Here is a 144,179-nt window from a genome sequence, read left to right as displayed (position 1 = left end):
TTGCTTCTTACTCCAGTATTGGAACTTTCATAGATTCACATGCTTGAATCAGAATAGTAAGCAGTGAATAACACATTTTCGTTCTACAAACAATAGCATAGCATTCTGAAATGCAAACTGGTCTGATAATATGTACATACACTTCTTACTGTGATCTACAACATTATATAACAAAAAAAAAGGTGATATAGTAGAAAATAAGCGGATGGAGGGAAATAAATATTTTAGCTCACCGTCATTGGAACAGGTTTCGAAGGACCGCTTGACCAATGGCTGCATCCTGAAGTGACTCCGTGTCCAGGAAGTTATGCAGCGTGAAGGTGTGACTTGTGCTCCATGTCGCAGCATGACAGATGTCTTTAATTGAGGCACCAGCAAACAGCGCACAGGATGCAGAGATAGCTCTAGTAGAATGCGCTCTTACGGTTGTGTTCAATGGCCTTCCTGCTTTCCGATGCCAAAATATGATTGCGTCCTTAATCCATCGGGATATAGGCCCTCATTACAACCCTGGCGGTCAGTGGAGAAGTGGCGGTAATACCGCAAACAGGGCGGTGGTAAAAAATTTTGAATTTCAAGCATGGCGGTGACTGCCATGCTAAACTGCCACTTCTCCACTCCGACGGCCAGGGTGGTAAAGACCGCTGGGCTGGAGACTTCGGTCTCCAGCCCGGCGGCCGTCACTACACTGCCTGCGGTATCACAACCCCGCATACCGCCATGGATTTCGTGGGGTTCTATACCGCCACAAAATCCATAGCGGTAGGCACTATCAGTGTCAGCGAATACATTCCCTGGCACTGATAGGGGTCTCCCCCTTCCTCCCTCCCCAGAGTCCTCCCCCCAAACCCACGACCCCCCTACCACCACCCAAAGGTGGTAGGATCCCCCTCCCCACACCCCCTATCATTGACACACACACCCCCCTACACGCACACTCACATAACTACACATACACGCACACATACTCGCACACATACACACAGACATACACACAAACATTTTCCATACACACAACACCCCCCCACATGCATACACGCACTCACACACACCCTCTACACACTCACACGCACAGCCCCATGCACGCACACAACACACAACATCCCCCCACCCCCTCTCCTAACGGACAATCACCTTACCTGGTCCGGCGATCCTCCGGGAGGGAACGGGATCCATGGGGGCTGCTCCACCGACAGCTCCCCGTCACCAGAACACTGCCACACCGAATCATGGGTTGTGATTCGGTGGGCGGTGCTCTGATGATGTGGCGGTGGAGCAGCCTCCACTTCACCGCCGACCGACACTATGGCTGCTGGGGGATCTCCGCCCGGAAAAGGGCAGAGGGCTGCCTGCAGTCATGATACGCTGGGCGGAAAAACGCCTGCACTGGCGGTCTTCAGCATGGTGGTACCTCGGCGGTCTTGGTAAAAGACCGCCGAGGTTGAAATGAGGCCCATAGTCTGTTTGGTTACCGAGTGATCTTTCCTAGTGGCACTCAACGCTACAAACAACTAAGTGGATTGTCTGAACGACTTTGTCCTGTCCAGATAGAATTTAATGCATCTTTTTGAGTTGAGCAAATGCAGAGTTCTTTCCGCAGCAGTTTGCGGGTTGCGGGTTCGGAAAGAAAGTCTTGAGCACCACGGTTCACTGATATGGAACTCAGAAGGTACTTTGGGCACGAACTTAGGACTGAAGCGCAGGATGACTCTGTCCTGTCTGAACAGCAGAAAAGGTTTTTGTATAGTGAAAGCTTGAATTTCTCTAACTCTGCGCGCCGAAGTAAGGGCAAGAAGGAGAGCCACCTCCCAGGTGAGGTACTGAATGTCTGCTCTGTGGATCGGCTCAAAAGGCTCCTTCATAAGCTGGCCAAAAACAATGTTAAGTTGCCATGCCGGCGGCGGAGGTTTCACTGGAGGAAATGATCTGAAGAAACCTTTGAGAAATTGTTTTACCAATCTGATAGGGTCTAAGGATGGTTTGCCTGGCACTCTTCTATATCTGGAGATGGCAGCTAGATGGACTCTAATTGAGGAACGTGCCAGCTGTAATAAATACGGCAACACTGCATCCGGTGCGGAGGAGAGAGGATGTACATTTTGGGTTTCGCACCAAATACAAAATCTCTTCCATTTTAGACGGTAAGACTTGCTGGTACTAGCTGTACGTGCATTAGCTAGCACATATCTGCAATCAGACGGTAGGTCTAAATGTCCAAACTCATTGTACTCAGGAGCCATGCGTGGAAACTGAGCGATTTGGGGTCCGGATGCCTCACCTGGCCCTGATTGATGGTAAGCAGGTCCGGGATTGGTCAGAGCCTGATGGATGGAGAGGCTGACAGGAGGAGCAACTCCATGTACCACAGTTGACACAGCCACGCTGGAGCTATAAGGATCAGTTGTCAGGGTTCTGACTGCATCTTCCTGATCACCCTTGCGAGGAGAGGAATCAGTGGAAAAGCGTACGCATAGATCCATGACCATGCGATCGAAAACGCATCCCCCCATGACCCCTGTTGGTGATGCCAACTTGAATATTGTCGGCATTTGGCATTCTAGAAGGATACAAATAGGTCCAGATTCGGTTTTCCCCACCGGTTGAATATCCGATCTAGCGTCTTCTAGTGTAACTCCCACTCGTGGGCGGATGTGGTAAGTCTGCTTGGTGAATCCGCGATGGTATTCTGAAGGCCTGGGACATGCTCTGCAGTAATATGGATGGAGTGGTGAATGCACCATTTCCAGATAGTCTGTGCCTCTCACGGCGTGACGAGGATGGTATATTCAAAGGAACCTCCCGCTTTTATCCACTGCTTGTCCAGTTCTGCTTGAATCGGACGCATTCGTAGGCGGCAGAATGGAATGAGGCTGATGCATGATGACATCATGCCCAGCAAGGTCTTGTACTGCTGCACTGAAAGACACCTTTTTCTTTGGACGCGCCTTGCCAGCTGTGTAAGCTTTGTTTGTCTGTCTGGCACTGGATAGGCTTTGGCTTGTTGAGTGTCTAAGATAGCCCCTAGGAAGGCTAGATGATTGGATGGCTGCAGAGATGATTTTTCCTTGTTGAGTGTAAGGCCTAATTCCTCGAAAAGGCACAGAGTCGCCCTGACTGAACTTTTTGCTGTCCGGATATCTGGAGCTTTTACCAACCAGTCATCGAGGTAGGGAAAGACTTGATGTCTGCTTCTTCTCAAGTAGGCCGCCACTGGCGCTAGACATTTGGTAAAGATTTGTGGTGCTGAACGTAGGCCAAAGGAAAGGACCTTGAACTGGAAGTATTTGCCGTTAACCGCAAACCTCACGTACTTTCTGTGGAGCAGATGAATGGAAATGTGAAAGTACGCTCATGAAGGTCCAGAGAGGCCATGTATTCTGTTTTGTTTAGAAGCTGGAGGATGTCTTGGAGGGTGACCATCCGAAACGTCTGCTTCTTGAGGTATTTGTTTAACTCCCGTAAGTCCAGAATTGGCCGCCAGATGCAAGACTTTTTTCAGATAAGAAAGAATTCGGGAGTAAAACCCCTTTCCCTTCTGAGAATGCGGAACAGACTCTATAGCCCCTTTACTCAACATGGTGGCTACCTCCAGGGGAAGTAGACAAAGGTGTTTTTGATGAACCTGCGATGGAGGCATGGAAGGTGGTATTGGGGTACATTCTAAAAGGTGTCCAAAACGGATCACATCCAGCACCCACTTGTCTTTGGTTATTTGTTGCCAGCGATGTAGATGATGTTTGAGTGTCCATGATAACTTGCAGGAGGATTAATAGGCCGTGACGCATGGACTCTTTAGATTGACGCCCCTGTTTGGACTTGTGGTAGGGCCTGGTGTATGCTGCTGGAGGTGGCTGCCTCGGCAGATACTGTGCTCTAGCAGGCTGAAACGTGGATGAATAGGCTGGGTACCTATATTGTTGGTATCGACCACGAAAGGACGGCTGACCTCTGCCTCTGCACCCCGAAAGGGCACTTTTCTGTATTGTAGAGTAACTAGGGATTTGGCCGTTTCTGTATCTGCCTTGATGGCTTGAAGGGCGTCGTCAACGTGTTTGCCAAACAGAGCCTCTCCGTCATATGGAAGGTCTAGGATTTTTGTCTGTACTTCTGGCGGAAAGTTGGTGGCTTCAAGCCAGCCTTGCCGCCTCAACACCGCTGAACCAGCAAATAGTCTAAAACCCATCGCCGCTATGTCTAGGGCACAATCAATTATTTCCACTGAAGATCGCTGGCCTTCCATAAGAGCTTTTCTAGCTTCTGCTTTGGGGGCGTCTGGGAGCTCTTCAAGCGATTGGGATACATCTGACCACAGCTGCCGATCGTATCTGCCTAGCAGAGCAAGAGAGTTGGCCGCTCTTACCACAATAGGGGACATGGAAGAAAAGCGCTTGCCAATATTATCTAGGCGCCTTCCTTCTTTATCTGGCAGTGATGTCTATGGCGTAGAGGGATTCCTAGAGCGACGGTGGGCATCCTGTGATGTGACGAAGTCCGGTTTCGGATGTCCTGAAAGGCAGGCCAGGGCATCCTCTGTTGATTTATAATATTTATCCATTCTCGGCAGAACCGCAGGGACCGTAGCTGGATTCTGTATAATCTTTAGGCCCTGGCTCCACACATGGTCTATGATGGGAATTGCTGTGACCATTTTTCTGTGAGGTTCTCTGAAGTCATATAGGAAGCAATCCTGCTGAGTGGTGGGCATCGAACCACGTGGCTCAAGCAGGTTATGGAAGCCACCAATATCCTCAGTCGGAGACTCAACTATGGGCGCTGTAGGCAAGGCAGGAGCTGGAATTATATAATCATCACATTCGTCAGTGGCAGGCTGTATCTCACCTTCCTCCACATCATCATTGGAGGATACCTGATGTCTTGGTGTAGAAAGCAGAGACTGCTGTTACCTTGGTTGAGGAGCATGATGCGGCTGTGGCATAAGAGGTGTTGCTGGCAAGGGCAGAAGCAACGGCTGTTGTGTGGATGAAGGTTTAGGTAGTAAACATTCCTGATAATATGCCAACATTGCCTGTCAGTCAGACACTAACCCAGGAGGAAGACCGACCAATGGCGGCTGCTCATAATAGCCTTCGGTGTAATATGAAGCCTCATCATGGTCGGAGTACTCTTGGCACTTGACCCTTAGTTGTGAAAGGCTGCTGGCGACTCCAAAAATACCATCCTTATTGGAGTCATCTTCATCCAAAAGATTCGAGGGTAAAAGGCTGGAAACCTTGCTAGGCGATGTAACAGAGGGCGTTAGATGATATTTTTTCACCCTCCTGTGAGTACCCTGGTCCACTGACGACATCAGAGGCAACAAATCTGTCTTTGTGCCTTTACGGCAGTCCTCGTCATCGACGCTGGTGTCATCGACGGTGGCATTGTCGACGAGAGCATCCCTGTCTTGACCGTTGTTGACGGTGGGAATGTCGACGGTAGAGTCGTCGTCAACGGTAGGAACGTCGTCGACGGTAAGAGCATCGTTGACGGTAGGAGTGTCATTGACGGTAAGAGTGTCGTCGACCGTTGTTGTGTCATTGACGATGCCGTCGACGGCTGGTGTTACGTCATTGAAACCATCGTCGTCGAAAACAGCGTTGACGAGGACGTTGGCAAGTGGAATAGCGCCGACGAGGCCATCGTCGGTGGGGTGGTCGATGAGAGCGTCAATGGTGTGACCGCTGATGGTGAAGCTATAGGGCGTGCCGTCGACGAGGAGGAACATATCATCAACAAGGAGCCAGATCTCGGCATAGAGACAGACAGTGTAGCGACAGTAGAAGTCGTTGTCAATACCTGAGCCGTCGTCGATGATGAACCTGTCGATGGCGCGGAAGTTGGTTTTTTGAAGGTATGTTTTTCCTTAAGTGGTGGCGTCTACGGCTAAGAAACAGGCTTCCTTTTAGACTTAAAGTCAGGAGCTTTCATCTTCATCTTTGAAGGGCTACCAGACTTTGCGGGTGCCTCAGTAGATTTTTTAGCCACTTTCCTTGGTGTTTCTTCTGAAGAGACTTCAGATTTTCGCTTGACAGGTGTCTTTGCCATAGAAACAGATGAAGAGGCACTATCCTCATCAGAGACAGGGTTGTCCCAGGATTTTAATTTCTGGAGCCAGATGAGAAAACAACCCTCTCTATCCTTAAGGTCTTGGTAGAAAAAGTTCTACATACCTTGCAGTCTCTAGGTTTGTGGCTCGGATAGAAACAGTAAATACAGTCTTTATGCATGTGGCACAAGCTCTGTGGAGCCCTTTCTTAGGTGTCTCTGGCATAGTAGTCAGTTTGAATTACCTTGAAGTAATCCTGAACGAGGAAAATCCAAATTCACCTCAAACAGTGTTTGTGAGAGAAAAACTGAGAAGAGCTCAGAGGAGACTCCTTAGCACATTGTGCGTTGGAAAATCTGAGGGAAATCAGCTCCTCATCCGAGGATTCTAAAGGGTGGTGAAAGCTGATTGATTGTCTCTTAAGTTTGGTCCTTTTTTATAAAATGACTGTGAGATGTTACTAAATTAAGAGGCCTAGTGCCTCTAAGCTTTATATAAAAGTGAATGTGGTTTTGTATTACACCAGAGGCTCCCACCTCGACGACGGGGAATGATTCAAGCATGTGAATCTATGAAAGTTCAAATACTGGAGTAAGTGCCAGTATAGTGCCAACATCTTGTCACAACAAAATATAATGTTTCCCTCAAAATCTACATTGTGACACACCAGCAAAGCAACCTTATAGACACCTACAATACCATGATTTAAGGTGACCAATCACACTGACCATACCATGACAAGGTGGCTATGCCACCTGATACAGGTTCTCTATCAAGAACAACATAGACAAGCACCAACCAAACAATAGTTCAGAAATGTGAAATAGCTTTTCACAAATCCAAAACACGTATTTAATACACAAATACATTACCCTGATGTTATGTACCAGGCAGTGAAACATGTTGTAAAGTAAAAGAAAGCAAGTTACGTGCAAACAAGTCATACCTTCTTCATGACACATAGTTACTACCATATACTATGGACACTTGCCAACATGTAACACCTTAAACTGTCACACATATCAAATTGTGTTCAAGGAGTCAGAACACATGTCACACACATATGCACCAATGAGAGTGACACTACAATGTGGACTAAGGCATATAGGAATATGGTCTCCAGAAATCAAACAATATCAGTCATGAGGGGACCAAGTAAGCTCAGACCATTATCCCACACACTAAAAGTTGGAAATAAGGTATATGTATCAAATGGACTACTGTACTGTGCAGGAAGGTGAGAACCAGACATAGCTAACTAGGCAGTTAGTCCATCAATAGGCCACTGACTGACTAACAACATCACTACCCACAGATAAGACGTAGCATGCCTGACATCTGTCTGTGAAGGATCCCTAGAGCCAAAGCATATGTGATGCTAACATAACTGGTACACCAATCATGATGCGAGCCAAGAGCCTGGACACACTAACCAACCTACTCACAAGTGTAAACGAAGTTACACAACTTCACCAAATAGGTGTCATGGCAAACATGAGGTTACAAAACAGGCAGCCCTCATTTGACATATCCTTCATAGCAACTACAGGTACACATAACAAATGCCAATGTTGAGTCATTACTTTACCTTTCTATTGACACATGATGATGACAAATTACTGTCTGTGCCATAGCTGTGAATAAGCTACTATTGCCTATATCATACCTACAACAGTATTCCTATGGACAAAGCTGTGTGGCCAGTTTCTACTATCAGAACATCAGCATGGTGGTTACATTCATATCTCTGATACCATGCTATGTGGGCGTATATAAATGCACATATAAATGTTGCCACACCTCAACGGTATCCAACATGCATATTGTCCACTCTGATGAGACATCATAAATGTCTATGTACATCCCTCACTTACCAAGGCGGATCACCTAGCAACAGGTGTGAAGGTGTTAACCTTGTATGTCATGTGACATGTCAGATGGACATCACAGCCTCACTTGAGAGATTACTTGATTATGTCTGACTCTATGTAGCACATAGACATGAGTCTTGAGACACTGCAGAGGATTGAGAGCAACACCTTACCATTATGACATTGGGAGGATTGGCCTGTTGGTGGGAATTGACAACCAACAGGGTAGAAAAAGCAGGATATTGCTACACATACAACACAATCATATGTGCACCATGTGCCATTGTACTGAGGTGACAACATAGCTGAGTAACATGTTTCAAAATACATTTTGATGTGCACACCTGTGTGCTATGGATAGCTACTGTAAATCTATGTGTTCACATGAGATCTGTGACACTTTGCACTTACCATATTGTCAGAGCTAACCATCTGTTCCATACTCATTCACCCGATAAAGGGGCAGTTTGTTAGGTGCGTACTTACCCCCTTGTGGCTGCTGTGCTGCGTTCATATGCCAATCCAACTCAGTGGAGGCCACTGCCAAAATGTGGGCCATTGTGGAGGGGGGGGTCACTGTCCGAAGGGCACCCCGTCCTCGTTGGGAGGACATCCCCAGCTGGGCCCCTGCGATCTTCCGGGCCTAGCGTCTCAGGTCCTCCTACCTCTTCTGTCAGTGGACGCCCTGCCGGCGGTGAACCCCTAGGGGTCGCACTTTCTTGGCAATGGCACACTAAATCCCCTTCTTCTGATGGGCATTGACCTGCATGGATGACAAAGACCAGAAAGGATGCCATGTCCAAATGTACCACACTAAAACAAGCAGAGTAATTTACAAATCAGTTCTGCAAGCCAAACACAGACTGTCTTGAACATCCACTCCACTGACAGATGAGCATTTACAGTGAGGGCATATGTGAGATGAAAATATACAGTGAGGGCATATGTGAGATGAAAACAACAGGAAGACAACATGCATCTCCAGTATCTGCTGTCATGTTATCACGTATGACCAGACACCCAACACATATGAAGAAGAGTTTTCTCAGGCGAAGTCTGGCATAACACCTACAATAACCATGTGCAACAGTCACAATGTGGTTTAGGGAACATACAGGGCAAACTCTCCACAATGTCTCAGAAATCTAGCTCTGTCACCAAACATTAGTACATTCCCAGTAAGTCACCCATTCTAGCACAACTTCAGCACCCAAAGGACTTTAAGGACACAATCCAAAGCATTGTCCATCATGGTTTACTTAGCATATCAAAGAATAGCCTAGCTAATGAGACATATGTGCACACGGTGCACTTACCTGCTCCTCTGGTGCACCATAGAGCTGTTCATACAGGGGTAGGACCTCCTCCACCAGCTTCTCCAGCTCCTTGGGTGAGAAGGCAGGGGTACTATCACCTGTAGCACAGTGCATTATTGCTCCCAGGGGCAGTACACTGCATCTCAGGTCGTGGAGGTCTTACTGGCAGCACTATCACGGGTAAAGTGAGAGTTGAAGTATGAGATGGCAGTCCACCACATAAGAGACCGTCACTGCTGGCAGACATCACCATTGGCCCTAGACTGCCACAGAAAGCAATGTGTTGTCCAGTACAGTAGGTCAGACAGTCACCATTTTAAGGCCCCTAGATGGTCGGAAAACTTAGTTTTGTGATACATCACAAGGTCGGAACGTATATACGGCCTAGTCTTGAGTGCTGGCATTAACTACCCATGTATGAATGTCCAGATCGAGGTGACATGTTGTCATGGTGATAAGATAAAAGTAAGGTATCTTTAGTGGCAAGTTTTTTTTCTTCTTTTTTATGCAATTAATAGTTGGATGTCCATATAACAAAGGCTTGCTGAACCATGCGTTTACATTTCCATGTCATAATTGAGGGAAGGGGATGAGATTCCACTAATTTGACATCAATGGCAAGTAGACCTTTTGAAGAAGTGGAACAGACAGTTACAGATTGTAATTCAACATGTGGTTTCAACGTTTGATAGGTAGATAAGCTTTGAGCCATGTACAGAAATACTTTGCTTGATCCCCTGTTATGACAGAGATACCTGCTTGCAAATCTGGAGAACAGCTATGTGGAATACAGACAATTCCAATATCATACACCCTGCCACAGGATGCCAGTATCTTGGCAATTGGATGTCTGTTCATAGACTCATATCTTGGCAGCTGTGTAGCTTTATATTTTTCATGTTACATCCCAGTTGGAAGTAGTTCAGTATTGAGTCAACAGACAGCTGCACAAAGTAATATGGAAACTGACTTGTCCATCAAATTAAGGGTAACCAATCTACCTGGCCATATGTGTCAGATTACACCAAGTACAGTACACTGCATATATATGTGTTCTCCCCAGGTGAGCATATTTCAATAGGATACACTGCACTGACCGAAGAACCATCGGCAACCCACACTGTAATTACTTCACCTGTACGAAGAGCATGCCGAGGAATAATCCTCAGTGTGGGGGGCATATAAAATGATAGCAGTGTCGGTTAGCTGTTTAATAATTGTCCTGAACATGTGACTTGTATGGCCATATCAGTTGTTTTGATCCTGTGACTAAGTTGATGTACCTACCGAAATACCACTAGATAAACATGTTAAAAAAAAGTACATTCTGAGAGACTCGACTTTAAGACTCTTTCATACAGACTGTAGTTATCCAACCAACGTAGTGATCATACGAGTGAGTCCATAATGCACGAATCTTGATGCATATAAGTAGTGATCATTATTGTCCCCTAATGAAATGGTTATATTATGGTCCATGAAAATAACATTTTCAAAAACAATATACACATGCCAATAAAGCTCCCTGATTAATGAGTACAACAAAATAGGAAAAATTAACATACGTGCAAAATAACAATATTACACAATACTACCTATGAACAATTAAAAATTATATAATGATCAGAGACCCTGCTAACATTAAGCAGTTGTGTCAACATTAAATACTGACTAGAGGCTCTGCATCAGATGTGCTGCTACCAAGCGCTCCCTCTGCTCACTGCTGTGGCCCCAGCCGAGGCAGCTCATCATGACTGAGAGCACTCCACAGCAAAGGGGAGTCACCGACGGAGAGGCCAGTAAGTTAGCAGGATACTGCAGGTGGGCAGATGGAGCGGAACTCGCTGAGGTGTGTATTACTTGTCCGCCATCTTGGCCATGCCCCAAGCCTCTGACTGTTGGTAACAAGACAATCCTAATCTACTTTATAGCTAAGTATCGGAATGTGGCAAACGGTACAGTAGCGACAATCATTTATTTAGGTGAATGGATGAATATGGCCTTCAAGCCCGCAGCTCTGGACAATAACGGTTTTTAAAGGCCCTCTTCCTCAGCTATATGTTTCCAAGCTGCAAGTGAAGAACTCCAACGAGAGTTTAACTTTAACAACTGGTATAGGATGAGGCCATGGAGGGAGGTCGTCAAACTGTAGGTCTGTTACAGAACCCTGAGTCAAGCACTAGAGACAAGCTTCTGTTCGTCACCTGTCTCTTAGAACTGTAGGGCAGAATTACTGCCCATTGTGGTGTGATTGTCACAACGCACTAGTCGATTAGAACGCTGGGCGTCTGCAGCCCCTCTGCCAGGTCGTAATGATGACCAAGGTCTTATACTGCAATTCAAATTATTTTTTTGAAAATTGAGAGATCTTATAACTCGAGGCACAGAGATGCCCCTCAAGAGACCACATAAAGCAATTTGAAAAACCAGGAAAACACGACAAAAGGGCTCTAAGCGAACTGTTTTGGCCACATAGCAAGAAGAGCAGAAATGACAGGATGAGGTAGTCCTGGTGGCCCTAGCGACTTCATTGGCGAATTGATTAGTGACTCTGCGGTGGTATAAACAGGCAACTAAACCCACTGACCTCCCTCAAATCAGCCTTTCTGGTTGAAAACCTAATGGGGACGTTCAGCAGTTTAATGAGACCCCAGTGCGAACCAGAAGCAGGGAAGGTCAGGCAGTTCTTTTTACGTGGCATTCAAGAGGGTTCAAAGTGGTATTTCCAAAAGACGGCAACTATCAACCCACACTTTCTATAGTCATTCCCAAAGGTCCCAGCATCCTTCCTTTCTTTAAAAACAAGAGTACATTGCAGTACTAGCAAAACCATGAATTATTAGGAGGCCAGTTTAAAGATTTATATTTTTCGAAAAAGAAGACGAAATTACAATTTGGATAAACATTGTCCTGTAATAGTAATTTAAAAATCCAGCCTTTAGGGAACACGTTTTAAACTATACAAAAATGAATGTGGTTTTACACGTAGCTGGAGTGGGATGCACTAAATTAACTTAAGGACTGGAGTTATTTTGCATTATTTTACATTAAATTACCTTAAGGACTGGAGCTTTAATTCCAGATAAACACCTCTGAAGCCATTTAATGTATATTTTTTATTAACTTTTCTATGTTCATTTTTAGTGCCGGAAAAGATATTAAATGGCAGCTTCGAAATCTGGGGTCTTCGGACCTTTTTCATTAGTGGCATGCAATATTAATTTGCTTTTTAAAAACAAAAACGTGATTGCTTTTTTCTTTTTTTATTCTTGAAATAGTTATGATCATTTGCAATTAGGTTGACAATGCTGCTTAAAAACAACTTCTGGGTTGATAGGTTAGCTACTCACATTGAAGACCACAGCCTGACACATCTTTACATTAGACAGCTGCAACAAGACCCAGATCCATAAAATTATGACAGATGTAAACAGCATTTTATTCTAATACCTGACTGCTAAGAACAAGTGTGTTTTAAAATAGGACTAATACATCATATCTACATAACGCATAAATGGTTTGTTTACACACGTCAGAGCAAAGCACCACACCCACCAAGGAAAAGGAATATCAAAGAGCAGTAAAATTCAAAAGAAAATGAAGTGGAAGCAATGCCTATAAACTTCTGAACCATAAACACTGAAAATTCAGTACCATGACTGGGAGCACATGCAGGGAATTCCAAACTTTGGGTGATAGAAGTTATGCCGTTTTGGTGCTGTTCTTTACCGTAAATATTGGATCTGAAACAACCTTTCGGGAACACATTAGTGTACCTTCAAACACCAAAAATGATGGTGATCTTCACATTACTGTTGGTCTCTAAAAGATTGCTCATAGGCAGGGAAACTGGAATTATGCGATTTTGCAGCTGGAGTATTTTCAGCATAAATATGGACTGGCCACATAATCCGTTATCTGCCACACACTTTGCAGATTTTAACAAAAAAACTTGTTTCTAGCTCAAACAGACCAGAAGTTATTAAAGAGGGAGAAAGGAAACGTTTGTCACCTGTAATCCTAGTTCTCTTCCAGGGGAATACTCATCAAAGTCATAAGCACTTAATAGTCTGGTCACGCATGGGGATTTCGGAGCACTTTTAAAATTATACATATATTTATATATAACTTTGTACAACAGTACACTACATAAACACTTGCAGCCTAAAGAAAGGCTATAAATTGACAAATTACATTTAATTTTCATTTAAAAAAAGAAGTCAATTACATAACAATTAATCACTGACAGAAATGTGACCGCAGAAAACCTTTCACAAACCTTTTAAAAGAAAAAGGAAAGAACATGTGTGACATTGTTAGATCATAGGCTGCAATTCTAAGCATAGGAGAGAAAAACTTGCACAGTGCATTTAAGAACATCACAATACACTACATCCCATAATGCCCCATAAGTGAATGATCAGGTCATTTTTATGGAAATCAGAGAATCATGGGTGACAAATTGCTGAAAACGTTAATACTTCTTGTCTGGGGAGGTGGGACGGTTTCTTATGACTTTGCAGTGGATTCGCCTGGAAGAGAACTAGGATTACCGCAGTGGCATAACATTAGCCCCTGCAACCCCTGCAGTGTGGCAGGGATGCCTCAGAACATTACACTGTGCATGACAACGAGGCCCTGGGCTGAAAGCTCCCGACTGGGTCCAGGGAAGGGAGTGAGGGATCCTTCATACACTATGCAAGGGGGCCCCTTCAACTTTCGTTACACCGCAGGGTTACAGATACCTTTTCCTTCACTTACAGGGGATCCTCTTCAACAGTCCTATGGATTGGATACAATAGCACAATAGCAATCCCATGCCATAAATAAGCAGACAAGAAAAAGAAATCAGCTTTAGCAATCATCTGAAATAGTTCCTCAAAGAAGCCTGCCCTATTTTGAGTGTCCACTCGAGTCTAAATCCAGCAAACAGTGCCTAGCGAAAGTATAAACAGATCTCCAAGTATCAATGTTGTAGAGATTTCTGAAATTGGACTATTTCTAAGAGGGGCAATAGTAGCAGATTTCCCTGTGTGGAATGATCTACCAGGTAGGGCCTTCTTAGCTAGCTGTTACGAAAGTCGTATACAGAAACTATCCATATTGCAATGGACTGCTTTGATGACGGTACGATTGTTCTCACTGAACCAAAATTTATGAAAAGATAATCTGCTGGTCATATATTTTTAGTTTTGTCTATATAGAATTTCTCTTTTTATGTCTAGAGAATACAGAAATCTCTCTACTGGAGTTGACAGATTATGAAGGTATGTAGGCAAAGGGATGGTTTGGTTAATGTGAAAATCTGAAACCACACTGACTGTGTGCGCAGAGGTAATAACGACCAAGAAAACTGCTTTCTGTGTAAGATGTTGTAAAAAGATTTTGTGAATGGGTTCAATGGGGTCCCATTATTTAGAAGGAACAATGTTTAGCTACCAAGGAGGAAAAGGGGACTTAACATGAGGAAATAGCTTTTTAATACCTTTTAAGAAATCTTCCAAAGAAGGAGTTTTGTGGTAAAGATTTTCTATAGCGGCAAGGTGTACTTTAATAGAAGAAAACTGTAAACCAGACCTTGCCAGATAAAGTGGGTAAGGTATTACTACATCCTCTCAACACGAAGATGGGTTGTGACTGTTCTGTATATACCAAATGCTAAATCTCTGCCACGTAGAGGCATACACTTTTCTAGTGGAAGGTCATTTGGCTTCTTGTAGAATGTTCATGCAGACTTGTTGAAAACCTAGATGATCATATTGCAGGATTTAGGAGCCAGGCTGCTAAGTTCAGTGATGGGAGTTGAGGTGCAGGATCTGACCCCTGAACTTGTACAGGAGGTCCTGCCTGCACAACAGTCTCTTGTGTAAATGCTCAGATATGGAAGGGAGAACCGTGAACCACCACCGGATAGGTCATTCCAGTACTACCATTATCACTCTGGTCTTGGACTAGTAAAACTTTATCAGAACTGTTGGCATGAGGGTGACTGGAGGAAATGAGTAAAGAAGTTTCTCTGGCCAGTCTTCCAAAATAGTATTCACCTTTTAACCAGGCTAGTAGGCATAATCTTGGCATTTCTTGTTTTTTTTTGTTTTTTACGTCAGCTAACAGGACTATTTGAGGATATCCCCAGTCTTGGAGTTTTTTTCCACAACTTTGTCGTTTAGAATTCAGTTGTGAATTTCTTGCAAAGTTTGACTGAGGGAGACCACTTCTATGTTTTGAACACCTAGGAGATGGAGAGTTGTGATTGTTAAGTTCCTTGTAATGAGTCATTTCCATTTGACTTGTGTCTTGAGGCACAGAGGTCTTGAATGGATGCCTCCCTGCTTGTTCAAGTAGTACATTGCTGGTGTACTGTTTGTCTGGATAACATAAGCTGTTTTGAGTGAAGAAGAAAGGATTTCAAAGCCAGATGAACTGCTCGCAGCTCTAGAAAGTTGAAGTGGTAGGTTCTTTGTCTGTCCAGAATCCTTTGGTCCTTAACCCTATCAGTGCGTATGTTGAGAGATTTTTTTTAATCCCTTCGGGAGAACCAGTTGGGCTTTCTTGTCTCCCACACCCTCCCCCCCATCTGTGAGGTCACGCTCATATCCTAGATTTTCCCCACAGGAGGATCAAGAGCAGTTGAGCGTCCTCTCACCACTCCAGTGGGGAAAAAAGGCCAAAACAACCTCCCCAGATGCCAGGGAGGCATCAATGGAAAGTGGAGAGTCTCCCCTTTCCATTGATGTCTTCCTGGCACCGTTACCTGGCCATGGATCGCAGTGGCACTAGGCCTCCGGGATTCATTTGCAGAGTTGAAGATATTTTTGGGCCTTACTCTCAAAATGGGGTTACTGCAGAAAACCACCTTGCAGTCCTACTGGACGATTCGCACGGTTTGGGTAACCCCCGTCTTTGCACCGTACATGAGCAGAGATCATTTTTTGCTATTGCAGCGCATGCTGCATTTCAATGACAATTCTGCTGCATTGCCACATGACCATCCAGACCAGACCAATGGTGGTTGGGTTCAAAATTCAGCCTGTCATGGAATATTTCTCTACCAAGTTTCCATAGATCTATACTCCTGGAAAGAATATAGCAGTCAATGAGTCTTTGATCCTGTACAAGCTGCTGAGCTCACTATGGAATCAAGCTGTACATGCTGTGTGAGAGATGTGTAGGTTGCCCTCCCACATTAGGAGTCACAGGTAAGATTGTATGGGAACTTGTCCAGTCACTCCTTCACAAAGGTTATAACCTTTAAGTGGACAATTTTTCTATACAGGAGTAGAACTGTTCAGTGAGCTCTGCAAAGCTGGCACTGAGGCCAGCAGTACATTTTGTTGTAACTGCAAAGGGTTCCCCAAGGAGCTTGTTTGCAAGAAGCTCCAGAAATCCCAGAGTATATTGTTGCATCCCAACGAACTGCTCGCAGTCAAGTTCTCGGATAGGTGTGATGTATATGTGCTCACTACAATTCATGATGAGAGAACTTCCCCCATCACGGTTTGAGGTCAGATGGCCGAAGTCCACAAGCCCACTTGTATATTTGATTACAATAGGTACATGTGAGGTACATGTGGGGAGTGGACAAGAATGACCAGGTTCCTCAACCATACAATGTGTGTCTTAAAACTCACACTTGGTACAAGAAACTGTTTACCGACCTGATCCAGATGGCAACATACAATGTGTATGTTGTTTATCGTCAGACAACCACAGGAAGACTCATGACTTTCCCATGACTTCCAGTTGTCTGCAATTGAAAGCCTCACTGCTGTTACAGAAGCAACAGCCTCCACTTCATATGTTCTGGAGGATGTGGCAAGGCTGAAGGAGCGACAATTTGCTGATCGCATTCCTAAAACATCCAAAAAGGATCGTCCATGTTGTCGCTGTGAAGTGTGCTCGAAGCATGGAAAGCGGCAGGAGAGTTGGTATTACTGTCCCCAGTGCCCATCTCACCCAGGCCTTTGTGTCCCTACTTGCTTTACATTGTATCATACTAAAGTAAAGTTCTGTGGAATTGACTGAGGTGGAGCTGCTGTGGGGTAAACTTTTCACGGGCTGTACATGGATACCAAACGCCCATGGGCCACTGCTTCCTTAGGCAAGTAGCCACAGAATTGAACTTCATCTACTTCAGGAAATCATGGACTTCCTTATGGCTTGCTCGACACCTATATCCACCGTCAGAACGTGGTAGGTGTTCTGTTCGATTAACATGCATTATAGTCTCACACTGCACATCTAGTGGACAGAAGGATAAGTTACTTACCTGTAAATCCTAGTTCTCTTCCAGGGGTATCCTCATCAAAGTCATAAACATTGAATATTCCCGCCCCTGTGCGGGGACCCCGGAGCATATATATAAAATACATACATATTATCATGTGTAAAACAGCAATGCAGGCTATAATCATAAATAGGCTAAAATGCTTTATTTCTATGCAAGTTTTTTTTTTTTTTTTTATATTATAAAATCACAATAGATCATAAATATCTACCTAAGCCCCCAAAAACTGGACTTAGGGAAGTAAACAGCAGTAAATAGCAGCGAAAAATAGAAAAAACTACATTGAAAAACAATGAAGCATTCTTAGCCAATAGGCTGCATGCAGGTTAACACAGGAGAACCATAAAAACTTTGGCACCGTGCCTTTAAGACCCTGAGCACCTCCAGTATCCCACCATGCCTCAGGGGTGAAGGGAAGGTGACAGTTGGTTCACAGTTAGGTCAGTACTTTTTTACGGTGACAATCTGTGTAACTGATCAGAAAGATAATCTGTCCTGCACTTCCAGGAGACTTGAGTCCGGGGAGGAGGGTGGGTTGTTTATGACTTTGATGAGGATACCCCTGGAAGAGAACTAGGATTTACAGGTAAGTAACTTATCCTTCTCTTCCAGGGGATCCTCATCAATAGTCATAAACATTGAATAGATTAGCAAGCCCATCCCTAAACTCTGCGGACTGTCTGAAAGAAGTGCAGGAAAAGATATATATTCATGCAAATAGATTTCTAAGAGAGGCCTGCCCCACCTGGGCATCCGCTCTTGCATCCGAGTCTAAACAGTAATGCTTAGTAAAGGTATGCACAGACTTCCATGTAGCAGCCTTACAAATCTCGGAAATTGGTACATTGTTAAGGAGGGCAGCAGTAGCCGCTTTTCCCCTTGTGGAATGCGCTTTTGGCCTAGCCAGTAATCTCTTATTAGCCAGTTGGTAAGAGTTAACAATACAAGACACAATCCATCTTGATATCGTTCGTTTAGACGCTGCCTCTCCTGTTCTTAAATGACCATAATTTAGAAACAAATGGTTAGAATGTCTAATCGGTTTTGTTTTGTCCAAATAGAATTTCAGCACTCTTTTCAAGTCTAAAGAGTGCAATGCTTTCTCAGCCGGAGTCTCCGGCTTGGGAAAGAAAGTCGGTAAAGATATAGTCTGATTGATATGGAATTCTGACACCACCTTCGGAAGGAAAGATGGGTGAGTTCGCAGAACCACTCTATTATCATGAAAAACCGTGTACGGTTCTCTGCAAGACAGAGCCTGAATTTCGCTGACCCTCCTCGCTGAAGTAATGGCCACCAAAAAAGCCGTCTTCCACGTAAGGTGCTGTAAAGAGGCCTTGTGGATAGGTTCAAAAGGAGGGCCCATAAGTTTTGACAGTACTACATTCAGTTCCCATGGGGGAGAAGGTCTCCGAATGGGAGGAAAAACCTTTTTCAAGCCTTCTAAAAAATCCTTGACTACAGGTATCGTAAAGAAGGATTCCTGAGAAGGCGACTTACGATACGCTGTAATTGCAGACAAATGAACCTTAATAGAAGATACCTGCAGACCAGACTTCGCCAGATGAAGTAAATAGGACAGTATGACGTCCTCCTGAGCTCGTATGGGATTTATACCTTGTTGAGAGCACCAGATGTAAAATCTCTTCCACTTAAAAGCGTAAGAACGCCGCGTGGAAGGTCGTTTTGACTCTTTCAAGATGCTCATGCACTCCTGTGAGAGCCCTAGGTGCCCATACTGTAGGAATTCAGGAGCCATGCTGTCAAGCTCAGAGAGGGAAGGTTGGGATGTAGGATTCTGCCTTCCATTCTGCTCAGGAGATCCGGTCTGCACGGCAACCTCCTGTGAGGTCTTTCCGATAAGTTGAGTAGGTCCGTGTACCAGAATTGGCGGGGCCATTGTGGCGCTATCAGAATCATTCTGGTTCTGGAGTTGTAAAATTTGTTGATTACTGCCGGTATGAGGGGAATCGGTGGAAAGGCGTAGAGAAATGTCCCTGACCAGTTGATCAACAGGGCATTCCCTTGAGATCCCGGACGGCAGAACCTGGATGCGAAGTCTGGGCATTTCTTGTTTGTTTCGTCTGCAAAGAGATCCAACTGGGGTCGACCCCATTGACCGAAGATGTCCTCGACGACTTCGTCGTGTAGGACCCAGTCGTGCGCGTCTTCCAGATGTCTGCTCAGGAAATCTGCCTCTACGTTTTGCTGACCTGGCAGGTGTACCGCTGTGATAGACATTCCCCTGGCCAGGAGCCAATGCCATATCGTTTGGGATTCTCGAGACAGAGGTAGTGATCTTGTTCCCCCCTGTTTGTTCAGGTAATACATTGTGGTTGTATTGTCTGTCTGAATTAGGATAGATTTCCCCTGAACCAATGGAGAGAAAGATTTGAGAGCCAGATGGACTGCTCTGAGTTCCAGTAGATTTATGTGATAGTTCTTTTCCTTGTCGGACCACAGACCCTGAGCTTGGAAGGAACCCAGATGAGCACCCCAACCCTGAAGAGACGCATCCGTTACCAGAGTGTCGACTGGAATTGTCTGGTGAAACGGAGAACCTATCGACAGGTGAGGTCTGTGCATCCACCATTGTAGTGATTGAAAAGCCACTGCTGGTAGTCGAACTCTGTCCTCCCAGTGACCAGTCTTTTGGCTCCAATTGTTCTCTAATGCCTCCTGAAGGGGCCTCATGCGTAGCCTGGCATTCGGGACAATGAAGATGCATGAAGCCATGGAGCCCAGAAGCGATGTCACCTGACAAGCTGTAGGTGCATCGGCTGTTAATAGTTGTTGACACTTCCTGTGGATTGATAAAAGTCGTTCCTCCGAAGGATACACTCTTTGGAGCTCTGTGTTTAGTATCGCTCCCAGGTAGTGGAGGTTTTGTGTTGGAATCAAGGTTGACTTGTCGTGGTTGATTTGAAGACCTAGAGACTCGAAAGTTCTTAGAACGATATCTCGATGTTTTCTCGCCTGATCCGGAGATGAGGCCTTCACTAGCCAGTCGTCCAGGTAGGGGTAGACGAATATTTTTTGTCTTCGAAGGTGTGCCGCTACCACTGCTACACATTTTGAAAAGACTCGGGGTGCAGACTTCAGGCCGAATGGAAGGACTCTGAATTGGTAGTGCTGTGACGCTATCTGGAAACGTAAAAATTTCCGATGTTTGGTTGCTATTGGGATGTGAAAATATGCATCCTGTAGGTCGATGGAGCACATCCAGTCTCCCTGATGCAGTTGCGGGACAATCTGGTGAAGGGCTAGCATCCTGAACTTTTGTTTTCTTATGTACTTGTTCAGGAGCCGTAAGTCCAGAATTGGCCTGAAGAGGCCCTGTTGACCTTTTTTCGCCACCAGAAAGTAACGGGAGTACACCCCTTTTCCTTTTTGTGCCGGAGGAACCTTTTCTACAGCTTTCTTTTGTAGGAGTGCGAGAACTTCCTTGCGTAGCAGGCTGAGATGAGAAGGAAAACACCTTGCTGGCGGCAAGTGTGGAGGAGGTTTTTTGAAAAGGAGAGAATAGCCATGTTCGACAATATTGAGCACCCATTTGTCTTTTGTGATGGAGTGCCACTCGCGAAGATGATGCGTAACACTTCCCCCCACCGGAGTGGTGCACAGTGATGAGGGAAGCAATGCCTCATTGCTTTGATGGTGTCTTTGCTGTAGACTGTTGAGGTCTACTTGACCCTCGGTCTCTTGTGGGTCTACGTGCCTGAAACAGGGGACGTCCCTGTCGTTGTTGTGGCCTCTGAGACCAGTGAGGGGTTTGAACCCTCTGCTGGAATGGTCGTCTGTCATACGGCCTGTACCTCCGCCTGAAGTCTTTTTTACGTTCCAGGCCCACTGCCCTCATCGTGTCGACTTCCGTTTTCATTCGGGCCATCTCTTCATCCGCGTGGGTACCGAACAACGAACTCCCGCTGAATGGGAGGTTCAAAATGCGCTGCTGTGCTTCCTGTTTCAGACCCGTGAGCCGTAGCCAGGAAGACCTCCTAGCGCAGATTCCGTGCGCATACCCATGCGCAGCCAAATCCGCCCCGTCCGCCGCCGCGCTGATGACCTGGTTAGATACTAGGCCCCCTTCCTGCAAGATTTCCTGGAAGTCCTGTCTATCTTCCCTGGGCAACTTTTCTGTAAATCTGTGGAGTGAGTCCCACAGAGAGCGGTCATATCTGCCCAGAAGTGCTGAGGCGCTGGAGACCTTCATAGCAGATGCCGCCGTACCGCACATCTTTCTCCCCAGAGAGTCTAGGTGTCTGCTCTCCTTATCCGGGGGGACTGTGGAAGATGATGCCACAGAGTGTGTTTTTCTGGCTGCGGCTAAGATCACAGAGTCCGGTGGCGGATCCTTCCGCAGGAATAAAGGATCTTGTTCCGGAGCTTTGTATTTCTTTTGAATCCTAGCCGGGGCAGACTTGAGAGTGGCTGGAGACAGAAAAGTGTCCATAGTCGGTTGCAGCAAACCCGGTACTAGTGGCAGCAGTTTTCTCGAGACTGATCTGTGTTGTAGGGTCTCAAAGATAACTGAGGATGAGGTGGCCGGCTCCGGTACCTCAATATTTAGCTTCTGCGCTCCCCTTAGAAGAACCTCATTAAAAGTGGTGATATCATCCACCGGGGAAATCCTAGCAGGTGGAGAATCTGTGAGTGTGGGGGAGTAGCGCCCAACAGACGATCCTGAAGAAGACCAAGAAGGTGATCTTCTGCGTGGTGTTCGTGACCTGGTTCTCCTTCGGGAACGGGACCTGCTCCGAGAGGCTGTAGCAGAGTGTGCAGGTCTTGTGGTCGGCTGACGAGAAGCAGAACGAGCCCGTCCTGCTCTAGCTGTAGGCGATGGCGTTCTCGGTAATGAGGCAGTAGGAGAATACATCCTAGAGTATTGTGAATCCGGGGATGCTGCCGGTCTATTCAGGCTCTCTAGCCATCTGGGTGATAGAGTGATGGGAGAAACATGCCCCGATGCTCTGGAATGGGATGATGCACTCCTTATAGAGACCACCGGTGAGGGAGCTTTGTCCGCTGGCTCTACTGCCTGTGACACAGCTGAAGGTTGTGTCGACGTCGATTGTATCCTCGACGTCGAAGGTTGCGATGGCTGATCTGTTCTCGACATCGAAGGTCTTGACGTCGGAGGTCTTGCCGTCGAGTATCTTGACGCCGATCGCCTATCGCGGGACCTGGACCTACTCGCCGTCGTGTGTCTCGACGTTGAGTGGCGAGTGGTCGACGGCGGATGTTCATGCCGTCGAGGTGTTTTTGGTGTCGTGTCCTTCGACGCCAAGGGGTGAGACGTTCTCGACGGCGAACGGGAGCGCCGGAGATGGCTCGACGCCGAACGGCGGCCTGCCGTCGACGGAGATGTACCCCTGTGTCCATGCTTCGACGTTTTGTCCCTCGACGTCGGTCTGGTCGCCGTCGACGGCGATCTATGCCGGTGAGACGGTGGTGCCGATGACGTCGATGGAGAACAAACAGGCACAATCCTACCTGTCGACGTCGATCGGGCCATTCCTTCTGCTGTAGGTCTGGGAAGTGAAGAGGATGTTGACTTTTTCCTCTCCTGAAGCCCATGTAGCCTGATCTTCTCTCTGTCTTTGAGAGTCCTCCTTGACATGTTCTTACAATACTTGCAGGTGTCAGGACAGTGACTCTGTGGCAGGCAGACAATACACAGAGAGTGTGGGTCTGACTGGGCTTTCTTCTTCCCACAAGAAGGACATTTTACAAAAAGAGATGGCATTTTCTGTCAAAAAAGACTTCCAAACTCAGACAAAAGATGTTATCTGTCGAGTAAACAGGAAAAACACTATTTTTAAGGATTTTTCTGAAGAAAAACTCAGAAAAACTGAGAGCTCAATGCTCCAGGATCCTCTCAGAAGAAGCCGGAAAAAAGAACTGACCTAACTGTGAACCAACTGTCACCTTCCCTTCACCCCTGAGGCATGGTGGGATACTGGAGGTGCTCAGGGTCTTAAAGGCACGGTGCCAAAGTTTTTATGGTTCTCCTGTGTTAACCTGCATGCAGCCTATTGGCTAAGAATGCTTCATTGTTTTTCAATGTAGTTTTTTCTATTTTTCGCTGCTATTTACTGCTGTTTACTTCCCTAAGTCCAGTTTTTGGGGGCTTAGGTAGATATTTATGATCTATTGTGATTTTATAATATAAAAAAAAAAAAAAAAAAAAACTTGCATAGAAATAAAGCATTTTAGCCTATTTATGATTATAGCCTGCATTGCTGTTTTACATATGATAATATGTATGTATTTTATATATATGCTCCGGGGTCCCCGCACGGGGGCGGGAATATTCAATGTTTATGACTATTGATGTGGATCCCCTGGAAGAGAATTAATGTTACATTGTCACAGAGTACCCGGTGTGGCAAAATGTTAAAGGCATGACTGAATTTTGAAGTGCTTGTTAGGGAACCTATGTATGCTACACAAGGACCACTTTTATTGCCAATGAGAACCAGAGTAAGTGTAATAAGTCAAACATTTCTACTTGTTTGAAAGTGTGCAACCTCAATTTGTAGCTTCACTTTCAAAGCAAAAGTAGAAGTGTTGGTGAATGAGTCCCACATGTTATTTGTTTGACATTTTACTTTAGAAACCTTAGGATGTATTCATGATCATGTCTGCCTTAGTTTCAACAGTAGACATGCTCGCTCATTTCGAGGAATAGGCCTCTCAAGGCATACTCGGACACCCCCAGCTTGCATCCACAAACTGGAAGGAGTTTAATTTAGCACAGTAAATGCGATGATGGGGCATGAAAGATGTTTTCTTGAGCTTCAAGTAGCTAATAGTGAAAGGCATTACTATAGGTTAACTTGGGAATTATACAGGATTAGTCAGGACTCTGATGAGGACAAAGACATGAACGGGTAAGAAAAGCTTATGGTGGGTGTGCTTTCAAAGGGGTATTGCACAGATAGAAGGCAGATAGTAAAGGTAGTAAAGATGCACATCATCTACACCTATGGATTCAAACCCATTGGTGCCACCCTGGCACTGAAGGACAATGACACGTATGGGTCATCGTTTGACCTACTTGCCATGTTCATCCTCCATCACATGGGTACTCGCAAACCTTTTCACAGGGACCGCAGAGTTTGGTCTTTGATGTGACCGAGGGCCGCTCTGATGGCACCAGGGTTGCAGTAAAGTGGGTATAAGGGACGCAAAGCATATACTTCTAGTGTCTGAATAGCACAACGTAAAACCATAAACTCGGGAATAATCATAGCTTTTCCCCTTAACCAAACTGTGTGATCCTAAGCAAATGTTTTATTTCACTTTCCCTGCTTTTTGTTCATTATCACATATGAGGACCTCGTATGACTTCAGGATGTGTGCTGCACAAAACCTTTTTGTGTATGATTTAATAAACTATAATGTTTTTGTATAATTGAAACCTAGGCCACCCAGAGAGTGCTAATAGCTGACTTGCCTCTTAGCTCACCAAAGGCATTGTTGTCAGGGTGGGGGATGGGGGAGTGAATGTTTCTAAATTCTGGATAGAAAATTATCACTTTGAAAAAATATATTTCTTCAGTGCACTGATATAATCTGGTGTACTAAGGTGACGTTTCTGTGTGTTAATGAAATACACTTTTTGAATTTTGAGCAGACTTGATCGTGATTTTACATTTTTGCTTCAAATATGTCATTAAAAATGAAGGTGTTTCTGATGTTACATTGTACGAACTGTTATCTCTTTTCTTAACCTTCAACTCACCTTAAATAAATGCTTGCCTGTTTATTTACATGTTTTTAATGTTAGTGCTGAGTCTAGTTAAGAGCAGCCCAGTGCGCTGGGCCGCATGTAAAGGTCAGGAGGGCCGCTTGCGGCCCCCGGGCTGTACTATGAGTATCACTGCTCCATCAGAACTTAGTAGATGTTCAATTTACTGTATAATAAGTGTATTACAGTCACAGCACTGCACATAATGGTGGCTGGGACATATGCTACGTTCTCACGGACTACCCTGTGTGCCAAACACTACCCTTCTTCATAGTTTATGACCTTCTCTTTAGGGAACTTTGCCAAAATTCCCCAGCATGTCTGCCTTAGTTTAAAAGGTAGATATGCTCGCAAATTTGAGGAATAGGCCTCCCAAGGTTTACTCGGACACCCCCAACTTGCATCCACAAACTGTAAGGAGTTCGATTTAGTCAGTAAGTGCACTATAGGCGCATGAAAAACATACCCTCCTGAGCATCAGGTGGCTGTCATGGGAGTAATTAGTAAAGGTTCCTTAAGCATACCTTTGGTAAAGAAAGAGGCAGTTAGTTGACAGGTGGTACAATGTAGTCAAAAGTATTCCATCCTGTGGCGTATGAATAGGATGGGCCCTTGTCTGGCAGAGATAAGTTGATATGAGTGCAGTGATTGGTTGGATCGGGCCCGTTGCCGGCGTTATGAAAGTGTTGTTTGTTGTGCATGTATAGCGTGTAAATGGATTATAAAGTGGTTGATGCCTCAAAGTGGTTTAATGGCTCACCTTCAGAAGGCTTAGTTTCAATATTCAGATACTTTGATAACTATTCATGCTTTGAAACCATAATTTCTGGAGGTGCTAAAACCAAACAGTGTGAGTGGTGGATTAACTTTAATATACTAGTATACGAAGGGAGTCCTAGGGTGCAGGACTAGCGTGGCTCTCACCAGTTTTCCTTCACCCAGAATCCCCTTAAAATCACAAACTTTGCTTCCAAATACACATTTGCATAGCATTTCAGTGGTGAGGAAGAGTTCTGGAATCTGCAGGCAGCCACAAATTTTCTACCACCCCTCGTTCTACTAAGTCTCCAGAGAAAAACGTTGCCTCACTTATGTGGGTGGGCAAGTGACCGCGACGGGGAAGTGCCCATAACGGATTCTGGAGACCTGTGTATTTGTTCGTGGACTTAGCAGCTATATAGGGAAACTGTTAAAAATGGGGTCTCTAGTTGGCAGTCGGTTTGCACCCTGTCCAAGTGGGACCCTCAAACTAGTCAGGATGAGGGAGATACCTGCTCAGATAACCCCTGCACACCCCCTTGTTAGCTTGACACGAGCAGTCAGGCTTATCTCAGAAGCAATGTGTAAAGCATTTGCACATAACACACAGTAATAAGTGAAAACACTACAAAAGGATACCACAGCAGTTTTAGAAAAATAGACAACATTTATCTGTGTAAAACAAGACCAAAACAATAATAATCCCACATACAGTGTTAAAGATATGAATTTTGCAAGATTTACTCAAAAATACAGTTCCTTGAAGTTGATGCTCCACATGGGGCTATCATGGCATTGTGATCAACAAAACCCGACAGTTCAGGCCAGCAGCGGGGTTGCGGGCCAGCTATGGTGTCAGGAAGACCCACAAAACAGTACCTTTGGAATTGAAGGGCGTTGTGATCCTCGCGGTGAACTCCAGAGAGCGGCATCACTGGCGTAACAGTGTCGGTTCCGGAGTCGATGCGGGAGTCGTCGGGCCCTTGAAGTTACATGCGAGTGGATCGAACTCCAGGCTGATGAAGTCAGAAGCGCTGGAGTGGATGGTTTCGGGGCTGCAGGGCGAAGCGCGACTTGCGGTTCCCACAGGTCACGGTGCAGGCAGCGGCTCGGTGAAGGCATCCAGGGGCGTCGGTGATACCAGGGCTGCAGTGTGAAGCGGGGCAGTGCGACATGCGGTGTCACCAGGTCACAGCGCAGGCAGTGGCATTGTCGTTGCTGAAGCGCTGTCGTCGGTAGGCCAAAGCCAGCGGTGCAAGACGGGACGGTGCTTCGTGCCCCCACACGAGTGGTGTCCACAGGCCAAGGTGCAGGCAGGATGCCTGGTGACGTCACTGGAGTCGATGATGCTGGCATCGGTGGACCGAGGCTGCGGTGTGGGACGAGACAGTGCTTCGTGTACCTCACGAGCGGTGTCCACAGGCCACGGTGCAGGCAGCAGCGCTGGTGTCAACATGAGCGGCGGCGGCAGGGAGGCCCAGGCTGCAGTGTGAGAAGGCTTTCCCAGAGTGCGGGCCAACAGGTCGAGGTGCGAGCAGCGGCTCAGTGATGTCGTCCGATGATGGCGTTGGTGAGACCAGGGTCGTGGTGCGACCAGGGCAATGCGATTCCATTCAGCGTCGGCAGGTCACGGTGCAGCCAAGCGGCTTCGTTGGCGGCATTGCAGTGGTTTCTCCACTTGAACAGCACAGAACACACAGTTCCCAGTGCTACAGATCGAGGAAACTGAAATCTTTGGTGTCCCTGAGACTTCCAACAGGAGGCAAGCTCTACTCCAAGCCCTTGGAGAACTTTCTCAAGCAGGACACACAGCAAAATTCACTCTTTGCACTCTTTTCAGGCAGAAGCAGCAACTGCAGGCCAGTCCAGCAAAGCAACACAGCAAAAGGACAGTACTCCTCCTCCAGCTCTTCTCCTTGGCAGAGGTTCCTCTTGATTCCAGAAAGATTCTATAAGTCTGGGGTTTTGGGTCTTCTTCTTATACCCTGTTCTGCGATTGAAGTTGGCAAACTTCAAATCAAAGTCTCAAGTGTTTGCAAGATTCTTCCTTGCCCAGGCCAGGCCCCACAAGCACACCAGGGGGTCGAAGACTGCATTGTGTGAGGGCAGGCACAGTGCTTTCAGGTGTGAACGACCACTCTCCCTCCCCTCTAGCTCAGATGGCTCATCAGGATATGCAGGCTACACCCCGTCCCCTTTTGTGTCACTGTCTAGAAAGGGGCAAAACAGCCCAATTGTCAAACTGACCCAGACAGACAATCCACAAACAGGCAGAGTCACAGAATGGGTTAAGCAAGGAAATGCCTGCTTTCTAAAAGTGGCATTTTTAAACAGACAATTTAAAAACCAAATTCACAAAAAAAAAATGTTTTAAAGTGTGAGTTCAGAGACCCTAAATTCCACATTTTTATCTGCTATCAAAGGGAATCTGTGCTTTAAGGATATTTAAAGGCAGACCCCATGTTAACCTGTGAGAGAGATAGGCCTTGCACAGTGAAAACCGAATTTGGCAGTATTTCACTGTTAGGACATATAAAACACACTAGTATATGTCCTATCTCAAACATACACTGCACACTGCCCCTGGGGCTACCTAGGGCCTACCGTAGGGGTGCCAGACATGTAGTAAAAGGGAAGGTTTTAGGCCTGGCAAGTGGATACACTTGCCAAGTCGAATTGGAAGTTTAAAACTGCACACACAGACACTGCAGTGGCAGGTCTGAGCCATGTTTACAGGGCTACTAATGTGGGTGTCACAACCAGTGCTGAAGGCCCACTAGTAGCATTTGATTTACAGGCCCTAGGCACCTCTAGTGCACTTTACTAGGGACTTACTAGTAAATCAAATACGCCAATAAGGAATAAACCAATCAACAATACAATTTACACAGAGAGTATATGCACTTTAGCACTGATTAGCAGTGGTAGAGTGCCCATAGTCCTAAAGCCAACAAAAGCTGATCAGAAAAATTAGGAGGAAGGAGGCAAAAAGATTGGAGATGACCCTGCAAAAAAGGCCAGATGCAACAGAAACCTACCAAACTCAGATATTTCTGAAAACTAGACACCCTGGGCAGTCCACTGAAGTGTGGCATGTTTGGATTCCACAAAGTTTTCTTACCCAGAATACCCTGTAAAGGTGAATCGTTGATTAAAAACACTATTTTCCTTGTTTTTTTGTCACGCAAACTACAGAAATGTGCAGGGAACCACAACATTCCTACCATCCAGTGTTTCCCCACTTGTCCTGATAAAAACACAATCCCACTTGTATGCCTGTGCATAATGCCAGCGGCAGGAATGGATCACTTGAGGTTCAACAGTAGCCCTCATGCAAGGACTACCATTGACACTTGTGTGATTCATTCCAGTCACAGGTAGCGTTTTTGTTAAGACAAGGAGGGGAATGCTAGGTGGTAAGATGTTTGTGGATGCATATTCCTGTAGTTTACTTCACATAAACGTAAGGCAAAATCCTGTTTTTATTCAAAGTTTCACCTTTGCAGGGTATTATGGGTAAAAACACTTTGGGGAATTCACACCAGCCAGAACTCCATGACCACCCCTGGGTGTCTATGTTTTAGAAATGTCTGTGTTTGGTACGTTTCCCTAAATGGTTCCAGATCCCAGGACTAATTAGTACACTCACCTCAGTTATCACTATTGCCACAGTATGTTTTGGGCATTTCCTGTGGCGGGCACTAAACCTACCCACACAAGTGAGGACCATTTTTATCGGGAGACTTGAGGGAATGCTGGATGGAAGGAAGTTTGTGGCTCCCCTCAGATCCCAGAACTTTTCAGCACTGAATTGTGAGGAAAAAAAGTTTTTTTAGCCATATTTTCAGGTTTGCAAAGAATTCTGGGAGATAGAACCCAGGAAGAGCCCCACAAGTCACCCCATCCTGGATTCCCCTAGATGTCTAATTTTAAAAAATGTGCAGGCTTGGTAGGTTTCCCTAGGTGCCGGCTGAGCTAGAGGTCAAAATCCACAGCTAAGCACTTTGCAAAAAACACATCATTTTTCTATCCACACAAGTAAGGTACCATTTTCATTGGGAGACTTGGAGGAACACAGATTAGAAGAACAAGTGTTATTGACAATTGTCTTTCTCTACATTTTTGCCTTCCAAATATAAGAGTGTTTAAAAAAAAAGTAATTTTGAGAAATGCTGTGTAATTCACATGCTAGTACGGGGACCCCCAAATTCAGAGATGTGCAAATAACCACTGCTTCTAAACTCCTTATCTTGTGCCCGTTTTGAAAATACATAGGATTCTATAATACCTATTTTTCACGCTTTATATTTTAGTAAATGAATTGCTGTATACCCGGTATACAATGAAAACCCATTGCAAGGCGCAGCTCATTTATTGGCTCTGGTTACTCTGGGTTCTTAATGAAACTACAAAACCTATATCCCCGCAACCAGAAGGCTCCAGCAGAGTTAATTGTATATTGCTTTTAAAAATCGACTATAGCTGGAAAAAGTTACTAGAAAACAGACAGAAATGTCAGGTTTTTTCCAGCTCAATTAAATTTCTTTCCTATTTCAACTGTTACTTTCTTTAGGAACATCTTGAAGGATCTACGCAAATGACCACTTGCTGAATTTAGAATTATGCCTACTTTTTAGAAATGTTTAGCTGTCCGGGATCCACCGCTAGTTTCACACCCATTTCTGTCACTAACTGGAAGGAGGCTGAAAGCACAAATATAGTAAAAATGGGGTATGTCCCAGTAAAATGCCAAAACTGTGTTGAAAATTTTGGATTTCTGATTCAAGTCTGCCTGTTCCTAAAAGCTGGGAGGATAGTGATTTCAGCATCGCAAACCCTTTTGTTGATGCCATAAGCAGGGGAAAAAACAGATGCTTTCTTCTGCAGCACTTATTTCCCATTTAAAAAAACAAAAACTAATTTTAGCTGTATTTTGGCAAATTCCTTGGTCTCCTCCAGGGGAACCCACAAACTCTGGATACCTTTACAAACGCCAGAATGTTGGAAAAAAAGGACACAGATTTGGCATGGATAGCTTATGTGGACAAAAGGTTATAGGGGCAAAAGCGCAAACTACCCCAAATAGCCAAAAGGAATAGTTTCTTACCTGTAACTCCAGTTCTCTCGTAGAGGTATTTCCATGATAGTCATAAGCGCAGAATAGTTCTGCCCGCATGCGGGGACACTGGAGCACTGTTCTGAAAATGTCTTCTTAAGTGTTGATGTTCGCCTTTCTTAAGAATGTCAATATGCAGCCTAAAGGAGAGGCTACAAAGACCAACATTCTTCATCCTACTTGGTTGAAAAAAGGGTACTGTAAAATAGATATGCATTCAAATGAACAAGTTACTTACCTTCGGTAACGCTTTTTCTGGTGGATACACTAGCTACCTGTGGATTCCTCACCTTATGAATTCGTCCTTGCGCCAGCATCCGACGGAAAGTCTTCTTCCTAGCTGTCCACGTCGACGAGGACGTCATAATGGCACGGCTCCACGTGACTCCGTCTGATGTCAACGTGCCAATAAGAGGTCCTCGTCGGCGTACTGACGTCAGTTTCACCTCATTTTTACGTGCCTTTGAGGTGAACAGGTGAGAACCGACCCATTAAAAACCGTAAAGAAAAATACATATACACAAGAACATTTCCCATTAACGCATATATTTACAAGATAAACGTGAAATCAGGCAGGCAACGGGGAGGCGGAGGGACTGTGAGGAATCCACAGGTAGCTAGTGTATCCACCAGAAAAAGCGCTAACGAAGGTACGTAACTTGTTCTTCTGATTGATACAACTACCTGTGGATTCCTCACCTTATGAATAGAGTCCCAAAGCCTTACCGCACTCAGTGGTGGGTGCGCGCCTGATTACACCAAGAAATCTTGTAATACCGAGCGAGCAAAATGACCGTCCCTCCTCACTTCAGAGTCCAAACAATAATGCTTTGCGAAGGTATGGAGGGACGCCCAAGTTGCCGCTTTACAAATGTCCACTAACGGAACTCCTCTTGCTAGGGCCGAAGTGGCCGACTTAGCCCTAGTAGAATGGGCCCTGATACCCTCAGGGGGAACTTTCTTCGCCAGAGAGTAATAAACTTTTATACACAGGATGACCCACCTGGATATTGTTCGTTTCTGGACTGCTCTGCCCTTCCGCTGTCCAACATACCCTACGAACAGCTGATAATCCAGACGAAAGTCTTTTGTTCTCTCCAGGTAGAAACTCAGAGCCCTCTTAGGGTCCAACCAATGGAGCCTATCTTCTTCCTTAGAGGGGTGGGGAGGAGGGTTGAACGAGGGAAGGGTAATAGCCTGACCCATATGAAAAGGAGTGACAACTTTTGGCAGAAAAGCTGCCCTGTTTTTCAACACCACTTTATCAGGGAAAAACATGGTAAATGGAGGTTTAACAGAAAGGGCTTGAAGTTCCCCAACCCTTCTAGCAGACGTAATTGCAATCAAGAAAACAGTCTTTAGGACTAAATATCTCAACGGGCATGAATGCATAGGCTTGAAAGGCGAACCCATTAGAAATGTCAGTACCAGATTCAGGTCCCACTGAGGCATGTGAAAGGGCGTGGGAGGACACCTATTAACTAAACCCTTAATGAACCTATTTACAATCGGAGATTTAAATAAAGAAGGCTGGTCCGGATGGCAAAGAAAAGCCGGCAGAGCCGCCAAATAACCTTTAACCGTAGCTACCGTACAACCTTTCTTTGTTAAATGAAGAGCAAACAAAAGAACATCTGAAAGGTGGGCCTTTAAGGGATCTTTTTGATTCCCTCCACACCAAACCACAAATTTTGCCCACCTACCGGCATAAATGGATTTAGCGGAGTGTCGCCTGGACGATAGAATAACATCCACTACATCCGGTGGGAGAGAAAAGGAACTCAGGTTGCCCAGTTCAATCTCCAGGCATGAAGGTGTAGGCTCTGGAGGTGGGGGTGTAGAACCTGCCCCTGCGACTGTGAGAGGAGGTCTGCCCTGAGCGGGAGACGGAGCGGAGGGCACTGAGAGAGTTGAAGCAGGTCTGTATACCATACCCTTCTCGGCCAGTCCGGGGCCACCAAGATGACTTGGGCCCGGTTTTGACGAACCTTCCTCAGAACCCGAGGAATCAAGAGTATGGGGGGAAACGCGTAAAGCAACTGGCCACTCCAGGACATCTGAAACACATCCCCCAACGCTCCTTGCAACGGATACGGGAGGCTGCAGAACAACGGACAGTGCGCGTTCTCCCGAGTGGCGAATAGATCCACCTGAGGCGTACCCCACATCCCGAAGATGTAGAGGACCAGGTCCGGATGGAGACGCCACTCGTGGTCTACTGAGAAGAGACGACTGAGACCGTCCGCATGTACATTCAGTGCTCCGGCCAAATGATTCGCTATTAAGAAAATTTGATGGTCCTGAACCCAGGACCAGAGTCGGAGAGCCTCTCTGCAGAGAAGGTACGACCCTACTCCTCCCTGCTTGTTTATATACCACATCGCGGTAGTGTTGTCTGTCAGGACCTGAACCGACCGACCGCGAAGGGAAGGGAGGAAGGCCTTGAGCGCCAAACGTAGCGCCCGCAACTCCAACAGATTGATATGCAACATCTGTTTCGCTAGAGACCAATGACCCTTGATCTCTAGGTCCCCCAGATGAGCTGCCCACCCTAGAGTGGAAGCATCCGAAATTACTGTGGCCACAGGAGGTGGTAGTGAAAACGGTTTTCCTTAGGAAAGGTTGCCGTCCACTGTCCACCAATGAAGATCCCCTACAGCGTCCCTGGAGATCTTTATCGAATCCCCGAGATCTCCTTTGTGCTGGAACCACTGCTTGCGGAGGCACCACTGAAGAGCCCTCATATGCCAGCGAGCGTGAGTGACCAACAGAATGCAAGAAGCAAACAGACCTAGCAGGCGTAAGACCTTGAGGACTGGAACTGCCGCTCCAATTTGAAACATTGGAATCAGCGCCTGAATGTCCCGAACCCGCTGAGGCGGGGGGTAGGCCCGAAACAATGTTGTGTCCAGTACTGCCCCTATGAACAGGAGGCGTTGAGAGGACTCCAGGTGAGATTTGGGTACATTTACTGGAAAACCCAGATCGAACAACAACTGGGTTGTCATTCGCAGATGAGACAACACAAGCTCTGCAGTCTTGGCTTTGATCAACCAATCGTCCAGGTAGGAAAAAAACGCTACTTCCCTCCTTCTGAGATGTGCTGGAACAACTGCCATCACCTTCGTAAAAACCCGAGGTGCTGAAGTAAGTCCAAACAGAAGGACCGCAAACTGGTAGTGTTGCGTCCCGACCACAAACCGGAGATACTTCCTGTGCGACTTGATTTTTGGAATATGAAAGTACGCATCCTGCAAGTCGACAGACACCATCCAGTCTCCTTCGTTCAACGCCAATAGTACCTGCGCTAGGGTCAGCATTTTGAATTTCTCCTGTTTGAGGAACAAATTCAAAATCCTCAAGTCTAGGATCGGTCTTAGACGACCATCCGCTTTGGGAATCAGGAAATATCTTGAATAACACCCCTGACCCCTTTCCTGCACCGTCACCAACTCTATTGCGCCCTTTGACAACATGGTCATAACCTCCTGTTGCATCAACAGAAGATGGTCTTCTGAACAAAATGAGGGACGGGGGGAAAGGGAGGAGGGGACTCCTGAAAGGGGAGAGCATAACCTTTTCCCACAATTCTTAACACCCACAAGTCCGTTGTAATCGACTCCCACTTGTGGAGAAAAAGACTCAACCTTCCCCCTACAGGAGAAGTATGGACGATAAAGTGGGGAAAACTAGGGCTGCTTCTGCTGTTGTCCACCGGAGGAGGAGGATGAAGACGAAGGCTGCTGGACTGGCCCTCTAGCTCTACCCCTACTCCACCCTCTAAAGGCACGATAGGGCGGATTGGCAGGTTGCTGGGCCAAGTATTGGGACCTCCGAAAGGCAGAACCACATGTAAACCCCCTGAACCTACGAAAAGGTCTATAAGATGCAGCAGTAGCAGTCTGCAAGCCCAAAGACTTAGCTGTTGCCCGACTGTCCTTAAACCTTTCAAGGGCAGAATCCTCCTTCTCTCCAAACAGCTTTTCCCCATCGAATGGCAGATCTAATAAGGTGGATTGAACGTCCGATGAAAATCCAGAGGACCTTAACCAGGCATGCCTCCTAGTAGCCACAGATGTTCCCATGCCCTGGCTACCGAATCAGACGTGTCCAGACCAGATTGTATAATTTGTTGTGTAGCCGCCTGCGCATCCGTAAAAAGAGACCCAAAGGACCTCTGTACCTCCTGTGGCAGATCCTTGGCCATCTCTTTAGCGGAGTCCATAAGGGCGTGGACATACCTGGCCAGCACACAGGTAGAATTAGTAGCCTTGAGCGCCATACTACAGGATGAAAAGATCTTTTTCAAAAGACTGCTCCATCCTCTTGGATTCCCTATCAGTTGGGACTCCAGGGAATGTTCCAGGAGCAGACTTCACGGAGCAAGACGCCTGGACTACTAAACTTTCAGGAGTCGGATGACGTGACAGGAAAACCGGATCTCCTGGTGTGCCTCTATGCCTCCTCGCCACTGCCCTGTTCACTGCAGGAGTCGTAACTGGCTTCCTCCACAAATCCAATATAGGCTCAGTTAAAGCCTCATTGAAGGGCAGCAAAGGATCAGCACTGGACGCAGAAGGATGCAACACCTCCGTGAGCAGGTTAGTCTTCACCTCCGCCACAGACAAGGGCAAGTCCAGAAACTCTGCTGCCTTCCTGCCCACCGTATGGAAGGATGCGGCCTCTTCTGTAAACTCCCCCGGAGACGCAATGTCCCACTCCGGGGAAGTATCCAGCCCGCTTGCAGTTGCCAGACCTTGGAATTCATCCGAAGGCTCAATCTCACCTTCCTCCAGCTGTCTGTACTCTTCCTCCTCCAAAAGTCGTAAAGCCTTCCTACGAGACCGAAGATGTGTCTCCAAAGCCGGCATCAATAATGAATCCATCAACGCCGAAGACTTCGAATCCCGGAAAGGCCCAGGAAGAGATGGGTGACTTCTAGCCTCACCCAGCGCCAGCGCCGACCTGGAGTCCAACGATGACCTCCGCGGAGTCGGTTGGCAGGAAGGTGATGGAGCCGGTCTGGAAGGAGACATCATCGATGTCGAATGGCGCGGCGATGGCGTCAGCTGACACGATGGTGGAGCCACCGTCACAGATGGTGAACTCCCACAAGGAGATATCCTCAGAGCCGATCCAACACTCTCCGCCGGACAAAAGGGCATGAATGGAGCTGCTTTATATGGCGCCGGAGAGCCCAAATCAAATGCCAATGGCCCCGTGGGACCCGCTGGTGCACCAGCAGGGGCCATGGACTGAAAAACGTCATATATTGCATTAAAAAATGCAGCCGGATCCGCCCCCTGGAGCCAGGAAAGCAGGATATTGCCGAGTAGATGACTGTTGTACATCAGGCTCCCTCGACGCCGGCGAAAATTGAGGGCTATGATGAGAAACCTCAAAGACCGACGGCGCCGGCGATAACTCCGGACTCCTGGGCTGAGGCGTCACAGTAGGGCTCATCTCCCATGTCTTCTGGCATCGAGAAGACCGAGACCTCGATCGGCTCCGCTCCGACCGGCGCCAAGAGTCATGACAGCGCTGTGAATCATGATGACGCCGCTTCTTATGCTTCTTTGGTGAAGCATGGGAGGAATCCCTCTTATGGCCCTTCTTCTTCGCTTTCGACAGAAAAAGCTTCGCCTCACGCTCTTTTAGAGCCTTAGAGTTCATATTCTGGCACGACGAGCATCCTTCAACATCATGCTCAGAACTAAGGCACCAAATACAATCCGAATATGGATCGGTCACTGACATCCGACCCCAACATTCTCTACATGGCTTGAAACCGGACTTCTTTGGAGGCGACATTGTAACTACCAAAAAACGCAACAGTAATCAATGAGCCAGGAAGAAAAACCGTTGGCGTCGAAGGCACGGAAAAAAGGAAAACTGACGTCAGTACGCCGACGAGGACCTCTTATTGGCACGTTGACGTCAGACGGAGTCACGTGGAGCCGTGCCATTATGACGTCCTCGTCGACGTGGACAGCTAGGAAGAAGACTTTCCGTCGGATGCTGGCGCAGGGACGAATTCATAAGGTGAGGAATCCACAGGTAGTGGTATCCATCAGAAGCATTAATATTTTAAAGATTTTGCAGACAAAATCTTTCACAAACCTTTTTGCAATGTTATGTAAGGATAAAGGAATGCAGGACAGTGTAGCCCATAGGTTGCCATAATACAGAATCAAAATAAAGCTGTGCCTTTAAGAGCAGATGGTCCTCTCATATCCCATAATGCTTAGTAAGAGGCAATTACCTCAGTTCTTTTTGTAGGCTTTACTAGCTGAGATGAAGGAGTCTGTGAATTATCATTATTATTAATATTATTATGTCTATTCCACCAGGGAGGAGAGAGGGTCGCTTATGACTATCATGGAAATACCCCTATGAGAGAACTGGAGTTACAGGTAAGAAACTATTCCTTCTCTCGTAGGGGATTTTCATGTATAGTCATAAGCACTGAATAGATTAGCAAGCCATCCCCCTGAGAGCCGTGGAGTAGACAGAACAATAGAGTGATATTTATTCAGGCTAAGAGATTTCTAAGAGAAGCATGTCCTACTTGAGCATCTGTCCTAGCATCAGAAAAAAGACAGTAGTGCTCAGTAAAAGTGTGGACAGACCTCCATGTAGCAGCTTTGCAGATATCTGCTAATGGAATGTTTCTCATTAATACAGCCGTGGCTGCCTTGCCCATAGTAGAATGTGCTGCCATCGAGGGACTTATTGGCTAGCTGATAACAGAGCAAAATGCATGAAACAATCCACCTGGAAGGGGTTGCTTGGAGGTGGCCAGGCCTGTTTGAACTGGGCTATAGTTAATGAACAGCTGTTGTGACTTGCAAAAGGATTAAATTGTTTCTAGATAACATTTTAAAAGCCTCTTCACATCTAGAGAGTGAAGTGTTCTCTCTGCTGGAGTAGATTGGTTTTGAAAGAAAGTTGGTAAAGAGATAGGGGGTCATTCTGACTCCCGCCGGCCGCGGTAACCGCAGGGCCGGCGGGAGCCGCCAGAATACCGTTGCGCGGTCAGAAGACCGCCGCGGTTATTCTGAGTTTCCCGCTGGGCGGGCGGGCGACCGCCAGAAGGCCGCCCGCCCGCCCAGCGGGAAACCCCCTTCCACGAGGATGCCGGCTCCAAATGTAGGAATGACCCCCATAGTCTTCAGTATCCGCCTTGAGAGTTGGCCACCAGAAGGAGCGAAGCAGAAGCTCTTGGGTAGCTTTCATTCCGCGATGACCTGCGATGGGGGAATCATGGCACATACGTAAGGCTTCTGTCTGGACTAAGTTAGTGGGTAAGAACAAGGCCTTATTATGGTAATAGTATCCTTGATCTATCTGAAGTTGCGGGCGTAACTTATTCATCTCTGTATTTTCTAGACGGGAATATTCAGACTTGACCTGGTCTAGAAATGTCTGGACTAAACCAATGATCTTGTTATTTTCAAATAGGTTTTGTACAGGAGAATCGCTACACTCAGGGTAAGGCCGAGACAAAGCATCGGCCAGGATATTCTGAGAACCAGGGATGTATGTGATGTAAAAGTCATATTGCCGGAAAAGAAAGCACATCGAGCCAGTCGGCTATTCTGACACTGAAAGTTTCTCAAGCATTGTAAATTTCGGTGATCTGTCCGGGCTTCAAAAGGTTCTTTCGAGCCCATCAGGAAGTGTCTCCATTCCGTGCACGCGGTCTTCAAGGCGAGTAACTCTCATTCTAACACTGAATAGTTCCGCTCTGAATCGGATAAGATGTGTGAAAGGTAGAATACAGGGTGCTCTAACTCATCATCGTCTTGTTTCTGTAGTAAGGCAGCTCCTATGGCTCTTTCAAAGGCGTCTGCGACAACGATGAACTGTTTGTTGGTGTCTGGATGCCGTAAAATGGGAGCTTGGATGAAGGCTTTCTTTAGTTCTTGAAAAGCTAACTCTACGTCTTGTGTCCAGCAAAAACCCTTCCTTAGATTGTCTTTTTTAAGGGTTTGAGTTGTAGTGTGGTCAGTTTTATGTATCCTTTGCAGGTTAGCTTCAGGCTTTAGGCCTTTGTGCACTTTGCCCTGGATGTATTTTATTCCTTTGCTCGCAGCTTAGAGCCTCAGTACACTTTGCTCTAAATGCTTTTTATTCGGTTTCGTACTGTTATTTTTCAAATAACCAGTTCTACGGTCTTGTTTTATTTTTTTATATCACACTGTTTAGCCTACTTCAGCACTGGAGTTCTCAATAACACATTCTTGTTCACTCTGTGCTTCAGTCAAGGATACAGTCTGGTACATTGCCGATAGACGTGGTAGGAGTTTAGTCTTTGGCATTCTTGCGTAGGAACATTTTGTGATCACACTGACATGTTGGTTATAAAAACGCTTCCTTGTCCCAATACACGCAAGAGGGAGATTCCGACCAGGGAACCACAACTAGACGCTGACTGCCTCGTTGCAGATGCTGAACCAGATCACAGGCCTTTGCTCAGGTATGAGGGTTGATGGCTTCCCAGGGAATCTGAAAGGCAAGTTAGAAGTTTAACATGCTGTGCTCGAAATAGAACTTGTTGAGAGAGAGTAGAAATTGTTAACACCATGATAGCGTTATTCTTATTTTTCACTCTCCTTGTGACTATTTCAATCCTACTGTGTTGTATGGTTCTGTTTATTGCGGCTCACGCCTTAATATCTAAAATGCAGTTGTTTTATTAAAACAATATATAAAACTTCAACTGCCTTTGTCATTTGTATATGAGATCATACTGTAAATGAGAGAGCTGGTTTGGATCTGAGTGACCACGACTTCCCTGAGAAGTTCTAAAGATGTCATGCGCTCGGCTGCCCAATCATCCCTTCCCCTTGGGAGAGATGAGGCACTGCTAGTTAGCCGGAGCAAAACCGGATTTAGGGTGACAGAGGTCCTTCCAAGTGGGTCAGACTCAGTCCCCCACACCGTGAACGATCCTGCTACCTAGAAATCCAGTAGTCTCATTTAGGATAATGAGAGCCAACGCGACATGGCGCCGCCAACGATTGGTCTGGCTCTAATTTTCGGATCCGGCTGACTCTCTAATATATATTGACTACTCGGTTCCGTTAACGGAGACGTCCGTGGGGCTGAGGATTTCCGCCACCACGAGATAGGTACATCCTATTACTTAGTGGTCGGTTGTTCAAGCTTGAACTCTGAAAGGAAAACCCCAATATTGGTGTGCCTTCTCTGACCCAGTGCTGTTTTTCATAATGGCGAATCCTCAAGTAGTGAACATCGCACTTAATATGCGACAACCGCTCACAGGACATCTGATAGCACATGGTCTGACGAACCAGGGGGGTCCGGTCACGTTTGTGGTGGACGCCCATGCAGCCTATAGAACAGAGCTTTTTTATCCTTGGGTAGTATTTCCAGCACTTGATGGGGGTAGACACACTTTTCATGATTACACTATTGCGAATGTCCCTGGACAGTACAGGGCATATGCATACTTAGAGATACCTTTATCTTATCAAGAACACCATAATTGGCTTGATGGCGCCCTCCCACACACAGTAGCACAAGTTAGGTTAGGTCCACTGAGTAATGATTGTCCTACCTGGCCTTTATTGGCTACATACACACCATATCCTGCGGTTACTAACTTGGCGGTGGCTGAAGTTCTATATATAGACTTAGCGACTACATATAGAAGATTAGTTCAGTTTGTAATGCAGACACTAAATACAAACGCAGCGCGTGCTGCTCCGGCACAACCACATGCGGTGGTACCGGGTATCAATCCGGCCACTGTACACTCAGTTATGGGTAAAGTACCGGCAAAACGAGAGGAAACTCCGATTTGGCTGGCGCAAAAAATTAATACGCTGGAAGCAGTATTTCCCCATACGGGACCTCAGGATAAACATAGAATATTGACAATGTGTTTACTGTATGGAATGGTTCCTACTGTGGACAATTGTAATACCTGGGGCATGGTGTTTGCCGCGCTCTACACTACAGCACACGGTACACCGACATTGGCTAATCTACCGGAAGTGCTAAAACAAATTCAAGACGAATATGGGGCTGCCCCAGCCTTCGATTTAGGGATGCAGCTGATGGGCAATTTTGCCGCAGTTTCTTCTATTATATTGAGTAATCTCAAAGGGGAGGCAGTGGCACTACCGGTGCGTATGCGTCTTCGAGACGTCCCGCAGCTTAATCAAGAGCGGGAGCTGCCGAGAATAATAGCGGAAACATATTCGAGTATCGGTCGTGATAGCCTAGGGGCTAGACCGCAGAAACCACAGTTACAGGGTAAGAGTAGTAAGGATACTACTAAACAACAGCAACTTGAGGGTACCAAAAGGCGCTGGGAGAAAAAACAACAAACACCTAAAAAAGAAAGGGGAGAATCTCCGCAACCAGAGACCCTCAGAAATAGGGATAAATTAAAGACGCCTGATAGATATCAATATACTGATACACGCCAATCTCGTTCCTTTCAGGACTCATCGGAAAAGAGAAATGAGAGAGGTGGGCGGTCAGAGCGGAGAACAGAGTACGTGAAACCGAGACAGGAATCACAACGCTCAACTGAGGTTTCTGTCAAGAAAGAAGAGAAACCAATCCAACAAAAACAGCAATTTAAAAAGAAGAAGGTGGCGGCAGTCTCAGTTAGACATGCCGCACAAGAAGAGAGTTCTCTTGAAGAACAAGACGTGGGCGTTAGCACTGTTAGACAGCGCGGCAGAGGTCACAATAGTTCGCCGGAATCTTCTAGAGCATCTGGAGGTGAAAGCAACTGATGACTTCATACAAGTCGAAACAGCAGATATGCGTGTCTCTGATCCCGATAGAGTTTATGATGTAACTTTACAGTTAGAAGGGGACATTGAGCGCACTATAAACGCCATCTTTTGGGACCATGTGGTCAAATTGTATGACATTCTGCTGGCCGAACAGGATTGGCCCCCAGACTTTGTTAGCGACTGTCCAGTTGGGGAGGAGGTTATTACACCTTCATTCTCACCACTTGTTCCGAGAGAACTGGCAGAGTCCTATAGTAATACATGGGCTCTGGCACAAGCACCCGCCTTACATAGAAATCATGTGGGGTGGGATAGGGATTCACCTTATCATGTAATTCCGATAAAGGGCGAACCTCAGCCGCAACCGCAATATCCTATAAAATTTGAAGCGAGGGCATCGGTAAGGAAAATACTTACACAATTGGAGTAACAGGGAGTAATTGAATCCTGTGTCTCGCCGATGAATAATCCCTTATTTCCAGTAGCTAAACCGGACCATTCTTATAGGATAGTAGTGGATTACAGACATTTAAATGGACATACACGCACGTATGCAATACAAAATTCACACAGCACAGCGCTCATGAATAATATAGTGCGTAAGAAATACAAAACCACATTAGATATCTCGAATGGATTCTTCTGCCAAAATCTAGCGCCCAAAAGTAGGGACTATACGAGCTTTAGTGCGTTTGGCTCTCAAAAAAAGTTTTGTCGTCTGCCTCAGGGGTATAAGAATAGCCCAGGACTATTTTCTTCTTGTGTAACTGAAATTCTGCACGAGTTGGACCCTGAAGCTTTATCATATGTTGATGATATCTATCTGACAGACGACGAGTTACTGCAACATTTAAGGCGGGTAGCGCGCATTGTTGTGGGATTTGCTGAAATAGGCTACAAATTTAATTTAAAAAAATCGAAGATTGCCTTCCTCAGCGTCATATTCCTGGGTTATGAGTTGTCGAATGAGGGCAAGAGCTTAGCGTCACACTTTTTGGAATAATGTGCTCAGTTGCAACCTCCTAATACGGTTCGGAAACTCCAGTCATTATTGGGGTTTCTAAATTTTGGCACAACTTACATTCCTGATTACGCTACACGTATAAAACCATTATACGAGTTGATTCGCCTGAATTTTTCGAGTAGATTTTGGATGAATGAGCATACACATATTCTTCGAGATTTGCAAACTGATCTCTTAGCAGTAAAGCATTTACACACTCGGGACAATAAAACGCATCTGGCCATCAGGGTTATACCTGGTGCCGTTGGGTTTACATATGTCACCTTTAATGAGGGTGAGACAGTCCCGATAGCATACAAGTTTCACTTGTATTCTGCTGCAGAACAACGTTTTGCACAAACTGAGAAAATTCTCACTGCTGTACAGATGGCTGTGATTAAAGAACGACCTCTTGCCCACGGCCAACGCATCATAGTCGTTTCCCCGATTCCAGCCTTAGAGGCTGTTACAAAAGCGAGTGTTCCTAATTCGAAAGCTTTACACCTGCGATGGATACAATGGGCAACGTCTTTGACAGCCACTGATGTAGATTACATATTTGACCCTAAACTGCAGACTCAAGAATTTCTTCAATATGAAATGGAGTACCCAGTTCCCGCTGGCACATTGCCTATTGACCAATATCAGGTAGTCATGTATACCGATGGCTCTGCGCAACCAGTGGTTGGGACTAAACAACAGTATTCTGCTGCATGTGCGGTGGTGAGCGGCTATATGGAGGGGGAGGAGTTCTGCCCCCAACATACTTATACACAGACCTTGGGAGACTGTACAGCACAGATGGCTGAGCTGAAAGCTCTGTTGTTAGCCTTGGAACATGCGGATCCGGCAATATTTACATTGCTGGTTTGTGATTCCTATTACTGTGTTCAGTCTTTCAATTAATATTTACATTACTGGAGGTTGAATGGGTTCAGAGATTCCAAAGGTAACACCATTAAGCACAAATTGCTGGGGGGGAAGGTTGCGGATCTGAAGGAGATGCCTCCTAAAGTCCATGTTGTGCATACACTTGGACACCAGCGCGTTGGAATACACGTTGCTGGTAACACTTTGGCTGATGAAGCCGCAAAATCGGCAGTGGCAGTTGCCACTGTGGCTGCAGTAACTCGTTCGAGTTCCAAACCAGACACAGAGATTTTGGCTGCCATAAAGGCTACGGCTGATGGCACGCCATTTCCGAAAGGATTCCCTTCTAAATATAGTTACTGCATGGGTGGTATGCTAAACGCTGTGGTTAAAATACCAGGCGTTGGTGTACGGGAAATGCCCAAAAAAATTGAGCGACCTCGATTGATTTCTGCAGTACATGAGGGGGCGGCATCTGCACATGGCGGCGTGGCTGCCACCATTTCACTGTTACAAGCTCGTTATTGGTGGCCTGGTCTCTATAAAGAGACAAAGCAGTATGTCCTTTGTTGTGATGTCTGCCAGCAAATTAAAGTTTCCACGGCTAGACGCCCGCAGCAGACGCCCCTTCTAATATCAAATAAACCTTTGCAGTGTGTGTACTTGGATCATTGTGGTCCGCTGACACCTGATAGTGCATACAAATATATATTGGTTGCTGTAGATTTGTGCTCCAGATTTGTGTGGGTCTGGCCACAGCGCTCGGCTGACACACGAACTGTTATTAAAGATTTGCGCATCTTTGTCGATACATATGCAGTTGCGGCTTTTCATTCGGACCATGGCCCTGCTTTTGCCTCTAAGGAATTCAGGGACACCATGGCTTCGTTGGGGGTCCAGCTCCAGTTCTCGTCTCCATTTCATCCCGAGGGAAATTCTGTCGTGGAGAATTTAAATCGCGATTTAAAGCAATCCTTAACGGCCAGAGTTATAGGTATGGGTCGTAGTTGGCTAGCCCACCTATATGGAGTACAGAGAGCACTTAATAACTTGCCTAGATGGTCCCTGGGGGGTCGTACTTCATATGAGTGCCTGTTTGGAACACAAATGTATGTTCCTGATCTAGATGGTCCTGGTGTGGAGACGGCAGTTACGCCCTTTGACATAAATGATCGTGTCACTGTTTTGCAGGATTTACAACAATTTCGTGAAGATAACTCTTCTGCCAGTGCTGCCTCCATAGGAATTAAGGATGAACCAGTAACGCCTACTGATTGGATTCCCAGGATTGGGGATCTTGTGCGTGAAAAGGTCGCAGTGAAAAAAGAGTTTGGTCCTTCCTATTGGGTGCCTGTCCCTGTGCTGGGGGTCCAAGGCACAAGAACTGTAATTTTGCCACCGTTGCAAGGGGCCAAAGGAAATCGCTTTGTTTCCATTGACAATGTCAAGTTACAACATGTGGCCGATTCTGCACAGCAGACCAAGAGGGACACCCAGTAGTTCCGGAATCCCTCTCACTACTGGGGAAGAAGTCCTGCTGCAGGTGATTTGCACCAACGCTATTTCCTCTCCGAGCTTGGGGAGGGTGGAAGCTGATTGAATGGCTTGTATGAGTGGCGATGCAAGGCCTAGGCCTGTGTGACGCAGTAGAATTTAAGCCATGTGGACCCTTGAAATGGCGGCTGCCTGACCTGTGAAGTGTGACAGTGGGATGTGAGGTCAATGCGCTGGCGTGGCACACCGTGGCGGTAGGCGGTCGAAGACCGCGGTGCAAATCCGCATTGGTTAACATTGAACCCTATGGGTTTCAGGAGCCAATGACGATGTGCGCCGGCGGTCGCGGTACGCACCGCCGCGGTACGCACTGCCGCGGGCGTGACCGCCATTTTCTATCTGCTTAATCACTCGAGACCTGATCATCCACAGGAGAGGACCTATACTGCAAGTGCTGCCGTGACCTCGGTCTGGAAGAGACAATGGCTGCTGTGACTGGGGAAAGGGCCCCTGCCTTCACTTCCGAAGAATTGGAGACACTCGTGGATGGGGTCCTCCCTCAGTATGCGCTACTCTACGGTCCTCCAGACCAACAGGTAAGTACACTGGGACCATGCGTTACGGCCAATGCGTGGGTTGAGTGGGGTGAATGAACGATGGTGGGGAGGGGAGCGAATGAGGCATGCATCAAACGACAGATGAGAGCATGTGCCATATGGCAAGCGTGGGGAGGGGGGGCCACTCACATCGAGCATGCAGAAAATGATGATATTTTATTTCCTCTCCCTGTACATGTCACATAGGTCAGCGCCCATCAGAAAATCGACATTTGGCGTGCCATCGCCAAGGACGTCCGGACCCTGGGGGTCCACAACAGACGGGGCACCCACTGCCGCAAGAGGTGGGAGGACATCCGCCGCGGGAGCAGAAAGACCGCGGAGGCTCAGCTGGGGATGGCCTACCAACGTAGAAGGGGTGCCACTCGTCAATTGACCCCCCTGATGTCTCGGATCCTGGCGGTGGCCTACCCAGATTTGGATGGGCGCGTGAGGACATCACAGCAGACACAAGGGGGTGAGTACCAGCACATTCTGCTATCTTAGCGCGCAGTGGAGGTGTCTGGGTGGGGGAGGAGGGCTGTGGGTATTCCTAGGCCAGGGCGATTTCTGTAGGCTAGTCCCACCCGTAAGGCATGGCCCTGTGCCCCCGCCCCCACCTCTGTAGGGTGCCAAGTACAGCTATTCATGGCCCTGTGTCACCTATGTGTGCAGTTGTCATCCATTGGCTTGTAGGGCAAGCCTCACTGATTGAGTAGTGTACCCCAAGTGCGCAGCGTAGTGCAGGGGGCTTCTGTGTCTGTCCTCTCCGACAACTGTGTTGCCAATGCATGCACTCAACATGTCTTTATGTTCCCCCCCCCTTTTTTTGCTGCTCTTCCTGTTCATGTGTGCATTAGCCTCATCAGGCGGAGGAGAAGTGGCATCGGAGCACGAGGGAGCTGCATCTCACATGGCCCCGGAGGGCCATGCAAAGGACTCTGATTTCACCAGTGAGACGGAGGGCGAGGGGGGCTCCACAACGGCGACCCGTGGAGACATCAGCGACACAGACACGTCCTCGGAAGGGAGCTCCCTTGTGGTGGCGGCAACATCCGTGCAGGTACAGCCGCCACCCAGCGCACCAGCTCCGCCCTCCAAGCAGCCCCTCAGCGTTCGCCCCGTGCCCGCTCGCACACCAAGGCGGGCATCTCCTTCGCCCCAGGCACCTCAGGCCCTGCCCCAGTTACCCCTGCTGCCCTCAGTGAGGAGGTCATTGACCTCCTCCGCACGCTCATTGTTGGGCAGTCTACCCTTTTGAATGCCATCCAGGGGGTAGAAAGGGAGGTGCACCGGAGCAATGCATACCTGGACGGCATTCATTCGGGTCAGGCTGCCCATCAGCGATCGTTCAACGCTCTGGCCTCAGCACTGACGGCAGCCATTGTCCCTCTCTCCTGGCTCCCTCCTCCAACTCCCTCCACCCAGTCCCACTCCCCTGTTCCTCTGCCTATCCCAGACACACCTACAGACCAGCCTGCACACACCTCAACACCCAAGGGCAGCTCATCCAGACATAAGCACCACACATCACACAAGCATTCACACAAGCAACAGCCACATGCAGACATACCAACAGCCACTGCCTCCTCTGTGTCCCCCTCCTCCTCGTCTCCCTCCTCCCTCCCTGTGACGTCTCCACTCACACTTGCATGCACAACATCATCAGCCACTACGTCCATCACCAGCACACCCACCAGAACACTCCGCACACGTGCAGTCACCACCCCCACTGCCATTTACACGTCCCCTGTGTCCTCTCCCACTGTGTCTGTCACCCCCTCTTCCAAACCACACAAACGCAGGCAGCCACCCACCCAACAGCCATCCACCTCACGACAGCCTCCAGCACAAGCACCTGCACCCAAAGACAGCACACTTGACTCTCCTAGAACCACATCCTCTTCCTCCACTCCCATACCCACTGCCCCTACCCTTCCCATTGCTCCTAAAAAGTTTTTCCTCTCCAAAATTAACCTCTTTCCATCACCTGACCCACCCCCTCCATCTCGTAAGAGTCCAATCAGCACCTCAGCCACCACAACCCCTGGACCTACAAGGACCATCGTCCAAGGATATTGGAGTCCACCACCTTCAAGGGCAGGTACATCAGCCAGCAGTAAAGGGACAGCCAGCCCACCCCCTGGGAAGAAATCCAAAAAAGGGAAGGCCCGGCGCGAGAGGACAGAGACGGCAGCCTCCACAGGCACTACCCTGGCACCGTCAGGAAGTGGGGTGCCACCTAGCACATCTACTAAGGGAGGCAAGGGCCACAGAGACTCATGGAAAGATGGCAAGGGCAGCACGGCCGACAAGTCCGGCAGCAGGCGAGCTGCCCAGGAGGGGCCAACCAGCCCCATTCCGGGGTTGAAGGAGGACACCCACGGGACACCAGCACAGGAGGGCCCCGCAAGCGAGAAGTCGGATGGCGAGTGAACACCATACATTGGCCGCATCTGGTGCCCTGGAGAGACAAGTCAAGCACCGCTGAACAGGGCCCTTCAAGACAAGCACCGCTGAACAGGGCCCTTCAAGACAAGCACCGCTGAACAGGGCCCTTCAAGACAAGAACCGCTGAACAGGGCACCGCCGTCTCGGGAACCGCTGAACAGGGCCCTTTAAGACAAGCACCGCTGAACAGGGCCCTTCAAGACAAGAACCGCTGAACAGGGCACTGCTGTCTCGGGAACCGCTGAACAGGGCCCTTCAAGACAAGAACCGCTGAACAGGGCCCTTCAAGACAAGAACCGCTGAACAGGGCCCTTCAAGACAAGAACCGCTCAACAGGGCCCTTCAAGACAAGAACCGCTGAACAGGGCACCGCTGTCTCGGGAACCGCTGAACAGGTCCCTTCAAGACAAGCACCGCTGAACAGGGCCCTTCAAGACAAGCACCGCTGAACAGGGCCCTTCAAGACAAGAACCGCTGAACAGGGCACCGCCGTCTCGGGAACCGCTGAACAGGGCCCTTCAAGACAAGCACCGCTGAACAGGGCCCTTCAAGACAAGAACCGCTGAACAGGGCCCTTCAAGACAAGAACCGCTGAACAGGGCCCTTCAAGACAAGCACCGCTGAACAGGGCCCTTCAAGACAAGAACCGCTGAACAGGGCACCGCCGTCTCGGGAACCGCTGAACAGGGCCCTTCAAGACAAGAACCGCTGAACAGGGCCCTTCAAGACAAGAACCGCTGAACAGGGCACCGCCGTCTCGGGAACCGCTGAACAGGGCCCTTCAAGACAAGAACCGCTGAACAGGGCCCTTCAAGACAAGAACCGCTGAACAGGGCACCGCCGTCTCGGGAACCGCTGAACAGGGCCCTTCAAGACAAGCACCGCTGAACAGGGCCCTTCAAGACAAGAACCGCTAAACAGGGCACCGCCGTCTCGGGAACCGCTGAACAGGGCCCTTCAAGACAAGAACCGCTGAACAGGGCACCGCCGTCTCGGGAACCGCTGAACAGGGCCTTTCAAGACAAGAACCGCTGAACAGGGCCCTTCAAGACAAGAACTGCTGAACAGGGCCCTTCAAGACAAGAACCGCTGAACAGGGCCCTTCAAGACAAGAACCGCTGAACAGGGCACCGCCGTCTCGGGAACCGCTGAACAGGGCCCTTCAAGACAAGCACCGCTGAACAGGGCCCTTCAAGACAAGAACCGCTGAACAGGGCCCTTCAAGACAAGAACCGCTGAACAGGGCCCTTCAAGACAAGCACCGCTGAACAGGGCCCTTCAAGACAAGAACCGCTGAACAGGGCCCTTCAAGACAAGCACCGCTGAACAGGGCCCTTCAAGACAAGAACCGCTGAACAGGGCCCTTCAAGACAAGCACCGCTGAACAGGGCCCTTCAAGACAAGAACCGCTGAACAGGGCACCGCCGTCTCGGGAACCGCTGAACAGGGCCCTTCAAGACAAGAACCGCTGAACAGGGCCCTTCAAGACAAGCACCGCTGAACAGGGCCCTTCAAGACAAGAACCGCTGAACAGGGCCCTTCAAGACAAGCACCTCTGAACAGGGCCCCGCCGTCTCTGCACCGCTCCGCTGGGCCCTTCCTCTCAAGCACCGCTCCGCTGGGCACCGCCGTCTCTGCACCACTCCGCTGGGCCCTTCCTCTCAAGCACCGTTCCGCTGGGCCCTTCATCTCAAGCACCGCTCTGCTGGGCACCGCCGTCTCTGCACCGCTCCGCTGGGCCCTTCCTCTCAAGCACCGCTCCGCTGGGCCCTTCATCTCAAGCACCGCTCCGCTGGGCCCTTCCTCTCAAGCACCGCTCCGCTGGGCCCTTCCTCTCAAGCACCGCCCTTCCTCTCAAGCACCGCTCCGCTGGGCCCTTCATCTCAAGCACCGCTCCGCTGGGCCCTTCCTCTCAAGCACCGCTCCGCTGGGCCCTTCCTCTCAAGCACCGCTCCGCTGGGCACCGCCGTCTCTGCACCGCTCCGCTGGGCCCTTCCTCTCAAGCACCGCTCCGCTGGGCCCTTCATCTCAAGCACCGCTCCGCTGGGCACCGCCGTCTCTGCACCGCTCTGCTGGGCCCTTCCTCTCAAGCACCGCTCCGCTGGGCCCTTCATCTCAAGCACCGCTCCGCTGGGCACCGCCGTCTCTGCACCGCTCCGCTGGGCCCTTCCTCTCAAGCACCGCTCCGCTGGGCCTTTCCTCTCAAGCACCGCTCCGCTGGGCCCTTCCTCTCAAGCACCGGTCCGCTGGACACCGCCGTCTCTGCACTGCTCCGCTGGGCCCTTCCTCTCAAGCACCGCTCCGCTGGGCCCTTCCTCTCAAGCACCGCTCCGCTGGGCCCTTCCTCTCAAGCACCGCTCCGCTGGGCCCTTCCTCTCAAGCACCGCTGGCCCATTGGCAGTAGGGGCAGGCCCGGATCTGTGTCGGGCAGGGCTGCACGATACACTCTGGCCACCAAGACTCCTCCAGTACCAGTGGAGTCTGTAATCCACTTGAGTGACTGTGGCTTTGCACTCCCCAGGATGGCACAGTGGGCAACCCACCCACTGTAGAGACTTGAGAGACTATGGCTTTGCACTCCCCAGGATATGACAGTGGGCAGCCCACCCACTGTAGGGACTTGAGAGACTGTGGCTTTGCACTCCCCAGGATATGACAGTGGGCAGCCCACCCACTGTAGGGACTTGAGAGACTGTGGCTTTGCACTCCCCAGGATGGCACAGTGGCCATGGAGGCCCCTCGTGGATCTGGCGTCGTGGACTCATGTGGCTGAGGTGCCCCCCCTTCCCTTCCCCCTGGGGTGCCTGTAGTTTTGCTATCTGATGCCCCTGCAGTGTTCTCTCCAATGGAATCAGGTCTCCTGTGTGGGCTTTGCCCATGTGTTGAGGACCATTGGCCCACGTACAATGACTGTAAACCTATTTTGCCAGGACAATTTACATATGTGTATATAGTTATAAGATGTTCGAATTATTTTTTTCTTAGCCTTACAATATATTTGAATTTCATGATAATATTATTTTGTCTTTGCATTCTTCCGGGGGGTTTGGGAGGTGTCACTCTGAGTTGTTGCTCTGCATTGATTGGGTGTGTCGCGTATGTGTATGCCCGTAATCTTTTCTCCTCCCCCCTCCCCTGTGTCGTAGGTGCAGTACTCACCGTTGTCTTCTGCGCCGGCGTTCATGCTCCTGGTAGAGGAGCAAGTAGACAATAGCTGGTAGGATGTGTAGTTCTGGTTCCATGCTGTCCAGATTCCTCGTGGAGTGTGTAGAGGTGAGCGTTTTCCCGTTCGTAGTCTGTTTCTGCCGTGTTTTTATCGGCGGGGCTCCCGTCCCGGAAAAGGTGGCGGATTGGTGAGTTGTGATAGGGTGGGCGGTACATTGTCTGCCGCCTGTCTGTTGGCAGTGACCGCCGCGCTGTTTGTTTGTCCCGCCGTGGCGGTCGGAGTGTTAAAGTGGCGGGCTGTGTTGGCGGTTTCCGCCAGGGTCAGAATTCCATTTTTTTTACCCCTGCCTGTTGGCGGGTTGGCCGCCGCTTTAGCACCGACCGCCAGGGTTGGAATGACCCCCATAGTATTGGTCTGTGGTTCAGTTCTTGAATCCACTGGCAAGTACCTAGATCTGGTCCTCAGATCGAAGACTTGGACTTTGATCCCTCACAAGATCTGCTCATTGGATTAGATATCGAGTCACTCTATACAAATATCCCACAATTAGAAGGACTTGATACAATTTATAATCTGTGGGATACAAGACACAGTCCACACATTGTACCTATTTCCTTCATAAAAGCACTATTAGAAATTGCCCTTAAAAAACATTTTTCCACTCCAAATTTTTTGCCACTCTATATGTAGGCAACATTAAAGATCAGATCATCTTATATCAGAATTATCCTTTCTACAAACATATCAGACTATGGAAGCGGTACGTAGACAATATTTTGATGATCTGGAGGAGCACAATCTCTGAACTCACTGATTTCCTGTCCTGGATGAATGATAATCATGCCCATCTAAACTTCACATACAATTTCAGTGACACATCCTTACCATTCCTTGACCTTACCATACAAGTTGTGGATGGTAAACTAGATATGGGCCTTTACAGAAAAGCAACTGAACAGAATACCCTGCTTTCATACCAAAGTTTTCATCCCTGTGGTCTTAAGGACAATTTACCATTTGGTTGTTTCTGAGACTAAGGAGGAATTGTACATGGAAAAAAAGATTATGCCAGAGAGGAAGCAGTCCTATCAGACAAGCTCAAGGATAGAGGCTACCACAAGCGCCTGATATCACATGCTTTGAACTCAGCTTTTTTCTGTCCCTGAGAATCACTGCTTATCCCAAAAACTGGTGTAACTTCCGAACATATGTCCTGAAGCACAACCTACTACCCAGCGTATAATAAGATCACAAGGATAATAAAAAGACATTGGCACATCTTATATGGTCTTTGTAGGAAAATGGCTCCTTGTTGCAGTTACCCCCTCAGTTTTGCCATTGATGCTGACTTGACCGAGCGTGTGCTGGGACCCTGCTAATCAGGCCCCAGCACCAGTGTTCTTTCACTAAAAATGTACCACTATTTCCACAATTGGCACACCCCTGGCACACAGATAAGTCCATTTTAAAGGTACCAGTGGTACCAATGGCCCTGTGACCAGGGAAGGTCCTTAAGGGCTGCAGCATGTGTTGTGTCACTCTAAGGGACCCCTCCCCTAACACATGCACACTGCCATTGCAGATTGTGTGTGTTGGTGGGGAGAATAATGCAAAGTTGACATGGCATCCCCCTCAGGGTGCCATGCAAACAAAACACTGCCTATGGCATAGGTAGGTCACCACTCTAGCAGGCCTTAAAGCCCAAAGAAGGGTGCACTATACCACAGGTGAGGGCATAGCTGCATGAGACATTGTAAGTACAGTGTGGCCATTTTAAATATATGGTCTGGGAGTTTGTCAAAACGAACTCCACAGTTCCATAATGGCTACACTGAATACTGGGAAGTTTGGTATTAAACTTCTCAGAATAATAAACCCACACTGATGCCAGTGTTGGATTTATTACAAACATGCACACAGAGGGAATCTTAGAGATGCCCCCTGTATTTTACCCAATCCTTCAGTGCAGGACTGACTGGTCTGTGACAGCCTGCCACTGAGAGATGAGTTTCTGAACCCCCTGGGGAGAGAGCGTTTGTGCTCTCTGGGGCCAGAAACAAAGCCTTCAAAGAGTGGAGGTGCTTCACACCTCCCCCCTGCAGGAACTGTAACACCTGGCAGTGAGCCTCAAAGGCTCAGGCCTGGTGTTACAATGCCCCCAGGGCACTCCAACCAGTGGAGATGCCTGCCCCCTGGACGAGCCTCCACTTTTGGCGGCAAGTCCAGAGGGATAAAGAGAAAACCAAGGAGGAGTCACCCCTCCTCGAGAAATCATCTTGCTTTGGAGGAGTAGGACCAATAGGGATAGGGATGTGCTCCCCTCCCCAGAGGGGAGGGAGTAGGCACCAGGAGGGTGTAGCCACCCTCAGGGACAGCAGACATTGGCTACTGCCCCCTGACTCAAACACACCCCTAAGTTTAGTATTTAGGGCCGACCCTGAACCCAGATCATCAGATTCCTGATGACCTCGAGAAAGAAGAAGGACTGCTGAGCTGAAAACCCCACACAGAAGAGGAGACACCAACTGACACAGCCCCAGCCCTAGCAGCCTGTCTCCCACTTCAAAAAGCTGCAAGAAAATAAGCAACGCGTTCTGCAGGACCAGCAATCCCTGAAAAGCCTCCGGGGGACTGCCTGCATCACTGAGGACCAAGAACTCCTGTGGGCAGCGGCTCTGCCCAACCAGAAGAAAAGACATCCATCTTTAAAGGGATTCCCACCTCACTCCAGACGCGTGAGTCCCCACTACTCTGCACCCAACGCCCCCGGTCCGTGTCCAGAGAAACCAACTATACAGAGGATCCCCAGGCAAATCCAATGACGTGTCCACCCTGGGCTGACCTCCTTGCACCCCCACGATGATGCCTGCAGAGGGAATCCTGAGGACCCCCCTGACATAGTCTGCCCGGGACGAAGATATCTGATGCCTGGAGAAGCACTCCACCCGCAGCCCCCAGGCCTGTGAGAAACCGACCACTGGTGCAGCAACAACTAGCAGGTGGCCCTCACCCTTGCCCAGGCAGTGGCTTGCCCGAGAGGCCCGCCTGTGCCCTGCCTGCAGCGCCTAAGTGACCCCAGGTCCCTCCAAGGAGTACTTTTGAGAACCCGACGCCCTGTTTGCACACAGCCACCGGCCGCCCCCGTGACGCTGAGGGTGTGGTTTGTGTGTCTACTTGGGGCCCCTCCAGTACTCCTCCAAACTCTCCTGGTCTGCCCTCTGACAACGCGGGTACTTACCTGCAAGCAGACTGGAATCGGAGTACCCCCTGTCTCCATAGGTGTCCACATTATTTTGCCTCCTGTTTGACCTCTGCACCTGACCGGCCCTGTGTTGCTGATGGTGGGTTTTTGGGGTTGCCTTGAACCCCCAAAGGTGGACTACCTAGGAGATTGAACCCATAAGTGTGGTACTCACCTCTCAAACTGTACTGTACTTACCTCCTTTAGATAGAAAAGTACACTGTTCCAAAAGACGACAAACCTATTAAATGTACAGGAAAGCAAAGGCGAATAGAGTCAGAGATATAATTAGTATCAGGAGAGCCCTCAAGCACCCACTAGGGTGACAAGTTTCATCATTGGGCTATCTCCTCGTCAGACCGGTGCTGCAATGTCTGGTGGACCACCCACAGATAGGGATGGTACTCAACCGGAGGCAATTTGCCAGGTAGAGGTCTGGAATGGAAACTGACTAAGAAGATAGAACAAGGAGTGTGAGTGGAGGAGAGTGAAAAATAAAAATAAAATTGGCTCTGAGCCTAAAACATCATTTTAATGGATCAGAGGAAAGGTTCAGGCCAAGATTAAAATCATTCAGAGTCTTAGTGGGAATAATGTCCCGCTGTACTCTATAAAGAAGGAAGGGTAGTATGCCTAATCCTGTCTATTTATGGTCAACATGTTTCGCGTATTTATTCGGTCAAAAAATGATCCCGTGACGCTTCATCAGGAACCAGAAAACTACTTCTCCTGTTCAAAAATTATACATAATCATGAAGTGCTGGAGTGTCACTTACAAACTGGAGTCAATTTGTCAAAGTCAGTTGGTCAATCAGTCGCCCTGCATGAAAGTGGAAGACAAGTACAAATTAGTGCCAACGTGCACATAAGCATACTGAATGTTGCAATTGCAATACAGCCATCCCCAAAGTGCCACATGTAAAAATAAATAGAAGCGAAAAGGCTTACCATCCCATATTCAAGATAGAGCTCCCTAGGACCGCGCTAGCCTCAACCAAAGAGGAATTACTACTTGTGAAAATAACATAGTGACAAAAAACTGCACGTCAATATGTACAAAGCTTAGCAGGTCATCGGGGAAGCACCAAAAGCATCAAATTAAATGGTTCCCACATACATGAAACAAGATTAGTCATGATAGGAATTCAAACATCAGTCACTAGGAACTATTAGTTTTAAAAAACGTAATTCCTATATGGGTTTAATTTCACCATTAGATGCAAGTGCATGGTCACTGTACAAAGAGGAGAACTTCCTCACAAAGTAGCAAAATGGAAAAAGCCCAGAAGATTAGCTTAAATAAAAGGCTGTAAAGGGCCCACGTATACCAAGTCTGCAGACAACTCACATAAATCCATTCATAAAAAGTAAAAGCAACAAGGCAAAAAACGGCATACCAGTTGGGAAAAGAGAGGGGAGGGTGGGGGCGAGATTCAAAGCCCCCACGCCTCCACAGAACTTACTTCTACTTTCTCCATGGTTGCAGTGCACCTGCCCGTGCTGCGCGCCTGTAGACGCCCGATCGGTGTCTTCAGGCTCTTTTTATATGTTAAAGGAGACGCTTCTGCATGCGTCTCGACCCGGAAGCAACCAGCCGGTTGCTCCGGGTCATAGAAACTAAAGAAGGACCATTGTACTGGCCCGTCAGCTGTCATTAAAGGAGCTAATAGAAGAGACGCTCTTGGGTCGAAAAATCAAAATCAAAGTAGGACCAAAGTTCTGGCCCGTCGGCCATCTTCAAAGAGACTGAAATGTCCACATCCATTATAATAGTAATGTCAAAACCCCACGTGCTGGCATCAATGTTAATTTAAGACCTACATGAATAGAAGTACATATATATAAAATGTATAAGCAAATGTGAACAGACATTGGGATAATGCATAGGCACCTAATGCATTAAAGTGGCAGCCATCTTAACAAAGGATAGTTGTTAGTCTAAAACGAACAACTTGCCAAGATCAACTTTGAAAGCAACTGCATGGGATCTAAATGTAGTCACTCAACCAAGTGGGTGGCGTGTAGCTACACTTTAAAAAAAATGGATATCAAGTTCAAGTCCCAGAACACAAAGAAACAGGAAACACAGGTCCCCACTGAGTAAGGATATGGAGGTATTTAGTCTTGAGTGCGTAAAAATAAACAAGTATCATCTAAGAACCCAGGATAGTAAAGAGCCAATAAGTGGATGGTTGACAAAAAAGGTTATTTAAAAAAAAAAAGGTTATTTTGTTAAAATTGTAGACAGATTCTAGAGGGTTAGAGAATTCCAAGGAATCTCATCATTCAGACCTTCACTATAGGTCTTAAGTCTGAACACCCATCGTTGTTCAATTTTAAATAAAAAGTTGGGATCGTTACCATTGTTTCTCTGCACCTGTAACACAATCCACCACGTCATCAGGACCATGTTTGGCTTCTAGAAAGTGTGAGCTAAGTTTTGTTGTAATGCGGAAGCATCTGATGTTGCTCCGGTGTTCATTGATACGTTGTTTAACCGGGCGAGTTGTCATCCCAATATATTTCAAATCACAAGGGCAAGAAATCAAGTAAATACATTGGCGTGTGTTACAGTTTGTATGCTTATTCAAATGCCAGGTACCGAAATGGTCAAGGTCTACTCTGTCAATGCGCTTTGTGCAAGAACAGACATTACAGGAGCCACACGGATAATGCCCAATGACCGGAGGTAAGTTCCATAGAGTAGTCTGTTTCACCGAGTCAGGATGTAAGCGAGGGCGATTGTGGACAACTAAATCTCGTATATTGGGAGACCTTTTAAAAGCAAACAGGGGCCTTGGGATCTGAATGCCGCCACTCTCTAAGATGTTCCAACATTTATTAATGAGTTTCTTAATAGAGTTGGACAACGGGGTGAACGTGGAAACACATGTCAGACGATTACCAGGCTCTCTAAGTACTGGTGCTAGTAGGGCATCTCTGTGTTATTCCGAGCTCTTTTGTAAGCAGGGTTAATGTTATTTTTAGGATAATGTCGATCAAGAAGTTTCTGTTTAAGATCAAGGGACTGGATGTCAAAGGCATTGGATGGAACTGCAGTTGCGGCGTAGCCTAAGGAACTGGCCAACAGGTAAGTTGTCACGCAGGGCCTTAGGGTGATGGCTATCATATAGAAGTAAACTATTACGGTCCGTGCTTTTATGAAAGGTGCTGGTGATAAGTTTGCCGTTATCTATCTTAATCACAAGGTCCAGAAAGGAAATTTGTGTAGATGAAAAATGGGCAGTAAATCTCAAGAATGGGTCCAGGGTATTGACCCAATGAATAAAGTTGTCTATATCTTCATAAGACCCTTTCCAGATAATCAGAATATCATCTATGTACCTCCGCCACAGTGTGATGTTGTTATGAAAAGGATTGGATGGTTGTAATATGAACAATTTCTCAAAGTTAAACATATACAAACAGGCCAAACTAGGTGCAAACGTACTGCCCATTGATATCCCTTGAATTTGATGAAACAGGGAATCTTCGAATTGAAAAAAAATCCTTTTCATAGCTAGAGTTGCGCATTGCATTACAAAGTGGACCGGAGTGGGAGATGACCATGAACTATCAAGGAGAGCTGACTCCCCCACTTGTAAAGTGGCCTCCTGAGGGATGTTGGTATATAAGGCCTCTTCATCCAAAGTGATGAGGGCTAGAACTTGGGTATGAGAGTTGATGTTTTCAATAAGATTCAGGACGTGTGTCATGTCCTTAAGGAAAGTGCTCGAATCCTTCACTAAAGGTTGGAGAAAGAAGTCGCAAAAAACAGATAGGGGTTATAGCACTGAACCGATGCCTGATACAATGGGGCGTCCCGGAGGAGGCAGGGTACCTTTGTGTATCTTAGGCAAACAGTAGAAGTATGGAATGCGAGGATGCGTTGTGTCGAGGAACTCCGCTTCTTTTGGGGAGATCCACGAGTTGTTACGGGCCTCTTCGATCATACTCCTGATGTTAGTTTGGCGATCATTGGTGGGATCACGAATAAGGGGGCATAAAGAGTTGTATCACTCAGAAGGCGTAGGCACTCCTGCCTATAGTCTGAGGTGTTCATAATTACGATCGCGCATCTCTTGTCTGCTAGCTTAATTACTATTGATTGATCCAGAGATAGATCTTTTAAGGACTTCCTCTCTGTAAACGATAAATTCACAAATGTTTTTTTAGGGCGGACTGACTCAAGGTCCGCCATGACAGCTTTCTCAAAAGCCAGTACTTCAATTGGGGGAGAGTGTGGTGGAGGAACAAAAGTGGACGGTTTTCTTAGGCCAGTGTCATCGCTCTCTGATTTCAAAGGACGTTCCAAAAAGAAAAAATGAAGTTGTATTTTCCTAAAGAACTGGGAGAGTTCACAGTTCACATGGAAAGGATCTTCAGAAGGTGTCGGGACGAAACCGAGGCCCTTATTCAAGGCTGCTGATTCGTATACTATGAGTAGTCTATCGGATAAATTGACCACTAGGTCCTCGGTGGGGGGTTCTTGCCCTGACTCCGAGTGACCATTTGTGGTTCTTCTCTGTTCCAGTGAACCCGTCTGCCTCTGCCTCTCCTTCTTCCTCTTCCTCTGCCCTGGCCTCGGCCTAAAAAAAGCACATAGGGTAACATAGGGCGAGGTTGAAAGAAGGGGTAGGGCAGTTGCCAAAAGAATGGTTGATTGGGAGGGTATTGTGATTGATTATAAAGGGGTGGTTGCATACTATTGTCAGTGCTCCATCCATCAGATGAAGAGCTACTGCTGTAATTGCAAGTTTTTTTGTTGTTGGACACCGTGGAATCATCGGATGAACGGGATTGGGCATCAGCATCATAATCTTCCTTGATATAAGGGTAAACCTTTTCTCGATCAAACCTCCTGATATCTTTTTGCAATTTTGAGATTTTCTGTTGGGTCAGAAACTCTTTTGTCTCATTGAGTTCCGTATTAATCTCAAGGAGGCGGCTCTTAAATGATGACAACGTGATAGTCGTTTTTATGGTGCTCTCTATGCAATTAATTTGTACCATAATGGATTCCGCTAGACGTTTTGAAGAGTTAATGATCAAAATAGCCAATCTCTGGTACATTTCCATGCGATCTGTGCCCAATCTTTCCTGAACGCCAGATCATGTAGGAAAATTCTAGGCATGTTGGATACCAAGAGGCCATTGGGAGCAATAGTCGCTCTAAGATATTCTGTCATTATGGGGCCATGCATGATGGTCTTAATAAGTTCGCGTTTTAGAGAGGAAAGTTTGTCCCAATCCTCTTTGAGCCTTCCCGTGGGATTAGAGCCTTGATTGTTAAGGATCGAGGGTGCTTGTAGGATTGCGGATACTATCTCGTCATCGAAACTAAGAACTTGGAAATTCTCCATGGTCAATGGCCAAAAAGGATAGAATGAAGGACAGTTCTCAATTAGAACCCATATAAGTCCCACAGCAAACCTGCTGTTCTACACTATTAAATACAAAAGAGGGACAGGGAGAATAATGGTCCAGTGTACGGTCTCCCAAGTAACTTGTTTAGATTGAAAAGTACACTGTTCCAAAAGACAACAAACCTATCAAATGTATAGGAAAGCAAAGGCGAATAGAGTCAGAGATACAATTAGTATCGGGAGAGCCCTCAAGCACCCACTAGGGTGACAAGTTTCATCATTGGGCTATCTCCTCGTCAGACCGGTGCTGCAATGTCTGGCGGACGACCCACAGATAGGGATGGTACTCAACCGGAGGCAATTTGCCAGGTAGAGGTCTGGAATGGAAACTGACTAAGAAGATAGAACAAGAAGTGTGAGTGGAGGAGAGTGAAAAATAAAAATAAAATTGGCTCTGAGCCTGAAACATCATTTTAATGGATCAGAGGAAAGGTTCAGGCCAAGATTAAAATCATTCAGAGTCTTAGTGGGAATAATGTCCCGCTGTACTCTATAAAGAAGGAAGGGTAGTATGCCTAATCCTGTCTATTTATGGTCAACATGTTTCGCGTCTTTATTCGGTCAAAAAATGATCCCGTGACGATTCGTCAGGACCCAGAAAACTACTTCTCCTGTTCAAAAATTATACATAATCATGAAGTGCTGGAGTGTCACTTACAAACTGGAGACAATTTGTCAAAGTCAGTTGGTCAATCAGTCGCCCTGCATGAAAGTGGAAGACAAGTACAAATTAGTGCCAACGTGCAAATAAGCCTACAGAATGGTGCAATTGCAATACAACCATCCCCAAAGTGCCACGTGTAAAAATAAATATAAGAGAAAAGGCTTACCATCCCATATTCAAGATAGAGCTCCCTAGGACCGCACTAGCCTCAACCAAAGAGGAATTACTACTTGTGAAAATAACATAGTGACAAAAAACTGCACGTCAATATGTACAAAGCTTAGCAGGTCATCGGGGAAGCACCAAAAGCATCAAATTAAATGGTTCCCACATACATGAAACAAGATTAGTCATGATAGGAATTCAAACATCAGTCACTAGGAACTATTAGTTTTAAAAAACTGAATTCCTATATGGGTTTAATTTCACCATTAGATGCAAGTGCATGGTTACTGTACAAAGAGGAGAACTTCCTCACAAAGTAGCAAAATGGAAAAAGCCCAGAGGATTACCTTAAATAAAAGGCTGTAAAGGGCCCATGTATACCAAGTCTGCAGACAACTCACGTAAATCCATTAATAAAAAGTAAAAGCAACAAGGCAAAAAACGGCATACCAGTTGGGAAAAGAGAGGGGAGGGTGGGGGCGAGATTCAAAGCCCCCACGCCTCCACAGAACTTACTTCTACTTTCTCCATGGTTGCAGTGCACCTGCCCCGTGCTGCGCGCCTGTAGACGCCCGATCGGTGTCTTCAGGCTCTTTTTATATGTTAAAGGAGACGCTTCTGCATGCGTCTCGACCCGGAAGCAACCAGCCGGTTGCTCCGGGTTGTAGAAACTAAAGAATGACCATTGTACTGGCCCGTCAGCCGTCATTAAAGGAGCTAATAGAAGAGACGCTCTTGCATGCGTCTCGACCTGGAAGCAACCGGCCGGTAGCTCCGGGTCGAAAAATCAAAATCAAAGTAGGACCAAAGTTCGGGCCCGTCGGCCATCTTCAAAGAGACTGAAATGTCCACATCCATTATAATAGTAATGTCAAAACCTCACGTGCTGGCATCAATGTTAATTTAAGACCTACATGAATAGAAGTACATATATATAAAATGTATAAGCAAATGTGAACAGACATTGGGATAAGGCATAGGGACCTAATGCATTAAAGTGGCAGCCATCTTAACAAAGGATAGTTGTTAGTCTAAAACGAACAACTTGCCAAGATCAACTTTGAAAGCAACTGCATGGGATCTAAATGTAGTCACTCAACCAAGTGGGTGGCGTGTAGCTACACTTTAAAAAAAATGGATATCAAGTTCAAGTCCCAGAACACAAAGAAACAGGAAACAGAGGTCCCCACTGAGTGAGGATAAGGAGGTATTTAGTCTCGAGTGCGTAAAAATAAACAAGTATCATCTAAGAACTAAGGATAGTAAAGAGCCAATAAGTGGATGGTTGACAAAAAAGTTTATTTAAAAACAAAAAGGGTTATTTTGTTAAAATTGTAGACAGATTCTAGAGGGTTAGAGAATGCCAAGGAATCTCATCATTCAGACCTTCACTATAGGTCTTAAGTCTGTACACCCATCGTTGTTCAATTTTAAATAAAAAGTTGGGATCGTTACCATTGTTTCTCGGCACCTGTAACACAGTCCACCACATGTCATCAGGACCATGTTTGGCTTCTAGAAAGTGTGAGCTAAGTTTCGTTGTAATGCGGGAGCATCTGATGTTGCTCCGGTGTTCATTGATACGTTGTGTAACCAGGCGAGTTGTCATCCCAATATATTTCAAATCACAAGGGCAAGAAATCAAGTAAATACATTGGCGTGTGTTACAGTTGGTATGCTTATTCAAATGCCAGGTACCAAAATGGTCAAAGTCTACTCTGTCAATGCGCTTTGTGAGAGGACAGACATTACAGGAAACTGTACTTACCTCCCGCAGGAACTGTTGAAGACTGTAGTGTCCACTTTTAAAATAGCTTTTTGTCATTTTAATGAAAACTGTGTACAATATTGAATCTATTCAAAGTCTTAACTAATACTATGCGAAGTACCTTTCATTTAATGTACTTACCTGCTAAAATAATTGTGTGATTCTAAAAATAAATTAACAAAAGAATATTTTTCTATATGAAAACCTATTAGCCTAGAGTTTAGTCATTGAGTGTGTGTTTTCACTTATTGCTTGTGTTTGTAAAACAAATGCTTAACACTACCCTCTGATAACCCTAACTTCTTGACCACACTACCACAAATAGAGCATTAGTATTATCTATTATTGCCTCTGTCAAGCCTCTTGGAGAACCCCTGGACTCTGTGCACACATTATCTCATTTTGATATAGTATATACAGAGCCAGCTTCCTACAGTCTTATTAAGGAACTCCTCTCTTCTCTTTTTGGAGAGGTAGAAATTTGCGTGACCACAAAATCAAGACCATGTCTTGGGCACCCAAACTATCTACTGCGGCAGGCCTACTAAGTTTAGCTCCTCCTGTGGGACGCTGTAAGTGATGTAGCTGTTCTGTGTGTGACCAAACTTCAGACACCAAAATATTCTCATATCACAAAGGGACACATTCATTAACAGATTTCACAAATTGTAATTCATCTAATGTTGTGTATGCCCATGTAATTCCATCTGCAAATGGCAAACTACTCAAACAATCAGTGACAGGATAATCCAGCACAAACATTGTATGAGGCGCTGTGTGATGAATGCCCCTGTAGCGGCACATGTCACACACAAAAGTATCCTTCACATAGCAAGTGACTGCCCATGTCAAATTACCCCCTAGAGGAAGTGACATACAGACCATGCCTCATAGGTGTGAATCAAAATGAATCATGCAATGTTCAACCACCACTATAGGGATAAATAGCCTTGATGAAATCCACTCGCTGATTTAAATGTATAGATATGTTTGACCTCATCTATCCCATGTATTATTCTGAGAAATGTGTCTACCTGTATCATACCTGTTTTTAAATTATATTGTAAAGTTTGATTAGAAACATTTTGGTACCGTCCTGCAAGGAAAGACAAGGGCTTACTGACTCCAAAGTTGGACAGCTGATAGAGAGGACCAAGGGGACCACTCCAGACCACCACCTGTGATGCAGGATCCACGCAGCCGGTCGTCGTTGCAGTTGGTGCCTTGGGATGCAGGGGAGTGAATCCTTTACTCCAAGGGAGATTCTTTCTTGCTTCTAGTGCAGGCTGAAGACTTGTCGCCCTCAGAGGATGCACAGCCAGGGAAATGTTGAAGTTGCGGGAAGGAACCAGAGAAACAACGCTGCAAAGTGGAGTCATCCGTGGAGTTGCAGATTGTCGGTTCCTGGTGGGTCCAGTTGCAGTTCTGGTAGCCAGAAGATGAAGTAAACGATTCAGAGGAGTCCTACTGGAATCTTGCACATTTAATCTGAGGACCTACCCAAGAGGGAGATTGTAAATGGTTTTCAAAGTATCATCATGACTCAGACAGACGTTTTTTGGATAAAAACTGTTTTGGATGTAACTACTTTCTCTTCTCTCTTTGCTCTATGACCCTCAAATATATTTTCTTCTTTTGCTTTCAACTGGTTTGACTTGGGAGCTTATCACTCAAAGATGTCCACCTCTTCTCCAAATTATCCCACTCTGGCATTACCCAGTGGACAATACTTCACATAGGATTCACCAGCCTGTGCTCATCTCAATGAGAGAGGACACTGCCAGCAGGAGGCTCTTGCTCCTTATTCGAGTATCGGTCAGGGATTTACTACCTTATCCATACAGTGCAATATATTGTGAGGCTTCAACATCCAATTCCGCCCCCTTGACATGTCTGGGACGAGCTAGCATTCCTTACACTCTGGGAGCCGTTTATTTCACTCATTCTGCATCTAAACGTGAGCAAATATGTAAGATAAAAATTAAAAATTGGTTTTGTATTTTTCAGCCACACAATTTCATTAGCATGGCATACCATTGCTGAATGGCCTTCCTTCATTAACCAAGTGCAACCTGATGTTCCCTGTAAATCTGCTTTGATTCTATTGTATTTCACATTGGCTACAGGTGAAGAATGTTATTGATGATTATTTTACCCTCAGATACAAAATTTCTTTCAGACTAAAGATTCATTCAAGCTCTATATGAGTAAGTTGCATCTTCTGCATACCTTACTTCAATTCCTCTAGTCACCTTTCATGATTTCAGTAAAACTTCCCTCCTTTGTGGCAGACCTCCCTTCGTCTCATCAGATGATATAGGTAACTCTTTATCTTACGTGGACTTGGTGTAAGTCTGTCCTATCATAAATTTTCTATATTCTCACTAGTACTCTGTACCATTCCTAAGATTTTAGGTGGTCATTATGAACATGGCGGTACTGACCGCCACGCCGGCGGTCATTACCGCCAACGCCATGGCAGTCCAGACCGCCATATTCTGAACACTCGGCGGTGGGATTATGATCCCATTTCCACTAGGGAGTTCCTGGCGGAAAGCATACGGGTGACAGGAATTCTCATTCCTGTCACCTGTATGTGACATGCCAGCCCCCCGCCACTACCCCCAACCCTACAAGCGCCTATATCCGCCCCCAGCCCCGAACCCTGAAAAACAACCCCCAACCCTCCTCCCCCAAATTTCCATGTAGGCCTCCCAGCTCCTCCCTCACCATCCCCCACCCCCTCTACATACAGGTCCCCCAAACCCCAAACCCCCACATCCTCATGCACCCATACACCTACATGCACACACGCATTCATCCACTCAGACACACATCCCCCTTCACAAACACCCCCATGCATGCACTCACACACTCAAACACACACACCCTTTCCCCCTTCTCTCTCAGACAGCACTTACCTGTTCCGTTACCTGTTCTGTGGCACTGCTCCGGGAGGGAACGGGCTCCTTGGATGCTGCTCGACCAGCAAACCCTGCATCTTGATACACTGCCACACCTATAACTGCATCATTATAGGTGTGGCGGGGTATGGACTGACGTGGCGGTGAGGGTGGAGCAGCATCCACCCCGCCACAGACCGCCAGCATGGCGGGCCTCACGGCTATTAGTGGTGATGAGGCTCCATGCGTCGGAATATGGCGTGATGCCAGCTGCCGCCACTGGCGGTCTTCTGTCGACTTACAGCATGGTTGGAGGCGGGCTATCCCGCCATGTTCCAAATGAGGGCCTTACTGTTTGCTCTGCAAACTTTCACCTGGCCTGATGATGACCATTTAAATTACTTTTAGTTTGAAACGCCATTGACATTGCAGGCCATAAAGACATTACATCAAGGTGGCGGCCCACCAAGAGCTGCTTAGAAATTTTATATTTTACTGGTGTAGCCCTGTCATTAAATCAATATACTGTCTATCACCTCTTTTGAGATTTCCTTTTATGTTCTAGCACCTATCTGCACTGTGTGATCACTTTTTCACAGAGCACTACAGCTGCCTTTTGATTGATACTTGTTGCACAATGTTTGAATTTGTACTTATTGACATTTCTCTATAAGGGACTTATTGACTAGATACAGGCCTATAGCAACATTCATTTGTTTATGATTGGACTGATTGATAATGTTTGAATTCTGAGATGCCAATTTTGCACTTCGGGGTACAGAAACTGGTGGTGAGCAACGCAGCGTGAAATGTATGGTGGACAAAGAAAAGTGGGAGGAAGCACAAGGTTAAATCTTAGTGATTGTACAGTTTGAACTATATAAGGTTGCTAGAGACTGAGGAAGGTGTAATTTCCTTCACAGCGGATGTACTTCGACAATACGCAGTGCTTTGTACACACTGTACTGACAATGTATGATTGTATGCATGGAACAGCTGTTATACAATCATTTGTGTGTGCCCAAAGGTGAAAAACATGAATAAATAAATTACAAAAAAATCTGGGCAAGGGTAGAAGAAAAACTACTATCTCCTTAGATATGAAGCGATAACAGCCATACATTTTGCAAATATTCGAGGAGCTGACTTTAGTCAGAAAGGTAGGACAATGTACTAAAAATATTTTGAGCCTACTATGAAACTTAGGAGTTTTTGATAATTTGGTACTAAGTGAATGTCAGGAAGCCATCTTGAAGATCTATTGCACACATCCAACCTTCTTGATCTAGTTGAGGGTAGATCTAGTGTAATGCAAGCATCTTGATGTTTTCTATTCTTATGTACTTGTTCAGACTCTGAGGTCAACTCTTCTTTTGGTCCCTTTTTATGAATCAGAAAGTACTGGGAATACATTCCCAATCCTTTTTTATAAAAAGGAACCTCTTCCACTGCATTTTTCTGCAATAAGATATTGACCAGGTTTTTGCAATAGTTACTCTTTATAGGCCGATGTTTTGGCTGGAGGCACAGATGTAGGAGACTTGAAACAAAGACTATCCATTCTGCACAGTATTCAATATCCATTTGTCTGCAGTTATAAGAAGCCACTCTTTAAAGAGTTTGTTAATGCTTCCCCCCACAGAAGCAGAAGTGAATCATTGTTTCATGGAAGGCTTCCCTGAGGTTGTGAGTTATTGATGTTGTTCTCCTTTCCCTCTAGAGTTCTTACGTTGGTGGTAAGACTGCCTTTGTTGCTGGTGTTGAGACCAATGAGGGGTTTGAACCCTCTGGAGGTAGTATCGTCTATTATAGGGCCTACATCTCCTTCTATATTCCTTCTTATTTTCTGAGCCAACCACTTTCAACGTGGCTAATTTGTTTTTCATACATGACATTTTGGCATTCATATGTGAGCCAAAGAGTGTATTCCCTGAGAATTGTAAGTTCAGGATTCTTCATTGTGCCTCAGGTTTAAGACCTTTTAACCTAAGCCACGCACGTCTTCAAGCGCAAATTCCACAGCCATGAGCATCCACATATGATATATCAGCTACTGAGCCAATTATTTGGTTTGATACCACTATATCCTCATTGAAGACTTTTTGAAAGTCTTGTCTGTATTCTTTAGGAAGTTTGTCTGTAAACCTTTGGAGAAAGTCCCAAAGAGATGGATCCCATCTCCCCAAAAGAGCTAGAGCACTGGCAGTGTTCATAGCGGAAGCAGATGTTCCACACATTTTCCTTCCCAGACAGTCTATTTTTGTCTGGCGCTATGGAAGAGGAAGGCACTACTGTACTACTGTGTGCAACTGCCTTGCTGCATCTACAATTACAGAATCCAGTATGGGATTTGTGCTAAGGAACAGAGGGTCTTGGTCAGGTGGTTTGTATATCGTCAAGAACCTAGTCAGTGCTTAATTTGAGCCAGTGGTTCCCGGTGCTCAGCACTGGCACTTAATTGTCAGCACTGCCTCTAGTGACAGACCACCACATGGTGGCACTTCTGTCATATTTTTAGATAAGCACAACAGCAGTGTCTTAATTAGCCAATATATATTAAAAATGAACAACACCTGTTGCTCACACCATTATTACAGCTTTGGGTGGCCCGGAATTTTTTGAACTGTCACACGTGAAGCAGTGCGATGGTTAGAATTTGCGTTGGTTCTGTCATTGGCAGCGCTGGCAGAAGCAATGGGTGGAGAAAGCTGCAGTGCCCTCCCGAGAAAGGCCCTAGCACTTACTTTTTTTTTTTTTTACAAATGAGTCACTGGTCTAGATGGAGCAGATTTTATTGCTGCAGGCATTAGAAATAACTGCACTGCATGCTCATGAAGGCCAGGAGCAATCAGTCCGGTGGATTTATATAGTGCGACTAATCACCTGAGAGGGTATCCAGGTGCTTGAGGGTCTTGAGTGCTCGCCAGAATTCCAGTAGAGAGGGAGGTTGTTCCAGGATTTCACGGCAAGGTACGAGAAGGAGGGTCCTCCAGATATGCTTCAGTGGATGCTGGGAGGTGTGGGCGAGTGAGAGCATAGTTGTCTGGTAGGGTGGAGGAAGTTCAGGCAACAGTTGATGTAGGCTTGTCCTTGGTTTTGCGATGCTCTGAAGGTGAGGATCATCAGCTCAATTGGCATCTCTTCTGTAATGTGAGCCAGTGGAGTTTTCTGAGGTGGGGGAGATGTGGGTCCGTCTGAGGAGATTGTGGTGGAGTCTGGCAGCAGAGGTCTGTATGGTCTGGAGTCCCTGCAGGAGGTGTGTGGTGATCCCAGCATGGAGTGCACTGCAGTAGTCTAATCAGCTGGTGATTAGGGCCTGAATGACGGTACATCTGGTGTTCAGGGGGAGCCATTTGAAGACTTTTCATAACATGCGAAATGCGAAAGCATGCAGAGGTGACTGTATTGATCTAGGTCTTCATGGTCAGCTCGCTGTCCAGGATTATGCTGAGGATTCTGGCTTGGTCAGTCTGTTTGGGTAATGGTCCTAGTTCCGAGGGCCACCAGGAATCACTCCAAGGGGTGGTGTTGTTGTCATAGATCACCACTTCTATTTTGTCCATGCTGAGCTTCAGGCAGCTGTCCTTCATCTAATTGGCGATGCTCATCAGGCACCTGTGGTAGTTGGTTCTTGTGTTTGCGGGATCTTCTGAGAGCAAGAGGATGAGCTGGGTCTCGTATGGGTAGGATATGATGTTTAATTCGAAGGATCTGACAATGCTGGCCAAGGAGGTCATGTAGGTGTTGAAGAGGATTGAGGGACACCGCAGATGATGACCTTTGGTTCAGAGATGAATGGAGGTAGGCGGACCTTCTGCATTCTTCTGGTAAGGAAGGAGGTGATCCACTTGAGGGCATTTCCTTGAATACTGATGTGATGCAGTATTCTGATCAGGGTGTGATGAGATATGGTGTGAAAGGCTGCTGTGAGGTTGAGGAGGATCAGGGCCGCTGTTTCTCCCCAGTCGAGAAGGGCTCTGATGTAATCATTGGCTGCTATCAAGGCAGTCTCGATGCTGTGGTTGGGGCAGAATCCAGATTGGGAGATGTCGAGGAGAAAGTTCTGCTCCACATATTTTGTGAGTTGTCGGCTGATTACTTTTTTACAGGACTTTGGCAGGGAAAAGGAGAAGAGAGATGGGGCAGTAGTTTTTGAGTTCGCTCAGGTCAGCAGATAGCTTCTTGATTAATAGTTTGACTTCTGCAAGTTTCCAGTCATCATGGCAAGCCAGGAGTTGAAGAGGGTAGTGAGCTTGCTGTTGATCCAGCGACTTCCGAGGTTGGAAATGTGGTGCAGGCAGGGGTCCATGGGGCTTCTAAGTGAACGGAGTTTATGATGGTGTCCTGGTGTGTGAGCTGATCCCATGAGGTAAGTTGGTGATCCATGTTGATTTTGGTGGTGTTTGAAGGATATCTGAGTGCTTGGTTTGGGGTTCGAAGTTCTTATAGATGGTGGTGATCTTGTTGTGGAAAAAGTCAGTTGAGGGAGGTCTTGAAGGTAGTCCTGCGTTAGGTGTCCTTGCTTGTGATACATCTTCTTTCTAGTTGCTTGCAGTGGCGTTTTGCTGTTCTCAGTTCCTTGGTGTACGATTATGTCTGTTTGGTAGATCTCCTGTGTCTGCTGGTCTTGATGGGTGCGATGATGTCGGCACAGTTGGTGATCCAGAAGCTGAGGTTTTTGGTAGCCTGGTCCAGGTTTGGTGCAGTATTAGGACATGATGTGTTAAGGGTGTTGGTCCATTGGCTCTCTGATACTTTGCTCCAGCTACAGTGGGTGGGGCTGGGAGGCTCAGCAGTGGAGATGCCAGGACCGGAGATGTTTTGTACACTAGAGTGGTTGGTCCAGTTGAGTTCAGTGACGTGGCTGTACACTCTGCTGCAGGAGGGGAAGATGGGGTCCAGCATATATCCTGCATTGTAAGTGGGGTCAGTGACGAGTTGGGTGAGTCCGAAGTTATTCATGCTGTCGAGGAGGTTGGTGGTGTTGGTGTTGAGGGCGTCAGGTGGAAATTAAGATCTCTGAGGAAGATGTAGTCTTTGGAGTCAATGGCAAGAGGGGCGATAAAGTAGGGAATAACAGTGCAGATGCTGGGGCGTGGTCCAGGTGGTTTGTAGACAAGGGTGCCTCTGATAGTAGTTTTTCTGTCTGTCTAGAGTTTGAAGTTGAGGTGTTCCATGGACTTGATGGTGTCTTCTGTCTTGGTGGTGCAGAGGATGTTTTCTTTGTGGATGATTGCGATCCCTTCTCAGGATTTGCTGGTGCGATCTTGTATACGCCGAGAGTTGCTGTGGCAATGTCAGGAGTGGTCTCAGATGTGAGTCAGGTTTCAGTGAAGAAGACAATGTCAGGGGTGAGGACGGTGATGAGGTCCCAGACCTCTACTGCGTGTTTGCAAAGCAAACATGTGTTGAGGAGGAGGCAGGCAAATTGTTGTGAAGTAGGTGCCTTTTGTTGGTTGGCTCGAGTGGTGGTGGATGGTGTGTTGATGGGAAATCTGATGATGCTGGAGAAGGAGCAGTGGATTCAGGAGAAAGGTCCTACCATAGACCGAGGGAAGGTGAGGCAACAGCAGTTGTCAATGGCATCTGTGGTTCAGGGCTCTGAGTTCGGCAGCCGTGTAGCTGTTGTGTGTAGTCGAACCAGTGTTCCTGGTGCTGGGTGCAGTCCAGGCACGGACGGGTCAGGCGGGCTAGCCTTTAGCGCTCCGTCTGTGCGCTATGGTCTCCACTAAGTAGGTCCTGGGAGGAGGCAGGGGTGCTGGGTTGTGGTGTGTGGGGCTAGAGGGAGGTGGGAAACGGGTGGGGGCAAAACAGGCATGAGAAAAAGGAGGGCGAAAAAGGAAGGGAAAATAGGAAAACAAGGGGCACAAAAGGGAAAGTCACTAAGGCAAAGGAAAAGGGCACAAAAAGCAAAGACCAGAAGAAGGAAAAACATGAAACACAAGGAGGGCAAGAATCTGGCTGATTGGGGGCTGACTGTGAGAGAGAGAGATGGGCTTGGCACCTGCTCAATGGGGTCGTGCTGCGGCCTCCTTTTAGTAGGTCCTGGGAGGAGGGAGGGGAGCTAGGTGGAGTTGGGTGGGGCTAGCAGGAGACAGGAAATGGGCAGCGGCAAAACGAGCGGGAGAAAAAGGAGGGGAAAAAAGGGAAAGGCACTACGGCACAGGAAAAAGGCACATAAGGCAAAGAAAAGAAGAAGGCAAAAAAAAGCAGAAGGAGGGCAAGAATCTGATCGATTTGATGTTGATAAATAGAGAGGAAGTTGCCCTGGGACCAGCTCCATGGGGTCACGCTGCGGCCAACATTAAGTAGGTCCTGGGAGGAGAGAAGGGCACTGGGGGGCAGTGGACGGGGCTAGCGGGAGGTGGCAAATAGGCAACGGCAAAACAAACCGGAGAAAAAGGAGGGAGAAAAGTGGGGGGTGAGGTACAGGTAGGCAAGGAAAAGGCTCTAGGGCAAAGGAAGAAAAGGTAAAAGGCAAAAACCACAAGAAGGAGAAAACTAAGCACAAGTAAGGTAAGAATCTGATTGGGGGGCAATAGGAAGAGAGAGCTAGGTCTGGGTCCAAGAGGGATGAGAGGTCTTGACGATGTCTTCTACAGGGAGTGCAGAATTATTAGGCAAATGAGTATTTTGACCACATCATCCTCTTTATGCATGTTGTCTTACTCCAAGCTGTATAGGCTCGAAAGCCTACTACCAATTAAGCATATTAGGTGATGTGCATCTCTGTAATGAGAAGGGGTGTGGTCTAATGACATCAACACCCTATATCAGGTGTGCATAATTATTAGGCAACTTCCTTTCCTTTGGCAAAATGGGTCAAAAGAAGGACTTGACAGGCTCAGAAAAGTCAAAAATAGTGAGATATCTTGCAGAGGGATGCAGCACTCTTAAAATTGCAAAGCTTCTGAAGCGTGATCGAACAATCAAGCGTTTCATTCAAAATAGTCAACAGGGTCGCAAGAAGCGTGTGGAAAAACCAAGGCGCAAAATAACTGCCCATGAACTGAGAAAAGTCAAGCGTGCAGCTGCCACAATGCCACTTGCCACCAGTTCGGCCATATTTCAGAGCTGCAACATCACTGGAGTGCCCAAAAGCACAAGGTGTGCAATACTCAGAGACATGGCCAAGGTAAGAAAGGCTGAAAGACGACCACCACTGAACAAGACACACAAGCTGAAACGTCAAGACTGGGCCAAGAAATATCTCAAGACTGATTTTTCTAAGGTTTTATGGACTGATGAAATGAGAGTGAGTCTTGATGGGCCAGATGGATGGGCCCGTGGCTGGATTGGTAAAGGGCAGAGAGCTCCAGTCCGACTCAGACGCCAGCAAGGTGGAGGTGGAGTACTGGTTTGGGCTGGTATCATCAAAGATGAGCTTGTGGGGCCTTTTCGGGTTGAGGATGGAGTCAAGCTCAACTCCCAGTCCTACTGCCAGTTCCTGGAAGACACCTTCTTGAAGCAGTGGTACAGGAAGAAGCCTGCATCCTTCAAGAAAAACATGATTTTCATGCAGGGCAATGCTCCATCACACGCGTCCAAGTACTCCACAGCGTGGTTGGCAAGAAAGGGTATAAAAGAAGGAAATCTAATGACATGGCCTCCTTGTTCACCTGATCTGAACCCCATTGAGAACCTGTGGTCCATCATCAAATGTGAGATTTACAAGGAGGGAAAACAGTACACCTCTCTGAACAGTGTCTGGGAGGCTGTGGTTGCTGCTGCACGCAATGTTGATGGTGAACAGATCAAAACACTGACAGAATCCATGGATGGCAGGCTTTTGAGTGTCCTTGCAAAGAAAGGTGGCTATATTGGTCACTGATTTGTTTGTTTTGTTTTTGAATGTCAGAAATGTATATTTGTGAATGTTGAGATGTTATATTGGTTTCACTGGTAATAATAAATAATTGAAATGGGTATATATTTGTTTTTTGTTAAGTTGCCTAATAATTATGCACAGTAATAGTCACCTGCACACACAGATATCCCCCTAACATAGCTAAAACTAAAAACAAACTAAAAACTACTTCCAAAAATATTCAGCTTTGATATTAATGAGTTTTTTGGGTTCATTGAGAACATGGTTGTTGTTCAATAATAAAATTAATCCTCAAAAATACAACTTGCCTAATAATTCTGCACTCCCTGTAATGTAGTGTTTTAAAGATGACCAAGGTTGATGTAGTAGGGGTAATCAACACAATGTTTATTTCCACTACTCCTCTTACCAACATATCATTAAATATTGACAGTTCCTCAACTGGTGACACCCTTGCTGGAGCTGTGTTTGCCAGAGTTGGAGAGTCAGCTCTGATAGAAGATCTCAAAATAGTTGACCAAGATGGAATTTGAAATGAAGAAATGGCTACATGTCTGCCCACCCAGTTTAGATATGCAGACAAGTAGCCATATTTTACTATTTCTCACCACCGCAGGCAAATCATAATAATGCTCCTCCTGCCATGGGAAAAAGACTCCCATGGTGAGGGAAGCAATACTTTTTTTCTTTACAAAACGAAAATCCTCTTTCGGGATTTTCTTTTCATAAAGAAAAAAGAAATATTCTGTGCTACAGGACTGTATCCTGCTGACGCAACCTTGTAGCACAGAGTAAAATGTATTGGCAGGACCTGCAGTGATGGCGGTTCCTGGCAATGCTTTTATAAACGACCACCTGCTTGGCAGTCGTTTATTAATTAGGTGGGTGGCCCCTCCACCATGTAAATGGAGTAATTCATTCCGTCCCTATGGTGGAACGGCGGCCATTATATAAATATGGGCCTTAGACATTTGACCACGAGAAGGGTCAGGCTGGAAGTGGTGCACTAGCTGAAGAATAGAGCCAGAAGCAGGACAAGGCAACTATTTCAAAGAGAAATTGGCTGTTTTAATTGGTTCTATAAAAAATACATTGCTGTGTCCAGCTGTATTTTTATGTAGAATCAATCACCACACTCTGACTTTGCCATACCTAAGTCCTTTCCTAGCTCCCATAAAACTGACTGCTGGACTTATTAAAACCAAAGAAGCCAGAAGTCTTCTAAAAACCCCACCCTTTTACGTAAATGCATCACTTTTTTTAACATATATAGCAGTTGTTTTTTTTCATAGCACGAACTGGCTCAAGGGCATTAGACTGCTTTACAACAGGACCACAATTTGTTACGCTTTTTTTAACTTTTAGGTACAGGTAGATTAAGTGATTTGCCTAGAATCACAGGGTGTTGGTCCAATGTCTGGATTTGAACCTGGTTCCCCATTTTACAAGGTTGGCAGCTCTAAGGACTGGGCCACACTTCCTCGTTGCTTTTTTAGCGACAGGTGCGTTCTTTAACATGTCCCTAATTACTTTGAGGATATTTTATTTCCTAAATAAATAGGCTTGGTGTGTTTTTTCATTGACGACTTGTGCCTTCAGGCCTCCTTGACAAATAACCACAGTAACATAGGGGCTTCAGTCTCACTTAACAGGGGTCTTTTACCTCCAGTATGTCTGAAACATGTATGAAGGGTACTTGAACACATCATTGTATGGTTGGGGTCGACTGTGAGATCGCTGTGAAAGTACAGCTGAGAGCATCATGTAGTCTGTTGGAACTCTCCGATATGTGGTATTCAAACCAGAGGCTTATTCTCTACGAAGGCTATCCAGGTTTCTTCTGAACTGGGAACTGGGATACAGCAAGTTTGTATTCCTTTTCTCTCGACCCCTAGACCAGTTCTTCCTGTGGTCAGGGCAAAGGGTCTCTCCTACCAGGGAAAAACAGCCACAGTGACTATGCTATAGTGTTACAAGTTCCTACTGACCCTTCCTGTTGGGATCTGCATCACTGAGAAATCTGGCTACATGTCTGGGAAGATACACATTCTACTTTGCCAGTCAGAACCAGCCCATGGGAACCCCCAGCTTAACATGACCCTTGCATGCTTCAAACAAGCACTGGTCATGGCCCTGTTGGATTGGAGGTTCCTCCCTAATTCAAGTGTTGCAGATTCCCCTTTTAGTTAAAAATGACCATAAAGCCTGTGTTTCTTGACCAGTACTTCATTCCACAATCTCTCATCATGCAAAGATGAAGCTACACTCCGTGCAGTAGTGAAAACTGTTTCAGGGTTAGAGTCTTGCTCACTGCTATCTTAATTTCAAGCAAGGTATATGCTTAGCCACGATTCTGCTGGGAACATTTCTGTGACTGACCTGCAAGAGAGATTGAGTTATGCCTACATGTGCAAGAAGTTACTGGTTTGCATTTTTCAGGGGAAGAGCTTGACTGCCAATAAGTCCAAACCTCAGGATACTGTGAGAAAGAATATATCAGTCTTTGTTGGACTATGCTGCAGCAGAAGCATCGGATTGCCCCAAATGCTGTTCAAGACGTTGTCAAAGAATCACCAATTGCTGTTGTACAACACAACTAGCGCCCAGGCAAAGAGTTCTCACATGTCAAAAAATGTGAGGGTGAGCCTGCCACATCAATGATGCCATCCATTTTGCAGAAACAATCTGTGTCCTTTCTAGTTGCCCCAGGGTTTTGAGGATTACTTCAACTTTGTGTCAGGACTAAGGATTTAAAGGGGCAGCTTGCAGATGTCACCTGTAGTCCATGACTAATGATCACATCTTACTCAATAGTTATATGTTTTTGAACCTCTGGTTTAAACCCCAAAAGCTACATTGTCACCAGCTTTGTTACTGCTGATGTCATTAGCCACCATCAGTACATCTGGACCCATGGCACACCTAGCACTATAATTTATTGATCCTAAGCAGTGGTTTTCAAGTTGAAGGAATCATTTTGATACCTACATCAGTAAGCCTTCTGGTGTGCTAGCACCATAACCAGCCATGCCCCCCAACTAACGAGACCATGGCTAGTTGGACTCCAGATATGTTATGATACTGATACCTGGAACAGTCCCTGCACCCTAGACAGTGGCTAATTTGTTACCAGGTTTGAGTAAGCACTTCTTTGATGTGGAAGAGGGGCTGTGGGCAGTTCTTTGGGTCAGGAAGTTTCTAGCATGTGCATTGAAACCCATTAGCCTTCCGGCAACAGCACCTAAAACCAAAATCACAGCAGCCTAAACAGAGAAATAAATTTCCAATTTGAAGAATAGCAAAATAAACCCTGTAACTTTGAAGCGTATATTTTACAAGACAGGTTTCAGTTAATATCTGTGATTATGCCATTCTTAGGGAAGGATCAGTGACATCGAATGGTTTCTTACACTTAATCCCAGTTCTCTTTTAGGGGAACATCCACTGAAGTCAAAAGCACTGAAAGTCCTGCCCACATGCGGGGATCCTGGAGCACTTTTCCATAATATATCTTGTTAAGTGTAGATTTTCGCCTTTCTTCGGGAAGGCCTGCAGAATAACTTAAGAGATAAAACAGTGTGCAGCCTATAGGAACAGGTTACAATGGCCAAATTCTTCGGCTTGTACCTAAAAAAGGTCCAATAAACCCATAATATGAGTGTATAGTAATGTTCATACTCAGTAAATAAAAGGTTTAAATCTCTTTCACAAACCTTTTTTTGTAAGAGTAGTGAGATAAAGGATAGCAGGACAGTGTAGCCGTATAGATTGTCATATGGTGAGTTTAAAAATGGCATCTGTGTCTTTAGGGACCCAGGGACCAACAGTATCTCATCATGCCCAGCAGGTGGCAGTTGTTTCAGTTCTTTTTGACGAGATGTGTGCGTGATAAAGTAGGTCCCATAATCGCCTCTATCATCTCCACCGGGGAGGCTGGAGGGGTGCTTATGATGTCAACGGAGATTCCCCTAAGAGAGAACTGGTATTGAAGGTAAGAAACCATTCCTTTTCTCTTAGGGAGATCTCTATTGACAGTCAGAAGTGCTGAATAGAGTAGCAAGTCCATCCCCTCTAAGAGTGGTGGAAAAGACAGAAGTAGGACTAAACTGGCTGTTTAAATGAATACATTTCTAAGGGAGGCCTGTCCTACTTGAGCATTGTTCTAGCATCTGAATCCAGGCAATAGTGCTTGATGAATGTGTGAAGAGAGCTCTGTGTAGCTTTTTTGCAAATTTTAGTTATAGGGACAATTCTCATTAACACAGTAGTAGCTGCTTTGCCCTAGTAGAATGTGCCTTAGGTCTAGCTGATAAGTACTTGCTGGCTTTTTGGTAGCAGAAAATAACGCAGGACAGTATCCATCAGGAAATGGACTGCTTGGAAGTAGCTAGGCCTGAGCGGACCAGACTGTTCCGATCTGCGTAAGTCTTGTGGTTTGCCTAGATAAATCTTTAAGACTCGCCTTGTGTCAAGTGATTGCAGCGTTCTTTCAACCGGTGTGGAAGGATGCTGAAAGAAGATTGGCAAGGTAATTTTGTGATTGATGTGAAAATCGGTAATCACTTTTCAAAGAAATATTGGATGACCCCTCATTACTATTTTACTGGAATGGAAGATGGTGTAAGGTTCTTGAACACACAATGCATAGATTTTGCTAACCCTACGTGCTGTAGTGATAGCCACAAGGAAAGCAGTTTGAGGCATTGTAAGGATGCTTTGTGAATGGGCTCAAAAGGATCTTGCATTAGACATGAGAGCACTATATTGAGCTCCCAAAGAGGAGATTCACGCCTTATGGGAGGAAAAACTTTGTTCACCTTCTTCCAGTCTATTATGACTGCAATCTTGAAAAAAGGTTTGTGAAGAACATTTTCTGTAAGCAATAAGAGCTGCTAAATGAACCCTTATTGGAGAATATTGTAGATCACATTTTGCCAAATAAAGTAAGTAAGGAAGAATGACGTCTTCCTGGCAGATTGTTGGGTCCAAGTTCTTGTAAGCACACCTAGCACACAATATGAAAAATGTCTTCCATTTGAAATCGTAGACTGAACACGCTGACAGACATTTAGCCCCCTTGAGGCTGTCCATACAGTCTTGCAGGAAGTTCAAAGGTCCATGCTGAACTAGCTCAGGAGCCATGCAAATTCAAGGAAGAGAGACTGGGGTGAATCATCTGGCCTTGGAATTTCCTTAGACGATCTGGTCTGCATGGCAGCTTGAAATGTGGATGCTCTGACCCGTGAAGAAGGTCCGTGAACCAGCATTAACGTGGCCACTCCGGAGCAATCAGGTTCATTCTGGCTCTCGGGTAGGATAGATTGACAAGAAATGACAGGGTAAGGGGCATCGGAGAAAAGGCGTTAAACAATTTGCTGGACCAGTGGATTCATAGGGTATTCCCCAGCATATCTGGTTGGTGAAACCTCGAGGTGAAGCCGGAGCATTTTTTATTTTCTGCAGTGGGGATCAAATCAATTTGGGGAGTGCCCCACAGCCTGAAGAAGTATTGCATGATGTCATTGTGAAGGACCCATTCATGATTTTCATGCAGGACTCTATTCAGAGAATCTGCTTGCACATTTTGGACACATGGGGGATGAGTTGCTGTGATCCTCAGGTCTCTGGCTATAAGCCCCTTCCAGATTGTTTGGCCTCGCGGGATGGAGGCCTGGACCTCCCTCCCCCGCTTGTTGAGGTAGTACATGGTTGTTATGTTGTCTGTCTGAACAAGCAGGGATATGGTTGTGAATGACGAAAGAAAAGCTTTCAGCACCAGGTGAACTGTTCAGAGTTCAAGGAGACTGATGTGGTCATCAGCGAGTTCACAGATTTCCCCTCCGAAGCCACCAGCATCCACCCGTCACAGGTCCTCTGCAACAAACTCGCCTCCTTTTTCCACCACAAGATCCAGGACACTTACAACAGCATTCTGTCACCTGGCACTGGAACCTGTGACTGACCCACCCCCTTATAACCTACCCAGACCATCCACGACTGGTCCACGCTCACCACAGAGGAACGAGTCAATATCATGAACAGCACCCACTCCGGAGCCCCCTCGGACCCTGCCCACACCACATATACATCAGAACCAGCGCATCCATCGCCCTCGAGCTTCGTTACACAATCAACTGCTCCATCAGAACGGGCACTTTCCATGATGACTGGAAACACGCCGGAATACGCCCTCTCTTGTAGAAACCTTTGGCCGACCCATCAGAACTAGAGAATTTCCAGACCATCTTGCAGCTACTCTACCATGCCAAAGTACTGGAGAAAGCGATCAACACACAACTTTGGGATTTCATTGAGGCCAACAGTTCCCTGGAAAGTTCCTAGTCCGGCTTCCGCAGCAATCACAGCACAGAGACAGCACTCCTGGCAGCCACCAACGATATCCGATTACTCCGAGACCGCGGCCACACTGCAGCACTCATAGTCCTCGACCTCTCAGCAGCTTTCGACACGGTCTCCGACAGCACTCTGTGCACCAGACTCCACAATATAGAAATTCACAGAAGAGCCCTGGTATGGATCCACTCCTTCCTCTCCAGGAGGACGCAAAGGGTCAGACTCCCGCCCTACACCTACAGACCCACAGGAGTCAACTGCAGAGTCCCCCAAAGATCCTCACTGAGTCCCACACTGTTCAACGTATACATGGCCCCTCTTGCTGCCATCTTCAGAAGCCACAGTATGAACCTTGTATCATATACCGATGACACACAACTCATCATTTCCCTCACCAAAGACCCAGACACGGCCAAAAGGAACTTTCACGCAGGAATGGAAGCTGTCGCCACCTGGATGGAAGAAAGCTGCCTCACGCTCAACTCTGACAAGAAAGAGCTCATCATCTTCGGAAACGCCACCTCAGCTTGGGATTACTCATGGTGGCCCACATACCTCAACACCCCCCTGCGCCGATCGAGCACACCCGCAACTTAGGAATCATCCTCGACTCCTCCCAGTCAATGACCAGCCAAGTAAACTTTGTCACCTCCTCCTGTTGGCACACACTCCGCAAGCTCCGGAAGATCTTCAGATGGATCCCAGCAGACTGTCGCTGAACAGTCACCCACGCCTTGGTCACAAGCAAGCTCAACTACAGCAACACCCTCTATGTTGGCACATCAACTAGGAACATCAAAAAACTTCAACTCATCCAGAACGCCACTGCCAGACTGATTCTGGGCCGCCCTCACCGAGAACACATCTCCCAACACCTGAGGACCCTCCACTGGCTACCGGTCAAGAAGCAAATCACCTTCAAGCTTCTCACCCACACGTACAAGGCCATACCCAACGCATGACCAGCCAACCTGAACCACTGCATCTCCTTCCACACCCCTGCCAGATCCCTCCGCTCTGGCCACCCTCCCTCACATCCGCAAAACCACCACAGGAGGACAATCTTTTACCTACACTGCAGCGAACAGCTGGAACAACCTCCCCCTGCACCTCAGACAAAGCCTGTCGCTCACCATCTTCAGGAAGAACCTCAAGACGTGGCTATTCAGTTGAGGCTCCTTCCCTCCCACCAGCGCCTTGAGACCCTCATGGGTGAGTAGTCGTGCATTACAAATACTGATTGATTGAGTGATTGATGTGGTATATAATCCCTTTCTGAGACCATGTTGCTTGGATTTGAAGGCGATCCATGTGCCCTCCCCATCCTAGTAACAAGGCGACAGTTAGTATGGTCTGGGAGGGAACCTCTTGATAGAAGAGCATACGTTGAGGCAGACTCTTTGGAGAGCACCACCATTTCAGAAACTATGTTGCATGAGGGGGAAACTGTGATCCTGTCCTCCCAAATGCCCGTGAGTTGGTCCCATTGATCCTCAAGACATTCCTGAAGATAATGCATATGGAGATGGGCATTCGAAGTTAGGAAGATGCATGAAGCCATTGAGCCGAGGAGAAATGACACTGTTCTCACTGTGGGATGAGGGCTTTCATGAGAAAGTGACATTGCCAATGGATTGATAACAGCCTCTCTTCCAAAAGACACACTCTTGCTTGATTAGTGTCGATGGAAGCCCCCAAATAATGCATCGTCTGAACAGGAGTAGATGTTGACTTGACATGGCTGATATGGAATTTTAGTCTTTGAAAGAGATTGCTTGTCCACTGGTAACGAAGACGGGCGTCCTCAGGATTAGGCATCTCGATGAGCTAATTGTCTAGGTAGAGGTAGACAAAAGCTCAATGTTTCCTTAGGTGGCCAGCTACAACTGCATTGTACTTTAAGAATGTTTAGGATGCTGACTTGAGACCAAATAAAACCACTTGTATTTAGAATGGTCTTGACCCACCACAAACCTCAATAACTTGCAAAGCTTCTTGGCTACTGGTATCAGGAAGTACGCATCTTGAAGGTCTACGGAGCAGAGCCAATCTCCCTGGAGCAACTGGGCATAGATCTGATGTAATGCCAGCATTCAAAACTTCTCTCGTCTAATCCACTTATTGGCCAAATTCAAGTTGAGAATGGGTCTGAAGCCGTTTTGGGGATTGTTCGTCTTTACTAGAAAGTATTGAGAGTAAATTCCTGTTCCCTGTTGTTTGGGAAGAACAGTCTCTGCTGTCTGCTTCTGGAGAAGGATGTTGACTTTTGATCGCAGTATCTGCAGCTTTTGATTTGATAACTTTGGTGGTATATTCAGTGAAGGACTTGAGAGCCTGAGACAATACCCATTTTGACAAATATTTAGAATCCAGATGTCTTTTGTGATGTTTTGCCACTCTACCAGAAAATGTGAAATGCTTCCCCCTACCTGAGTGGGTAAAGGAAGAGGGGGAAGGAAGGATTCACAGTTTTGAGCCTGATTTGGGCACCCCTCTTTGAGCAGGCTGTTGGTTGTTTTTCCCTCTAGGTTATTTACACTACTGCTGCTCGTAAGGCCTATGCTGATGGGATTGTCTGAACCCTCTGGGAGTAAAAACGCCACTGGTAGAGCTTTTAAGGCCTTTTTATGTTATTTTTGTCTTTCCATTGTGGTCTATCAGTCACTACTACTTAACTGGCTGATCTGCTGTCATTCTAAATAGAGTTGCTTCCATACCTTGGTAGGGCCGGAGAGATAACTACTGCTATCATACCTGCATTCTGCCAAACTAAAAATTCATACAGCTGAGGTATCCACATACCTGCTTTCAAATGCATCCATTCAAGTAACTATATACTCATCCACACAGTCCTAGGCCCTTGATTACCTACAGAAGGTGTGATGAATTGTTTTTTCATCTTTTTACTTTACCATTCATCCACTTAGGTACCAATTAGTTGTCACTCCCAAACAAGTAGTAGGTTATTTCGGTAATACACTTATGGTAGCAAAAACGCAGATTGTCTTATTGATCTAGGGCTGGTGAAACAACATAAGAGAGGCGTGCGGGAATAACACAGTAAAATAATTCTTATGTTTACAGTCACGTTCTATTAGCAACTCCTGAACAAACTTTGCTACCCCTCTGGAATCCATCTAGGGACCTCTACAGAATAAAAGAGGTATTCTACTACCTTTGACAAACACTTAAACTAACCTCATGTAATAAGCAATGACGTTAGCTTTCGGACACCGCCATAGACCGTAGAATGTAATGGAAGAGATAGATTTTTTTTTTTTTTAAATTAGGGTTGATTAGTCCATTCGCGAAAGTAGAAAATGCTAGGGCTGGATAAAGAAAATTGTTGTAATGATAGATGTATTCAAGTTAAAATTACAAAATATGGCAGGCATGTAATTAAGTTTGTAAAATGGCATGTTGGTTTTCGGTGACGTACATAATTTGACCAAAGTTCTTGTTCCCTGTCATGTCCAAAGAATGCCAAATTGTCATTTTAACGTCTAAGGGAGCCAGGCTGAGAATATGTTTGTTGTCATGCATATCTATTCAATAGTACGTACAATGCCTAATAAGCAACTTTTTCCTGCACGAACTATAAAAGACTTGTCTGGTTTGTTGCCAAAAATGTGTCAAGAATAGACACAACTATGTGTTCTTCATTTATTTGGATATTTAGAACCAACATAAAGTGAAAGCAAAATGATGAACGTAAGCATAGAAGTTTGTGTAATGGAAATCTTCCAAATTACCATGTTCGAGAAATTAGACCAGTGTGTCTAGGGGTTTGCTTAATTTCCCCAAATCCATAAATGCCATGTATGATGTGTGCATCTACGTGTACACTGTTTAAAACTGGCATTTTAAGAGCATTTCTAAGCTTTGCATGGATAAGGTAGAGTGGGCTGAAGGGAAATCGTTTGCCTGACTAGTAGGGGCTCTTTGCTTTTGGAAAGGTTTGTTTACTTCACCTGAGGCAAAGATATGCTGGCTAGGGGAACCTAGAATGTTCAGTGGACAGGATATCTGCTGTCGGGAAATACGTGGCTATCCTCAGCAACCCTTCTATGTAGGTAAGAGAGTGGAACAGTTAATGGGACATGGGCTTTGTGGCGCACTGGTGGTCGAGTAGCTGGGACACCTGCTGATGGCAACTCGGACGGTGAAGGAGGGACAACCGAGGGGCGCCGAGGACAGTGTTGGAATCAAGATTGAGCTCTAGGGACTTAAGAAGCCTCAAATAAGGGACGGGGGATTGCCACCATAATGCAGCAAGTGACCTACTGCCCTGAGCTCCGCTTTAGTATAACGGGAACATGGTACCGATGTTTCTAAAACTTCCCTTTATAATTTTGTGACTGTTGCATATACGGATAGTCATGAAGTTTAAAACAAAATTTGGAAAGCTAAAAGCCAGTGAGTGTGCAGCTTTGCTCCGACATAATACAGGGAGTGCAGAATTATTAGGCAAATGAGTATTTTGACCACATCATCCTCTTTATGCATGTTGTCTTACTCCAAGCTGTATAGGCTCGAAAGCCTACTACCAATTAAGCATATTAGGTGATGTGCATCTCTGTAATGAGAAGGGGTGTGGTCTAATGACATCAACACCCTATATCAGGTGTGCATAATTATTAGGCAACTTCCTTTCCATTAGCAAAATGGGTCAAAAGAAGGACTTGACAGACTCAGAAAAGTCAAAAATAGTGAGATATCTTGCAGAGGGATGCAGCACTCTTAAAATTGCAAAGCTTCTGAAGCGTGATCATCGAACAATCAAGCGTTTCATTCAAAATAGTCAACAGGGTCGCAAGAAGCGTGTGGAAAAACCAAGGCGCAAAATAACTGCCCATGAACTGAGAAAAGTCAAGCGTGCAGCTGCCACGATGCCACTTGCCACCAGTTTGGCCATATTTCAGAGCTGCAACATCATTGGAGTGCCCAAAAGCACAAGGTGTGCAATACTCAGAGACATGGCCAAGGTAAGAAAGGCTGAAAGACGACCACCACTGAACAAGACACACAAGCTGAAACGTCAAGACTGGCCAAGAAATATCTCAAGACTGATTTTTCTAAGGTTTTATGGACTGATGAAATGAGAGTGAGACTTGATGGGCCAGATGGATGGGCCCGTGGCTGGATTGGTAAAGGGCAGAGAGCTCCAGTCCGACTCAGACGCCAGCAAGGTGGAGGTGGAGTACTGGTTTGGGCTGGTATCATCAAAGATGAGCTTGTGGGGCCTTTTCGGGTTGAGGATGGAGTCAAGCTCAACTCCCAGTCCTACTGCCAGTTCCTGGAAGACACCTTCTTCAAGCAGTGGTACAGGAAGAAGTCTGCATCCTTCAAGAAAAACATGATTTTCATGCAGGACAATGCTCCATCACACGCGTCCCAGTACTCCACAGCGTGGCTGGCAAGAAAGGGTATAAAAGAAGGAAATCTAATGACATGGCCTCCTTGTTCACCTGATCTGAACCCCATTGAGAACCTGTGGTCCATCATCAAATGTGAGATTTACAAGGAGGGAAAACAGTACACCTCTCTGAACAGTGTCTGGGAGGCTGTGGTTGCTTCTGCACGCAATGTTGATGGTGAACAGATCAAAACACTGACTGAATCCATGGATGGCAGGCTTTTGAGTGTCCTTGCAAAAAAAAGTGGCTATATTGGTCACTGATTTGTTTTTGTTTTGTTTTTGAATGTCAGAAATGTATATTTGTGAATGTTGAGATGTTATATTGGTTTCACTGGTAATAATAAATAATTGAAATGGGTATATATTTGTTTTTTGTTAAGTTGCCTAATAATTATGCACAGTAATAGTCACCTGCACACACAGATATCCCCCTAACATAGCTAAAACTAAAAACAAACTAAAAACTACTTCCAAAAATATTCAGCTTTGATATTAATGAGTTTTTTGGGTTCATTGAGAACATGGTTGTTGTTCAATAATAAAATTAATCCTCAAAAATACAACTTGCCTAATAATTCTGCACTCCCTGTATAAAGGGTGAATATTCCAATATACACTGGTGGGATGAAACGTGCATTCAAGCATAAAATGTCTTTTTCTGCCTGGTGATCTCTCATTTCGAGACGTCGGAAGAATGCCAGACAATGATTTTGCTTTTGCCTCATAGGAGAGTGCTAGAATTTTCTGGACCGGGAATACATCCAGTGTGTACAAGCATGGTGAGTATGAAAACAAGTTACTTACCTGTAACTACAGTTATCCAGTATTGGTATCTTTCATAAATTCACATGCTTGAATCATCCCCGTGAAGAGGGAGTCCCACGGTACATAAAATAGCAATAATTAACAAATATAAGTTTTTTGCCATAGGCTATAATGAAAACAGTAATTGCTCATATAGCCTATCCATGTCCTTTTGTGAAAAGGACCCAAACCGGCCTGCTGACCAATCAGGCACCAGCACCCTCTAGAACACTCTCCAGAGAAGCTCCTCCCCTCAGATTTTCCAGCACGAGAGTGAAAGATTATAACCTGAGAGGAAATGCGAGCGTCAAAGGGGAGGAGGGTGGGTCGCATGTGAATTTATGAAAGATACCAATACTGGATAACTGTAGTTACAGGTAAGTAACTTGTTTTCTTATCCAGTATTGGATCTTTCATAAATACACATGCTTGAGTCTGAATAGTCAGCAGTACTGTTGATAAACATTATACCCACTGTGGATGGAGGGAACGAGCATGAAAATCCTTTTTTCCCAATATAAAATAGTTAACTCATAAATCTTGCATTATGAGCTTCAGAGGAATATAGATACTTTTAAGTACATGTACACATATACTGAACATTCGTGTTATAAATGCAGATACATATAAAGATATACATACAGTACATACATATAGTTATATAGAAGCATATTAAAATATATATAATGGAAATCACGGTTATTTGCATATCAAACCATTTCTATATAACTAAGGAAAGGTCTCACCTTAATGAACGAGATGGCGTAGAACAGCTTGTCCTACTAGAGAGTTGGTTCTCTGTGATGACTCCAAACAATAGTGCTGCGTAAAGGAGTGCGTAGTTTTCCATGTCGCAGCTTGACATATCTTATCAAGGGCAATACCCTGAAACAAAGCAGCCGATGTGGAGACTGCTCTCGTGGAGTGGGCTCTCGGGCACCTAGTCAGCGGTCTTCCTGCCTTGGTGTGACAGAATTGGATTGTCGAGGAAATCGACCAGGCTATAGTGGCCTTGGTGACTCCTGCTCCCTGTCGTCCAAGAGAATAAGATACCAGGAGTTGATCTGATTTTCTGATTTGTTTGGTACTTTGAAGATAACATTTGAGGCATTGTTTAATGTCCAAAGAGTGTAGAGTTTTCTCTGCGATTGTAGTGGGGTTTGGAAAAAAGGTTCGTAGTATCACAGGCTCATTGAGATGGAATGAAGATGGCACCTCGGGAATGTATTTGGGGTTGGTTCTCAGCATAACGAAGTCCTCAGAAAAAACTAAAAAGGGTTCTTTAGTAGTGAATTCCTGTATAACACTGACTCTCCTGGTAGAAGTGAGAGCGAGCAGGGTTGCCACTTCCCATGTGATGTACTTGAGTTCCGCCCTGTGAATGGGCTCGAAAGGAGCTTTCATGAGCTGAGACAGGACTATATTAAGGTGCCACTCTGGCGGAGGTAACCGCACCAGGGGGAAAGTGCGGAAAAGCCCTTTCATAAACTGCTTAATGATTCTGGATGAGCCGATAGAGGGCATCTCAGCCGATCGCCTATATGAGGCTATAGCTGCTAGGTGAATCTTGACTGATGCATGGCAAAGACCAGCCTTGGAGAGTGAGAGCAGGTAAGAAAGAATTTGCTCAGGGTTAATTTGAAACGGGTGAAAGTTGTTCTGAGAGCACCAAACACAAAATCTCTTCCACTTGAGTTTGTACGTCTTATTTGTGCTCTCTGGTCGTGCCCTAGATAATATTAGTTTACATTCCTGATCGATGTTCATATCGTGAAACTCTCTGTACTCAGGAGCTAAGCATGCAATTGTAGTGAAGCTGGGTCGGGATGAAGGATGAGACCCTGATTCTTCGTTATAAGATTGTGGTAGTTAGGAAGGCGGACTGGATTGGCCACGGACCGGAGTAGGAGCTCTGTGTACCAGTACTGTCTGGGCCATCTGGGGGCTATAAGAATGATTCTGCAGCATTCGGACTTCATTTTCCTGAGGAGCCTGGGAATCAGAAGGATGGGGGGAAAAGCGTAGGCAAAGATCCTGAACCATCTCATCAAAAGAGCATTTCCCCACGACCCCGGGAGTGGGTATCGACTGGCGTAGAACTGGCATTTGGCGTTCAGGTTGGTGGCAAACAAGTCTAGGATCGGCCGACCCCATCGTTGGAAGATGCCGTCGAGTATGTTCTGGTTGAGTTCCCACTCGTGGCAGTTGTCGTCCGTCCTGCTGAGAGAGTCCGCTAGGGCGTTGTTGACCCAAGGCAGGTGCTCCACCCTGAGGCGGACGTTGTTCAGTTTGAGCCAGTCCCAAAGAGACTGAGCTTCCCTTGAGAGGGAGAGGGATCTTGTTCTTCCCTGCTTGTTGATGTAAAAAATACTTGTTGTGTTGTCCGTTCTGACTAACACTGAGGACCCTGCGATGCGTGGAAGAAAAGCTTTGAGCGTGAGATGGATCGCCTTCAGTTCTAGCAGGTTTATGTGCATTTCTTTCTGGAGATCGGACCATCTACCCTGAATGTGCATGTCTTGCAAATGGCCTCCCCAGCCTTCCAAGGAGGCGTCTGTGGTGATGACAAAGTCTGTTATTGGTGCTAGAAAAGTAAGACCTTGGGAGAGGTGGTTGGTGTGAGACCACCACTTCAACGCCTGCCGAATTTTTTGTGTGATAGTTATTAAGTCGTCGAAGGACCCTTGCGACTGGGTCCATTGGAGTTGCAGTTCTTCTTGCAGCGGTCTCATTCTGAGTCTTGCTAGTCCAACTAGGACGATGGCCGAGGAAATCATGCCCAGAAGCGACTTGAACAGTCGTACTGAAACAAACTCTTTTGTGGAGATTCTGACAGCCAAGTGGGCTAGCTTCTGCTGCCTTGCTGGAGTGAGATATGCCTTGTTCTAGATAGTGTCTAATTCTGCTCCCAGGAAAACTCTTCTGCATGAGGGAAGTATGACTGACTCCTGTAGATTCACTGTTAGACCCAAACTGTGGAATAATTTTAAGCAAGCGTTTTATGAGCCAGTCGTCCAGGTATGGAAACACCTGGAAACCTTTGCTTCGGAGGAAACCTGCGACTGGGGCAAGGCATTTCGTGAAGATTCTTGGAGCTGATCTCAGCCCGAATGGTAGGACTTTGAACTGAAAATGGGCACCGGCTACTGTAAAGCGGAGATATTTACGATGTTTATGGTGTATTGGTATGTGGAAATAGGCGTCCTGGAGATACAGAGTTGTCATAAAATCTCCAGGATTGAGGAGGTGCAGGATATCTGACAATGTGATCATCCGGAAAGATTGCTTCCGAAGGAACTTGTTGAGTTTCCTGAGATCTAGTATAGGACGCCATTCCCCTGACTTCTTCCTTATTAGGAAGAAACGGGAGTAGAATCCGAGACCTCGTTGTTGAAATGGAACTGCCTCTATAGCTCCCTTGGCCAGCATAATGAATACCTCCCGTTGAAGCAGACGAAGATGGAGAGGTCTGCCTGATCTTGGTGGATGATGCAGTGGTTTTTGTATGAATTCCAGGGTATGACCTCTTGTCACTATATCCAGCACCCATTTGTCTGGTGTTATTTTCTTCCACTCCTGGATGTAGTTGGAAATATTTGCTCCTATTTGCTGATGGTTTGACCATTGGGGAAGCATAGCCGGTGCCTGGAGAAGATCATTGCTTTCTGGGTTGATCTCTGGTTTGTGAACCCTGTCTTCTCTTTCCTCCCTGTCTGGCGTAGGAAGCCGTAGATGGTTGCCTGTACTTTTGGTGGTAGGAAGCCTATACTGGGATTGCTGGTACTGCCTGTGGAAGGAACCTCGAAATGAGGTGAAACCTCTTCCTCTAGCACGCCGAAAGGGCTGTTTCCGGTACTGCAGGGTACCTAGGGACTTGACAGTGTCCGTGTCGGTCTTGATGGCTTGAGCGTGTCAACTACGTGCTTGCCAAAGAAAGATTCGCCATCGTAGGGCATGTCGAGGATACGGGACTGCACTTCCGGCCTGAAAGATGTTAGCTGACGAAAACCAGTAGAGGCTATATCGAGAGCGCAGTCGATTATTTCTTCCGACGTACGCTCACCCTCTTGGAGGATCTTCCGTGCCTTTGCTTGCTTGCTTTCAGGGATGAGGTCCAAGAAAGGTTGCATGTCCGACCACATTTGCCGGTCATAACGACCCAGGATTGCCAATGAATTTGCTGCTCTGACAGTGATTGCCGACATAGATGAGAATCTTTTGCCTATATTATCCAATCTCCGTCCTTCTTTGTCTGGAGGAGTAGAGATAGGCGTTGATGGGTTTTTAGAACGCCTTTGAGCAGCTTGTGAAATAACTGAGTCAGGCTTTGGGTGGCCAGTAACACATGCTGGAGAGTCTTGGGTTGCCTTGCATTTCTTGTCCAGTTTTTGCGGGACTGGTGGGACTGTTGCCGGGTTGCGCATAATCTTTGTACCCTCGCTCCATATAAAATCGATAATAGGAATGGACTGTACAGACTTCCTTGACTGCTCCTTAAAATCATGCAGGAAACATTCCAACTGGAAGACAGATGTTGGAAGGTGGAAGCGTGCAGCAGCTCTGTCCATAAAATTGTGGAAACCACCTATATCCTCGGGTGGAGAATCAGAGGGGCGAGGAGGTGGTGGAGAAGGAGTGGGGGCCAAGTAGTCATCCCATTCCTCAGTAGGATGTTGCGAGGTAGAAATTTCTCCTTCCTCTTCTTTTTCCCCTGAAGTGGAACCTTCATCTCTAGGGGGTGCAGCCAACACCGAGTGGGGTGTCATTCTTGGAGTAGCTGGAGGAGGAGGGACATTGATTGGTGTAACCAGAGAGATTGGCGTGGTGGCTGATCTTCTGCTGCCACTGGGAACCTTCTCCTATAATCCTGTAGCATAGATTGTAAATCCTGGATTAAGGAGGAAGGCATCTGGATAGAGTCTCTAGGCTGAGGCTCTCTTGGTTGGTAATAGTGTTCCTGATGTGAGTAGTATGGTTGGTATTGGTCATACTCATCATCGTCATCTTCTTCTTGATACTTGACGTGGAGCTGTAATGGGCTGTGTGCATCTCCGAATGGACCTTCATCAGATTCCTCCCTGTCAAGATGACTGGGTACTAAAGTTGACACTTTGCTTGGAGACGTGTCTATGGGATAAATGTCTGGTGTGGGCAGAGATGTGATCCTGACCATGGCTCGGAGATCCGGAGACCTGGAAGAAGTAGGAGGGGCTTATATCTGCCTGACAGGCACCAGTGTAGTCGTCGATGGTGTCAAAGTTGAAGATGCCGTGGACGGTACTGATTTTTCCATCGACGATGGTCTCGTCGACAGTTGTGTCGTCGATGGTGGTTTCGTCGACGGTGGTTTCGTCGACGACGGCCTCTTTGACGGTGTCCTCGTCGACGGTGAAACAGCCGATGACATTGCCGTCGTTGATATTATAGTCGAGGGGGCTGTCGTTGACGGTGTTATAAGCGACGATGTTGTCGTCGTCGATGATGTCAACGACGCACTCCGTTCTGGAGTTCTCGTCGACGGAGGTTTGATTGAGGGGATAGGAGCCCTTACCGTTGATGTCAGAGTAGTCGACGCTGACGACGATCTCGTCGACGATGTAGCGGAGACGGTAGTTGTTAGTACCGTCGTCGCGGTCGTCGCCGGTGGTGTCGTCGTCGATTTGATTTTAAGAGTCACCTTTCTAGAGGTAGAAGGCTCTGAAGAAGGAGAAAGACGGTAGGACTCCTTCTTTTGAAGAGGAGAGGCAGGCTCAGAGGAGATTGAAGTCTGTAAGCCCTTTCCATGATGTAATTTCTGCCTCTTTCTAGATTTTTCTGCCTGGCCCAGGTCCTCAGATTTGGACCTTTTCTGTGGCCTCTCTGACCCACTCTCCTCACCTGAAGTACAGGATTTAGCCTGTAACCATGTCAGGAGTCTACCCTCACGGTCCCTGAGGGTTTTTGTGGAGAAAGTGCGACATATCTTGCAGTCTTTCACCTGATGTTGTGGGTAGAGACAATACAAGCAGTCTTTATGTGGATCATCCACATGGAGCCTTTTCTTTCCACAGGTCTTGCAAGGGCGGAAAAGGCCTTTTCTAGAAGAATCCGACATATTTTCAATTCTTTTGAGAGAAAAAAGGTTCTGAAGTAGAAGAAAACTGAGCAGAGCTCAGGGAGACTCCCTTCACACGATGTGCGGTAGAAAATCTGAGGGAAGGAGCTTCTCTGGAGAGTGTTCTAGAAGGTGCTGGTGCCTGATTGGTCAGCAGGCAGGTTTGGGTGCTTTTCACAAAAGGACATGGATAGGCTATATGAGCAATTACTGTTTCCATTATAGCCTATGGCAAAAAACATTTATTTGTTAATTATTGCTATTTTATGTACCGTGGGACTCCCACTTCGACGAAGGGGATGATTCAAGCATGTGAATTTATGAAAGATCCAATACTGGATAAGGAGCCCATGTGCAGTAGGATTGTTATCCTCTATGAACAAAGGTAGCATCTAGCACAATAGTTACTGCATTGGGTAAATACCTTTCCTGAGTCCTGCCCATGAAGTAAATCCTTGAGGGTGAGCCTCAAATACAGCAGAACAGTGTTTCCCGTGCTTGAATTCTGCCTCCATCCCAAGGATGTTCCTCCTAATAAAGAAATGACCAAAATATGACTGAACACATGGGCACCTCTGCTCCCAGATCTGCTCAGAGAAAGCTTTCCTATGTTCAAGATGTACAGACAGCGTGAGATCTGATACACATCCATCTGATTTTTCCCTTTATGTTGAGAACAGGGTTGCATTGAAAAAGAGGAAACTCTCCTTCAGTAGTGGGGTCTCTCATGGAATATACATCAATTTAGCTACTGCATGCAGAATATCTTTCCCCCTTGGTGAATAGACCATGGAAGCAGTGGCCTAGCCAGGGCCCCGTGGGCCTTAATATGAAAAAGGATAATAGGCACCTATCTTATAGTTTTGTAGTTAAAACAGTCACTAACTGAGGTGAAGTGGGCCCCTCACACCTCTAAGTCCCATGCCCACTGCATCTGCAGTACTAATGACAGATACAACCCAGAACTGATTGTTCAAAGCTATAGGTAATAACGATTGCCCACGTTCAAAATTATCCTCCTTGCCATCCAGTTACGGTGCAACAGAATAAGAAGTGGCCTTCAGTACCAGTTCCAATGATTCACTTGGCAGTTGGAAAAAAAAACAGATCCCTATTCAGAGAAGGCATCTGACTAGGATCAGTAAAATCTTATGTTGCAGTTTCCCTGTCATATTGGGGGGCTAAGACTAGGATTTGGATGGTGCCCTACTGCAGCACACAGCTGGGGAGATCTAGAACTGCCAATGAAAGGAAGGAAGTGTCCTGATCTTGAGTGCCTCAACATAAAATAAATAAAAGCCCGTGTGGTGAAGGAATCTTTTGAAATAGCCTTCCTTAGAGCCAAAATATCCAACAACCTAGCATTCCTCATCTGTGACCACTGTTTACAATTGCCTGCACAGTCTGAACTTTCTAGGAAAGATATCTCAATATTAATGACGCATTTGGGAATCTAAGCAATGAATAGAAAAAGAACAGAGCAGACAAAGAGCAACAAATGGTTTTAATTAGGTGTGGATGAAATTATAAACTTTTCCTGCGATGTTGGTAAACTCCCTTATGAAGGCATACAATGTTCACCAAGTTTGCATTGGGCAAACCACTAGCCACCAGCAGTGACAATTTATTTTCCTGCTATGCAAGTTGACTAGGCGCCCCAGGTTTGCTGGGACAGTCCTGGCCTTTCGCCAACTTTCCCGGCAGATTTGAGGAAATTTAGCTCATGTCCAGGTTTTTAAAGAGGGTTCACTGAAAGTGGTGAGAGGGTTTCCAGAGCACAGATATTTATCAGGTGTTATCAGAAAGCAATGTAATTAATTGGCATTACTCTGGCTTTAAAAATTGCATTTTATTTAAGTTCTGAGTGCCTCTTCTGTGATTCTATGCTGATGAGCACTGTCATTTTGTGCACTCGTTAGAAATAAAATTGTAGTCCTTCTTCCATTTTTGTGCAATGTCCCGGTTTTTGGCTTTAAAATTCTGGTTACCCTAATACTACAGGATGTTCCAGCTTTGGGAAATGAGGTTAAAGGAAATCCTTGCAGCAATCCTCCATGAAAAGCTAGACAGAAAGTGCCTTGGAGAGCGTAACCACTGCAGATGACATTGTGGACGTTTGTGAGTGATTTGGGCAGAGGCTTCCAACTTGAGATTTCGCCATCAGGCCAAGATGTGAGAGAGTTCAATCTGCACCTGATAGTATATTTGAAATAAGTGGGGTTAATGAAACGTGAACAAGGACTGAACAGAGAGATCCCAATGAAGCAGCTTGTTTGATCTCAGATCATAATGTTTGTAGACATGTCCTTCTTGGCTGTTTTTAACCCATGCTTTTCCATGCAGAAAATTGGGTAAAGATGGGCTGGAGTTACAGGTGCGTAGCAATTGCTCGTTCAAGCGTAATACATACAACTAAGGGGACCAAAGCACTGATCCTCTGTCCCTATCTGTGTACAGACTGACATACCTGCAAAAACTACAAATTTAGACAGTACGATATTTCTCTGCAAGTAAAACTACAATGTTCAGTTTTTTTCAGAAGCTTTAGATCAGGGGTCTACAACCTTTTCTCTAATGAGAGCTACTTATGTTCAACAAAAATAATCCTCAACTACTAATATTGTTAGTGTAGTAATGACCACATCGGACAAGATTACATTAGTGGCCACCCCTTTGCAAGATTACTAGCAGTGATCAACTCAGTTCATTAGGCACAGTTGCAATCAGTAATGTGATAAGGGTCTGGCAATATGGAATGCCTCCTTGTGCGTAACATATAAAAGGTATAGCTGCAATGCCCCAGCACAAAGATAATAATATTAGTGATAACTCTCCACAATGCCTCATGATTTATCACTGAGGTTATTTTTAGAAAATCAGCCATTTTCTCTAAATATTAGCTTATGAGTTCTGAAAATACACACATTTTGTCTGGAATGTTGGTGTACATACATTACTTCAACCAAGTAAAAGCTTCTAATTTAGTAGGCTGGGCTGCATACAGGAGAGCTACTCACAGGTTGCTAGTGAGCTACCAGTAGATTACAAGCTACTCGTTGGAGAAGCCTGCTTTGGATTGTACTTGTTAAAAGGTCTAACCCATCTAACAGAGCTGAAGATTTGACAGCAATTGTCCGAAAACTACAATTTCCTTTAATGGAGAGCCATTGCCATGTGATGGAGTTGTCCTTATGTAATTGTTGGGTCTAAAGTCATGCAATGTAATTTGCGATGAAGTCATTTACGCTAATTGGTGGTTTTAAAATCTGCTAAATAGTAGCAAAATGGTAGCTCTTTTTGGTCCTGAATGTTGGCAGACCAGCAGCGGCTCCTTTGCTATGGTGGAGGAGCGTCGCCCCCCCACCCCCACAAGAAGCAGAAGCTGCAAAACTTTAACAACAAAAGGATAGTAAAGTGTATTTATTATCCTTTTGTTGTTAAAGGGCGGGGCCAATGGGGATGATGAAGACAAGGGGAGTGTACTGTGCACTCCCCACAGTGTGCATGTGTGTTTGGCCGGCCGTCTCAGGCTGGCCAAACACACATGTGCACTATGCTCTCTCCAGCCCGGCACTGTGTTGCCGGGCTGGAGAGAGCAGGCACAGGCTCACAGTCTGCCAATCTTAACGCTGCTCTGAGCAGCTTTAGGATTGGCCTCAGGGCAGGTTGGGAGCCTGTGCCTGCCGGCAGTGACCAGAAAAGAGGAGCAGCGCTACGGAGCAAGTACGTTTTTTATTTTTATTTAATGTTTTTGTTCCTCCCCGTGCCCCACTCCTTCAACGTGCAGGGAGCCGCAACTGTGGCAGGCTTGTGTTGAAACCTCTTCAGGAACATCAATACTCAGCGCTCTGCTGTGTTCTTTGAATAGTTCAGTGGGTGGTTATTTCAGTGCCTAATTTGTGCTTGTTGTTTCCGGTGCGGAGCACCGGCACTTATTTTTGAGGGCTGACACTTATTTTTGAGGGCCGACCCTTATTTTGCTGCCTCAAGCATTTACTGCAAGCAAAAGACACATGGGAAAGACGGAGAAAGTGAAAAACGAAAAAGCCTCACAATGGGAAAAAAGCAGGAAACTGCAAAAGTGAGTTGAAGGGGCAGGGAGTGGCTTTAAAATGGATTGAAGAGGCCCAAATGGCTTCAGGCTTCAGTATTCCATGTTCGCACATTTAATTGCAGCAGCCGCGTGTTTAAGCAGAGGACCTTGGGCGCCGGCACGTTTTTATTTACAAATTAAGCACTGTGTCACCTGTGCCTGCCTAACCAACATAGCAGTCTGTGTTGCTTGGTTGCGGTGGCTGAATGATTGCGGAAAGCTAACACTGCATGTCAAAAATAAGCCTGCTTCGCTGGAGAGCATTGTAAGTGTACCTACCTGGGGGTAGTTGTAAGGTGCTTAGTAGCTAAGGAGCAAAGGATTGGTGAAGAAATGGCTAGCTATCAATAGTGCAGCAGGTACAGTGGCTCCAGGGCCCAGGAGCCGAAATGTTGGGGGCACTCAATCAGAATTACGGCAGTATTTTCCTTCCTTCCACAGGGCCCATTGCACCCTTATTATACCACTGGCTGAAAAGCGCAGGAGTCCAGTAGAGCACAGCGGTGAACTTGAGAGCTGCATCAACGGCCTCCACGTCCAGACTTCCCTCATGGCTGCCACACCTGCAGCCTTGGGCTCGGCGGGACCTGAGCTATTGTTGAAGCAATTCCTCTAAAAGGTCATACATTATACCCTCGTGATGTTTTTGACAACCTCTCAGGAGTGAGTGATACGGCTGCTCCGGTGCCCAACTAAGCAATTAGGTCCGCAGCACTTATCTTTATGGGCAGTGTGGGTATTATTACCTCATTCCTCATTAATGATCTCAGACTCTGAAGTCTCCTCCTTCACAGGCCAGAGACCTTCTGTCTTCATTTTCTCAATGAGGGGCACGCGGGCCATCATTTATGAGAAGCAGCTCATGCTTTGAAAAAACAGCAGAACGTCGCAGATTTCCACGCACAGGCGTTCCTTCAAGTTTATCATTGCACCACTCTACAAAGGAACATTTGTTAGCAAGAAAATGCCCACACGAGAATGTGAAAGAAACCTGCCCCCCAGCTCTGAAAGATAAGACCTTGAACTTTTTCAAATGTAACCGAATGGTTCGAGGTCACATGTATACTACAGTCGCATAAATTGCTGAAAGGGTCGGAATGGGACCGAAACTAGGCCCGGCCATCAAATTAAAAGTGGTCCTCAGTAGCGACTTAGCTAAAAAAAAAGTGGCCCACATTATCAAATCAGGGCAATTTTGAACTTCAAAAAATAAGTAGTGTGAGTGTTTGGTAATGTATAAGAAACTGCATGCATCTGTGCTTGCTTCAGGCAGCGTTTACGGTAATATCAGAGAAATCAACAGTATAAACAGGCCCACAAGTTGGTCACATTTAAAAAAGACTACTTTCACACCTTTCCTCCACATGGCCAGCCAGAGAGCAGAACATAAAACAAGCCCACAAACAGCCAAGAAAATAGCCAACACATCTAACTGTCAGATTGCACTATAGGCAAGTCCAACCCTGGTTGCTAAACAGCACAGCAATCAAGGCATTTCTAGCATGGGCTGCAGTTTTATGCAAATGGCATTCATAACTATACTGCATTTATGTGGCTCTGAACTCTCACTCCTATAACTTCCGTGCATCTACCACACGGCTAGCTATTCGGTGGAGTAGCAAACGTTATCGTGGCCCTTGTGCAATTAATCAAAATTGCCCGATGCCCGATTACAACACAGCTGTAAGTGGGATGCAACAGGACCCTCATGCCCCTGGTCCGTGCCACTGCACTTGCTTTACAAATGAATCGGTTACTTTTTGGCAATTTTCATTACACTGAGTCATAGTCTTTGTCGCCACAGTACGTACTAGTTGAGTTTTTCCGTAGCTCTTCCACAGTAGTTCACACATACTTCATAAAAACAAAAATAGCCCCAATCACCACACTTCACAGGAAGGAAACCACCCCATGATATATATAGGCGAGGCTGACCCTCAATACTTCCTGTAATTGACAAGCAATCAAAAAAGAGAAAACATCACTTCCTGCCCACCTAACCACAAAAGGGAATGTAGGATTGTGGCGAGGAAGACTATGACTCGAAGTAATGAAGATTACCAGTAAATAACTGAGTCATTACCATCCTCATTCCTCTTCCTCTCCACAGCCCTTACTAGTTGAACATATACCAAAGCCAGAAGAAACAAAGAAAATTGAAGACTAGCACCAATGTGCTACACCAAGTGTTTTATTGCCCAAATAAAACAAAAAACATAGGGCCAGATGTAGCAAGCAGTTTTGCCCATTCTGTGTCTATGGGAAAATGTGTTCGTACATATGGCCCATACTGTTCATAGACATTATTCCACTGCTGACATAACCACAGAACCAAAGGCAGGTGAAAACAATTCCCCCATCCTTAACGTATAATGAAAAATAAAGGTATGTGGAGAAGACCATGCTACAACCGCATATATGTCTTTCAAAGAAACTCCTTTAACAAAAGCCAAAGAGGAAGAAACTCCTCTGGTGGAATGTCCATGAATGACAGCAGGAAGAGAGAGGCCTGTATTCTGGTAAGCCAAAGAAATAACAATCTTGACCACTCCTACTCAAAGTGTAAACCGTTGGGCACTGACCTTTATTACCCAAATGAAAAGACACAAATAGAAACTTTACCTTCCAAGAAGTCGATGTCCTCTCTAAATAGATCGCCATAGCTCTGACAAGGTCCAAAGAGTCCCAGAAAACTTCCTGCTCTCAGGATGGAAAAGGATAAAAGGAAAGAAGAACTAGGTCTTGAGAGACGTGATAGGACAAATACATTTTAGGCAGAAAAGTAGAATCTGGGCGGAGAACCACCTTACCTGGAAAACACTTGAGGAGAAGTTCACAACAAAGAGCCACATGCTACCCCAATCTATGACACTGAGGAAACTGCCACAAGGACAAAGATATTCAAAGTGAGAAACTTCTGAGAGGCTAAAGGAAGAGTGTTAGACATGAGGTCTCTAGTTGGCAGTGGTATGCACCCCATCCAAGTAGGGACCCTCACTCTAGTCAGGGTAAGGGAGCCACACAGTTAAGCTAACCCCTGCTCACCCTCTTGGTAGCTTGGCACGAGCAGTCAGGCTTATTTCAGAGGCAATGTGTAAAGTATTTGTACACACACAGTAACAAAGTGAAAACACCACAAACATAGTCCACACCAGTTTAGAAAAGTAGCCAATATTTATCTGAGTAAAATAAAAAATGACAAAATTCCAACATACACAAGTAAAGATATGAATTTTTAAAGATTAAATCTTAGTAAAGTGCTTAGAAACACAATAGCTCCAACTGGGGCTATCACAGTGTCTAGACGAAGTTGTTCCCAACAATCCAACGCCACTCACAAGGGAGAGTGGGCCAGTCATGGACCCCTGTTACCGTACCTTGGAAAACGATGAGGAAACGGTTCCTTGCTGCTAGGCAGGACAGGTAAGGCGTCGGTTCCTTACAGTTGCAGGGGAGGTGATGTGGTGGCAGTGGCGAGGCATCAGTTAATTACAATCCGGCGGGGTGGATGAATCAAGCAGGTCAAGATTCGAGGCATCGATTTGAAGTGTCGCAATCAAACCAGAGCCACAGGTGCTGCAGCAGAGTCGGACATCCCGGAAGTCGTAGACACAGCACTCAGGATTCATGCTGCGGTGGAACTTTGGAGGCACTGTGATGGCATCAGGTTTGTGTTGCAGGTCTCGGCCGTTGCACTCAGCCGGGACCACAACTCTGGTGCAGGCAGCAGCACGGAGTCAGACAATGGCGCCGTTTTTGAAGTTGCTCTAGGGTCTATGTACTTAATTTCTTTTTGGTCGCACCTGAGCTCACTTTCAAAGGCCCAAGAACTGCATTTAACACCACCTAGCAAGTCAGGTCTAACAGCAAGAGAGGTCAGCCACTGGTAGGTGAAGTCCTTGATGGCCCTGAGACGTGTTAACAGGAAGAAAGCTCAGTTCAAGTCCTTGGAGAACCTTGGAAAGCAGAATGTAGAAAGAAAAGTCCAGTCCTTTCACTCCCAGGACAGAAGCAGCAAGCAGCATGCCAGCACAACAAAGCAACAGACAGAGTGGTAGTCCCTCCTACAGCATCCAGCTCATTTTCCTGGCAGAATGTCCTCAGTCCAGAAGTGTTCTACTCTGTGATGCCAGAGGTCCAGTATGTATACCCATTTCTGTCTTTGAAGTAGGTAAACTTCAAAGAGAAGTCTTTGCAGTGCACACAACCCTGCCTTTCCTGCCCTGGCAACAGACACCCTCCAGGGGGTTGGAGACTGCTCTGTGTGAGGACAGCCACAGCATTAATCAGGTGCAAGTGCCAGCTCCTCCCACCACTTGAGCTCAGGAAGACCCATCAGCCTGGTGATGAGAATCAGGGTATGCAGGGCACACCTCAGCTCCCTTTGTGTGACTGTCTAGAGTGAATACACAAACAGCCCAACTGTCATCCTGACCCAGACGTGTATTTAGCAGACAGGCAGAGGCACAGAATGGTTAAGCAAGAAAATGTCCACTTTCTAAAAGTGGCTTTTTCAAACTCACAATTCAAAAACCGACTTCACCAAAAGATGTATTCTTAAATTGTGAGTTCAGAGACCCCCAATGGAAAATGACACTTAAAATATATTTCAAAGCAATCCACATGTTACTGAGATGGGCCTACAGTAGTGAAAAACAAATTTAGCAGTATTTCACTATCAAGAGATGTAAAACCCACCAGTACATGTCCTACCTTTTACATTCACCGCACCCTGCCCACGGGGCTACCTTGGACCTACCTTAGGGGTACCTTATATATAGTAAAAGGGAAGGGTTGGGCCTGGCAAGTGGGTGCACTTGCCAGGTCGAAATGGCAGTTCAAAACAGCACACATAGACACTGCAGTGGCAGGTCTTTGACATGTTTACAGGGTTACTCATGTAGGTGGCACTATCAGTGCTGCAGGCCCACTAGTAGCATTTCATTTATAGGCCCTGGGCACACATAATGAGCTTTACTAGGGACCTACTAGTAAATCAAATATGCCAATCATGGATAAACCAATCACCAATACATTTTAGACAGAGAGCATATGCACTGTAGCACTGGTTAGCAGAGGTAAAGTGCCGGAGTCCTAAAGCCAACAACAACAGGTCAGAAAAATTAGGAGGAAGAAGGAAAAAGGTTTGGGGATAACCCTGAAAAAAGAGACAAGTCCAACAAGGAGGTTCAAAAGGAGCAGCTTGCAGAAATGATAAAACTAGAGGGACATTCCAAGTAAGAATCGGGATGTGAACCACTGAAGCTACATAACAGCCTGGAGGGCATATCACCAAACTGAGAGAGTGAAGAGACTCTAATTTATTAAATAGCAGCACAGATAATCCCCAAAGAAAACCATGCCACAGGAACTCCAAAATGTTACTACCTTCACATGATACTAAAAACAAACCAATGGATGAACACCATCTGGAGACATTATTCCAATGGTGATCATAATCCTTCAGAGTACTGAATTTCTATAAAATCTGTATAGAGGTAGTAATTTCAGAAGGACAGCCTAACAATTCAAACTTCCTCCCTCACTCTCCAGAGACAAACATCAAACTGAGTTCTCTGACACGGTTGGGAAATGGAGTGGAGATGGAAACAGAGGGACGCTCCGGAGGGGGCTTTATTGCCAAATGAAGTAGGTAAGGAAAACATGGTTGCCGATTCCAAGTGGGAACCACCAGCATGACTTCGATCTTCTCCTTTAGAATACTGGATGGGACTCTGCTGATTAAGAGCAATGGGGTAAAAGCTTACTGCAGACCCTGAAGACAAGGAAAACTCATTGCATCCAACCTCCAGGCATTCTGACAAGGGAGTGGAGTGCAAAAGTTGGGCAGAAGAGCATTCTTGAGAGAAGCAAACAGGTCGAGCCAACGGAAACCCAACCGATACACTATGTTCCAGAACATAAGAGGGGATAGAGTGAGGGGGACCAAGGAGGGGAAAGACTGGCTCAAGGTGTCCGCAAGACCATTCTCCCTCCACAGAAGATGTATTACCATTTGAGACATCTGATTACCTTCAGCCCAGAATCCAATCTCTTCTGCCAGAAAGGCAAGCTGAGGAGACCTGGTGGCCTCCTTTGCCACAGCTTGCTGAAGAGACAGGAGGTGAGACAGCTGGGATATCAGTTTCTGCTGGGATGTCACCAAAAGGTCATACAGAAGGCAATGTGTTGCTGTTCTACTACACAAACATGTTCATTATGTCAATCATCCTCCACCTAAGTCCTAGCTCTGCACGAATTTCAAATAGTGCTAATCACAACCAGAACTTGAGCACATCATTTACTTATATTCCAAAATATCTTATACAACAGGCACATCAACACCAACTTTCTAATGTGCCCAACCCAGGGTCAATGGCCTTTTTGTTGGCAAGTTGTTGACTGCCAACAGCAATGATCACTGCAAGAGCATCAGCAGCCTGCGTCACCCTAACACCTTCTAAAATACCAGCTTTCCACAATGTACCATCTCAGTTCCTTCATATCCACCAGGGGGGCATATCCAATGTACTGTGTATGTGTCACTCTCAACAGATGAAGAAGTACTCTCTACTTTGCTATTAACTCTCCAAACAGCAGCGCTGACTTGTTCTTAGACTGTGAAAATCCAAGCAATACCCATGGAGAATACTTAATGGTCTGTGTAAATGTTTTCAAGACTTAGCTCAGTAGAATACATTGCCAGCTGTACTTGTGGTCACTGTTCAGCTCAAGAATGACTTTGAGCACCCCTTAACCTGTTACATGGCACGGAAACGGATGGCTCAGTAAAGGAAGTGAATCTCATATTTGAGCTGACACCTGAAAGCAGGCAGAATAAGAATGTAAAACAGAGTTTGATCTCTTTGCCAAACCTGTTGTCAGTGGCCCATGTGTGAAACAGACACTGGTGACACTATGGCCCTCATTCTGACCTTGGCGGGCGGCGGAGGCCGCCCGCCAAAGTCCTGCCGTCAGGTTACCGTTCCGCGGTCGAAAGACCGCGGCGGTAATTCTGACTTTCCCGCTGGGCTGGCGGGCGGTCGCCTTCAGACCGCCAGCCCAGCGGGAAAGAGGCTTCCACGATGAAGCCGGCTCGGAATCGAGCCGGCGGAGTGGAAGCTGTGCGACGGGTGCAGTTGCACCCGTCGCGTATTTCACTGTCTGCGCAGCAGACAGTGAAATACATGTAGGGGCCCTCTTACGGGGGCCCCTGCAATGCCCATGCCAGTGGCATGGGCACTGCAGGGGCCCCCAGGGGCCCCGCGACCCCCCCTACCGCCATCCGGATCTCGGCGGTCCGACCGCCGGGATCTGGATGGCGGTAGGGGGGGTCGGAATCCCCGCGGCGGTGCAGCAAGCTGCGCCGCCGCGGAGGATTCAATGGGGCCGCGGTACACTGGCGGGACCCCGCCAGTGGTGCCGGTCCGACCGCGGCTTTACCGCCGCGGTCGGAATCCCCATTGGAGCACCGCCGGCCTGTCGGCGGTGCTCCCGCGGTCCTCCGCCCTGGCGGTCAAAGACCGCCAGGGTCAGAATGACCACCTATGTCTCTCTAAAACAAAGACTCACTGGATGCAGATAAGGTCCATGAGTGTACCAAAATCGAGGTGAACAAAACAATGCAGGACTTAGGAGTGACTGAACTCCCCTGCAGTCCATGGGCAAGCTCAGCGGTGTTCAAGCAAAAACAAGATTCAAGGACTTTCACTTCTCCCAGGAATAGCAGAACCGTTGCCAAAACAGACATCCACCCTTTGCCTCAAGGTGATGACCTTGTAGACAAGCTGGGCACAGAAATGGGTCTTAGAACTTTGGACATGATCAGAGGTTAGGGACAAATCTCTTTGGCGCCAAGTCCCAATGGGAATATAGTACTGTCAACCTTGAGACCCTCAATATCTATAAGGTTAAACCTTTTGGCCTAAATAATGCCTAAGCTACACACAGAGGCTGATAAATATATTCTGGTTCACCAAAAGGCATTTTGTGACATTTACTCGGACAATACCTCTGTCTTTAGCAACAGCAGGAAAGAGCACTTGAGGCACCTTCAAAACGTGCTAACTTAATTGCAGTGATACTACTGAATTTCAAAGTGGTCAGTTTCTTGTTGCATACCTTGGGACACCAGAAGGGCAGTGGAAAGATTTAACCTATACAAGGCGTACACCAGGCTGGACTTCGTTGTCCTCTCAAACCAAACCCAGGTGAGTGTCTTTCCAACTCTCACTGAGTACCACCAAATCTTTGTGGCCAACCAATGGATTATAGTAGCCACGGAGGCATCCCTGACTTCAAAAAAGCATCCCAAGCAAGTAATCTGAACTGCTGAGCATCAGATGGGATTTCAAGGCCTTAAGGTGGCTTTGAGCAGTGCATATGTACTGATGTATTCCGCCTACATTCAATCTTTCGCTGTACAAACGGGTTATGCCGACAATGTTGGAGCCATCATACCTCTATAACTCAATTCAGTGTGAAGGGCAACCTCAATCTGGTGCAGGTTACTACTGACAGAGCAGAACTGGAATGCTCTTCAGACCTCCTTAAGGCACCGTTTGAATGTATAGTTAAATCAAAAACTCCTCAAGTGTCTGATAGGTTTAACTAGTGAAACCAATCACCTTCCGTGTACTGGACTTCACAGTTGAACAAAACGTAAGGGTGTCTGCTTAGAATGTAGACTGTCGTTTTAGTATTTTCCAATAGGACGACAATTACTCTTGGCTAGAAGTAACATTTGGGTCTTGGAATACCGTAGTAGTGTGCATTTGGGAAGAAAATCGACTGCAGGGTTGAAAAAGCTGTGCAGCAGAAAGTGTTTCATTTAACTATTGTGTTGACATGGTGTCACCAAAAGAAAAACCTCAATTCAACTAAATGACACGCCTTTTTAAGTGTGCCTCTCTAGGGAGAGTGTTTACCGACTGTCATTGTCGAAGGTTGGTTCAGTCTTTCATATCTGGGGTGTTTTGCCTAGCGGCATGTGTGCAATATACGTGTGCGTGCATGCATGTTTTTGTATGTGTGTGTGTGCACGTTTCTCACTGTCACAGAATAAATAGTAACGTCCAACTGGGCACTGTTTCCACAAATTAACACGGGTGGTCTTTCTGCATTACCATCCACGTTCCTTATGAAGTGAAGGCTATCCTGATATGGTGAAACCCAGCCCTCCCCCAGTGCAAGAGTGGCCCTCATTTGGGGGTTCTGACTTTTAGAAATCAAGAAACCATCATGGTCAGTTTAAACTGGTCAGTCCTTGGAATCCCTGTCCCAGAAGCCAGGGACAACTGAACAGGAAAGCGCCTTTATGTTACTATAAAGGTCACTTTTGGTTAGCTCAGACCGCATGCCCATAAGACCATTGATGGATAAATACTCACCACTAGAATTCATAACTCCATAATATCTGTACTTCCAGAAGACTATTTGCACCAGTGTTGGTCAGAAGCAGTGACAGAGGCACAATATTTGCTAGTCGTATGGTCTTTTTGGGCTTGATTTAAATCCTAAATACCTGGAGCACCTTGGTGCTACGACAAGTGCAACATGAGGAGCTGGACTGCTCTGAAAATCTCCTCTACACAAGATATCAAAACCTCAATCTCTTCTCCTCATCCACACCTGGATGTCCAGCACCTACCTCAGGAGCAACCCAGTCAAAACAGAATTACTCTTATTTGCCAAGAACAAGCAAGAAACAGTACAAACCTGGCTCAATGAAATGAACCTTGACAATTGCGAACTCTATCTTTCACAGAATGCCTAGTCACTTGGCACAAAGATGGCCTCGTACCAGCTCTTTCTTCTAGAGAAAGTGAAATAGTTTTTCCAGCAAGTGAACAGATTCTGAATAAAGCCTCATTCTCTCGCATCTGAGTGGTGGTAACTTCCTGCTCCACAGCTTCCTAGGCTGCACTCTGGCACCCTTTAAGTACATTGTACATGCTGCAGCACATCTCATGCATGGCCCGGAGATATATGGTCAAAACACTGCTATCCAGATAGAACCCCATTGGCTCCCCTTACCGGACCCCACCATCTTTAAATCCAGATGCACGATTTATAGTGCCATCACGACCAGCACACCAGCTAATCTTGCACACAAACTCACTAAGTATGGTGGCTGTTAGCGCACCTGCAGCCAGGCTTCTATCATACTAGAGACTAATAAGAGTTAAAAAGAAAAAACAGGCAGAGTCCTTTTCCATCCATTCTCCCAGAATCTGGAACAACATAAGGATCGTCCCAATGCTGTTTAGGAAAGAGTTCAAGACTCATCTCTTTAAAGAATACTACATCATAATGCAATAACAATTCAATAACTAGCTACTCCAGTTGTTCCCAACTTGTGGTCCGCGGACCCCCAAGGGTCCGTGACACATTCCTAGGGACTCCACAGGCATCTCAAGGCCTGGGACGGCAGGAAGGCACTTCTCCAGCTGGGGCCTCTCAACTGAAACACTTGAGTGTTTTTGTATTTGTTACTTCATTTGTGCAGCATTTTTAAAACACTTCAAAGTTCCTTGTATATCCAGCAGTTTGTGGGCAAAAATAAAACAGTCACGATAACTCTGGTGATTAGTATACCAGCTGGAGAGCGATGGGAGTTTTGTCTAGAGGTGGTTTTGACTGATCTAAGGTAGCGCAGATGGTTAATATGCCTGTGTATCATGCATATTAAAGAACAGCATTTTATGTGCATAGCACAATGGGTTACTGCTTTTGTCAGCTAGATTTGTTTGTTACTGTGCAGTTCATAAGTTACCATTGTAACCTAGCACAGTAAGCTATGAACTGCCATCAAAGAGCTGCATGCAAACTACATGGTACAAGTTAGAAGGTTATGTTTTTTTCCCAGTCTTTCATTATCCTGATGATGCTAAAAAACAGGTTAGTTTGTGTATAAATAAATTTGTATTATTAAAGTCAACACTAACCACTGTGTTATGTTCGGAATCCCAAGTTTGTGTTTCTCTAGAAGACCAAGCACTCTTAGAAAATGCCTACCATTATGGATGACATGTGAATCCTACACCTTGTAGTTCCCTTTGCCTCATGTACCATTTCTGTACAATGATTTACACTTGTATAATTAATTGTTTCTGTTTGTATGTGATGTAAAGTGCTCAGACACCCTACACTGGTATGAAAGGTGCTATATAACAAATGAAATACATGTGACAGAGGAGCTATGGCGTGATGAGAGGCACTTAAGGTTTTACTTCCTTTCCCCACCACATATTTATATGAACAAACTTTCTCAGATCTTATTTACATAAAAAATAAATACAGAACTTGCTTGGGAAATGTAGAATCTGACTTGGGGATTCAACTTTCTGAAATAAAGCCAAACATTGAAAAGTTAGTCACACAGGCCCTAGGAGTAGTGTAATTAGCCATGCTCACGGCAATTAATCTGGGTCCCATCCCGACACCATCCAAAACCAATCACATGACCCTGTTGAAGGCTTTTTTTGCATTTAGGGAAACTAATATAGTCAGCAGGGTTTTCTCTCTACTTTTTCGACCAAGTGAACTACCCTTCAGGTATTGTCAGGTGTGCGCCTCTCCTTTTTTAAACTGATTGATCTGGGACACTTAAACTTCCAATAAACGTTTTAGAGGCAGTGCTCCAGAGCCATACAAATATTGTTTTTGTTGAGCTTAGTATTTTCTTGGTCTTCTCACCAGATGTCACTCACTTGAGCTATACTATTTACCTCCATGTTGTATTTGAATTGTCTTTATTTAATATTGGCACAAGGTGATTTTAACATATTTTTTCTCATCAAACCCCAGGTCACCTTGTGTTTTTTGTTCTTGGAGTTTCTCATCCCTTACTTTATCCATTTACATTGTAAGTGTCAGATGTATGAAGGATCATAAAATCAAATACTTGTACACATTGCTGTGATGCAGCCTGATCCTATGTTTGCACTATAAATGAAGTATTAATCCAGCACACTGCAAAAAAATTCACTAGAAAGGAGTCACTGGAATTCATCAAAATCTTGCAAATAGCTCTACATTCAGAGATAGAAGCTTGCTAACCACCATCTCTGGAGCTGCATTCTGAAAATGGCATGACTGCAGTCCCTGTCACTTGTTATGTTCCGTGAATGTGTGCAGAGAGCTAATCACTTATGAGGACATCCAGGCCCCTGAGCAGGTGTCTAACCGCCAGACCCCAGAGCTTTAGTCGAACAGCCGGGTCTTCAGCTTCTTGCAGAATTCAAGAAGCAAGGAGGAGGTTCTGATGTGTTGTGGGAGGCCTTGCCAGATTTTGGGCTGCGATATAAGATAATGGGTGGCCTCCAGTTCTACTTTTGTGCTGCGGGGAATATGTGCAATTGAGAGAGTGGCTGAGCACACACGTCTGGTCGGCTTGTGAAGGTGTATGTTGTTGTTCATGTATGCTGGTCCAATACTGTTCTGTGGTTTGTATACATGCGTGAAGAGTTTAAATTGCCCAGGGTTGTGTGAAGGGAGCCAGTGGAGTTCTCTGAGGTGTGGTAAGACGTAGGTGCTACATGGGAGGTTGAGGATGAATACTGCTGCAGCGTTCAGGAAGGTCTGGAGATCGTGGCTTAAAGTGCATTGCTGTAGTCGTGTCTAACTGTGATGACTGCTTGTGTGACAAAATGTCCAGTGTCCTGGGGCTTTGCTGCCTTGATCATGAAGTTGTTGAAGTCATTCTGGTGGTGCCTGTTTCGTCAACCAGCTATACAATGAGTTGGGTGTTGTCAACGTAGGATATGATGGTTATGCCCTGGATCTGGTGATGTTAGTGAGTGGAGTCACGTAGATGTTGAACAGGGTGGGACTGAGGGATATGTCCCTGAAGGACTCCGCAGCTCAGAGTCTTGGATTTTCATGTATAGGGGGGTAGCCTGACTCTGTTCTTCCGGTGAGGAAGAAGCCCATCCAGTTGACGGCCAGTCGCTGGATGCCGATGTTGTACAATCTTTTGTAGGGTGTATGGCGAGAGATCGTGTTGAAGTCTGCAGAGAGGTCGAGCAGGATGAGGGCTGCGGTCTCTCAATGGTCCAATATGGTTCATATGTCATCTGTGATACCAATTAGTGCCGTTTTGGTGCAATGCTTACTTCTGAATCCTTATTGCCTGTGATCCAGAAGGTGGTGTAGTTCGAGGTGGCTGGTGAGATGTTTGTTGATGGCTTTCTTCCATCACTTTGGCTGAGTATGGGAGCAGTGAGATGGGACGGAAGTTGCTCAGCTCATTTGGGGCTGGACAATGTTTTTTCTGAAATCTGTGCTGACTGCTGCTTGTTGCCAGTCTCAATGGTCCAATATGGTTCGTATGTCATCTGTGGTAGCAATTAGTGCAGTTTTGTTGCCAGTCTTCCGGGAAGGTGGCGGATCTGAGAAGGTGTTGATCATGTAGACAAGGGTGTTGTTGATCGGGGATCCTCCCATGTGGCAGATATGGTGGGGCCCTGGAGTGGACCGTCTGCATGATTGCTGTTGTGTCTACTCTGGTAAGTGTCTTCCATTCGGTCAAGTGTCTGTCTTGATAGGTGGTGGTGGGCAGGTTGGTGAGGAAGTCTCAGGAGTCCGGTTGTTGTTCGAAGTTACTGTAGATGTTTGCTATTTGCTACGTGTTGCAGAGTTCCTGTAACAGGGTGATGTTGCTGACTGCAGCCCTGGCAGTGGTCAATTCTTTGACAATGGGAGAAGATGTCTTTGCAATTACTGGGGCTCCCCTCAATGCATTCAGATAGTGCTCTGTTTTGGTGTTTCTTAGTTGTTGGTGTTAATGTAGAAGGGCAGCCTTGTATGTGGTTCTTGCCGTGGTCTCATGGGTGGTTCTCCATTTTCTTCCTAGCTCTTTGGTAGTGAAGTTTAGATTCTAGGAGATCATCTATGTGCCAGTTTGTTTCTTGGCTCTTCTTTGTCTGTTGGTTTTCATGGATGCAAGGGAGTCTGCACAGTTCTTGATCCAGTTGTTAAAGTTGGTGATGGCCTTGTTGAAATTTTAGGTGATGGTAAACATTGTTAATGAGGTAGGATGGTGAATGTGTGCTACCTCTGTGCAGATTGCAGCATGGAGAGTGGAGAGACAGGACCTCCTCGTGTGTGAGAGCGCGGTATTCGGGTGATCTTCGGGCAGCTTCCAAGCATCGAAATGTACGGCAGAATCAGCTGTGTGGTTCTTCTGACAGCGTCCTGGTCGAGGGGCTAAAGTGCGGAGGTGTTTCACCGTTGTGCAGGCTGGGTTCACATTTTAAAGGGCGATCTCAGTTGTTTTGAGCGGATCGCTGCAGGAGGCATTTTTGCATTCATGGTGCCAAAGAATGCCAGAACCACCTGTGACGGAGCAAAGGCAGTGGCTTCAGGATCTTGCTCAGCTCTGGGTGCCAGAAACCAGATCGGGCGAACAGTGCATCACAGGTAGGCGTGTTGATAGTGGCCCCATTAAGGGCACTTTGGAATCAGTGGACAGGTCAGAAAGAAAGGCTACAGTGGAAATGTTGGGGGGTCCTGGGAGAAAGCTAATCACTCTCAGCCCCGCAGCACGCAAAAACTGATTTTTTTCAAGCAGCGGCACACCACTATGAGTCTGGACCCCTGGTAACAGCAGAGCTCTTGGTTACAGGGACCTTGGGAGGGAAGAGAGGGCCCCAGGGACTTTGGCAGCAATAACATTGTATTACTGGTTTGGATCCAGCCCAATTGGGAGAACCAGCTATGAATGCACATCTACTCAACTACCTGCCTCATTGGTTCAAACATCAGTGACGGGCTCTGCGGCCTCTGGAATGGTGGTGGAATTGGGCCAAACCTCAGTTGTTCAAACCTCAGTGACTGGGTCATCTGCCTCTGGAATGGTGGCATAAGGGGGGCCCCCAGGTAGGCAGTAAGAGAGGACCCATGTGTTAGAAATTGGGTCTCTAGGTGGCATAGGTATACACCCTTGTCCAAGTAGAGGCCACAAACCTAGTCAGGCTAAGTCACAACAAAACTCAAATTATCCTGTGCTCACCCTCTGGTAGCATGGCACAGAGCAGGCAGGGTTAACTTAGAAGGCAATGTGTAAAGTATTTGTGCAATAACTCATACAGTAACATAGTGGAAACACCACAAAAATTCACCACACAGGTTGAGAAACATAGATAATATTGATCTGAATAAAATAAGGTTGGAACTATGAAAATCCAATGTACACAGGAAAAGTTATGATTTTTTAAAAGGTTAAATCCCCCTAAGACGCTTAGAAACACAATAGCTCCAACTGCGGCTGTCACAGCGAAGTTGACGAAGTCGTTACCAACAGTCTGACACCACGGTTGCCGGTCACAGAGTTGCACGGAGCCCCAGGTACTGTACCTTCAAAAATGAAGAAACAAAGACGTCGCAAGGAGTCGTGGAGGTGAGGTGTCGCTGGTGAAGGTGCGGCATCAGTCCCTTATGGCGTCCGGGGAGCTGAAACATTGTTTCCGTACTGCGAGGTAGGGGAGGCATGAAGGCGGTTCCGTCCGATTGTAGAGGGTGCTAGTGCGGCATCAGTGGCAATGCATTGGTTCCTTGGGAGTCGATGGATGCAGTCAGTCAAAATGTGATGTGTCGACTTCACAGTGTTGCGATGATACTGTGTGACGTCGGCGGTGTTGCAGCAACGTTGAACTTGCGTTGCAGGCCGCAGTCTTTGTGTGCAGCGATGTCCACGGAGCGGAAGCAGGCTGCAGCGTCGCTGAAGTTGGAAAACTAGCTAAAAGCTAGTAGATGAAGTATTTGCTGTCCCTGAGACTTCAGAACAGGAGGCAAGCTCAATCCAAGCCCTTGGAGAGCACTTTTGGGGAAGCCAGAGTCCTTCTAGCAGTCAGACGCCAGCATGCAGCAGGCCAACAGCAGGGCAGAAGTCCTTCTCAGAAAATCAGTCCAGATGAGTCCATTGGGCAGCCAGGCAACTACTCTGATAGAGTTCAGATGTAGTTCCAGAAGTATCTACTTTGGTGGGATCAGAGATCCAGTTTACATACCCCAAATGCCTTTGGAGTGGGGAGACTTCAAAGAGTGATTTTGAATTGCACAAATTTTCCTTTCAGCCCAGTCCTGTCTGCCAGGATATCTGTGGGTGTTATCAGTCCTTTGTGTGAGGGCAGGTCACTGGCCTTTGAAATGCAAGAGTGAGCCCCTCCACCCTTTCTGCCCAAGGAGACCCATTCATTATGCAGATGAATGCAGATGTGACTGAGTGTCCTATGGTTATGGCTGTCTAGGTGGAATGCACAAGGGGAGCTGTCAACCAGCACAGACCAGATGTGGATTTGAGACAGAGCTGTAAGGCACAGATGGCAGTAAGTGAAGAGAAATGCCCACTTTCTAAAAGTGGTATTTCTAAAATCGTAATATTAAATCCAATTTCACCAGTAAGCAGGAGTTTCTATTGCCATTCGGGCAATACGAAACATGACAGAGCTACTCCTTCTAGATCAGAATCTACCACTTAAAAGTATAAGAGGGTAGTTCTAATGCTAGTCTATGAGAGTAGCAGGCCTCGTAGTAGTGGAAAAAGAATTTATGAGTTTTTCACAACCAGGACGTTTTAAACACATAAATACATGTCCTGCCTTTTACCTACATAGCACCCTGCCCGTTGGGTTACCTATGGACCACCTTAAGGGGTGGCATACATGTAGAAAAAGGGGAGTTTAAGGCTTGACAATTAGTTTTAAATAAGAAGTCGAAGTGGCAGTGAAACTGAACACACAGGCCTTGCAATGGCAGGCCTCAAACATGGTTAGGGGGCTACATATATGGGTGGCACAAGTAGTGCTGCAGGCACACTAGTAGCATTTAATTTACAGGTCCTAGGTACATGTAGTGCACTTTACTAGGGACTTACAGGTAAAATACATATGCCAATTGGGTAGGAAACAATGTTACCATGTTTAGGGGGGAGATCATATGCACTTTAGCACTGGTCAGCAGTGGTAGAGTAAGCAGAGTCCAAAAACCAGCAAAAACAAGGTGAGAAAAATGGAGGGAGGCAGGCAAAAAGTTGGAGGATGACCACCCTAAGGCCGTCAGGTCTAACATGTGTGTCCCCCAGCTGAAAGTGGGGAGAACTACCTAACCCCTTAGGAGCTCTCATCACTAAGGCAGAAGAATCTAGAGAGACAATCAGCGTTGGTGTGGTCAGTCCCCAGGCGATGCTCCAACGTAAAGTTGATGCCCTGTGGGGAGATGGACCACCTCAAGAGTTTAGGATTTTCAACCCTCATCTGCTTGAGCCATCAGAGGGTCTTGTGGTCTGTCTGACCCCGGAAGTGATTCCCAAACAGGTATGGTCTCAGCTTCTTCGGTGCCCAGACCACAGCAAAGGCTTCTCTTTCAATGGCACTCCGCTTCTGTTCCAGCGGAAGTAACCTCCTGCTAATGAAGGCTAGTGATTGGTCTAGGCCCTCCTCATTCAGCTGTGCTAAGACTGCCCCTAGGCCATGCTCTGAAGTGTCTGTCTGCACAATGAATTCCTTGGAGTAATCAGGGGCCCTGAGCACAGGTGCTGTGCACATGGCTTCCTTGAGGGAATCAAAGGCTTTCTTACAAGCCTCTGTCCAGATCACCAACCTGAGCTGCTTTTTAGAAGTCAGCTCAGTTAAGGGGGCCACAATGGTGCCATATCCTTTAACAAATCTGTTGTAGTAACCAGTTTGGGCTTTAGGGGTTGCCAAGCCATGATTGTTTCAATCTTGGCCTGGATGGGCGGCACATTGCCACCACTTACTAGGTGTCCCAAGTACAACACAGAAACCTGCCCAATCCGGCACTTACTGGTCTTGATTGTCAGTCCCGCCTGTTGCAGGGCCTGGAGCACCTTATGGAGGTAGAGCAGGAGTTCCTTCTAGCTGGCACTGTAGACGGCAATGTTGTCTAAATATGCAGCACAGAATGCTTCTTTACCAGCCAAGACCCTGTTGAGCAACCGTTGGAAGGTAGCAGGGGCATTCTTCAAGCCAAGGGGCATCACCCGGAACTGGTAATGTCCCTCAGAGGTTGAGAATGCTGACCTCTCTTTTGTCCCCTCAGTCAAGGCGATCTGCCAGTACCCTAATGTCAAGTCAAAGGTATTGAGGAACTTGGCAGCACCTAGCCTGTCAATGAGCTTGTGAGCTTGGGATTTGGGTTGTGCTTCCGTCTTGGTGACTGAATTGAGACCTCAGTAGTCCACACAGAACCGAAGTTCTGATTTGATGCCTGGTGGAGCAGCCTTCGGTACCAGCACCACTGGGCTGGACCTGGGACTGTTAGAGGTTTCAATTACCCCTAAAGCTAGCATCTTGACATGTACTATCCCGGACATGAAGATTAGAAGGATTACTATCCTTGCTAAAAGTAAGATTTGTGTTTTTGGCCGCAGTTCAGCTGACAAACATGCCAGGTGGGCAATTACAGAATGGTAGTATCAATCCGAATCTTTCACTTTATGTTCATTATGCGGCCCAATTTTGGATGACACAGGTATTTTTTTTCCCAGTAGAGCTGGTGCTTTGGCCTGCACCTTACGTGCTTTGTGGTGATTTGAATGTCAGTGGATCCAGCAGCACTTCTGGGGGTACATCAGGCATTTATTCTGGGTGCAAACCTCGGGTATTTAGAGCCCTCAAGAGTCTTGAGAGAGAGACAGAACTGGTAGATGTCTGGATCAAACTGAAGGCCCAGTTATACTTACTATTTGGCACCCCATGGCTCTCTATCTAAGCTCAATTATTTTTTTGAAACACCAGATTTACTAAAGGGGTGCCAAATAGAGTTATTACTTTGATTAATGTCTGATCATAACCCTTTGGTGATTTACCTAGTTTTGGAAAGGTTTTCGAGGAGCGCTCAGAGTTGGTCCTTTGAGAGGGGTCTTCTAACCAACCCAGCCTACATAGAGCATATTATTGTATGGATCCCAGATTTATTCAATTTAAACAGAGGAAGTGCATCAGCTTGGGTGGTCTGGGATGCCTTTAAAGAAGGAGTTTGGGGAGAAACTCTCAGGTTTAACCTGAATCGCCAGCAGCAGAGTCAATCACTTATCAAAACTTTAGATAAACAACTTAGTACAGCAGAAGATCAGTTGGTTGCTGCAGTAGCCGCCGGGAAGGACCACTCTTTTGCACAACATCAGATAGCTATAGCCAAGTCCGGAATAAATTAAATTACAGCCAAAAAGACAGCAGAGAAATTTCTAGCTGGAAGACAGGAATTTTATGAATACACTGAAAGCACGAGGCACATCCTCGCAATATACCCCAGCAAAAACTAGCGGCAGGCTATATCAGTGAAATTAAAAATGATCAAGGGGACTTAGTTTCGGATCCCAAGGATATACTGGGAGTTTTTCAGTGGTATTATGGTAAGCTATACAAAGCCCAACCCCCTGTAGGGGAAGAAAATTTGGAGCAATTTTTTAATCTGATGGTCTCTGATATTGCTTCGTAAGAAGACTAGGACTGTTTCGGGGCAGAATTTTCTTTGGATGAAATACAAGCAGTACTTCAAGGACTGAAAGCAGTAGGGACTGATCAAATTACTATATAATTTTATAAAGTATTTATTTATGTTGATATTCCCTGATTTGTACGAGCTCTTTCTTCAAGTGAAGAAAGGTTCAAAGCCCTCTGAGTCATGGTGTATTGCAAATATGATTGTCTTTTTAAAGGAAGGGAAGGCACCATATGATCCTGGCTCTTATAGGCCAATAACGTTAATTAACAGCAATGCGAAGCTTTATTAAAAAATGCTGGACATTTGGTTGGTTTCTAAATTGGTCTCTACAAAGCAACATGGCTTTATTCCTAGGAGGGGAATCACTGACCATATTCTGCAGGTGATTACGCTCCTTGATGCAACACAAATAGCATGCGACCCTGTGGCGGTGGCCCTGCTGGATGCTGAAAAAACATTTAACAGGGTTGCCTGGGATTATCTTTGGAAAGTCATGGGCTCGTCTGGCCTGTTTGGGCTCTTTATCACTACAGTTCATGCAATGTATCACAGACTTGTGGCTTGGCTGCAAATGATGGGGAGTCAATCTGAGCCAATCCAGATTGACAGAGGGACCAGGCAAGGCTGTCCTTGTTCCCCCCTTCTTTTCACGCTCTATATTGACCCTTTTCTCTATATGCTTGAAGCCAATTCAGCCACTATTCCTGTTAGATGATTAGAGTAGGGGACAAAAATCTGAGCCTATGCAGACAGTATAGCATTGGTAACCACAAATCCAGATGCAGCGTTGTGTATTACTGGTGAGGAAGCGACTAAGTTCGGCAAGTTGGTGGGTTATTTGTTGAATAGGAACACAGTGTAACTGGTGGTGAATAGCCAAATTGTAACCCAGGATGTGTGTGGTTGAGCATGCAGTTTATTTAGGGGGTCAGTATTAGTGCAAAACTGGATCAGATAGTTTAGATCAATGTTGCTACAATTATTGGGAAAGCTAAAAGTGATTTTGCGAGATGGAATAATTTGCACATCGATTGTGGGTCGGTGTAACATTGTTAAAATGCTATTTTTGCCAAAAGTTCTTAATTTTTTCTGTTTAATTCCACTGGAGTTTGAAAACTCCTGGTTTAAACCAATGGATGCCATGATTTCTAGGTTCATTTGGTCTTATGGTAGAATAAGGAGGGTAAACCCTCCCACCTCCTCTGTCTTTATCTCGGGAGGTGGGCCCTCCTTAACCACAAGCTGTATCAATTAGGCTCCGCCTTTCAATGTATGTGTCTAAAGGTAGACATGGGTCTGAAGCATATGTACCACACATTTATGAGCTTCACATTGTGAAGGAAACCAAGGGTTGTCTGTTAAAAATGTTTTTTCCCAGCTATTATAAAAATGTGTCGTTTAATATGTTAATTGCAGATTTCAGGAACTGGGTTGGCTGGTGGAAAAAGGCCAGGCTAGGTAGGCTCAAATCGTAAACGCCTATACAAAAGAATAGGCAACTTCCGGGCATATTCCAAGATCCCCGTTTGTCAAGGTGGGAGAGGCACAGGCTTGTGAAATTGGGGGATGTTTTTCAAGGACCACATATGGCATTGTTTGATGAGTTTGGGGACAAATTTGACAGTCCTAGAGATTTCTTCAAATATTCTCAAGTTCAGGAATTTTTGCATAGGAAAGTTGGGGGCATTGCTGATTTTTTCAGGGCAACCTTGCTAGATCTGATATTAGGTAATGATGAAGGTACAATTAGTCAGCTGTATGCAAGTTTGAGCTCCAACATCCTGGATGACTTGGGTAAACATAATACTAAATAGCAGCAGAGACCTGACTCTGAGGATCTCAGCTTTTATGAGTTTCTGGAATTAAGCCATACTTTACTCCGCTTTCCAGGTTAGCAGGCTCAGCAATAAAAAACAATATTTCATTTATATTTTACTCCAACAAAGATAGCCAAGTGGGGGGTATGGAAGGTATAAACTGTCCACAATGTCAAGTCTTGAAAGCATATTTGATTCACATGTTTTGTTCATCCATTCAGCTGGATGTTTTCAGACAAGAGGTTTCTAAATTTCTGGGGGTAATCCTGGGCATCAATCCCCACAAATAATGCTTGTCGGGTTACAGGAGGCAGGTATGGATAGAGTCGGGGATTCTCTAATTTATGTGGTCATGGCCATATGTTGCAGGTGTATCGCTTCAGTTTGGCTGGACCCACAGCCCCCCTCTTTTCAGAAATGGCAAGGGCATTTTTGTCTATTTTTAATCTGGAATATGCACTTTATGAGCGAAAAGGAACGAAGGACAGGCTGAAGCTTGTGATGCAGACCTGTTGTATGATTGTATAGCCTGTTGGGATAGCCACTGTGATGTTGGGTGCTGACGTGGGGTTGAGACAGGATTCACTGGGGAAAATGAGGACTGGTTGTTGCTAACTGGATCACTTATCTCAGTGGCAAGTTTACTGAGAGATTGTTTGTTAAGAATCATGCATGCAAGTTCTAGATGGGGTCGGCTTTGGAGTGTTTGGCGGTATTAAGGCAAGGGGTTGGTGGTGTTTCTGATGTGTTAGGGGTGTGCACAGGTATGCCACTGCAGGGGAAATTACAATGTTTCAGGTGAAAGCTCCTATTGTGGTGTGTGGTACAGCAGCAGCGGGAGGAGAGACGTCCCGGGTCAAAGAATTGCAGGTGCGCTGCGGAGTACTGCTTGGGGCAGGTTAGACTAGAGCTCCTGGTGCTAGGCATGGTCCAGGTGCAAACTGGTGCAGATGAGATTGCCACTGATAAGCCAGTGTGGCACTGGATCCCATGGCCGCATAGCTCCTGCCATTAATTTACATCCTGGGACGGGGGAGGAGCAGGGAGATGGTGGGTCACAGATCAGAAAAAAGAGGAGGGAAGAAGAATGCAGCAGGAGCGCAGGTAAGAAGCAGGGTAGGCAGGAGGTGGGAATGGGTGCGAGATGGGCGCTGGGGGCTGCAGGGAGTAAAATATGTGGGGCAGAAGCCCAAAAGCAAGAGACTGAAAGTGCAAAGCACACAAAGCCCAAAAGTGCAGAAACTGGCAGAAAAGACCAGTGAATAGGACAAAATAATAATGATTAGCAATGATTAGCACAAAGGAGCACAAGACAACAAAATATAGCACAACAGGGTTCACAAGGGCAAAGAATATCACAAATTAGAACAAAAGAAAAGAGGAGCACAAAAGAGCAACAAGGAGCACACAAAAGCGCAAAACAGCACAGAAGGGCACAAAGGAACCCAGAAGAGCACAAAAGTGAGAGACAGGAAGTTGACAGGTCACAGGAGTGAAAACAGAGAGCAGAGGAACATTGAGAAGACAGGTGTGAAAACAGGGAGCACAGGAACAGAGAGAGCTTAAGAAGCAAGGCGGGAGCCTTAAGGTGATGAAGCCCGGTCGGGAATGGCCTGGACTAGTCGAAGGACAGGTCCAGGTAAGCGTGAGGCCGGCCCTAGGCACCTGCTCAATGGTGTCATGCAGGGGTTGTCAGTAAGTAGGTCTTGGGAGGGGTGAGGAGGGTAGGGGGCTATCGTGGGAAGTAGAGGGGGCAAGGAGATGGGGCTGAAAGGAGTGCAAAAGAGGGGGCTGAAGGGCACAAAAAGATCGAAAGAGTAGAAACCGGCACAAAAGAGCAGGGAATAGCACAGAATGGCACAAAATAGCAAAGATTAGCACAATAGAGCAAAGTATAGTGCAACAGAGCACAAAAGGGCAAATAATAGCATAAATTAGCAACAAAAAAGCAACAAATACCACAAATTGTACAGATCACTCCAAGCTGAATTCCTTTAATCCTTTTATACTTTATTTCTTCACCCCGACAAACAAGTGGAGAAGTTGTTGCGTTACATCTTCTCCGATGGTTTCTTTCCCCTCATCATTCGAAAACCAAACGTTAAGTACACAAGCTTCGGTTCATCGTACGGTGCCCGAGAGGCGCACAGCACGGTGCCCAGAACAATCTACACATTGCTCAACCCACTACATATTATATATGCATCTTAACACATCTTCCCCTGTTAAACAAAATTAAATTCCTTGCTGCAGTACTAATAACTTATTCTAATAACATATTATGCTTAGACACCTAAATTAATATTTACAAAACTGTTATTTCACTTTATTCACAAACATAGTTGTCCAATTTCCTCGTTCTCTTTATTACTCGCCCCCATTTACTGATTTCACTTCCTGTGCCGTGTTCTGACACATTCATATTAGAGAGCTCATGATTTAGTTTAGAATTTTCACCTTTCTCACCACCACTTGAACCAGGTCTGGTTGGTGTTCTTGATTCATTATTGCCCTGTTAGTCTGTTTGTTGACTAGCAACCAACTGCCTTTGTTTATAAATGTCCTCTAAGTCCTTACTAGCATACTCCAGTCAATCACTTCTTTGCCTTATTTCAGTTTTGTCTTTCAGCAAGGCTGCATCCTTTCTTTCTCCCTTGCACACACATAACAGACTTAAATGCCACACCCTACCGTCGCTCAATAAAGCTGAGTTGCAAACATTTTTCCATTCTTACAGGAACAGAAAATTTACTTTGATCCTTCCTCACCATTCCACTTCTCTTCACTCTCACCCAATCGCCCACCTTAACAGGATAAGGTTTGCATCTTGTATTCCACATCATAATTATACTCCATTTATTTAATTGACATGCAGGTTTCTCTGGGAGATGCATTATATAGCCCATTTGTGGTTAAAACCTTTGAGAGTGGTTTGTGGTCACTCCGTAAGATGACTTTGACACCCCAAATGTACTGCCTAAAATGTCCTAGGCCTCACACAAAAGTGAGTGCCTCTCGCTCAATCATAGAATACTTCTCCTCCGTAGGAGTTAATGAGCGGGACGCAAATGCAATGGTACTCTCTTTACGATCGTCCCCAATTTGAGTCAACGCCGCTCAAATACCTTTACCACTTGCATCTGTCAATATCACATTTTTCAACATAGGGTCATGCCTTCGTAATGGAGGTGCATTACATATTTTATTCTTTATCATTAACCATGTCTCCTAACATTTGCCAGACCATTCAAATTTGTTCTTACGTTTTCTTACGTTTTAATAATTGTCGCAAATGATAGCTTTTTGATGAAAAATTGCTCCCAAATTTGGAATCAAATTCTGCTAATCCCATAAATGCTCTCCCTTGATCTTTATGATTCGATGTGGGGGAATCTCTAATAGCTTTTAGTAATTCATCCTTAGGTTTAATCCCTTTTCCTGTAATCTCATGCTCCAAATAAGTGACCTTATTACTGGCAAATTTGCTGTACTCAGATGTTAAAACTTTCCCTTTCAAGATCTGCATAACTTGTGTCAATTTCTGATCATGTTCCTCCTTGTTCCTACCCATTATTAATATGTCATCTTAGAAGAACATTACATTTTTTATTTCCTGAATATCATATACATCAACCTTTGAAACATGGATGCAGCTGAGGCACTCTTTTAAATCTGAAACAACCAAAAGGTGTCACAAACGTTGTTAAACTCCTGCTTTTAGGATGTAGTGGCATTTTATGGTAAGCCACTTTTCAATCTAATGTGGAGAACTATTTCATGCCCTTAGTGCGAGATACCATCTCATTAATTTTCAGCAGAGGAAATTGGTCCACCAAAATACTTCTAGTAAGATCTCGGAGGTCCACACACAATCTGATCTCATCATTCAACTTCCCTGCCACTACTAGGGGTGCAACCCACTCAGCAGATTCCACTTGTTCAATCACACCTGCTGACAACAACTTCCCAAGTTCAGTTTCTACATTTTCTCTTAAGCCAATGGGAATATTCCTGGCTTTGTGTATTTTAGGTTCTACATTAGATTTTAGCACAATCCTGTGTTGAAATCCTTTGAGTTTGCCTATTTCCCCTGAAAAACCCTTAGGAAATGTTTCCAATATGTTTTGTACATACTCTTCATCAGGTTGTAACAACAGTACAGGTTCATGGCTATTTGGATTTAAGGTAATACCCAACCTTCCTTGATCTATCCATCCTAGTACTGGTGGATCTTCATTTGAAACATAGAGTTTACTTACAGCCTCCCTTATTTTTAAGCTTAAAAAGCAATTCTCTATAGTCCACCAAACCTATGCTTTCTCCTGTAAATGTTTTAGGTGAAATGTCAGGATACTCCAAATCAGTACCCAGAATAGGAGCAAATTGTGACTACCATATTTTTCTGTTGATAATCGTTTAAGGCGAGCATGAGTCTGCCACAATGGATATGTTTGCCCCACCTGTGTACATATTGCACATTGGTTTCTTACAATGATTATCCATGCTTAAAACATCTTTATCAATACTCAGTACGCATACATTTAATCTTCCTACACATCTGATTCATCGGATGATGCCTCGATGTTTGAACCTAACATTAAACTACTTTTTCCCCCTTTCTTCTTTTGACATACTTTGTGAAAATGTCCTACCAACCAACAATTGGAACATTTTTGTTTCTGAGCAGGACACTCCCAGTCATTGGCTAAGTGTGCATTGCTCCCACATCTGTAGCATTTTTTTTCCTGATAATCGTGTATCCATTTTGTTTTCTCCATTTTGTTTTCTGTCTTCTTATCAAACAGTCTTTGGTGAAATTTAGTTATTTTCACCCTAGCCACTGTTGTACTTTCCTGTTCCTTTTTATTTTCCTCAGAAAGTACTGTCTTTGCACATCTACCAGTAAATTCTGCCCTTTTTACTACATCAATAACTTCTTGCAAAGGTGCTTCACCTTTAGTCCATAAAGTATCCTGAATAGATGGGTTTGCTGCCTGTATAACAATCTGATCTCTGATCAATTTATCATGCAATACCCCAAAACAGCAAGTAAGGGCTAAATTCTTCAAGGCTGCAAAATAGTCTTCAATTGACTCAACTTTAGTTTGTTCCTAAGAAAAACTTATATCTATCCACCACTACACATAGTGTGGGTTTAAAATATGTATCCAGATCTTCCAATGCATCATTAAATACATCTCCTTGACCCCCTGGTCTGCCTTTTATTTCTGTACGGTTGTATATTTTTAGTCCACCAGGTCCTAGACAGTGTGCTCTTTTTCGTATCAGGAGTTAATTAATCATCATCTTCAAAAGTAGCTATGTAAATAATTAAATATTCTAACCACTCATCCCATTTTAATGTTGTTTCCCCTAAGTAGATAGAAAAGCTTGTGGTAGTGAAAGATTCCAAATGTTCCCTGTGACCATTGTGTAGATTTTACTCTATAAAAACTTCTGTGGTAAAATGTTGTAAACTGTAACAATGTATCTCCTTCAGATCTAAATGTTCAAAATTAGTAGTTACAACTTATATGTTATTCCAAAATGGCCGCAATCCTTTACGATTAAAATAAACATATTCAGCATATATGAATTGTACTGTACCTCAAAATGACCACTGAGTATCTTCTTAAACAGCCCAATCCAAAATGGCTGCCAAGGATAAACGTCGTGTGTCACAATGGCCACCAAATATCTTCTTAAACAGCCCAACCCAAAATGGCTGCCAAGGATAAATGTCATGCAACTCGCAATCCAGTATTGCCGTTGATCACTGACTACAGGTAAAAGCTATAAAACACAATATTGTTTTCTTCTAAAAAAAATATTACCCGTTCTATTAAAAGTATCTGTGGAATGTCAGTAGATTATTTTGTTGAAGAACAAATAAATATGTCTTCACCATACTGCGATGACTGCGGCACAGAGGTTCTTACTATTTAAAGCCGGGGCGCATTGTAGCTCGTCGCCAATTCCTGTAAAGTTCACTCCACGCTGAATTTCTTTAATCCTTATATACTTTATTTTTTCTCCCCGACCAACAAGCGGAGGAGCTGTCGCGTTACATCTTCTCTGGCAGTTTCCCTCCCCGCATCACTCTAAAACCAAACTTTTAATACGTGATCTTCGGTTCATTGTATGGTGCCCGAGAGGCGGCAAGCATGGTGCCCCAAACGATCTACACATTGCTCATCCCACTACATGTTATATATATATATCTTAACACAAATGAGCACAAAATAGCACAGAAGGGCACAAAGGAGCCCAAGGGAGCATAAAAGCAAGAGAGGGGCACACAGTTAGCAAGTAACAGGAGTGAAAACACAGAGCAGAGGAACAGAGAGAAAACAGGGGACAGAGAGTTGAAGGAGTGAGGTGGGATCTTCGAGGGGATGGAGCTGTATCAGGAAAGGCCATGACTGAACCAAGGCACCTAAATTGACAGAGGCTGCAATTTTTTTAAATAATTGATAGATTTTTAAAGGACATCCAGTGAGTACTGTGGAGTTTCATGAAATTCTGTCTGCTTTCTGCAGTGTGCACAAGTGAGATAAAAAAATTGTAAACTGCCCCTCAGGAACAGGTTGTATTTTGCGACTGGCTACCGCTTGCTTCAAGGAACTAGTAATATGTAAATGGTTGTGGCTCTAGAACTATAGTCAAACCTTCGAAATAGTGTATGCTTGTGGATCATAAGAAAATGGCAGCCCACTTCCTATCCTATGTTTTTTAAGATTTGCGCGAATTCACAATGCAACGTTTGCCAGTCACAAAGGCAACTGTGACTCGCAGTTTCTCTTTAGCAGACTATGCATTTGCAATCCAGCAACAACGCTGTACCACAGGCTTGACAAGGGCAAAAACCTTTAGTACTTCTGTCTTTAGGTCTAAATTAGTTCAGTTTACGTCCTTGTTGATCTCACTGGTATGTCTAGTTGAAATTCTAGGTGGTTCATTGGATATTGGTTTGGTTACAGTCCCTTGCTCAGTGAATTTAAGCTGTTAAATCTGTTTCTTTGGTACACAATAATCTGTTATAAACTAAGATGGCATCCCTACTAGCTTCACATTCCTACAGTATTTCATAATATTTCAAATAATCTATATTTTGTAGTTAGTAACCTTCGGTAGATAGGTACATTTTATGTTTCAGTTCCAATTTTTAAGTATTGCTAGTTATTTGCATTTGCCTACATTAAGTAGACGAATGTCAACAAACTAAAGTGCAAAATCAAGTGGAGAAAGTGTTATCTTTCGAAAGATCACAGCATATGTAAATTGGCCTCCTTCACATAACTCATCTTCAGGATGAAGCCGTATAGAAAGGCTGAATAAAGACTTGGAGATTGATCATAGAGTGCCACAGTGATCATAAACCTAAGCGCAGCAGTATTTTGTTGTGCTATACTGGAGACATTTTGAACAGCACACTTTCATTTATTTTATTTGTGGTGGTTTCAATAGCGTGAAAGTTGCCCAGAAAGTGACCTTACAATTGAGCCGGCAATGATATAAGTATACAAAGGTACATTACAGTTACAAAAATGCATTTAAAAATTATCGGGGGGGATAACTCCAAACAGCAAAATATAGAAGCGAGCAAGGGACACAGAGCAGGTAATTAGTTAGCATAAAATAGCATGATTACCTCAGAAGTGTAAGCATGGTACAAGCATGTAAGGCAGAGGCAGGACATCTAGCTATGGTTAAAGAATACAGGGGCTGGATCAAGATAGGATAAAAATAAAACTCCCAGGAGATGTTGGAACTGTAAAAGGGCGAGTCAGCAAGATGGAAGGCAAGAAAGGGCTTTAGGATTATCCATAAATGAGGCAACAAGACCATTATCAGAAATGCAGTTCGCTGGAGCCCATTAGCAAATTTTTTTAGGCAAAAGGCTTTAAGGTACTTCTTGAACCGGGCAAATGAACTGGTAGGGGACAGATCAGTAGGGAGTGAGTTGCACATTTTTGTCACCTTGTCTGAAAAAGAATGAGACTTGTAGCACTTGTTTTAGGTCTCACCTACCACACACTAGGTAGACACAAGCTGTCTATTGGCGAAAAGACCCACTGTCAGCTTAAAGCAGACTGAATCGATTAATGGTTGGCTTTATTGTCACTCTCATTTTATTGTTTCTTATTCATTAGCTTGTGTCGGCTTTACTTCATCTTCTTCTGTTCCTCCCTCCTCTGGAGCATACCTGCATTACTTATGTCCTTCCACTTCTCATTTCTGAGGGACTACTGTTTGGAGCGAGCCTGTGTGAGCATGCGCTAACGCACGTGCTCTTGCTTGCAAGACTTCTGTGTTCAATAATGGGCTTGTAAATCTCCCATTGCTTGACATCATTGTCACTCTTCTTTGCTGCCTTCAAATTGGGCAGCACTTGCCCTGCATCAGATTCAGATACTATTTATTTTATACTTCTCACCGCCTGACCATTTTGCTTTTAATCCATTGGTTTGCTTTTAGCCCATCCCTTCCCCCACCCTGCCTGTTCTGATTTTAAACCCATCCATTTTGCTTTTACCTCTCCCACTACCCATCCCTTTTTTGCATTTACTCCTACCACAAACCATCCGTTTTGCTTTTACCCATCACTCCCTTTCACCATCCCAGGCCCTAATTTATTTCCCCCCTACCATCCATGTTTCATCTCCCCTCCATACCTGCTCTGTCCTTTACTCATCTCCCCATAAGTCACCCTATATCTTCTCCCGCCAACAGACAGAAGATTGAAAAACACTATAACGCAGCCAGTGCTAGCCACTTCATAGTCATTTATGTTTTAACATCCTGCTCTCCACCAACCATCCACCCTCCAGTTCACCACCTATCACCCCCATGCCAAAGCCATAAGCTCCCCCATAGGCGAGCCCTATTGGGTACGCTAATTCTTATTTTCCTTTGCTTAAGGGATCCATGAGAGTGCATGTGTTTTCCAGCTGTCACCTTTGTGTACTTATCTTTACTCCTTTGCAACTCAGTGCTACTCTCTCTAACCGGCGTGCTTCCCTGTCACTTCCCACCCCAGTGATGCGCTTATACGAGTGCTCCTCCTGCGTTGCTTTCTCAACCAATTGCTTCTCCCCCCAACTTCTTGTTGCTCTGTCTCGCCCATGTGATTCTCTCATGTTCATTCCCTCCACTGGCCTTTTATGTTGCTTTCACCACTTCCTCTGCCCTTTTTCTGTTACTTTTCTTTTCAATTACCAATCCAACCCTGATCTGTAAATAAAAAGAATACATCATCGCCCATGTCATTTGGTAAAGGCAAGAAAGCATGGTATACACATCCCTACAAAATGAAGCAGACGGTAGTGTCATAGACACGCTTCCAGTGACAAAATGAGATGTTCTATGCAAAGCTACACATAAACTACCCACAAAAGTGTGAAATGCACTTTTAGTAAGGCAGTTAAAAGACAAAAGTGATAATCAAGTCTTGACAGAACAAGCAACTAGACTCTGGTCCTGAGATTTGTTTTTCTTCTACAAAGTGTGTGATCCTCCACATTAGTGTCAGCTCGATACATGCACTTTTAGTCATGGCTGTTGTTGCCATTAGTATGGTCATTATTATAGCCTTGCAGCACTGGGTGTCAATGTTATTGCCCTGAAGGGGGGAATGACAGCACCTGTATATACACAGGATACTGATGGAACATGGGTAAGTATCAATTTATCAATTCAAGAAATAACACCAATACAAGTAAAACTATACAGGGAGTGCAGAATTATTAGGCAAGTTGTATTTTTGAGGATTAATTTTATTATTGAACAACAACCATGTTCTCAATGAACCCAAAAAACTCATTAATATCAAAGCTGAATATTTTTGGAAGTAGTTTTTAGTTTGTTTTTAGTTTTAGCTATGTTAGGGGGATATCTGTGTGTGCAGGTGACTATTACTGTGCATAATTATTAGGCAACTTAACAAAAAAAAATATATACCCATTTCAATTATTTATTATTACCAGTGAAACCAATATAACATCTCAACATTCACAAATATACATTTCTGACATTCAAAAACAAAACAAAAACAAATCGGTGACCAATATAGCCACCTTTCTTTGCAAGGACACTCAAAGCCTGCCATCCATGGATTCTGTCAGTGTTTTGATCTGTTCACCATCAACATTGCGTGCAGCAGCAACCACAGCCTCCCAGACACTGTTCAGAGAGGTGTACTGTTTTCCCTCCTTGTAAATCTCACATTTGATGATGGACCACAGGTTCTCAATGGGGTTCAGATCAGGTGAACAAGGAGGCCATGTCATTAGATTTCCTTCTTTTATACCCTTTCTTGCCAGCCACGCTGTGGAGTACTTGGACGCGTGTGATGGAGCATTGTCCTGCATGAGAATCATGTTTTTCTTGAAGGATGCAGACTTCTTCCTGTACCACTGCTTGAAGAAGGTGTCTTCCAGGAACTGGCAGTAGGACTGGGAGTTGAGCTTGACTCCATCCTCAACCCGAAAAGGCCCCACAAGCTCATCTTTGATGATACCAGCCCAAACCAGTACTCCACCTCCACCTTGCTGGCGTCTGAGTCGGACTGGAGCTCTCTGCCCTTTACCAATCCAGCCACGGGCCCATCCATCTGGCCCATCAAGACTCACTCTCATTTCATCAGTCCATAAAACCTTAGAAAAATCAGTCTTGAGATATTTCTTGGCCCAGTCTTGACGTTTCAGCTTGTGTGTCTTGTTCAGTGGTGGTCGTCTTTCAGCCTTTCTTACCTTGGCCATGTCTCTGAGTATTGCACACCTTGTGCTTTTGGGCACTCCAGTGATGTTGCAGCTCTGAAATATGGCCAAACTGGTGGCAAGCGGCATCGTGGCAGCTGCACGCTTGACTTTTCTCAGTTCATGGGCAGTTATTTTGCGCCTTGGTTTTTCCACACGCTTCTTGCGACCCTGTTGACTATTTTGAATGAAACGCTTGATTGTTCGATCACGCTTCAGAAGCTTTGCAATTTTAAGAGTGCTGCATCCCTCTGCAAGATATCTCACTATTTTTGACTCTTCTGAGCCTGTCAAGTCCTTCTTTTGACCCATTTTGCCAAAGGAAAGGAAGTTGCCTAATAATTATGCACACCTGATATAGGGTGTTGATGTCATTAGACCATACCCCTTCTCATTACAGAGATGCACATCACCTAATATGCTTAATTGGTAGTAGGCTTTCGAGCCTATACAGCTTGGAGTAAGACAACATGCATAAAGAGGATGATGTGGTCAAAATACTCATTTGCCTAATAATTCTGCACTCCCTGTACATGCCTAATGATGGGTTAGTGGCATTGCCATCTAACTTGTTTAAAAGGCTATGTCAGAGTGTAATAATGTAATTTTTTGATAGGAGTTTAATGGTGTACATTGCCATCGTCAAAGCAGAAGCTATAAATTCTAACAAAGAACCGAAGTGATAAAGCACCTTTGTTCAAATCTTTTAACACACATGGCCTCATAGAGACTGATAAGTGTATCAGTAAGAGATCATACTTCCCTCTCAAGAGTTCATTGCTCATTCTCAATAAGTGACTACTTTCATTTAAATACAAACATGTCATCAAGAATTAACTCTGCACAGAAATGGCTAAGACACCCTTCAACCTATGCTTCAGCTGATGCTAGGCTGACCCTTGGTCAAAAATTAGCAATCATAGAGAATAAGGGGGGCATTACTGGTAGACCGTAATGCGAAATAGGAAGGAAAATCGTCCGCTATCCCATTTGCACACTTCTCGATTGCTCCACCACTGTTAGAGGTGGGGGAATGGCTTTGTTTCCAATTGTGGAACCTCCACTGTTGCTAGCACCTTCATGGCAGGAGTCTTGCTGTATTACACTGACTTATATGGTGTAAAAGAAACCATATCTGGATAGGGCAGTGCTTTGATTGCTATGATTGTCATGTTTTTCCTGTAAGAGTCTGTGGGGGAGACAGGCAGACAATGTCAACATTTTGAACTTCTCCTTCCTGAGGAAGAGGTTGAGGGACCGAAGATCTAAGATAGGACAAAGACCCTTGTCCTTTTCCGGCACCAGAAAGTAACGGGAATAGCAACCACAACCTACTTCTGGCAACGGAACCCTCTCTATAGCTCCTTTGGCCAAAAGGGCTTGGGCTTCCCTGCGGAGAAGCGCCATATGATCCTCTGATATGCGATTGTATGAAGGTGGCATGGCTGGAGGAGGTGTCTAGAAGGGGAGGGAGTAGCCCCTTTGGACAATCTGAAGAACCCACCTATCTGAGGTAATGGATTGCCATTGGGGAAGGTGATGGTGAATCCTGCCACTAACTGGTTCCAGGTGTACCTGCGGACTAGGAAGGTTTGGAGGCTGAGGAGGGGGCAGGGGTGGACTGGGTGACCTGCTGTCTCCCTGATTCCTGGGGGCATGGGATCCCGCATCTGCGCAGGGGCTGTACAGCATGCACGGGTCGATGGCCGGGGGGGAGGGGGAAAGGAACGTGGCTGGGTGCCCTTCCGTAGCCACAAAGGGGGCGAAAGATGGACTGCTGGGGTCTAGGAGCAGGGCAAAGGCCAAGGGACAGGGCCATGGCTCGGGAATCCTTGAAGCGCTCGAGCGCTGAGTCCACCTTGTCTCCAAAGAGACGTGTGCCATCAAAGGGCATGTCCATCAGAGACTGCTGGACATCTCCTGAGAAGCCGAATGTTCTCAGCCAGGCGTGGTGTCTCAATGCCACCGTCAATGCAACAGATCCAACCAGAGAGTCAGTCGTATCCAGTCCACAACGAATCATGAACTTTGCTGCGTCCCTCCCGTCTATCACGGCTTGGGAAAGGACAGTCCGAGCCTCCTCCGGAATTCTAGGTAGCACTTGCGCAACCTTATCCTAGAGAGTATGGGAATAGCGGCCCAAAAGGCATGCAGTGTTCACTGACCACAGCGTTAGACTGTTGGAAGAAAACAACTTCTTACCCAAGTTATCCAGTCTTTTTGATTGCCTATCTGGGGTTGCAGCACGGAATGCACCTGATGAAGAGGAAGCCTGAATGACCATACTCTCAGGAGAGGGGTGCTGGGTGAGGAATTTTGGATCTGTCGGCACAGGCCGATGGCGGCGGGCAATCATCCTATTCACAGGGGCCCCTGTGCAGTGTCTGGACCAAGTACCCAAAAGGACATCCGTCAGTGCCTAATTAAAGGAAAGAAAGAGTTCTGATGTGGAAGACCCCGGCTGAAGCACGTTGGTTAGGATATTAGGCCTAACCTCCACAGAAGGTAGCTCATGGTCCAAGACCTCAGCCGCCCTTCGCACCCCCATAAAGTAAGAGGTGCCCTCCTCCATAGCCACGGTAGGAGGAGAGAGCATACCAGTGTCAGGGGAGGTGTCTAGACCACTGGCATCACCCAAATCCTGCACCCAGTCCACCTGAGGGTCAAGCTGGTATTCTAAAGGGTCCAGCATCCCCTTTAAACTCTCTCTGTATCCATACCCATAAGCATAAGGGTCTGGATCAACCCTGGGCCCAGGAGAGCCCATAGAAAACGGAATCGGCGCTGAGACACGTCGTTCTGGCTCCGGGTCATCGGTTATGAGAATGAGATTGACGTCAATTGTGGGCCCAACCGATGTCGGGAGCGTCGACGTCTGACCCGACGCCGGGGAAGGTCAATGTGGCACGATTGGGACGGATCCGAGATTGGATCCGGAGGGGTGCTCCAGAGCCATGGCCGAAGCTGAAGGTGGGTCGGGCTGCCGAAAAATGAGGCACACTGCCTCATAAAACCCTTTGAGCTGGGCAGGGGTGGCTCCGGCTCCCGGGAAGTCAGAGAAGCGCGGAGCAGACCTAGATGAAGGCTCCGAAGACAAAGGCCTAGAGCGTCGACGCTCATCCCGCGCCGCATCATCCGAGCGACAGGGTGAAGTCAAAGAACTCTTGTCCTTCTTTGACTTCTTCTTCTTATGACCCGAATGTCCAGATAACTTCGAGGACGAAGAGTGGTGGTGACTCCGCGACCAATCTCGAGACCTTCCTCTCGAACAAGACCGTGAGCACCGCAGAGCTGAGTGTCGAGCTGCCATTAACTTTAGGGACCGCTCCCTCAAAGCTTTTGGGTTCATTGCCCAACACTCGAAGCACGACTTCGGGTCGTGATCGTGCTCCAGGCACCAAAGACACACGAGGTGCGGATCTGTCACTGACATCATTCGCTGACAGGAGTCGCAGGGCTTGAAACCGGTCTTGCGGGACATCGCTCAACGCATCCACAACCTTGTCAAAAAGAATTTGCCAAAAATGTCGCAGTAGTCAAAAAATTACTGAGGTAGCTCTCTCCAGATCTGCGCATGGGCTGGCGCGGAAAGAAAAGAACTGATGTCAGCGTGCCGGGGTGACGACTATATACTGCCCGACGTCATCACGGTGAACACAACGCCAACGACACCAGCGGAGTCGACCGATGCCACCTTACGGCACACAGAGGTACTGCTCAAAGAAAAATGTCCAGATCCAGCTTGCTCCTGGGGGAATTTAAAGGTAAGGAATCTGCAACTCAAAGACTCTATCAGATTGAGCAATTCAATGTGATATATGGTGATATTAAACTTGCTGTGAATAAATTGCAGGTGAGAGTTCATTTAAATCTATTCTAAGAGTTGACTGCAAGTGCAGAGAATGAGTAAAAGAGTCTAGCTATTTTGTTCTAATTCTAATGCTTCCATTGTATCAGCGGTGGCCACAGGCACTCATTATTGGGACTGGGGCTTGTTTTTATCACCGGACCATGACCTGGAGCAGGAGAGAGGAAAGCAGAAAAATCAGAAAGAACAAGGATGCGATAGATAAGAAAACACTAATGAGGGAGAAAGCAGGGACAAAAAATAACCTACAAAATACCAACAAAGAGACAGGAAGTGTAAGGTGGGTGACAAAAGGAGCTGGAGGTTGAATCAAAGCTAATCAGCCTTGTATTCAACTATTGCAGTGTTAGGAACTGGGGCTCTAGTTGGCAGAGGTATGCACCTTTTTCAAGTAGGGACCACAGCTCTAGTCAGAGCAAGTCAGTGACACATTATAAATTAGTCTGCGCTCACCCTCTGGTAGCTTGGCGCAGAGCAGTCAGGCCTAACCTAGGAGGCAACGTGTGACATACTAGTGCCACACACACAATAATCATATGAGGCGCACCATAAAAAAAACTTCACACGGGTATATAGAAAAATACAGATTGTTTATCCAGATACTTTTAAGTTCAATATGATACAGAAATATTTGGCTTTGAAGGCTGAAGAAAGTAAGACCAATATGCAAGAAAAGAATAATAGGTCAAAACTGTGGTGCCGGGGATTCCACAGCATGGGTGTCCTGCGTCCATGGTCGTGCTCTTACAAGGAGGGGGTTGCAGCTATGTAGAGCCAGAGCTGCTCGGGTTAAAGCTGACGCGGTGCGAGTGGCAGAGCTTTGCAGGGGTCGCTCAGGAGAAGCTGTAGAGGTGAGAGCAGAGAAGCAGGGTCGAAGCCACTCAGGTGAGGTTGTTGCGATGAGAGCAGCGAAGTACTGCAGAAGTCGCTCAGGTGAAGTTGTTGTGATGCGAGTGTCAAAGCAAGGCAGAGGTCGATCGGGTGAGGTTAATGTGATGCGAGCGGCAAAGCAGGCTAGAAGCTGCTAGGGCGAAAAGTAGATGAAATGAGAGCGGCGCAGCAGGGCCGGAGCTGCTCGGGTGAGGTGTATGCAATGAGAGCAGCAAAGCATGGCAGAAGCTGCTCAGTGAAGTTGATGCGCTGAGAGCAGCATACCAGGGCAGAAGCTGCTCAGGTGAGGTTGATGCAAGCGTCAAGGCAGGTCAGAAGCTACTCAGGTGAGGTTGATGTGATGCGAGTGTCAAAGCAGTGTAGAAGCTGCTCGAGTGAAGGTGTTGCAATATAAGACGCGAAGCAGTGCAGAAGCCATTCGGGGAAAGTTGTTGCGATGAGAGCAGCGAAGCTGGATAGAAGCCGCTTGAATCGTGAGGGGAAAGCTGGACTGCTCAGAGTCAGTCTGAGCTTCACAGTTGAGTCTTTGGTTACTGGGCAAAGACCAGCAGGCTGCAGGTCAGCACAAGTAAGCAGGGCAGCAGTTCCTGACAGCAGTCAGTCCTGGCAGAGTGGCAATCCTGGCACACAGGAGACCTTACTTCAGCAGCCTTTCGTGCCTTTGATGTGGGGGGTGACCACAAAGAGTTCTTGTGAAGTGCACAGGTCCCCCTTTCAGGTCAGCCTCAGCTCCAGACTATCAGTAGGAGGTAATCATCTCCTTTGTATGGACTCCAGACACTACCCCTCTGAAGGAGTAAGTGTGAGCCCATCCCAACCTCCCCACCAGGAAGACCCATCGGTATGCAGATGCATGCAGTTGCAGTTGAGTATCCTGTGTTGTGGGTGTCTGTAGGGAATGCACAAATATAACTGTCACCTATCCCAAGCCAGACATGTACTGCAGATAGGCTGTGGGCAAACAGGGCAGTGATTGCAGAGAAATGCCTACTTTCTAAAAGTGGCATTTCGAAAATAGTAATAAATCTGACTTTACCAGGAGAGAGGATTTATTATTACCATTCCTATGGTACCAGACATGATGCAGATACTCCTCTCAGATCAGGATTTACACCCTAAAGGCAATATAAGGAATTCCCAATGCTGGCCTACAAGAGGGGCATGCCTCACTGTAAAGAAAAACGACTTTGGGGGGGGTTTACATTACCAGGACATAAGAACTTAAATGTATATGACCTGCCTTTTGCTTATATGGCATCCTGCCCTATCAGCTACCTAAAGCCTAACTTTGGAGTGACGTAAGTGTAAGAAAAGGGGAGATTAAGGCTTGGCAGAGGTTTTCAATGCCAAGTCAGGGTGGGAGTTAGACTGCACACACAGGCTCTGTGGTGGCAGGCCTGAGACATGTTTACAGAGCTACTCAAGTGGGTGGCACAATCAGTGCAACAGTCCCACAAGTAGCATTTAATTTACAGGCCCTGGGTATAGGGTATACCACTCTATAATGGACTTATAGGTAAGTTAAATATGCCATCTGTGGATACACCACTGTTACCTTGTTTTAGGGGAGAAGCACAAGCACTTTAGCACTGATCAGTTGTGGTAAAGTGCTCAAAGTCCTAAGGCCAACAAGAAGATACAGCAACAAAATAGGAGGTAAAGGCAAAAGGTCTGGAGGTAGACCACCAAAGGATGCCAAGTCTAACACTCAGCATTTGGCAGCATCAGCTGCAGGTACCTAAGAAAAACTTTGGGCATCTGCAGTCATTTTATCACAAACTAAGCACTTACTGGAACACTGTAAGTTCCAGACTGCTTATTCATGCCACTTATAGTATCACTTTAGTAATTCTTCACATTACCATGCAACATTCCTTTAAGGACAGACCTACTGGCATTGCATTGCTTGTTTACATAATGTATTTGACCCTTTCACCTAAGAACAGTCAAACTGACTCTTTGGGACTAGTGGACACGATCTTGAACAGGAATCTTTTTCCACATGGCCTAGGTCACGCCTCCTATAGAATGAATCTACTGCCATGATGACAAAGCACCATAGAAGGGTTCATTTAATTATAAAGTGCCTCGGGTGGAACACTCCAGAGCCCTATATTTTGTGTGCAAAGTTGGATCCTCTCACCACATAGGAGTTCTTTCCTCAAATGGTGTTTTCTATTCTAAGCAATAAAAAGGACAAAAAAGCTAGGGATGCAGGAAACCGGATAACATTTGATATTTAGTGGCACCATGAGAGGTGTCCTTCATGGTATATAAGATGTCACCTGTTATCAGGAAGCATACTCATGTGTGATGACATGTTTTGTACCAGGAAACACATCACAGGGTCTGGTAACTTGCTAATAGTGCATTAAACTCTTCTAGAGTTTAACCTAGACGCAGGGTGTTGCAATATTTCCAAAAATGAGTTAATGTATTTTTAAGTGTTTCTGTGATCAGTAATGTAACTAGGCTCACCATAGTAAGGAAGGGCATCAACTTCCTGTTGGATTTTGACCCTTGTAATTGTGTTTTTTCTCAGAAGATGGAACTTTCAGAACTCCAAGCATTCGTTTTGCATCACATTATACTTTCATAGCACATGGATATGTTTCCAAAATGAACTGGAGACAGAGCTCCAACAACTGGGCTGCAGTAGTGAGTAAGAGTTTATTCAAGGTTCTGTTTTAGATATGATGTTAGACAAGACCTTTTGATTTTAGGAAAATTATATATATATATATATATATATATATATATATATATATATATATATATATATATATACACTGAATAAAACTATAACTCGCGCCCTTGCTATGCACAGTTTTCTTATCAATAATTTTAATGCAAATGTTGCAGTGCTAATATCAAAGATGCCATACAAGATCTCATCAATGATATAATATGTGGAGTAATTAACTGTGCATGGCAAACGCACGGGTTATAGTTACCTTACGGCGTGAGTTATAGTTACTTTAAGGAACTCTACCTATAACTACTGAAGTTCAATGGTTTTGTACGAGTAAATTCAGAACCCACCTATAACGTCCCTATAACCTTTGATTTTTTCAGAGAATTTCTGTTTTTTTTAATCGTCAAGTAATTTTAATTACTATATGTTATTCCGAGCCCTGCAACGCACGGATTTTGGCTGTGCGTGGCGAGGATTGGTCACAAGGCCTGGCCTGCAGCCACGCATCACCTTTAGCTGTGCACAGCGCAGGTTGGCCACAGGGCCAATCTCTGTCAGTGGATCTTTGAGTGGGTGTGTGAGGGGGTCTGAAAGTGGGTGTCTAAGTCTATGAGTGGGTCTGAGTGGGTGCATGAGTGTCTGAGTGTGGGTGTGAGTGGGCACATGAGTCTCTGAGTGCATGTATGAGTGAATGAATTACTGTATGAATGAGTCTGTGATTTTTTTCATATTTGCGAATATTTCACGAATAATCTGTGAAAATTTGTGAATTTTCATAAATACCACGCACGGAAACGCAAAATTATTTGAAACCCACTATTTGTTCCTAAACACACCTACATCACACCCCTGGGGTCAGGGTACCTGCAACTGGATCTCTCATGCCATTTTCAATTAGGATTTTCACCCCTGGGGACCATGTCCTGAGAAATAAAATGACGGCCACAACTTTCTAGTAAGGTTCCAGTCAGCCAAGTACATCGATTTCTTTTGCACGCGCATTCGCAAAACATTTGTGAATTTCGCAAATTATTCGCGAAGGTGCTGCGGCCAGAGATATACAAATTTGGATTTCCCTAATTTCTCAAAAACTACTGAACGGATTTACACTAAATAAGCAAAAGAGCAATCTGTGTACCGAAAGCTATCTTTCTGCCAGATTTGGTGTGATTTCGGCCAGTGGTTCGTGCTGTAGACGTGTCTAAAGGTCCTATGGGAATTAACAGGGGAAATGCAACTTTTTTTACCCCCCTCCCCTTTTCTCAGCCCTTGCTTGACAGATCACCCCAAAACTTTCCATGTGCAACAAGGACCACCCTGTCACTTTTTTGGAAAATTTTGTGAAGATTGCTGAAACGGTGCAAAAGATCTTGACTTGCCTAGATCTTTTGCAACGTTTCAGCAATCTTCACAAAATTTTCCAAAAAAGTGACAGGGTGATCCTTGTTGCGCATGGAAAGTTTCGGGGTGATCTGTCAAACAAGGGACGAGAAAAGGGGAGGAAAGCCAACCATCTTGATCCTTGGGCCTGTTATTGTGTCATTCACATCAACCATCATGATCCTTGGGCCTGTTATTGTGCCATTCACATTTCTCTTCAACCAGTAAAGCATACAGCATGGGATGGTGGGTCAACCCACTACAGCCATTAGCGGACTTCACTGTGAGTGATAGCATTCTCCTCTTTCACATGGAGCACATCCACACACAAAGTAGTTCCCTCGAGTGGTAGGGACTATAATGGTTGTATGTGTTTTGACAAAAAAAAATATTTGCTTTTATCCAATATAATTTACAGATTGATGAGGGCCCAGCATCTTCCCCAACAATAACGTTCTGCAAAAATCGTGATAAAACAAAATAAGCATTGACAAAGCCAAAAGGCTGTCAGCCAAAGTCAGACCTATTGGCTTTGCTAATGCTTGTTTGTCCGGCTGCACGTCAGCAACAGTCAAAATCTAAAATAAACGTATCTATTCAGTGCAAGAAAGCAAATGAATAAGCCTGTGGCAGTAACCAGCAAGTAACACTGGCCCTTAACACATATTCAATTCAATGCTTGCTGTGTAGAATTTGAAGGGGGCAGGACAGGGAGGAGGAGAAATGAAGGAGATTCATCAGCTAAAATAATTTGCTTCTTGCTGCACATAACTATGCAGAGGTTAGCTCATGGAATATGTGCACGAGTTGGTTTCAATAATGCTGAAAACAGCGTAATGTGTCTGGATTCAGCAAAACGGCTTTTTTAAGCTTACTGAACTAGAAGCCGTTGTAGTTGTGGCGAGCCAAGTTACAGTACTGATCCCAGAAACACTAAAGAATACATTATCTCCTTCTTGGAAATATTGCAGCCCCCTGCATCTAGGTTAAACTGCAGGAGAGTTTCATGCACTGTTAATAAGTTACAAGACCCTGTAATGTGTCGCCTGGTACAAAAGATATCATCACACAAGGCTCTGTGCCCCCCAGTGACAGATGACATATTTCATATCATAAGGGACACCTCTCATGGTGCCACTTATTATCAAATTCCATCCACTTTCATGCATCCCTCGCTTCTTTGTTAGTTTCGTTCCTTAGAATAAAAAACGAGATTTGAGGAAAGAACTCCTATGTAGTGAGAAGAGCCAAAATGGCACACCAAATATAAGGCCCCGGAGGGTTCTGCCTGAGCCACTTTCTGATTAAATGAGCCATCCTATGGTGCTTTGTCATTACTGACAGCAGATGAAGTGTATGTTAGGCAGCCAACTGGAAAAGATTTGTGTTCATCATCCTGTCCACTAGTCCCAAAAAGTCCATTTGACAGATCTTAGGTGTAAGAGTCAAATATATTATGTAAACAAGCAATGGCAATGCCTATAGGTCTGTCTTTAAAGGACTGTTGTATAGTATTGAGAAGCATGACCAGTAAAAAGAATGGGTACCGATATTTGTATGAAAGCAAAGAACTATAAAATAATATTGGGGTAGGTTAGAAGGTCAGGTGAAAGTTGCACTTTCAAGGCAGACTTAAACACACCTATATTACCCCCCTGGGGTTATAGGTTAATGATTGCCCTCCTTCCATCTGTGCTACTCTCAGAGAAAAACACCAAATATTTTCTAGGTACGAATACAGTGGGCGGGGACTTCCATATGGCTTTGCATAAACAGTTAGATAGAGCCCAAAATAAACAAACGTTTGAACCCACCATAGGGAAATTAGCTTTCTAATCACAGTAGGAATGGGAGACATATTGAGAATGCACACACAAAGGCTACTCCTACTACTCCGGAATGCACGATACCCAGTCCTCCATAGATTATTTTTTCACTCCACTTTTAACGCTTCCTAGATTCACAGAGGAGGAATATAAAGCAAGGGGAATAGCAGACCACTCTTCACTAAGCATCACACTTTAAACCCCGAAGCCAACAGGGAGTGGCAAAAGGAAGGAGGCTGCATGACCATTAATTAAACATGGGAAAGTATAACGCTTACACAACGCCACAACAAAATACTTTAACGAAATTACTAACTGAGTACAGGAGGCATCCACTCTTTGGGAGGCTTATTAAGCTGCAACATGAAGGGGGTGGGGATAATACTGCGAGAAGTGAGGGTTAAAAGAAAGATAGAGAAAGCTTGCCTAGAAGAAGAAAGAGAACTCCTACACACCTAGAGATAGTATATACCAAAACTTATACAGATTCTAACAAAACACGCATAGTCATCAAAACAGAAGAGTACTGCTCGCTATTAACAAACAAAATCAAACAGACTTACCTAGCCCAACAAAGGCAGATGTATGAAACTGGAGACAAGGCAAGGAAGCTTCAATGACACACAGCCCTAGTGCTAGAAGCGGAGTTGACAAAGCAGGAAAAACTGCTTGCACTCTCACAATTACAATCCCGAAAAACTTCAGCCCCAAACGGCCTCCCTGCAGAATTGATGAAGAAAATGTCATGTCAGGTTGTTAAAGCATTACACAGGGTGAACACCGAGGCACACCAAAGAGGGTAACTCCCCAGAGACGTATGCATGGAGACAGTGATATCTATTCCCAAAGAGGGGGAACCCCCAGATAGATTAGATTCCTACCGGCCAATATCGCTTCTGAATACCGACACTAAAATACTGGTTAAGGCAATAGCGAATAGACTGCGGAGAGTGATCCCTGGTGCCACTGGGAATATGGAGAGAATCAGATGGAACCATATATAGGAAGCTACTGATTAAAATGGTCTATATCCTGGCAATAAGAGAAGTCACACTCAAATGGGATAACAGTACAAACCCAAAACTGAGTGACTGGGAGCGGGAGATAAACATTTGGTACACTAGGGAAAAAATGTGATATTCAAGGGTAGAGGACGCCCCAAGAAACTTGGGAAAATTTGGGAAGGATGGTCCATGTAGACCTAGGGGAATGGGGGAGGAGACCAAGAGAATGAGAGAATGAGACCAAAGTCGGGGGAAGGCCAGATAAACGAAGGGACAAATCTGAAATTGTCCTACAGAGGCTATGCCAAAGGAGACAGATCTGTAAAATCAAGACACAGCTTTGCTACACGTCTCTACAAGAGTAAGATGTGACCCTGAGAGAGAGGGAGGTGGAAGGGGGAAGAGAAGGAAGGAAGTATCAGTAACATGGCCTTTAGTCACTATTTTGACAATTGTGCACTTAATGCAAAAAGGAAATAAAATATTCTTTAAAAAATATTTTCTAGTTATCCAAGATTCTGTAATACGTAACAATGTCATGTGTATAATCCTGAAATTCATGTTCAGGAAGCTGGATAAATAAACAAAAGGATAAGTTACTTACCTGTAAATCCTAGTTCTCTTCCAGGGGTATCCTCATCAAAGTCATAAACATTGAATATTCCCGCCCTTGTGCGGGGACCCCGGAGCATATATAAAATATATACACATTATACATGTGTAACAAACAGTCATGCAGGCTATCATGTTAAAAACAGGCTAAAATGCTTTATTTCTATGAAGTTTTTTTTCTTTTTTTTTTTTTTAAATACTACAATAGAGCATAAATAAGTACCCAAGCTCCTAAAACTAGGCTTGGGGAAGTAAGCAGTAGCAAACTCTAGTGAAAAAATAGAGAAAACTGCATTGAAAAACAATGAAGCATTCTTAGCCAATAGGCTGCATGTAGGTTAACACAGGAGAACCATAAAAACTTTGGCACTGTGCCTTTAAGACCCTGAGCACCTCCAGTATCCCACCATGCCTCAGGGGTGAAGGAAAGGTGACAGTTGGTTCACAGTTAGGTCAGTTCTTTTTACGGTGACAATTTGTATAATTGAATCAAAATACTGTCTGTCCTGCACTTCCAGTAGACGTGTGTCCGGGGAGGAGGGTGGGTTGTTTATGACTTTGATGAGGATACCCCTGGAAGAGAACTAGGATTTACAGGTAAGTAACTTATCCTTCTCTTCCAGGGGATCCTCATCAATAGTCATAAACATTGAATAGATTAGCAAGCCCATCCCTAAACCCAGCGGACTGTCCGATAGAAGTGCAGGAATAGACATGTCTTACGCAAATAAATTCCTTAGAGAGGCCTGCCCCACTTGGGCATCCGCTCTTGCATCTGAGTCTAAACAATAATGTCTTGTAAAAGTATGGACAGACTTCCATGTAGCAGCCTTACAAATCTCAGATATAGGAACATTGTTAAGGAGAGCAGCAGTAGCCGCTTTTCCCCTTGTGGAATGCGCTCTAGGCCGCGCTAGCAATTGTCTATTAGCTAGCTGGTAAGTATTAACAATACAAGAGACTATCCATCTTGATATTGTTCGCTTAGATGCTGCTTCTCCTGTCCTTAAATGACCATAGTTCACAAACAAGCGGTTAGAGTGTCTAATCGATTTTGTCTTGTCCAGATAAAAATTTCAGCACTCTTTTCAAGTCTAATGAGTGCAATGCTTTCTCAGCCGGAGTTTCCGGATTGGGAAAGAACGTCGGTAAAGTTATGGTCTGATTAATATGGAATTCTGACACCACCTTCGGAAGGAAAGATGGGTGAGTTCGTAGAACTACTCTATTGTCATGAAAAACCGTGTACGGTTCTTTTGCAGACAAGGCCTAGATCTCACTGACCCTCCTCGCTGAAGTAATGGCTACCAGAAAAGCCGTTTTCCACGTAAGGTGTTGTAAGGAGGCCTTATGGATAGGCTCGAAAGGAGGGCCCATAAGTTTTGCTAGGACTATGTTCAGTTCCCACGGAGGAGAAGGCCTCCGAATTGGCGGAAAAACTTTCTTCAAACCTTCTAAGAAATCCTTGACTACAGGTTTCGTAAAGAAGGATTCCTGAGAAGGTGACTTGCGATAGGCAGTAATAGCAGACAAATGTACCTTAATAGATGATACCTGCAGACCGGATTTCGCTAGGTGAAGCAAATAGGACAGTATGACGTCCTCCTGCGCCCGTATGGGATTATGGCCTTGCTGACAGCACCATATGTAGAATCTCTTCCACTTAAAAGCGTAGGAACGCCGCGTGGAAGGCCGTTTGGACTCTTTCAAGATGTTCATGCACTCCTGCGAGAGTCCTAGGTGCCCATACTGCAGGAATTCAGGAGCCATGCTGTTAAGCTCAGAGAGGGTAGGTTGGGATGCAGAATCCTGCCCTCCATTCTGCTCAGAAGATCCGGTCTGCACGGCAGCCTCCTGTGAGGTTTTTCCGACAGGTTGAGGAGATCCGTGTACCAGAATTGTCGAGGCCATTGTGGCGCTATAAGAATCATTCTGGTCCTGGATCCGTAAAGTTTGCTGATCACTGCCGGAATGAGGGGAATCGGAGGAAAAGCGTAAAGAAATGTCCCTGACCAGTCGATCAACAGGGCATTCCCTCGAGATCCTGGACGGTAGAACCTGGATGCGAAGTCTGGGCATTTCCTGTTTACATCGTCTGCGAAGAGGTCCAGTTGAGGCCGACCCCATTGCGCGAAGATGTATTCTGCGACTTCGTCGTGCAGGACCCAATCGTGAACGTCCTCCAGGTGTCTGCTTAGAAAGTCTGCTTCTACGTTCTGCTGACCTGGCAGGTGAACTGCTGTGATTGACATTCCTCTGGCCAGGAGCCAATGCCATATCGCTTGGGACTCTCGTGAAAGGGGTAGGGATCTCGTTCCCCCTTGTTTGTTCAAGTAATACATCGTGGTTGTATTGTCCGTCTGTATCAATAGAGTTTTCCCCTGAATTAGCGGTGTGAAAGACTTGAGAGCCAGATGGACCGCTCTGAGTTCTAGCAGATTGATGTGGTACTGCTTCTCCTTGTCTGACCACAGACCCTGCGCTTGAAAAGGACCCAGATGAGCCCCCCATCCCTGAAGAGACGCATCCGTTACCAGAGTGTCGGATGGAAGTACCTGGTGAAACGGAGCGCCCACTGACAGGTGAGGTCTGTGCATCCACCATCTCAATGACTGCAGTGCTACCTCCGGTAGCCGCATTGTGTCTTCCCAGCGACCTGTTCTTTGGCTCCAATTGGCCTCCAATGCCTCTTGGAGGGGTCTCATGTGGAGTCTGGCATTTGGGACAATAAAGATGCACGATGCCATGGAGCCCAGTAGTGATGTCACCTGACGTGCCGTAGGTGCGCTGGCTCTCAACAGGTCCTGGCTCTTCATGTTTATTGAGGACAGTCGTTCCTCCGAAGGATACACTTTTTGTAGTTCTGTGTTTATGATAGCTCCTAGGTAGTGAAGACTCTGCGTTGGAGTCAAGGTTGACTTCTGGTAATTGACCTGAAGACCTAGAGCTTCGCAAACTCCTAGTACAATGTCCCGATGGCTTCTCGCCTGCTCCGGAGAAGAAGCCTTTAGTAGCCAGTCGTCTAGGTATGGATATATGTATATCCTTTGTCTTCGTAGATGCGCCGCCACCACTGCCATACATTTCGAGAAAACTCTTGGAGCAGATTTCAGGCCAAAGGGTAGAACCCTGAACTGGTAATGCTGTAACGCTACTCGAAAGCGCAGGAATTTTCGATGCTTTGGAGCTATTGGGATGTGGAAATACGCATCCTGCAGGTCGATGGAGCACATCCAGTCTCCCTGATGCAGTTGAGGGAAAATTTGGTGAAGCGCTAGCATTCTGAACTTCTGCTTTCTTATGTATTTGTTCAGCAGTCTTAGATCCAGGATTGGCCTGAAAACGCCCTCTTGACCCTTCTTTGCTACTAGAAAGTAACGGGAGTAGACCCCCTTTCCTCTGTGGGCAGGTGGAACCCTTTCTATGGCATTCTTTCTTAGGAGGGCGAGAGCCTCCTTGCGTAGCAAGGTGAGATGAGCCGGATTGTGTTTGGTTGGTGGCAAGTGTGGTGGAGGCTGCTTGAAAAGGAGAGAATAGCCATGTTCGACAATATTGAGCACCCATTTGTCTCTTGTGATAGAGTGCCACTCGTGAAGA

This window comes from Pleurodeles waltl, chromosome 12, assembly GCF_031143425.1.
Source record: "Pleurodeles waltl isolate 20211129_DDA chromosome 12, aPleWal1.hap1.20221129, whole genome shotgun sequence".
NCBI lineage: Eukaryota > Metazoa > Chordata > Amphibia > Caudata > Salamandridae > Pleurodeles > Pleurodeles waltl.
This window is presented reverse-complemented; position numbering follows the sequence as displayed.